General features: G+C 39.4%; 6 protein-coding genes and 1 long non-coding RNA gene across 16 annotated transcripts in view; 1 reads left to right on the top strand and 6 right to left on the bottom strand.

The window, feature by feature from the left end:
* Positions 1 to 1,117, bottom strand: part of pkp1b (plakophilin 1b) — a 17,778-nt gene extending 16,661 nt beyond the window's left edge. The window contains exon 1 of one of the 2 annotated variants that reach the window (XM_017721195.2): positions 834 to 1,117. In XM_017721195.2, the coding sequence (XP_017576684.1) occupies positions 834 to 1,053 (220 nt within the window). In that variant the 5' untranslated portion in view covers positions 1,054 to 1,117. Of the gene's footprint in view, positions 192 to 833 lie in introns of those variants that run through there. The other variant, XM_037535165.1, reaches the window with a different exon arrangement.
* A 2,528-nt stretch (positions 1,118 to 3,645) lies between these two features.
* smpd2b (sphingomyelin phosphodiesterase 2b) lies at positions 3,646 to 24,899 on the bottom strand. 3 transcript variants are annotated; one of them, XM_017721197.2, is made up of 11 exons: positions 24,698 to 24,899; positions 21,458 to 21,560; positions 20,131 to 20,227; positions 13,032 to 13,108; positions 11,089 to 11,182; positions 10,692 to 10,781; positions 8,787 to 8,869; positions 6,518 to 6,650; positions 6,301 to 6,405; positions 5,868 to 6,036; positions 3,646 to 5,771 (listed from the first exon to the last, which is right to left on the bottom strand). In XM_017721197.2, the coding sequence occupies exons 2-11, from the start codon at positions 21,505 to 21,507 to the stop codon at positions 5,347 to 5,349; spliced, it is 1,323 nt and encodes a 440-aa protein (XP_017576686.2). In that variant the 5' UTR covers positions 21,508 to 21,560; positions 24,698 to 24,899; the 3' UTR covers positions 3,646 to 5,346. The 3 variants fall into 3 exon arrangements, with proteins under 3 accessions (XP_017576686.2, XP_017576687.2, XP_037390637.1); XM_017721198.2 differs by having other exon boundaries at positions 21,458 to 21,557; XM_037534740.1 differs by lacking the exon at positions 24,698 to 24,899 and adding an exon at positions 24,127 to 24,143.
* A 2,934-nt stretch (positions 24,900 to 27,833) lies between these two features.
* On the bottom strand, positions 27,834 to 80,765 carry tead3b (TEA domain family member 3 b). Of its 6 annotated transcripts, XM_017721199.2 has the most exons (15): positions 80,615 to 80,765; positions 80,088 to 80,173; positions 61,993 to 62,244; positions 42,593 to 42,657; positions 40,457 to 40,519; positions 40,250 to 40,312; positions 37,612 to 37,623; positions 35,744 to 35,887; positions 35,595 to 35,638; positions 34,452 to 34,513; positions 34,214 to 34,350; positions 33,073 to 33,246; positions 32,493 to 32,636; positions 32,041 to 32,193; positions 27,834 to 30,604 (listed from the first exon to the last, which is right to left on the bottom strand). In XM_017721199.2, the coding sequence occupies exons 3-15, from the start codon at positions 62,114 to 62,116 to the stop codon at positions 30,491 to 30,493; spliced, it is 1,299 nt and encodes a 432-aa protein (XP_017576688.1). In that variant the 5' UTR covers positions 62,117 to 62,244; positions 80,088 to 80,173; positions 80,615 to 80,765; the 3' UTR covers positions 27,834 to 30,490. The 6 variants fall into 6 exon arrangements, with proteins under 6 accessions (XP_017576688.1, XP_017576689.1, XP_017576690.1 ...); XM_017721200.2 differs by lacking the exon at positions 37,612 to 37,623 and having other exon boundaries at positions 30,472 to 30,604; XM_017721201.2 differs by lacking the exon at positions 40,250 to 40,312 and having other exon boundaries at positions 30,472 to 30,604.
* Positions 80,766 to 83,723: 2,958 nt separating this feature from the next.
* LOC108441591 (tubby-related protein 1-like) lies at positions 83,724 to 96,311 on the bottom strand. 2 transcript variants are annotated; one of them, XM_017721206.1, is made up of 13 exons: positions 96,183 to 96,311; positions 91,104 to 91,227; positions 90,878 to 90,991; positions 90,553 to 90,687; positions 89,973 to 90,083; positions 88,176 to 88,328; positions 87,939 to 88,024; positions 86,950 to 87,117; positions 86,625 to 86,740; positions 86,192 to 86,300; positions 85,964 to 86,062; positions 85,543 to 85,714; positions 83,724 to 84,845 (listed from the first exon to the last, which is right to left on the bottom strand). In XM_017721206.1, the coding sequence occupies exons 1-13, from the start codon at positions 96,195 to 96,197 to the stop codon at positions 84,712 to 84,714; spliced, it is 1,536 nt and encodes a 511-aa protein (XP_017576695.1). In that variant the 5' UTR covers positions 96,198 to 96,311; the 3' UTR covers positions 83,724 to 84,711. The 2 variants fall into 2 exon arrangements, with proteins under 2 accessions (XP_017576695.1, XP_017576696.1); XM_017721207.1 differs by having other exon boundaries at positions 86,625 to 86,737.
* Positions 96,312 to 116,465: 20,154 nt separating this feature from the next.
* LOC108441592 lies at positions 116,466 to 121,009 on the top strand. Its single transcript, XR_005129697.1, has 2 exons — positions 116,466 to 117,726; positions 120,428 to 121,009. It is a non-coding gene; the product is annotated as an uncharacterized LOC108441592 (long non-coding RNA).
* Positions 121,010 to 122,593: 1,584 nt separating this feature from the next.
* On the bottom strand, positions 122,594 to 124,364 carry LOC108441593 (adenosine receptor A1-like). Its single transcript, XM_017721208.2, has 2 exons — positions 123,825 to 124,364; positions 122,594 to 123,678 (listed from the first exon to the last, which is right to left on the bottom strand). Exons 1-2 carry the CDS (start codon positions 124,154 to 124,156, stop codon positions 122,973 to 122,975), a joined length of 1,038 nt encoding a protein of 345 aa, XP_017576697.1. The 5' UTR covers positions 124,157 to 124,364; the 3' UTR covers positions 122,594 to 122,972.
* Positions 124,365 to 134,542: 10,178 nt separating this feature from the next.
* On the bottom strand, positions 134,543 to 137,486 carry LOC108441594 (adenosine receptor A1-like). The gene is made up of 2 exons (XM_017721209.2): positions 137,106 to 137,486; positions 134,543 to 136,403 (listed from the first exon to the last, which is right to left on the bottom strand). Exons 1-2 carry the CDS (start codon positions 137,435 to 137,437, stop codon positions 135,764 to 135,766), a joined length of 972 nt encoding a protein of 323 aa, XP_017576698.1. The 5' UTR covers positions 137,438 to 137,486; the 3' UTR covers positions 134,543 to 135,763.
* Positions 137,487 to 144,179: the final 6,693 nt, after the last annotated feature.

Genomic DNA, 144,179 nt, shown 5'->3' with positions numbered 1-144,179 from the left:
TAAGCTTGAAACCTTAAACCTAAGCTTAAAAAATCCAATGTGAAGATATTCATGCACGGCCTTCCGTCATACTGAGCAGACCAAACACAGGGCTCTGTCTATTCTGCTTAAAAGTTATAGCTTAAGTTACAGTGACCTTTGGCTTATCACTTAACTTTCACTAGGGGTGAGCGATACGACAATTATTTTATCGTTACCGTGACAAATTATGTCACAATATGCTTTTCGGAGCATATCGTCGATATTGTCAGTGCTTAAAAACATTAACTACCGTTTAATTACAAAACGCATAACTGGATTTAGTGCCATGCAGATTGAAAAACACTGAATACAAAATATTTGTTGTAGATTTGAATATTATTATTTCAGGATTTTTATTTGTGGCACTACTATTTTGTCACAGAAAAAAAAATATTCTGAAGCATATCATGTATGATAAAAAAATAAATCAATAATAATAATAATAAAAATAATAATAATACACACTACCACTAATACTAATAACACCTTCATTGGTTACACAGCACTCTTCATATCCGTGGCAGCTCAGCGTTCTTTACAGACTTAAAGCTTCACAGTAGAAGAAGAAACTATGAAGACCTAGAAAACTGAATTGTCGTTATATAATATTTTTGTCCTATTGCTCACCCAAAAACAAACCAATAAACTAGTTCCAGAAGGAAAAGAGGTCTGAGGTGAAAAATGCAGAGAACAGCCAACAGCACAAACATAAAACACATCCGAGCCAACAGCTCATGGAAACATAACTGGGCCTATTTTAGTTTACGAAGCGGAGAAGTCTATAAAAAGTCCGTAATCGTGAGGGGGCTCACTGCTTGGGGAAAGTGTTCCGGTTCCTCCTTTGCTGCTGCTGCTGCTGTATTTGCTCTTGGTCCTCTTCATTGTGGAAACCTGCTCCAGCACTCTCTGCTGAGCGGAGCGGACAGTGCGGTCCGAGGGCAGAGCCAGCGACGTCTCCCCGACCTCCCCGAGCGACAGAGCTGACCTTAGCGGTTCCAGGGCCATTTTGGAGTAGACGGAGTCGCTTCTCATGTACAGGCTGTCGAGTCTTGTGGCGCTTGTGTGAAGCAGCGCTGCGCTAATCCTGCTGTACTGAGGTAAACCTGACTAACCTGCCAACTCCCAGACACGGGCACGCCCACGCGACGTCCCACACCCTGCCTTCAAAACCCCACCTGTGTTCCGGAAAAACCCCCGGCCTGCAGACACGCACTGAGAGGAAAGAGTGAAAAGCTTTCTCCCACAATAGAGGAGTGTTATTAAGCTGTTATAATAGCTGCAAATATCATTCATATGATCTGTTCATATGTTTAAATAAAATGTCAACTTAGTTTACCAAGAGTTTATAGCATGGAAAGAAAAGTTAAGTGATACTTTTTTGATGCCACAAACGGGGAAATTCCACCTCCGCATTTAACCCATCCGTGAAGCGAAACACCACATACACACTAGTGAATACACACACGCGCGCGCACACACACACACACACACACACACAAAAGATGAGTCATGACGATTATAAGTACTATTATGATTATTGTTGCTGTTACTATCGATATTGTTATGATGATGATGATTATTATTACTATTATTACTACTCCATTTCCCAAAAAGTTGGGACGCTGTCCAAAATGTAAAATGAGCAAAGGACATAATATAATTAAAAGATTCCGGATAAATCTCTGTATGCAAGGGACATGGCCGAGAACCAATGGGCTGGCCGTGATCTTCGGGCCTGCAGGACATGGAAAGACATGGTTCTATAGTGGAAATCACTGCATGGGCTCAGAAACACTTCTAATCACTGTCTGTGAACACAGTTTGTTGCTGCATCCACGAATGCTAATTAAAACTCTTAAAACTATGCAAAGAAGAAACCAAATATAAACAGGATCCAGAAACACTGCCACCTTCTCTGGTGCCAAACTCATTTAAGATGGAGTGGGGTGAAATTGAAATGTATTGAAGGAAGTGATTGACAACATGAATATGATTAATAAATATGATTGTTGCTGTTATTATTTTGTTGTTGTTGTGGCTGTTCAGCTTACTTGTATTAGAGAATTGTATTCCTTGTAGTGATGGGGCAGTCATGGGCTGGAGGTTAGGAAACTGGCCCTGTGACCAGAAGGTTACCGGTTCGATCCCCAGCACCGACAGTCCATGACTGAGGTATCCTTGAGCAAGACACCTAACCCCCAATTGCTCCCCGGGCGCTGTGGATAGGGCTGCCCACCGCTCCAGGCAAGTGTGCTCACTGCCCCCTAGTGTGTGTGTGTGTGTATTCACTAGTGTGTATGTGGTGTTTCACTTCACAGATGGGTTAAATGCAGAGGTGGAATTTTCCTGTTTGTGGGATTTAAAAAAAAGTATCACTTCACTTATTATTGTTATTTTCATTTTTCCAGTACTAGCATTGAAATCTGGTCACTACAGTCAACTGTAGTGAATGAGAATATAATAACATGATTGTGTTATTGTTGCTGTTGGTCTTCTCCTCCTCTTCCTCCTCCTCCTTCTTTCTGTAACACTAGTGTTGAAGTCGGATCATTAACAGTAAACTATAGCGAAGGGGGCGGGGCTTTCAGGAATACGGGTGGGATTACAAATGATTTAAAACACACCGTTCTTTTTTCCACTGCGCAGCGCTGCGAAAAGTGATTCATTCAATCAAAACGTGATTCATACAGAATCAAAATATGAACTGTAACCGGTTTAATCAACGTGTTGCAGTAAAATATCTGTCAAAAGCTCTGGCTTTTCAAAAGCCTGTTTTCTGAGGGGAAAGCGGCTTCAAGGGTTTGCCAAAAAAGCTTCAGCCCTCTTTAAAGCTCAGAGATATTAAACTCGTTGAAACGTTAACAGCTTTGCGTCTTCGCCTCGGGCAGCAAAACTATAAAGATCAGCAAATCCCAGACACAAAACAGCTCCTCTGCAACAGAGAGAAGCTCCGCCACACCCATGGGCAAGACAGCACTCCAGCAATGTGCATGGGCAGGTCTCTCCCAGCTAATGATGCATCGAGACCGAGTCGGTGTTTGGACATGTTAATGACACTGAGGAGCCCTTCAGTCAGCCGAGCCTGACATCCAGTCCGGAGCAACAGAGGTGTGTGGGAGTGAAGAGGTTACTCCCCATCTGGAGATCTCATTAAATTGCTGTATTTGTATTTGGTGTATTTACAGAGAGGCTGTATCTGTGTGTTCAGTGACATAAAATTGTGCTTCAAAGAAATACACATGTATTTATGCAAGTATATACGGAATGAGAACAAAAAGATAAAAATATGTCTATTAATAATAACAATAATACAAATAGGAACATATTAATGCATTATTATTATTATTGTCATCATTGTTAAACATAATTGCCATCTTTATTCCTTATTATTGTATTATTATTGTATGCAAATACTTTAAAATACATTCAGCACTGAGCAATATTTGCATGTGCATATGAGTCGCTAAAAATCATGACTGTTTGCGATGCCCTCTCGTGGTCAAAGTGTCACATTACAACAGATTTCATTTTAATGGGGCATTTGGACTTGATGCATTCTAGTTTGGGGTAAGAAATGTAAAAAAATGCTTGGCTGATGTCACTAAAATCCTGTGTAAACGTCAGCATAGTTACTCATAAATACACAATTTTATTAAAATATTTGAAAGAGGCAACACAGGCTTTACTCTCATACGGTTTTGTCCAGTAATTTCAAGACTGGTAACATAGCAATGGTTTAAAAGATCCGAGATGACAAACAATTTTCATTAGCAAAATGCATAACTTCTTTCTTCCAGCAAAGTGCCTCTGATGTAATAAAACAGTAACTAAAAGTGGAGGACAAGTGAGTGAACATAGATGGTAACAAACAGTGTATTACTATTTCTAGGTGCTAGGTGTCCTACAAAGGTAGATACTGTAGACCACTTAAGCCTACAATGTAAATTCTCAAATACTGCAAAACCTGTTTCTTCACACAACATTCGTAATGTTTATCCAAGTATACTGTAAATATAGAAAAATAAACAGAAGAGTGTTGCAAGACTAGAGTACAGAGTGAAAAGAAGATGGTATTACAAATTAGAGCACAACTAAAAGGACATCACAGTTACTGTTAGCATTATTCATATAAAAACACAACATTTAAGACCGATAAATAGGTGTCAGGGAGGAATCAGCTGAAATGTGGAAAACAATAAACTAATGTAAAGGAACCAAGAGGTTTGACCCCTTTAAAATCACCTGCCCAGCAGGTTTCTACCCATATAAACAGAGGTGTTTAATACTAGGCCTGCAACAATACATACATAATGCCACTGTAATATGCATATATGATGCATACTGATGCACACGTCAATAAACAAATCATTTTTTAAAATTACAATATCAAGTTCCATTTTCTTTTGAAGTAATGCTGTATCATCACAGGCCTCAGTTCTACAAGAAATTAAGCAAACAAATTTTATATAATGAGAACTCTTACTGGTCCATTTTTCTAAAGCTGCATGGAGGTGTACAGTACATTAGCTTACAGTCAAATTGCTTACAATTTAGTTCTGGTTTTCTTTCAGTCTTCATCAAAATGATTGTTCTCCCTTGGTGATCGAGGAAAGTGATTGGTCCATAGTTTTGAAATGAACAGGGTGTTTATAGATATAAAAGAGATAGATTCAGTCAGAAGGTTGTAAAGAGGTATTACACATACAGTACTATACATTACTGTGGCGTGCGCCTGTCGGCGGAAGGCGGGGCCCAAACACAGAGCGAGGACGGCGGGGAGAGGTGGATGGCGCCCCGCTAACTACACCTCACGTTCGACCCAGGCGGTCGAGCTGGGGAGCAGGGTAACGGGGGAGCAACAAGCTCTCTGTCATCTTGGTTCAGGTGCTCACGCTGCCCTTAATGAGAGCCAGCTGACGGTGATCTGCCGTTGGCAGCAGAAGCACCCTTTGAAAGGAGTGGAGAGGGAACAGAGAAAAGAGGGATGAGCAGCAACAGAAAGGTTTTGTGGTTTAGTGGGTTAGAAGCCACTGAAAAGTGGTCAACTTTCGTTGAGAGTTGTTTTGTTTGTTTTATGTAAAAATATAGTTAATATGGTTGCTGCAGACATTTCTCCATGCTTCTAGTGCTCCTCTTGTGCTTAGGGTAGTACAGGCTTGCAATTGTGCTGCCAAAACTTGGAAAAGGATGCCGATGGGCGCACGGCACAATTATATATGCTTGTGAAATAGAGACAAATAAAATTAGGCTCAGCTGAGCTTATTTCATCCTGCAGCAAACAAGAAACGACTGCAAATATCAGTCAAGTGGCTCAGTCTTTGATGTTCAGTCATCTGGCTCTAGAGTGGATGGATCACGGCTGTCAAGTTCCGTTTGTGAACGGCCCTCATATTTACCCTTGGGGAACGCCTTCAGACGTTCCTGCAGGCTACCTAGAGCAAGCCTCATCTGGTCCTCCGCTCCTTGTAGGGCCTTTACCTCCATGCCATAAAAGATGTAAAGCAGGGTGGTACAGAAGAGGATGGCAAAACATAGCGCCCCTAGAAGGTAGAAAGAAGCTTTAGGGAAGGGCTGTTCGGTTCCCAGGGCGAAGCACGGGACAGCAGCTATGGCCAGCTCCAGCAGCAACAGGGCCAGACCCATGATCCCTGTACGAGCAGCCGTGTAGCGCATGCGCTCAGCACAATGTAGGCCCACCTTCACCTCCGTCCGAGCCTCAGTCACAATGTTCACCAGCTCTGAAAGCTTATCTAATATAAGAAACAGGAACAGCAGAGAAAACAAATGTACAGCATTTGGAGGGGCTACTAAGGAATGGGTGGACACATTTTCTGATGTGTGTATACCTGTAGTGCAGTCCTTCTCCTGGTTTGAGTAGCCTTTCCCATCTTCTGAAGGATGAAGCTCAAGCTCAGTGCTCAAAGCTTCATGGTCAGAGTAAGGAAAGGGCTGACCAGGGACAGGCCCCTTAGTAGTGGACAGAGATTCACAACTCACATCTACACTCTTCGAACCCTGTTGACAAAACATAACATTCAGTCTGTATGTCTGATGTTTTTAACAGTGGTTGACCACAGACAGCCCAGAAAGGGACTGAATGTCCCTAAGCAACCATGTAAACATCTGTAAACATCTAATGCTTCATGTATTGAAGGTAAGAGTTAGTAGAGCTTGGCTTGATACGTCGCATGCGAATTAAAGTAAAAACAAAAGAAAAAGTGCAACTTCCTGATGTGAACAGAAGGTGAATGGTCCAACAGCAAAATAAAGCACAGTCACCTTGAAGAAGACATAGTCGATACGGATTCCTCCTCCAAATGGAATAAGCTCTTGCTTATGTGTGAAGGGATTGTCGGTTATGTGTGTGAATCCCTGTTCAAATCCCTGGAAAGTAACAGATGAACACGCACATCACAGGTCTGTCTGCTTGGCCATTGCAATATATTCCCCACCATACACTTGGTCAGTTTCAGGCGAGAGCAATTTCTATACTCACATCGAAGCTGGCCGTCTCATTGTAGCAGTCCTTGAGTCCAGTATAGCTCTGCAGCAGTCTAATGCCCAGGTCTGTGGGGTGCATGTTCAAATCCCCACCTAATATCACTACATCCGCTCCAGCACTGGTGTGCCTGAATGGGAAATGGAACACATCAGGTCAAAATGAGAAAACCGCTCATTTCAAAGACTTACTTTATCCCAATGTATGACGAATTCTACAAGTAGAAGTTTTTCATTTCAAATTTAATTTTTAAGTGAATGTCTTATAAATGTATAGGGGTAATTTCGTGGTCTTAAGAAGGTCATTTTAAAACTGTCCCAGCAGGTCTCAGATATATAATAGTGTGAAATAAATCAGTTATGATAGCTGTTTAAAATGATTTCGCCTTTAAAAAGACAACATAACATTACAATTAGGGCTGTCAGATGATTTAAATAATGAAATCACAATATTTTCTGGAGTTCTGTAGTATCATGTTTGTCTTACTTAATCTAAATTGACCCTAAAGACAAATATTTTCAATGTATAAACTGCATTTATCATAGCTACACACTATAAAAGGAAGTTTCTTCAAGGGTTCTTTAGTATAGAAAATGGGATCTCACTTTATTTGGATAGTCCCCTACAGATTATCTAGATGTTCAAATGAACAAACTACTTGTTAAAACTCAGTTGATTCTGAACAGTGGTGGGGTTAGGATTAGGGTTTGGACAAGGGTTAGGGCTAGAACCAGGATGAGGGTTGGGTTTAGGTTTTGGGTTGAGGTTCAGGTTAGGATTTGGATTAGAGCAGGTTTAGAGTTACAGAAAATTAGGGTCAATTTAGTAGATATTTAGTTGAATGTAACTTGAAAGTAAGCATCTACAAAGCATCGAAAGTGGACTATCCTAATAAATTGTTCATTTGGATGATGAGAGTTTTTTTGCAGTGTGAAAGGGTTCTTCAGACTGATGGAGAATGTATCATATATGGCTCTGTATAGAACTTTTTTTATAAAGAGGTTTACGCAGCACCAATAGGGGTTCTTCTACTGATACAGGCTTGGCATCGTAACCATCGTAAGAACCATTTTAGAAAGTATTCTATATAGAACTATATACAGCACATTCTGAAAAAAACATTTAGCAATGCAAAAAACCCTTTATTCATGGAAAGGGTTCTTTGAGTGCCTCTATATAGAACCATTTTCTTTATTAAAGAGCCCCTGAAGAACCATAATTCTTAAGAGTGTATATGAGTGGACAAAATACGCTTCATCAGAATGTAGTCATTACTTCAAACATTTAATAATGGTAAACTTATGAATGCAAATTGAGCACGAAAATCAAATAAATGCAAGGTAAATATGAAAATAAGGTGGATGCGGTTTTCAGTTTCCGACACCAGTAAGTAGAATTTCCATGTTTCATTTCATTTGAGATTATAGCCCTTTGCGCTCACACTGCGACACTACGTCTTGTTTTAAGGGGGAATTGGATAGTTTCCAACTTGCTGTTGCTTTTGTTAGTCTGCTGCTTGTTTGTCCATGGGTATCCTGTGAACACTGTCCAGCATTGTCCAAACTGTGCTGACTACTGACGCCGCATCACAGCTGTGTTTGTCTTAGAAATGAAACTTCAGACATGATGTACTTTAGTGGTCAACACATTCACAGAATTGTAGAAGCTAGAAAATAACTTATCAAGTGTTTTATCAAGAACTAATGTGTTGGTTAGAAGAACACAGTTATGACAACACAGGTTTGGTTCCTGATTTCTCTCTGCCCCCCAGCCATCAGATGGATTTGTTCAATTCCATCAGCAGCACTTGATTTACTTTAATGAAGGATGGATTAAATAAACTAGGTATTAAATGCTAACTGTAAAGCAAAAGGTCATTTGGCCAGGGGCACCAAAACGTTTGCATACAGCTGTATGTGCATGGTAGCATTTGTAATGTAGACAAAAACATTTAGCATAATTTTTTTTGAGAACTCCCTCAGGGCATTGACACACTGTCATGCATGAGCTGTAGATAACACTGTACACTTGACTGTTACGGAAGTTCGGTGTGTGTGTGTCTGTTTGACGTACATTTGGATGTCATTCTCTCTCTCCTTCTCCAAGGAGGTACACACCAAAAATAGAAAATCAATGCTTTCTTAAACAGTATCACCACTGAAGCATAATAAATGCTGGATGTGGCAATACATTTTTAAAGCCGAAGCCTCAAGACTTAAAAAATTAGATTTTATTCTTGCTACATGTGGACAGAGATACTTCATACCGTATAAAGTTCTGGAGCTCCCAGGCTTGCACCACTCTGTGAGGGAGATAAGAGTCCGGCTCTCTACAATACTCTGCATGCAGCTGTATGGATGAACACAGAGAGCTGTACCTCACACACACTTTCAGTAACACTGTCTTGTCCAAGAAAACAGCATTTTAAAGACATTAAAAATACACTGAAAAGACACTGAAAAACTTTGTCTTCGTCTGCCTTTAACTCGTCAAAATGTGACCCCCGAGAAGCTGGTGAGCGTGTTTGTCCATGGTGGTCAATAAAATGGATCAGCATGTGGATTAGGAGCTTTCTGTGTGAGACTGTGTTTCCTATTGTATAATAAATGCTGCCTTTGTTGTTGGGTGCTCCGTGACAGATTGTCAGCGCATGCACTCAGAACAGCATTTATATAACATTATATATTGTTGATTTCTTTCCTCAAAGTAATTACAAAAAGCAAAAAATGAGAAATATACTGATATTTAAGTGTAGCTTGGTCAAAATAATAGTTTGTGTCATAAAAAAATAAAATTTGGCTTTTTCATGGTCTTTACATATCAAAACAAATGCAATGACAGCAGTGAAAAATCACATTATTAAAGGCATCATAGCTGCTTTTTTGCCCATTCATTTATTGCACAGTGTGTAAAATTTAGGGGTATATATTATCGGAAATGAAATACAGTATACAAAAGCATGTTTTCATTAGCGTGCAATCACCTGTAACTATGAATTGTTGTGTACTTGTTAGGTTAGATTGAGCCCTTTATATCTACACAGTGAGGAGGTCCTCTTACAACAGAGGCTTCCATGATTCTACAGTAACCCAGAATGGACAAACCAAACACTGGCTCTAGAGTGTTATTGCATTTTAGTGGCAGCTTGAATCTGGTGGCACTATAGCACCAGTCGGAAGTCGTAGTAGGAGTAGGAATTGATTTAGTAATTGCTGCAATGCTGGTGAGCCATTTTGTGTTGTAAGTTTGAAAACCCACATTTTGAAAATGAACAATCATACTTATTACTTAGCACAAGAAAATGCAAGGGAGGGTGAATCCTAGTCATCAAAGAAGAGAAAACATGATGGCCACCATAGATTCTACTACAAAATTGGAAAGGTAGGGGTGATGGAGGGGTATTCAGTTTGTTGCAATCTGTAACCTCACTGCTAGATAGCACTAAATCTTGCACACTGAACCTTTACAGGATAACAGTGTTTCCCCTATTATTAAATAGGTGGTTCGGCCTGCCTGGCCAAACTCATGTGACACCTGTTTTCAAATATAAGGCTGCACTAAATTCAGATCTCAGGTCTAGTACAGATACAAATCACTGACATTATAGTGTGTGACAGCTGGCTTGTACCAGAGGAGCAGCATCTAACTTGGCCCTAATCTTCTAATCTTCACCCACCCTGGTCCTCCATTTCTTTTTTTATGCGGAGTCTAGGTCCAACTACAATCTGCCACATCTAATGCTGATGTCAATGAACTTCATTACTCCCTGGCTGGCTGGATCAGATACATTAGTGTGAGGTAATGGGTAGGGACTCCTGCACAGTTTGGCAATTTTGCTGCTAAAACACACCTGATTCAATGTAGTATTTGATACTAGGTGTTTAGCGCAGGAAACAAGAGAACAGGGAAACAGGGAAACTGCTGGAGTTTCCCACAACTGTGATAAATTATCAATCGCAGCAACATTTGTTCAAAACAAATATGTAGAGATCATAAAATGTGGTCTATTTACATGAATATTGTGTTTTATATGTTTAAAAAAATAATAACAATCTATGATGCCTCACATGTTTAAGACCATGCTGGCATGACAACATCAGTAGCTTTGAAGGACCAACCCTCCTGGCCTGATAAAGAATCGAGGTGAAACACGGGGGTTAAATGGACTTACATGAGTGACGAACACGTGGATTGCCAGCCCGCTGATATTCAACAGTACTTTCCCAACAGCTTTGCCCCCAAACCAGTCTCCATGATGGGCCTGACACAGAAGAGAAGTGGTTTCTTTGACAATATTGACAACATACTTTGTATGTTACTACAATAGTTATGATCTACCTTTTCATTTACTTTAAGGAGCTTTTGTGTTTTTCATCATTAAGGCATCCAGATTCACACCAGACACATAATGCACTTTTAATAGCAAAAGCTTTTAGCACTGTTCAGTCTAGTCAGTGATCAGTCTAGTCAAAGCTAGCTTCCACACTGTAGATCTCCACTTAACCAGAAAACTAATGTTTTTCAAAGACTTTAAGACATTTTGCTATAAACAGCTTGATTCTACTCACCATGTAAGGATAGCCGTTTAGGGTGTATTTATACAGAAACGCATCATGGATTCTGTGCTTGGAAAACACTGCCAGTCCACTTCCGAAAAATCCACTAAGCAGCAGAACATAAAAACAGATAACACATAAATACATACTTCTGTTGTTCTGTGCACAAGTCAGAGACCACCCTTCATTTATTAAATTGCATGTTAAAATGGCCATCAACTATGAGTTATTCATTCTCAAGAGATATTTCAGAGAAAATTAGATATAAGATGAACCATTTCCATAAGGAAGGAAAAGGTGAAAGGAAAACTAATGAAAAAAGCAAGTTTCCAAAACTAGAGTTAAAAAAACAATAAAAGCTACAGAGAAAATGAGACTCCTAACAACAACAAGACCTTGTAGGCCACCAAAACTGTCCTGTTCAGATGAACAGCACTTAAAGCTCTCATCTTTGAGAGAGAGGAGAAAATCAAGCTCCACTCATACTTCAGATCTGAAAACATCTACAGGTGTTTCTGTCCATCCTTCCACTCTGAGAAGACAACTCGGCACTATGGGTCTGAAAGGATGTGTCGCGGTCAAGAAAAACCTCATTGAGAAAGGAAAAGCCTGTTCTCAGAACCATGGACCTCAACATCAATGAATGTGTTTGGAGTACTGTAATGAAACCGAACCAGCCAAACGCTCATGAAAGAATGAAAAATTAGGTTTTATTGTTGAGGCTTTTGGTAAAACAGTGTCGGTGAACAGGTGATGGTCAAATCCAGAGAGGTCAAAAAAACAAAGAAGGACAAACAAAACAAAACCAGGCAACCAGATCCAAAGGGCACAGACAAGTCAGATACACACAAAAGGGCAAACACCAAAAAAAAAAAAAACAACAACAACAACAACAACAAAAAAAAAAAAAAACACTTAGTAGTTCTCACAAGAAGAAGCAACACCTCACCAAGAAACTAACTGGTCATATGACGAACAGGTGAAGCAGATTAGTATTCAGGTGAGTGTGATCGAAGATTGGAGCGCTGTGGAGGGCATGCACATGATCTTCCAGAGGATTTTGGGAGATGGAGTTCATTAACGCATCATAACCGGAGGGATGCGTGACAATTACTTGCATCGTGAGAAGCAAAAAAATACAAACAACTTCTACGACTGAACTTTGGAGCTGCAGAAAAATATCTCCAGATTTCTTTGAGAAACCTAAAGCAAGTCTGCTGAAAAGAGTGGAAGACATAACAAAGGCAAGAGTGGAAAGAATAGACACAAACACTAAAAATGTTGATATTATATTTAGTTCTGGATGCTTCTGTGTAATTTTCTGTTAAGATACATTTTCTGCTGTTTTCCTAATACTGAAAAATGATTACTTTTTTAACTTGGGGCTGTTTTGACTTGCATTAAATAAATAAAGGGTGGTCTTTGACTTTTACAGTACTGTACACCGAGTTGGCAGTTTATTACTACTGTGTACCTACATTTACTGGCCACTTTATTACATACAACTACTATACAGGTACTGCTGTGCATCACTGCAGCACATACTACTATAGTGTCATTGCTGTGTTGCAAATGATCCACCACACAAATAATATCTGATCACTGGTGGTCCAAGTGGTCCCTTTCCATTAATGGGTGAGGTAAAGAGGGGTAATAAACTCTAGACAGGCCATGGTAACTGTGTACCTACAGAGTGACAAAGTGCACCTAAATTGCAGGTGTATCTGATAAGTTCCACCTGTTGTAAACCGTTCTAGGTTTTTCAACAGATGACAGTGAGTGTAAGAATTTTTTTTTTGAAGGTGAAATACAGTAGCACCATTAACTTTAGAATAGCCTTGAGCCCATGCTCTTAGGTGCAGACCAATAAAACAGTCATAAATAATGTTATCACTTACACCCCATATAGCTAGTTGTAATGTTATCTTTTCATACATGCAAAGATAAAGTCTTACCTTTTAAAGTAATGTGAATAAGGATGGGTGCCACCTAGTTTCTTTTTCAAGACGTGGAAGTCTTTCTCACTCCAAACCTGCAATGAACAGAAAAAGTTAACTGCAATCTCATGTTTTTTGCCTCCCCAATAACATGACTCTTCCAGATTCTGCAGTGCACATCAAGCCAGTCAGCATTTTTCCCACCACTTTCTTACCACTGAACTTGCTTAACCCCAGATAGGATATCGCTTTGGGTACAAGAGATGCAGCTTTGCTAAGCACCTCTAATCACATGATGTCTTGTGACTATGTGGAAGTCTGAGTCAATCTACGTAATGCTGTGGAGGACAGAGAGTGACCCCACCACTCAATCCTGCTCTTACTGGAACTTGGCAGTAAATGCCTTGGCTAGTACAACACAATCATCCATGCTAATATTGCAAAGGGCCTATATCACAGAAAACACACACACACTATCTAAGCCTATTATCGTTCTGGGTCATGGGGTGTGCAGGAGTCACTGGGTGAAAGGAGGGAAAAACCCTGGGCAGTTTGCCGCTCCATTGCAGGGCAGACACACGGACATATACACTCACCTGTCACTTTATTAGGTACAGTTGCTAGTTAACACAAATAGCTAATCAGCCAATCACATGACCGCAACTCAATGCATTTAGGCATGTAGAGGTGGTCAAGGCAACTTGCTGAAGTGCAGACCGAGCATCAGAATGGGGAAGAAAGGGGATTTAAGTGACTTTGAACGTTGCGTGGTTGTTGGTGCCAGACGGGCTTATTTCAGAAACTTCTGATCTGAGATTTTCACACACAACCATTTCTAGGGTTTACAGTGAACGGTCCAAAAAAGAGGAAATATCCAGTGAGCGGTCAGTTGTGTGGACGAAAATGCCTTGTTGATGTGAGAGGTCAGAGGAGAACGGGCAGACTGGTTTGAGATGATAGAAAGGCAACAGGAACTCATATAACCAACCAAAATCTCTGAGGAATGTTTCCAACACCTTGAAAGCATGCCATGAATAATTAAGGCAGTTCTGAAGCCGAAAGGGGGTCCAACCTTTTACTAGCAAAGTGCACCTAATAGAGTGGCCGGTGAGTGTACATTCACACACATTTCACACCTAGGGGCAATATAACATGTCCAATTGGCCTGCATGTCTTGTCTGTGGGAGGAAACCAGGAATCAAACCCAGGCCCTTCCTGCTGTGTGGCAGCGGTACTAAAACTATTTGGAATAAAAGTTTGATGTATTGCTTTAGTTAAAAAAAAACATCCACTCTCTATTCCATACCATCCAAAACTGGACACTAAGCTGCAGAAACAGCCCATTTTGAATGAGTTCTTTTTCATGAAAGTCATGAAAACCAACATATACCCCCCTTCTTAGCCTATAGTTCCACCAATCCACAGGTATAAGGAGTGTTTTGGTGCTAAATCAATCATAGGTTTATTTTATTTATCTGCACATATGGACATCTTACTGCACATATTGCACTTCTACACACCTAGACACTTTATTTCAGTACCAATATATGCACATATTTATTCAGTATTGTCGTTATATGCTGTTACCTGTCCCTCCTTGTACATTCATTATTGCACTGCCTTTTTCATCTCAGGAAAGATCCGATCGCACATTTTTGTATATTTCTAGTTGTTTATATGCCTGTAGATAGGCTTTTTGTATTTATTCTGCTTTTCATATTTTATCACCCTTATTACTGTAACTGTCCTGTGTTGCAGGAGGTCTACTGGCTGCTACAATTCCTTCAGGATCAGTAAAGTATCTATCTGTCTATCTATCTAAAGAGTGTCTTTGAAGTTTTTCTAACGATTTCTGGACTGACGAGGGGAATGTAAACGGTAGCTGAATGCGTGCCATGTAAAACCAGCCTAAATAGCACAAAGAGTGTGCAACCAAACACACGAGACCTTTCAGTATTGCTTTGTGTCAATGACACCGTCTCAGTGCTTATTCAGTAAAGACAGATGGATAGCGTGCTGTGGTCTTTTCACAAATAAGGGTGGAGTCGTGTCTGCTGATGCAGACTCAAAGCTACTGTGTCAAAGATATTAAAGGTTGTCACGGTTACTACATCAACATTTTTACTCCGTATTGTTCAGAATGTTTGACATAGTAAGCCACCAGCTTTCCAAAACACTGTACTCCAGCGTGGCAGTAAAGAACACAAAGGCCTGACGGATATAAATACTCTGTGTTTAGGATTTTAATGTTATAGTCTGATAGGCTTAGTTAAACGGCTCTACTGACTGATCCGTCACATTTCTTAAACTCAAGTAAACAGCAGATACTTTTTAAAATAATATACAGCAGTGAGTTACCCAGAATTCTTTATGGGTTTTGATTTCTGTTAATTACCACTTATTTTTTCTAGTTCTCTTTATTACAATTTTGAGTTATACATATTAATCGGGTGCAAAAAGTTTTTTGCAGGGATTACAACCCAATATTAAGAAGATCCATTTTGTTCTTTCAACAAAAATCAAACCGCTTTGGGAGCCACAACATTTTACGTCCATTTTACCATCTCGGCTGTAAATATGAATGTGCTAATGTACTAGCATATGCTAAAAAAATACAACATAAACAAAAATACTAACTTATTTTGCTCTAGCTTTAGCTCAGCTTTTCTCGCATCTCCAGCAGGATACTTTTCCACAAAAGTAGAACCGTTTCTTATAAAATGTCTCTTAACGTTCAAATTTTTACGAGGCTGAAATCGCTTCTCATTCGCCAGGTTCTTGTTCAAATTTTCCCAATGTTTTCCAGGAAATTTGATTGAGACTTTTTACTGTTTGACAATTTCTCGTTGCAGATTAAACATAACCGGAAACCAGCTGGAGTGATTATAAATGCAAATAAGCCCATTCATCTCCAAATTATGGATGCTCGTCTTAAATATGTCTCTTTGCTGTTAGCTACTAGCTAGACGAGATTGTTGTCTGTGTCGCTATGGTCATCAGTAGTCGGTGTGCCAACCTTCAGGGTTAAAGGGTGAATTAGCCAATATAGGCTACATTAACTCCTGCAGTGAAGGATTTATTGTTAAAACTGTGTTGTTATGGTCAGCAGAGCTTTATTTTACTGCAAAGGAGGATTATTTCATGTTTACCTAAAATCTAATTCTGCTGTGGAGCCCCTGTATTAGGGTTATGTACATTTGACATATTTTGTTATTTTAACCATGATGGTGTTTTGTGTTCAGATATACCAGTTCGGTCTGCATTGCTGTCCCATATTTATACAGGGGGTGACTTATCAGGCTCCTCAATGCCACTGTCTAGGATTCTGCCCTATTTTCTGGAGATCATTAGTTCGAAACCCACTTCTGACAAGAACAGTCAGCATGAACAGTAAATATCAACGTATTAAGAACTATATTTCTACTGATACCAATAACATGGCAGGACGTAAGTATCAGCAGATACAACTGTCCAACCAAAATATCAGTCAAACTTGATTTAAATTTAAAGAATTATCAGTAAGGCACCAAACTTGTTCTTCTGTCTGGAACATCACTTCTTAGTCTCCTAAACCTGAGTGCAGCTATTATTATATTGGTATATAGGAAAACATTATAAAAGATGTCTTCTAAAGAAATTGGGATAACAGAACAGGCCACTGCTAAAATGACATGACAATACACACAACTAAAACTGGTCACTTCCACACATCTTTAATGTGAAGAATATGTTATAGAATGTTATAAATTAGCTACCTGCTTCTCATTTACCTTCCCAGGCACAGCACTGAACTGCTACTTAAAACTGACATTAAAAATAAATTCAGCTGAATGTTACAGAGGACGCACTAAAGCTAAAGTGTTATAACAAGGGCATTTTAACTGAACTTTAAGTTTCCTCCTCTCCTGGCCCAAAGAAATGAGAGGGTATGAGTAGCTTGGAGATGAACAGTAAGAAGCCACGAAGAGGAAACTGATCTCTAGGCTTTGTCAACCACTGTTTACAGGCTATAGAAAAGAGAAGTGCAGTGCAGACTGTAAGTAATTGTGTAAACATTTTGCGGCTTGGGCTTTGTACTGAATTACAGGACTGAAAAACTAGACAATTACTTTGCACTGCACTACAATTTTCTTGACCATAACTGTCACAGAGAGTCATCATCCTTTTAGAATAAGCTGTAATTAGCACTTGCTACATTAGGCGACTGAGTACCCTTAGGGAGATCTTTGTCTAACAACTAGAACTCTGCATAACAGACAGCCCTGCATAATTCAGACCCACCCAGGGCTACCAGAAGATTTATAGTCATTCTCTCTCTCTCTCTCTTTTTTTTTTTTTTAAACCCATTAACCCATTAAACTGCAGGCTTTATATTCAGGCATCAACACATATTTTGCTATTGTATTCAATAACCACTATAAATTATTGAGTAGCTACTTTGTAGGCCTTTCATTATATAACTATTAAAAGTACAAGCCTAAAGCACAAACATTAAATAAACAAACATCACTCACCGCTGCCCTCTAAAGGTGTTATTAACAAACATCTAATAAACAAACATTACTCACCATCGCCCTCTAAAGGAGTTATTAACAAACATCTAATAAACAAACATTACTCACTGCCGCCCTCTAAAGGAGTTCTTAACAAACATCTAATAAACAAACATCATTCACTGCCGCCCTCTAAAGGTGTTAACAAACATCTAATAAACAAACATTACTCACCATCGCCCTCTAAATGTGTTAACAAACATCTAATAAACAAACATTACTCACTGCCGCCCTCTAAAGGAGTTCTTAACAAACATCTAATAAACAAACATTACTCACCGCCGCCCTCTAAAGGTGTTAACAAACATCTAATAAACAAACGTCACTCACTGCCGCCCTCTAAAGGAGTTATTAACAAACATCTAATAAACAAACATTACTCACTGCCGCCCTCTAAAGGTGTTATTAACAAACATCTAATAAACAAACATTACTCACCGCTGCCCTCTAAAGGTGTTACTAACAAACATCTAATAAACAAACATCACTCACTCTAAAGGTGTTAACAAACATCACTCACTGCCGCCCTTGAAATGTTTTATCAGTCTCCTAAAATCGCAGTCTCATGACAAACTAAGGCTTATTATTGAGTATCTACACAGACTTCAACGCAAACAGGTTGAGCTCTTTTGGATTACAGAAGTGTGTAATAAAACTTTGGACCCGTTGGTGGGCCCTGGCCATGCAAGTGGTTTTCAAACATCAAATAGACAAACATCACTCACTGCTGCCCTCTAAAAGGCGTTACAGCACCAGTCAGAAGTTAGAACTTTTAGAGGATTTGTTAGACTCGTAATGTGCATCAATAAATGTGTTTTCTGCTTTCTTTTATTTGCATGTATTTGCCTCAACTCAACTAATGAAAACAAACTTCCTTCACATTATATTTATAGCAATGTAAACCAAAGACTGTGACAAGTGAGAAAAATAACTTCGGTTTTGCTAAATAATTTTGAACAGTTCAAATATTTGCAATCATGGAATTATATAATCATTTTGACAGTCCTACTACCATGAGGACCAGTCTGAACTACAAACTGTTAAGTAACAATTCAGTACCTTCCGTATTATAGTTATGTAGTTATGACTGAACTGAAGAGTGAACGTGAGTTTAAGGGGTTAACCCTAAAGGCCCACATTTTCTTATTCTGCTACATTCAATTTTCCAACATTTCCTACCCAACTTTTATTCTATTTTAAGCTTAGTTACAATGATAAGTACAGACAAACCGATTCACATCATTTAGCTGATAACACTGGTCCATATTAATGACCCGAGGTAGTTTATTTTGGACAGGGACCCACCAGGACTCAAACTCACAAGCTTCTGATAACAGGGCAAAACCCTAGATAGTGGTGTCACTGAGCAGCTCAGTAGTGGGCTACATGGGAAAGGAATACAGGCTTAACTGGAGAACCAAAAACACCACCATGGTATTACAAAACATACAAATACACCCAAACTTTTGACATAACATTTTAGAACACAAAATAACCTTTTTATGAACATCCCTAGTGAAAAATAAAAGGATTATAAACAGAAACCATGTGCAAATTATTCTGGGCTGCTTCACCTCCAGTACTGCGATCTTACGTCACGATATTCACGACTGTGGCTGCGTCTAGAAACCATAAAAGCTTTTCCTACTGATCCTCCTCGTCTCCTCCGTGATCCGGAAACTGTTTTAGTGAAACCATCATACCTGCTGCACAAATACTGGAGGAGACGAGACAAGCAGTTCTAAACACCTGTGGAAGCAGCTTCCAAGGGAAGATACACGAGCAATAGAACTCAAACTTAGTGAATTATTTACAACTGTCATCATGTTTTACACAGAATTATATATCTTGTATATATTGTTGATTTTGCCTTTCAGCCCGTGTGCATGCAGGGACAGATATAGAAAGTTTTACCAGGAGAAGCAAAGCGGTAACAGGGAGTTTTGAAAGGGTGGGAATATTACAGATGTTCTTTCAATGTTAATGAGCAACTGGGTGGGGCTGAGGAGATGCAGGGAGCTTGGAGAGCTATTCTGCCAATAGCCAAACTACTCTACCCTAATGGGAAAGTGGGACAGAACAGACATACTTGCAATGCTAATGACCGGGGGGGGTCATTACTTCAAAAACATGTAGAAGGCTGCACACAAATGTAAGTAGACTGGCCCTGTAATAAATGCAACTGGCTACCAAGAGCATTAGGATGTGCATTCAAGTGAACATTACAGGCTTTGATCTGATGTCGATGGAAAAGATCAGCCGTCTCATGTCCCTGTTACTGCTCATTCCTTCAATTTCTCCTGCTCCTTTCCACTCCTCGACTTCTTCCAGGGGAGGAACAGAACAGTACCAAAAGTTTCTGGGCTCAGCCTGAGAGTTTATATGGTTTAACTGAATGTATGAAGAACTAACAATCACATCACTCAGTAAAACACAGTTTAAATTATACTGCTGGAAGTATAAAATTAAAACCTAAAATATAAATATAAAATGATATCATTTATTAGAATTTTCACACTGGTCAGGCCTTTGGTTTAAGGTGTTAAGTGACTAATATGTCTCACCTCCTGCAGTAAAGCTACATCATGCTGCTCCTTGCTCAGCAGGTCTCCAATCATGGTGTATCGCTGAGCACAGTGCTTACTGAGATAGCGGATTCCCCTAAAACCACACACATGCGCACACACACACACGCACACACACACACACACACACGCACACACACACACGCGTAAACACAGAAACGTTGCATCACACTGCTGACAACATCATTTCTTCCAAGTAATCATGAAGCAATAAATTAACATAGACAATAAGAAAGAAGCTGAAGTGCAGCATGACTGGACAGTCTGCGGTAGATGTTGTAAACCCACAACAGTTTTCACCGAAAAGTGAGAGAGATGCTGGAGGAGGTAAGAGGTATGATGGCACAACACACATTACTAGCCTATATAGGTCCACTAACCAATCACCAGGCCTCACTAAAACCATTATTTTATGTATGCTTCTGTGGTGGCAAGCGGCATGAAACTAAACTGCGCAGAAAGTTGTGGGCAGACAATCAGCAGATATTTCCTAAATTGCTGCAAATGTGGTGATTTACTGTAACCGTGGTGCTCCTGTGGACTCTCTCCTGAACATGGGGCTGTTTTGGACAGATCTACCAAAGATCTTTCATCCTGTTTTTTCCTTCTGTTTTCTATACTGCTTTCTATCCTGACATCATGCTTTCTTTTTTGTCTCGTGTTTTCAGCCCCAATACAACATGTGTTAATATTGTTATTGTCATTCCATTCATGTTTCACTTCTTCAATTAAGTTAGGATTCAGCTGAAAGCAGCCAACGGCACCCGAAACCCACTGACGAGGCTATAAAGTGAGGTGAGATATGCCAATGTTTAAAACTGCATAGCTAATGGAAAGAATTAAACCTTAATTAATGACTGATTTTATAATATAGACTGTTATTATTACATTACTATAATTAATATTAAAATATAGCGTTAGTAATGAAATGGATTTGGATGAAACGGGTGAGTGGATTCAGCCGTTATGCTCCTAACATCCCCCTGCTGTTGTGGCCTAGTATCAAATGCACGACGGTCCAGTACCAGCTGTCCGGTGGTTGGGATTCTCTGGAATATGGTACCATGTTACTCTGTTACCGTATCAAAAATATGCCACAGCTTTCCTTTCTTGCACACTACTGCGACACACTTGATAGTGGCTGCGTTTAAATTATTCACCAATTAGCCTAGAACTGCTTGCACACGGACACAAGGGAGGGGAAAGAAGGAGGCTGATTAAATTACATTTTTAGGGCCTTCACTATAATTACTGCTAGACTTTTGTGTGAATGTATGTGTGGAAACGTGCGTTTATGTATGCTCACCAGCAGTTGAGGGAGAAGATGCGTAGCCTTACTGGCATCTCGGCAGGCATAGCACTGTGAGCAGGGTGCGCTGGGATGAGCTTGTGTCGGTCTGCAACAACTGCTACACCAGCACAGAGAGAACAAAGAGTCAACAAGTGAGAAAAGACACTTAGTCGCTCACAGCAGCTGCGCTCCAAAAGCTAGCCTGCAGCTGAGAAAGGTGGGTCCTCTGCAGCACTGTCCCATGAAAACTCCTCATTTTTATTACATTAGGCAAAACAGAACGGTCTACCAAGGCCACTTCGTCAGATCACTGGAAAGAGTCGGTGTGACATTTGATGAAGTAAACACAGTTGATGAGAATGATAATAAGCTGGCAGGGAAAGCACTGAAGTGAATTATGTAATATGGGGCAGGTAAAACATTCATCTGTGAGTAATTAAATGCTAACCTGCAGCCAAAAACTGTTCGGCTCACTGAAAACAGGTGCATTTTATAACCTGCACTCAGTGCACACCCTCTCTACCAGATTCACAACCTTTAAAAAGCATGCAGCAGATGTTTCGAGCTGCCGTTGTTTCTCTAAACAACTTTCTGAAAGATTATGGGTGACAGAAGATTGTGAAAGATGCTACTGTAGCATCCTTGAAAACTGTCAGAGTGTGGGCCGCACTTCTCAGCGGAAGGATCCTTCTAATCGGAACAGACTTTAATGGTGTAGTGATCCGACCCTCCTGGACCACAGTCTAGCTTTTGGAACACATCAAGATTTACATAAGGGTACAAAGGAGCATTTACAATGAAATGTAACACTCTCCGACACCTCCAACATGCAGTAAACTGGTAATCTGATTGTAACATGGTGTCTATGTCTTGTAGAGACAAATGCAGAAATCCCACCCAAGACCAGAAGAATGAACAGGTTGTTTCATCCCACAAATAAACATTTCTATGTGCAGGGAAATATTACATGATTATGCACTCATTACCAAGTGAATATGTTAATTAGTACATTAAGCACATGACTGAAGATACTAGGAGACCGATCAGAACCTCAACATAACACTTACTCAATGAATTACAGCTAAGGACAATTTAGTGATGGTTTAAAGGACTGATTCATCATAAAATCAAATTCGCAGCGTTTTCCTCCTTACCTCCAAGTGTAGCTGATCAGCCAGGGCATATCTGGTGTTTGAAGTTTGCTTCTCTAGTTTTGGAGTGGGGCTACAGCTAAAATAGAATTTTTGGGTGACACAGATTCGGAGGGACATACGAATGCCGCCTGTTAGCTACTTCAGCCCCATATCTCCAAAAGTTCAGACACCAAACAAGCCTTGCTCAATCAGCTGTGTGGGGTAAGGGGGAAACTATGCCAGTTAGATTTTTTGGTGAACCAGTCCTTTAATGGCAGTTTGAGTCTAATGGCAGTCTAATATTAATGAGCTGCCAAATTCAGTAATACAGACGAATGTCTACAGGCTTCTGACACGCTTGTGATGCCTCATGACTGAATAAGTTTACAGTTATAAGTTTATGGTCATAAACATGAGGACAGAAACATGATTATTACCAGGACCAACACCTCACAGTCAACTACAGAGCCTCTGATATGGTGATTATTTATTAATAAGTCATGGCCTCAAATTAACATATTCCGGCCACAAATTAATATCATACAGCTACAAATTAATATATTAAGGCCACATATCAATAAAGTGATGCCATAAATTGATATATTGAGGTTAAGTTTCTTGTGGCCACATATTAATACATTGTGGCCTAAAATTAATACATTGAAGTCATGAGTTCAGTTTCTTGAGGCCACAAATTAATATATTGAGGCCATGGGTTAAGTTTCTTGTGGCCACAAATTAATATATTGAGGCCATGAATTAATATATTGATGTCATGAATTAATATACTGAGGCCATGAATTAATATATTGAGGTCACAAATTAAGTCTGTCATGGCCACAAATTAATACATCAGGGCCACAATTTAATATATTGAATTAGTATATTGAAGCCACAAATTAAGTTTCTTGTGACTGCAATATATTGAGGCCATTAATTAATATATTGAGGCCATGAATTAAGTTTCTTGTGGCCACACATTAATACACACAGGCCACAAATTAATATATTGAGGCAATAAGTTAAGTTTCTTGAGGCCACAAATTAATATACTGAGGCCATGAATTAGTATATTGAAGCCACAAATTAAGTTTCTTGTGAGCGCAATATATTGAGGCCACAAATTAATATATTGAGGCAACAAGTTAAGTTTCTTGAGGCCACAAATTAATATACTGAGGCCATGAATTAGTATATTGAAGCCACAAATTAAGTTTCTTGTGAGCACAATATATTGAGGCCACAAATTAATATATTGAGGCCATGAATTAATATACTGAGGCCACAAATTAAGTTTCTTGTGGCCACACATTAATACATTCAGGCCACAAATGAATATATTGAGGCATCTTGGATGATTTACATATGAGGTAACTGCAAAAACGGACATCAGAGCATGAAAGTAAAAACTACAAATAACCCGCCGAGTTAAACGGCCACGGTGATCAGCTCGAAGACGTTCGTTCGGACAGTCCAGCTGTATTTGTTATGATGGCAAAGGAGTATTTAGTGTAGAAACAGGAAGCCTCGGGGCTCTAAACACGGACTCACCAGGCGCCACGCAAATCCTCCCCCACTAACTAACGAAGCTGATGCTGGCCTCTCTCTCGGATTGTCCACTCCACTCCACCTTAAACGGCGCAGCAGTTCCATTCAGACGCTCGCACGGACGACAGAACACCGCCGCGCCACTTAAGGTGGAGCGGAAAATTGGAATAAGAAGCCCGTCTCAGCCTCGAGCTCGTCACGGCGCGTCTGAGATAACAGTCTCACCTCCTTCCCCGAGCTCAGATTACTGTCCGCTACGGCTGCATGACGACTGGCCATCGGTCTAACTCAGGGTTACAGGTTTAGCTAACGTTCCCCATCACTTCTCTGCAAACCACACTCAGACAAACGAGAGTCATGAAGTCACGTTAGCTCGAGTAAAGTTTGACGCCAATACATAAATAAATAAATAAATCAATAAAACTGCGCCATCTAAAAAGTCGGTCAGCTAAACTGCCACATGTTTGTACCTGAATCAATTCAGTCAGCTGGACTGTCTGGCCAGCTTGCAGGACGTGCCTCTCCATGGCTAAAGCAACTCGGACAGCACAGCAAAAGTTCTCAACTTACTCACCGTTAATCTTAGGCGTAGCTAAACGGTCAGCGACCCAACCGCACGTCAGCCCGCTGCAAACGCTGCTTGACGACCTGCTTCGTCTGCCTGCAGAGCGCTGGCCGGCAGAAACACGAGCTGTCAAAGCAGAAATCTGGTTTTATTCATCGGCTCTGTTGTCCGTTTCCTCTTTTCTCATGGCCGTGTGACGCCACACAAAGAGCCCGACGCGGATTTGCTGGTCCTGACCGCTCTCCGGCTGCGTCCCAATAGCCGAAGGAATCTTCCCTTCCTTCCTTGCTTGCTTTGCCTGATTTGGGAGCCATATAAGCGCCACCCTGCTGACATGTTTAGTGACATTATGAGCGACAGACCCCGCAAAGTCGAGGAAAGCAGACAGGAAAATAAGTCAACTCAACTACGCGGAAACAGCTCCAGCGCTGTAGACGGCGGGCTGCGTTCCAATCCGCACATTAGTGCACTCAGTAGAGCGCTAGGTCGAAGAAGTCTGGCCTCCATTTTTAGGATTTTCCCTTGTAGTGTTGACCCAGTCCCACGTATACACTGGATATGTATATTTCAATTGATATTAGAGAGAAAAGTAGGGGTTTATTTTTCATTCATTTATGTATTGCTGTGTTTTGAGGAGGCTGTCGCTTCCTACGAATAACAGTTGGATCTCTTCGTATAGTCTCGTGTCTTATCAAACAGCTCCATGTGTGCCGTTCTCTAAAGATTAAAACCACTTGGCTCCTTATAATCTTCTTATAGAAGAAAAAAACAGCAAAAATGTACGGAATCCTGAACAGGTGATTGAAGTCGTGTCCAGTGGTTTCGAGCGCCCTCTGTCGGCTCTTTAGTTCTACACATGAGATGGTGTAAAAGTGACACGCCACACACAAACCAGCGCAGCAAATGAGGTCGCTTGGAATGCTGGGAGATTGAGTTCTTTCATGACCCTTTTGAACGAGAATAACACTTATGCTTAAAGGGACACTGGCAGAGGTGGATGAAGTACACAAATCATGTACTTGAGTTAAAGTAGAGACACCCAAGGTAAAATATTACTCCAGTAAAAGTAGAAGTCCTTACTCCAGACCTCAGCTTGAGTAAAAGTACTAAAGTATTTGCCTTCAAATGTACTTAAGTATAAAGTAAAAGTACTAAAAGATTAATTATGGCTTTGATGTCCTGTTATCATTTTTATAACAAGACTCGCTTCATGAACTCATTTCAGGTGAAAGTCCTCCAGCATCTCTCTTGGTAAACCAGTCTTTTAATAGAACGTCATTAATTAGTGACGCTGACGTCTATTAAAATGATCATAAGCACAAAGCACTGAAGGTAAACGGTTTCCATCAGGGAGAACTGAGTGGCTCTGAAATCACTTTTACACACAAGCAAAGTTTCAGTTTAAGATTACTTTGTAAATTAGTTACAAGCTGAATAAAAACTGTCTTTAAACTCAGGATCACAAAGAAGTTTTCCTTTACTGAGATGACCTGTAGGCGTCTGTTCATAAACAAACTAACCCAAACTAATTTACTATAAAATGAAATGGTGTTTGTATAAATTCAGAAAAAAGCCGCGTCAGTCACGACTGCATATGGACATATTTCTATATTGTGGTCTATAAACACAAAGTTAGGTTAGTTCATCATTTAGGTGACGTATGTGCTCCCAAATTTTTACGCTGCTGCGCTGACGTTGAACCGTGTGCTGCACTGGGTTGGTATGACCAACAGGTCAAAACAAGCTCAGAGCAAAGTGACCGCTGTGCCCTGATTGGTGTTCTTGCTTTGTGCCTCTTTTGTTTTGACATGTTATGTTTTTATACACAAAAAACCCAAAAGGAACAACAGATTTCTCAAAATGTAGTGGAGTCAAAAGTAAGATACTAGATTCTAAAATGTAGTGGAGTGAAAGTAAAAAGTCACCCAAAATTGAAATACTTAAGTACAGATAAATGAACAAACTACTTACGTACAGTAACGAATTACATTTACTTAGTTACTGTCCACCACTGGACACTGGCTATAAAAATAAACCATTACAACCTCCGCTGTAAACCTGCTCTCCTCCCACAGCAGCAGGAGTCTGTAGAGGGGGATGTTCTGGTTAAAACGCTGTGCAAACCCCCTTCTTATGACGCGTCTTGAAGATGGGAAGAACTTTTGAAAAACTACAAAGTGCTTTGAGGTGGATACTTAACATTTCTCTGTGGCTAATAAAGAAGGAAGCCAGATGGCGAACATTACTGCCAGGAAGCCGAATATCAAGTCTCATGTGTTAGCGTCTAAATGAGTGCCTGCACTAGTAGACACAGTTTCTTTAAAGCATTAGTGGCTGTACCAGAGAACCTGTAGAACTTACCACTCTGTAATGTCCTCTGGGTTTCTCAAACGCTAGAGGGCGCTCCCGAACGAGCACAAAATGAACGGATGAAGATGGAACATTTGAGCCAAATCATAGTTTATAAACAATAGCATAAACTATGTTAACTGTTATATTAAATTTTATATTATATAAAAAGCTTTTAAACTCGAGTTACAGAAGCTTAAATCGATGTATGTATGTTCAACCAATCAGCACTCAGTAGCAGTAACACCAGCGTCCTGCTGTCCAAAACCCGTTTGCTGTAGAAAAAAGGAAACAAAAGGAAAAGTTTTCTTTGCCTTTTTAGTGAAATACATCTTTTTACTTTCTAAAATTAAAGCTCTGGGCGAGTGATTATAAACCACGTTAGCTTTTCATTTTTAGTCATTGAGCTCCATTTACTCCCATTCTTTGAGGTCGCGCTCGCGGGCGCCCTCTGGCATTTTTCAGTCATGTTTTTGATGTAATGGGGGAAAATAGGAAGAGGTAGGCTACTCACAACCTAACAAGTTGTATTTGTGTAATGCATGCTGGGTAATGTAGTGCAAGAATATTGAAGAAGGGTAACACAACACAAAAATAATCAAATCATAAACTTTTAAACTGATGATGCCGAGATGGTCACTGCACTACTGACACATTATTTTGTAGTGACTTCTGAACAATGCATTATGAATTGGGATTTAATTGTCAAGTTCAACTAAACCACAAGCTGAAGAACCACCACAATGTTACTACACTGCAGCCTCATGACCAGAAACGACTCAAAACAGGACCAAAACACTTTCACAACCCGGAGCTTTATGAAGAAAAATGTCCCAAGGGGAACCAAAACATTTTATTGGTATTACTATACATACTGTTCAGATTATATTGTACAAACCCCTCACATTGTAGATAATATAAATGACTTCAATGCACAGTTGGTAACCAAGGCCACAGTGAACCGTTACTGGGTAAAGGAGGGAAAAAAAAAAACAACTCCAACACCATTTAGATTATTATATAAAATCTCAACAGTAACACACATTTTCAATTGATGCATACAGCATGAATTGAAAGTCAAAGATAGCAAACATAAAATTAATAATTATAACAAAAAAAGAGCCTGTAAAAAAAGTACAATTGAGGAAGGTGTCGCCAAAGTTCACAGGCGACCCCATTTATAGGCTAAGATTGTACCAATTCAGTTGATGAAGCAAAATAACAGCTTGAACCTCCAAGTCTGTCACTGTCGATATACTACAGAGTACCTTGTCGTGAATGAATTGCTAGACAAATTATTCTTTTGAATCTTTTGTTTAAAGCTTATGCCAAACCATTTACAATGAATCAACTGAATTACTGCCGGTATCACAGGAAAACCTCTAACTCAGAGAACAGTTAGTTTGCCTTTCACATATTAAGCCAAATTCAGACATTGCCTTTCTGGAGTGAGAGAAGTCCAAAATACCTGTAAGTGTCGTGCCAATTTGGTTTAAACATAGTACAGGATTTATTTTTCTCAGAGGCACCAGGTTTTCTTAAGACACCAACAATACTGTACCCTTAAATAATTATAACATGAATATTACTAAAGAATACTTTTTCCAAAATGTGGAATAGCTTTCACACAAGCAGGGCTGCCTCTAGCAATCAGTGGCTGGGAGGGATAAAATAATACAGTCTTCTGGGAAACAGCTCTTTCCAATTTGATATTTTTTCAAGTTTTTTATATGTCATCAAGTACATAGTTTTGAGAAAATCAACACTTCAGTAGTAGCACACTGCAGTAAACCTACAGCAGTACTGCAAACTATCCATGATCCCATTGTTGTGTAACATTTCATTTAATAGACCTCCAATCGGGCCATTATGGCAGCAACTGGCAGTGACTTAAGTGACCGCAAGTGACTCAAAGGTCAACAGGGTTGGCTTTAAAACTCTACATTACACCTAAAATGCGTTGCACATGCAAAGACTGACACCACAAACCTTTACAGACTGGTGGGAATGACGATTATGCTGAGGACGAAATCATTAACTGTCCCTTTTAGATGCACTGGGGAGAGTTAAACAAAACAAAAACAACAACAAATGTAGTGTTCCCAGTGCTCCACATGAATTGAAGATGGCTGCTCAATGCACGCTGCATACTCTGAGGATTGCACAAGAGCTTATTATCTGAGGGGGAATTGCGTCTTGATAAGCAAAGTCTTGATAATGCAGAATCTCTTAAAAGGATCCAAAAAGCACCAGAGAATACAAAAAAGGCAAGATTTTCCATTGTCAAAACAACAACAACAAAAGAGAAACATTAGAGGTATAGTACCACTACCATCATAAAAGTACTGACTGACAGGCAGCCACTGTAAAGCTGTTTTCTTTGTGTTAGAGGGCAATTTAACGCTGCTGACAGTCAAGTTTATCTGACCTCTCTTTAGTACATGTGCCACTATCTGTTTGTAATGAGCGCGTTCACCTGCTCACTTATGCTCCAACGTACTCATTACAAACAAGCATTTCAAACCAAAAAAGTGAGCAAAAAAAAAAAAAAAAAGACTTAAATGCTTAGTCATGCTCTAGTATCAAAAACATTAGCACATTTATATCAATTCATGTCAAGAGGTAGTCAAAAAAGGCACTTCAGAATGTGAATCCATATCGAGTTCTTTGGAGAGAAGCACTTGCCACATTCACAAGCCTAATAATCATTTGGTGGCCATGAAGGCCTTCCTGTTTCTGACACCTCCATGCTGGACAAAGGACAGATCAATGCAAATGCACTGCAGTCTCTCACTCACTGTACGTGGACAAATATTGAATATGGCCTAACTTCATGTGCTAGTTTGACATCAAACTGTTGTTTGTCATTCACTCAGGGCGGTTAAGACGGCGAAGGCCACGGTTGTCACTTAATGTCAGCTCTCATATTGGAGAAACAGCTGCGGTGTGTTTAGAGCAGACCTGTCCTTTATGAAAAATTTCTATAACCCTCTTGTTGAGGCCCTGGTCCTTACTTCTAGTACGCACTGTGCACCTGCCAAGGACACACATTGTCTTCCATTATTAAAAACCTTCCTTCCTGCAATGCATTCAACATTCATAGTCCCTCAGTGAAGACAAATAACAAAAAGAGCATAAAAGACATTTAAAAAAAAAAAAAAAAAAAAAAAAAAACCTATGTGACCCATTTTGTTTTTAAGGCATTAAATATGTATAAAAAGATTGTCCTTTAACAGAGCAATACTACACTTCTCACTCTTCCATTCCTCATTCCTCCATGCCCCTCTGCTCAAGCCTCCGTCCACTTACAGTTTACCCGGATCAGTACAGGAACGAAAATGCGTCTGCTCTCGCCAACATGCTGGTATATCGCTCTGACGTCTGGACAGTCTGTGGTGGGATTGCACAAAGCGACAGAGTGTCCATTGGCAAAGCCCATTCGCACAGGTGCGGCTAGTCTTTAATGAGCCGGTAGACATGATACTGCGCCCCGTGTTCGCTTGTCGAAACTTCAAATACAAACGCTATGCATAGCAAGGTCTCCTGCGTTTCCCTGTTGGTCACCACCTGGAAGGAGAAAGAATACAATGAAAAGATCCGCTAAAGGTACAGTCAAATCTATAATACACGGCTCACAGTATTGCACACAAGTCTATTTAAAGTAAGGAAGCATATCGCTGCTGTCGGAAGACAACCTTGTATCTCCAAAATAGTAACTTTACAGGAGAAGGAAAAAACATACTTCACTTTCAATGTAAGTCAATGGAACCAGAATTTTTCCCATGTCATTTTGGGTAATTTCTTTTAGGCCATTCATCATAAAAAGTTATAAACAATGTAAAGAGTAACAGATACTTTCAAATTATGTCAAAAACTGAAAAATGCCAAAAATGGAGATACAAGGTTTTCTTCCGACAGCAACGATATGTTCAACATTAGAATAAATATAATTAATGATTAATACAAAACATTTTACTTTATGTCTGTTTCCAACCTCTACTCAAATTATTTATCTGAAGTTACCATCCAATACCTGTTTCAGCTATGACAAATCAGATGTGAAAGGAGGATTCCACAGAATTTCCATAATTTCTGCGCAATTCAGTTGTTACAATGTAAACAAAGTAATGAAATGCTCTGCTCTAGAAACACAATCTAGACATCTGCTTTTAAAAGCTCCCTTACAGGACGTCATCACTGGAAATGGTTATGGATACACTGCTTGACATTTTTATGAAAGGTTTTTTGTTCCTTCATCCATGTGGAGAGGTACATACAGGGCATTCTGAGACCCCAACATTACATATAAAAAGCTTATGTGTAGGTTCACGGTTCATTTTGGATACATAATGTATTTTGTATTAGCATTATAGGCATAACCCTGGCTCGATCACCAACACAGTAAAGAAATCGGAGTCAGTGAGCTTCCCTACAAAAAACGATTTCACATCAAACTCAGGCGGACTTTGCATCTCAGCAACTGAATTACGTAGAAATGTAGAAACCAATCCAGACAATAACTGAGGTGCATCAAAGACAAAAGGGACTAGGCATGTCAGAATCATGACATGCTTACCAATTTAATTGCCTTTTTTGGTCACTGTATGCAACCATTAAAATTATAACCCTAAAAAGGCCAAAGTTGCCGATTATGTAATATTTGTGACGGGCCCAAGGGGAACCAACCTTGTTTTCTTCTAATCTTTCAAGAGATCACCAACCTCTAACATAAACATAACTAACATCTTTTTTTCCATTTTTTTACTGTATTTGTGTGTATCTTTATTCTAATGTGTCAAACACATTTACTTCGATGATAAATCTTTTCTTGACCCAAAATGTCTTGCACACTACTGTAATATCACAATTATCATTATTATGTGTATTTACAAATTACAGAATGTGTGTCTTGTTAACCACCTCCTATTTTAAAAGTTAAAGTACCTGATTTCATAATAATCATATTTATATAACTTGCTATAATATATTTTTCTGCCTCTCACCTGTAAAATGGTGAAGTTCTCTAAGACGCTGTTCATCATGTATTTCTCTGGCAGGTGCTTGAGCTTGTGGATGAAGTTGATCATGTATTCACACATGGGCGAGCGGTGGATCCTGTACACACACTTTCCACCCTCTACTCGTGCATACTCCGTCTGTAAATCAAATTGATATATAAGAATAGTATAAACTGTAACTGTATAAACTGTAATAATGTGACTAATTGTTTTATAATATAATATAATAGTTGCATTTTAGTTATTTACACAGACATTTTCACTGATGTGTAAAATAGAAACAACAGTAAGCACTCATTTCAGTATGTCAAGAAAATGACCTGCTTTCAACACAAAGCTACAGCGCTACCTGCTGGACAAAATCTCACTTGTTTTAAAGTTCAGTTCAGTGTTATGTGTTCTGAGCTAGAACTGAAAGTCAGAGAGATCTGACTCACCTCCACTTTCTCCACCACCTGCTTGCCAAAGGAGCAGACTTTAGTTGAGACGGTGATGGTCATGTTCTCAGTGCTGCAGTACTGGCTGCTGACGCCGTAGAACGAGCCAGGTCCATCTTGCATATCACTGCTGTTCAGATCCGCCTGCAACAGAGCAACAACAGGTCCTTCACCTCCAAGTCCTTCAAGTACTAATTTGACCATTTATTTGAGCTGAGTACACAACTGTAATCTAATGTTGAAAAGAAAACATTGAAAGGATTTAACTTTGGTGTTCAATGTTCCTCCTTGTTCAATAATATTTGCAGTCAAAACTATGTTACTGAGAAACTGTCAGACTAATGGAAATACAGCTGAACTAATGGTTTATTCTTTCATATGAGGATTCATATGTGGTTGGTTACTGTAGTGGTTACTGTCTTTGACTGTCTGAGCTTAATAATATTTTCTGAACACTCATAACAGGACACAAATTATTTGTGAATGACAGATGATTCTCAGTATTTCAGTGATAGTTTCACTTCTAAACAACGAACAACTAAAATATCAACTGCTGAGTGATTTGCTGAAATTCACCCACCCAAAATTTGACCAGGAAGAAGGCATTCTGGGGGCCCTTTTCGTACAGCTCTTTCAGCCCACCCTTCTTTTCAGGAAATTTGTCATAGATCTGCCGGATGTCCACTGCCTCCAGCAGGGGGTCACTGTATGAGGGATTGGTCTGCCCAATGTGCACAAACAGATGTTTGCTGTACTGTAACAAGAAAAATAAAGCAAGAAATTACATTGAGGCCAGATCACTGAGTCTTACATGCTCACTATGAGATTATTATTTGTCCTTCATTGAAATCTATGGCAATTCAAGTTTTATGAAATATTAAGATGCTTCCTCAATAGATTGCATCATGCACACAGCATGTGTAAATCACCATAATCTTACTGCTGTTTACACTGCACTGAGTTGTCAAGTAATGAACACTAAGTATATCAAGTGATGAAGTAAAGAGCACTAAACATACGGTTGAATGAATGACTACATCTATGGAAAGGTAAAAGCTGTAAATTTTATTATCTATCAGACTTGCACTTTAACAGGGTTCCCACTCAATTTAGGAAGTCATTTTCCAGGACAAATTCCATGACACATATACACAACAGTTGTACATGGCTCATGAAAGACTGCCTTAAAATGATGCACAGCTGCCAACATCCTTAACATTAAAGTCAATGATCCAACCCTAACAACCCCTCACTGACTCACATTCACACAAACCAACTCTTGATCAATCACCATATGATCACAAGTCCTACTAAAACACTAGAAGTGAATGCTGTAAACTGCAAGAAGCTGTTAATGTAGCCTTGCTCTACCAGGCATTCCAACAAAGAATCTGAATATCTGTCTACATACAACACTGTATTCCAAACTACTAAGGGAATGGATAGACACTGAGCATTAGCAGGCAAAATTATACTAAAATGTGCAATCTCCATGGCTTAGCTTCACAGTTTTCCCAGGACTCCAGTCATTTTCCATGACATTATCTCAGTTTTCTTATTTTCCAAGTGATATCCATGTCTGCAAAACTAGTCTATACATTTCCTCGTTTTCCAAGATGTGTGGGAGCACCTTTTTAAGTCACTCAAGAAATCCAACTGCTCATAGTCTGAAGAAAGCCTGAGAAATCAGACACTGGTTTGTGCAGCGTATAATTACTCACAGAGTCCTGGTCTCGAGGGACCTCCATGAAGGCGGAGTACTCCAGCATGCGCAGCTTAGAGGAGGCGATAGTGCGATCCTGCCATACAGGCACTGCAGTGGCCGTCGGTGGGAGAGGGGGTGCCAGGGGCTCATAGGCTGAACACACAACACAGGAGGACAGCCGTGGAAAAATGAGCAAAAACAGCTATGAACTTCTTACCATTATACAAAAATAGAGAGAAGAAACCAATATATACCTGATATGGGAGGTGGAACAGGTCCGGGTAGGTTTGGATAGGTCTGTGCAAAAGGCTTGATGCTGCAAAAACAGTGTTTCATTAGTACCATTCGAGGAGAGGGAACGTTTTGGCACCAACACTAACTTTGCAAATATAAACCTTATTCTTTCTTTATTATTCAACAGATAACAGACAATAACCTGGTAATTAACGCAGCAATAGGGTTTCACTAAATGCCTGCAGCAATAGCATACTATTTTTCTCCATTTGTTTTTGCTTAAATATAACATTTATCCACGTTTAGCTGTAATAAGAACAGGAAAGAGGCAGCCTGTGATAAAGTTTAATAAGTTTCAATATGAGGGACTCTTCTCTTCAAAGACTGTGAAGCACTTTCCATATATTAGAGTAAGAGTATGGCACTGCAGACCAAAGTCTTTGGATCAATGATGTTAATAAACATGTTTGGTTGTTGGCAAATTGACTTAATGGAGGAATGCTTATGAATATTCGAAAATCACTGCTTGCATCCATACTTTTGTCTTAAATTGTGCATTTCATAGCATTTGCTTACTGGGTACATGTTAACTGATTATTCTTCATGTTGTGATAATACTAGAATTATGCAACATCATTTCAGCATGCAGCAGCGTTTACTTGCAGCATGTATGCAGCATTATTTATATTTTGACTGCCAAAATTACAGTATCCAGTGTCAACTGAGGGGGAAAATGTACATGAACAAGACAAAACTCATGCGACTAAAAACGTTTTTGTTCTCCAGAGGACATGACTTTTTCCTCATATAGCCTTTTTTCAGCATTCATTTTTCTCATATTCAAAAACAGCTTGGATCCAGCATTCCTAATACAGGTATGACGCAGGATACTAGAACGCATACAGTCTTGCATCACACACAGTACTTTACTTCTTACTTCCAAATCCAATGTAATGGGTAGGAAACAATGTCCCTTATTGTTTTCTGTACATTCTAGCTTGGACACTGTTCCCTAGTGCACATGTTTATACAATGTGCAATTATGATGGCAGACATGCATGTGCACATTAGTGCATGATGCCCACAGAAGCCTACAGATTCATAAATGTAGTACAATGCATTCTTTAGAGCATGCAGGCATCTAAAATATGTAGAAAACCTACTCCTGAGAGGGTCCAGGCTGTCCTGGAATTGGAGTTGGCCAAAACTACAAAAGACAAAAGATAAAAAGAATGTAAAAAAGGGGAAATTAAGACCACAGATAAGGTATCACATGTACTGTCAGGGGGTACTTTCTCATATCGAGACCTACTCTGGAGCCTGGGGCTAGAGCTGGCGGTGGGTAAGGCGGCTGGGGCAGTGGAGGAAGTTGGCTCTTGATCAGGTTTGGAGACACTATCTGGGCCGAGGAAAGAGCCGCCATGTTTTGAAGAGCCTTGTCTTTAGACGCCTGATCCTGAGGGATGAGCAGGAGACACCAGTGAGAGAACTATTCCACACTCTCATAATTAGAGACACATGCTACAGCCTGGTGCTACAGTTTAGCGGAGTAAAACAATCTCTACATTTCAGCAGATAAGGCTTTCAATAATTCTACAAATAAGTTGTTCTTCTCTATTCAGTTTTTAAACAACTGAAACTATCAGTGACATGAACAAATGCAGCGGTTTACAACCCAAATGCCAGAGAAGGAAATCAGAGAGCACATAATGGATGCAAAATCAGTGCAGGATAACACCCCCCCACCCAAATATTTGTTTATTCTGTAAAAATTATGAAGATTGTCTAATTAATCTTGTGTCACTACAAAAAGTTTGCTACAAGTGCTCTTCTGGGTTTCCATAAGAGTGGAAAGAAGAAACAAGCAGAGGCAGTAATGAGAAGCTGATTAGCAGAGAGGCACCTGAGCACACACGTGATACGAGTCACGGACACGACACAACAGCCAGTCTTTGGAATTTCATTAAGTACCAATTAGTATCAACCTAATCAGTTCAGGTTCTGCTTCTAGCCTGTCTTAATACACAGCCAATCAGAATGTTCTCTACCAGAATTAATGGAAATTTCAGGCACATCCTTCATCCAAAACTACATATTACCATACTACCTACTGAGCAGTCTGTCAAAAACAGTCCACCACCATTAACAGCACATTTCTTAGTATAGTATATACAGTCATATGCAAAAGTTTTGTTGCCCCCAGTCTAATTACATGTTTTGTTCTTAGTTGAAACATCCTACAGAGAACACACTGCTGCACAATTACTGTTTACCTAATTAATTTAACAAATTAGAAAAAAAAAAACCCAAAACAACATGACCTGTGCAATAATACTGGAAAACATATGTTAATATAATGATATTTATTGTCGATGTTGGTCGATAAATTATGTCACAATATGTCAATATTCTTTCCTGAGCATATCGTGGATAATGTCAGTACCTTGAGAACACCGATCACTTGCTTGTTTCTGTACAAAGAGAGCACAATTGTAGTAATAATTCTGCTTAATTGGATTTATTGCAGTGCAGGATGTGAAATATTGAATACAAATTATTCAATTCATAGTTTTGACAGTTTTTCTTTTTTTTGTGTGGCACTACTGGTTCTTTTTTGTCTGTTCAATCTGATCAAACCTCTTTTACTGCAGCTCTTTTACTTTTTCATGTACTATACTTGTATAGTAGTATGTGGTTTTGGATACAGCCCTAAAAAACAGGGCACGGCTGAAGCAGGCTGGCATTTTCTGAAAGAACATCTTATGCCTTCTCATTATTACAAGCTACTTTTTACGTTAACATTTGGTTACGTGGGTCTGTCAGTACTTTCTGGATGCATATATCATAGCCTGTTATTTAGCAGCTTGTCACATTCATATTATAGGCTATCACAGGCTCTAGGATTTCTCAAGGACAGCTGTCAATCTGGGTATGTGATTTTGCACTGTACCCATAAATGCTACCTACTGCTGTCCTCTATTATAACGAAAAGAGGTCTTGACACTTAGCTGAAGCAGGGAATGCATGGGGACACAATGTCCAGGCGTATTACTGTCTAAAGGCTCATGGGAGATACAGGCATGTAGCAGGATGAGGGACGGGGAGAGTGGAAGAGGAGCGCTGGGCATTAGCTGTGTGGGGTGTGGCAAAGCGAAGCAAAAACGCAAAATCCACACTTACCAAGTTCATGGCCTGAATCAAAAGAAAGAGAGACCATTAGTAACAATATTCTAGGGAGCTGCGTTTGTGTTCTTTTGCTGTCTTTTGGGATTATTTTTTCTTAAACCTCATCAGATACACTAAAAATGAACCAAGCAGTCCATTTATGAACAGTTCTGATATAGATTTTGGACACACAGTATGTGGGACTGGTTTCCCAAAAGTGTCCCTGCACAAAGATGTGCAGGATAACAGTTAGGATTAGGGTTAGTCGTTCAATGATAAATGCATAGTGATTCTACAGCTCTTATGATTACTCAAACTTGATTACTCAACTTTTAAGAAACGACTTAACGATTAAACGATTTAATCTAAAATTTAAAACGATTAAAAAGTTACCATTCTTGATAAATCAGTAATGACTAGCTGGTAGTCTGCATAATGGTAATGCATTTTAAATTCTCTTCTAGCCTCTACAGCAATAAACAGAGCCTAATGGACACAAACTATATGTATTTATTTACATGTGTAACATGTTTTGTGTTTCCAAGTTTTTTGGATTCTTTGAAAGGCTATACATAAGTTGCTGCTGTTTTTGAGTTATGCATTAATGACCAAAATAATCGGAGATTTCTCAATATATGTACAGTGTCATTACTACCTGTGGGAAACCAGGCTCTCATCATGTTCTATATATTCAAATGCAATTTCCTTTGCCATCTATCTGCAAAGATGAGCTGGAGAGTTCAGAACACCTGTTATTTATTAAAGAAAAAAAAAAATCATTGAATAAGCTAAACAATTAATATACTAACATATCAGATAAAGAATAAAATATAGAAGGCCATCTTTATCACAGCTTTAAAAAAAAGCAGCGAAACTACTAAATGTAGGATCATTAAACTGGAGCATTTATGTTCCTAAATAGAAAACAGAATTTACTAACAAGATAATGAAAGTCACAAGGAATCATATACTTCCTGTGGCATGCAGCTTCAGGCCTATGTTACTAGGGGGTGCCAAAGCATCATAATGAATTACTGACTTTGATCACTATGAAATTACTGTAATGACATTAATCACGTAATAATTTAAGGATGCAAAATTGTCTGTCAAATAAAGCAAGTGTAGTGTTATACACATGATATGGCCAAAAATATGTGAACACCCCTCCTAATTAAGGGGTTATTATTATTATTGAGTATAAACTCAAACACAAAGCCACATGTCTCCATAGACAAATACTAGCAGTAGGATGGGTCATACTTGACCTTTGCCACAAGTCAGTTTGTTTCAGCCCCACTAGATCTGGCCCGGTCAGCTGTAAGTGCTATTACTTGTGAAATGTAAGCGTCTAAGAGCAAGAACAGCTCAGACACAAAGCTATAGACCATGCAAACTCACAGGGCGGGCTGTCGAATGCTGAATTGCGTAGCACATAAAGAAATCTATATCTACTGCATCACTCACTACAGAGCTCCAAACTGCCTGTTGAAGCAACATCAGCATAACAACTGTGTGTCAGGAGCTTCATGAAATGGCCAAGCAGCTGCACGCTAGCCTAAGATCACTATAAGCAATGTTAAGCATGGCTCCACCGGACTCTGGAGTGAGGAATCAAGTATCACTACCTGGCAGACTGATGGATGAATCTTGGTTTGACAGATGCCAAGAGAACATTACCCACTTGAAAACTAGTGCCAACGGTAAAGTTTTTTGGAGGAGGGATAATGGGCTGGGGCTGTGTTTCAGTGTTTGTGCTAGGGCCCTCAGTTCCAGTGAAGGGTAATGTTAGTACTTCAGCATACAAACACATTTATGACAATTATATGCCTCCAACTTTGTGGCAACAGTTTGGGGAAGCCCCCTATTCCTGCCCCCCCCTCCCCCAAAAAAAAGGCCTGACCCTGGCTACATCAGTGCTGGTCCTCACAAATGCTCTTTTGGCTGAATGGGTACCAGTTCCCACAGAGACACTCCAAAGACTTGTGTAAAGCCTTCTGAGAAGAGTGGAGGGTGTTAGAGGAGCAACTCCTTATAAATGCCTATGGTTTTGGAATGGGATGTCCAACAAGCTCATATTGGTGTGATGGTCAGGTGTCCACACATTTTTAAGCATATAGTGTACTTTTTTAAAGCTTCCACAGATTTTTGACTTTTTCCTTACTTTCTATTATGCATAATATCAGTGTAAAGAAAAAAACAAAGCTTTTGTTTCAAATCCACCTGTGTGGTTTGTTCTGAGAGTGTTCTGAACAGAATTAACTTAAGAGGTGGGACTGACAAAGCAGGGGGGTCTGGATGAAAGGAGGGGAAAAGATTGAAGAGACAGGGAGCCTCAGGAAAGCCTACAGGCAGAGAGCATGGCGCCATCATGCACTTTCAGCCTTCTCTGCTACAAAGCAAGACACTGAACTACACTCAAACTATCCAACCATACTCTACAGCAAAACATCACAGCAGCTTCTGAGCGCCTCCGTCTAACACAAGCAGCCTTTTGTTTAAGGAGGTCTTATCCTTCATTCAGCTCTTTTTCAGGGTTTCGGTCAGCCAATGGAACGACGGAACTCGCAGTTCCATGCAGTAAAGTAATCTCTGATTGGTTAGCGCAAAGCCAAACGCTGCAAAGCCCCGCCCCCACCTGCCGGAAAGCGCATACCTTCAGCTTTGACTGTATTTCGCGAGATTTTCTCCGGGCAAGAACCTGCAAATGGCTAGAAACCTGCAGAAGAGGAAGAGGGGGCAAAGAGAAAAGAGGGGAGAGGAGGGAAAGAAAGAAAAAGAGAGAGAAAAGAGAAGCCTTAACCAAGGAGGAAAGAGAAGCCCATTCGCATGCTAGCCGGGGGGGCCAGCAGGAGACACCTACCTTTATACTCGCTTGGAACTCGCGGACTTTCTTCCGTGCTAACACCTGTATGTGACTAGATACCTGAAGGAGTGTGAGAAGGTTTTAAAACACACACATGCAGACACACTTTCCCACCACAAAAACACACACAACACACACAAAGTCTACTGTGCACCTGCCAGAGCCATGGTTGTGAAGTGAGAAGACAATGTTATTGTCCATTACATATTTAATGGATTTTCTTTAAAAGGCCCTTATTCTGTATTTTTGTTGAGTTAAATTTTTCCTCCAAGGTCCACTTAAGATGTCTTAAGATGGGTTTACGTACCAAAAACAGTTGGAATTCATTTTTACATAATCAATTGTCTTCATCCCTTTGAACTAAACAGGCTGTTTGCGTTATTGTGGCTTTAAGGCTGATGCATGTAAATGAGCTCTGTTCTAAATGGCTGTGTGTGCTCATCCCTGTGTCTCATTCAGAAAGCAGTCTGGGCTGAAATACTCCTTATAACTTCAGTGTGAATGGGTGGGGCTAAAACTGTCATATTTATGCAGATACCATGTGAACGTGTCGATTTTTGTGACATCACAAAAGCGATACAATAATGTCCATACATGGACTGTATGGATTGGGCAGAATTTCTGCACACAACATGAAACTCTTATTTATTATTAAAAAAAAAAAAAAAAAAAAAAGTATAATGGACCCTTAAAAAAAGTTCATTTCAACAGAAAATGCATGACAAAAATGAATGTCAGCGGCAGGACAGTTTTGAGTCTAGCTCATATGATATTAATATTCTAAAGGGCCCAACTGATATATTGTTTTTTTTTTTTTTTTTTTTTTTAAATACCTCTGATAAAATGACTTGTTTCATACCATAAAGGACCGCAGAGATGCACGATCAGAATCAGCAGATTTTGGCTTCAAACACGCAACGGCTCAATTTACCATTTTTATTTTGGCTGATCTGTGCTGCAATTTTATGACGGAAATAATGTGACGCAGGTGAGCTCACCTGTGCTCACAAACAGCCGCTTTACTGAATCACGTTATTCAAACAGGCTACAGTTTTTTCAGTTTGGCCCATTGCTTTATATTGCAAGTACACTGGCTAAAATAATGAACATGAAATGTGAAAAGTATATTATTATGTGCTCATTTATCCTACATGTTGTGCGATTAAAAAAAATACATAAATTGGAGATACAGAAATCAGAATTAGAAAAAAGTTTTACGATCAGTGCATCCTTAATGAACAGCATAAATGAATTCAACATTACGGACCAAAAAAAAAAAAAAACAACAAAAAAAACAAAAAACAACGTCAAATGTATTAATATCTTTGGCAGTTTCTGCTGTTCATTATTTTAATGATCATAATTTGACAATCATATACAGTACTGTGTGAAAGTTTTAGGTATCTAAGCAAATGTTTAAACCTCAGCAGTGAGTTAATCATAATATACATTAGAATAAAGTCACATTCATAATTCAAATAAACATAAATACAATAAAAAGTAACAAGAATTTCTTGGGTTCATATTTTTCCTTCACACCTTCACAGCCGCCACAGAGACTCGTTAATATCATCAATTACATCATGAGCACAATTTACTGAAGCACTGGTTCAAAGTAGGAGTTGCTTTTTAACTACATATAATACTGGGCTTCCTCGAGGAGAGGCTTGGAAATTGGTAAACACACGCACTAACACCCAGAAAAAAAAAGTAAAAAATAAATAAATAAATATATATATATATATATATATATATATATATATATATATATATATATATATATATATATATATATATATATATAAGTTAATTAATAATTATAATAATAATTCTATAAATTTTGTTTATTTAAACATCAACACTTTTCTCAGTAAATAAACACATGCTACACAAATAGATTTTGAAAATGTGTCTTGGGTGCTTAAGACTTTCGCACAGTACTGTATTAGTAAATCACCCAGTAACTAAAACTACTGAGTCTGTTTTTAATTAAGTATATAAAATTATACAGGCCAATAATGTTACTGAAATGTTCAGCTCTGGTATCAGGTTATATCAGTCAGGCCCTGCTATCATGTATTACCATAAAATAAGATGCGAGCGAGGGGGTCAGGCAGAGGGGCCATTAAATACCTGTTTCCTTGTGCGAGTTTTTCCCGTCCTCAGCTTGATGTATCTGGCAATGAGCTCATTACGCCCTGCGGAGAAAGAAAGGATGTTTTTTTTTTTTGTTTGTTTTTTAAAGACCTTCTTTTTTCCATTTTCATTACCACAAGGTGGCACTCAAAGAAAGCGCCAGTGTAGTCACAAACACAGAAACACACACAAACCCTTGCAACCACAGTGAGATGACTTACCACAAATAGAAAATTAATAAAGGCAAGCTGTCAACGTTTAAATGATAGCTTCACTGTTGGGCAAGAGCCATATTTATAATGGGACTTTCCATAGGCTGCTGGTTGCTTCGGTGCCACAGCAATTAAAACACAGAGAGATCAGTCCTCAAAGAAAAAACATCAGCCTACATAACACGTCTCTCATCCACCTACATGACGTTCCTCACAGGCTGCTTCTGTGCTTCTATTTTGGGCTTTACTACCCTCACCTTTGTCTAGCAAACCATTTTTTGTTTTTGTTCTTTTCTGAACTGGAGGTAATCTACTGAGATGCAGGTTTAAGAAAAACATGTACAGTTATGTTCTTATCACTGGGAAGCCAGAGTGACATAACGAGGTTCTGTCCTCTTTGTGGCCATGTACAGTAAGATCTGTAGAGGATAATCGGAAACAGGATATTCTGCCTATAAGGGTCACTGAGCTGTCTGTTAGATTTCACAATTAAACAGTTGATGGGACATCATGCATGGGGGACCATCTACAGTAAGCTCTCCACCAGGACTGTCACAATTACTCGATAACTTGATTAAAAAAAAAGTAAAAGTTAAAATGTCCTTTCTTGGTGTTTTAGAAGTGCCTAGTTGGCACTTCACATTATGATAATGCACATTTTTAATTCTGCTACCGCTTTCTCTTACAGCAAGAAACAGAGCCTGATGGATACACTCATATACAGTACCATGCAAAAGTCTTAGGCAACTGTGAAAATGCAAATGATCTATAAAGCCATTCATGTAGCCAGTAACCATTTATTGTCCAAAATACACCAAGATTAGAATTCATACAAATAAACAAGTAAACAGGACTTAGATTAGGTCTGTCAGTATGTTAGTTAGTTAACAGTTTTCATCCAATACCTACTGTATCTAATGAAACTTTTATTAAATGAAATGAGGTGTGCTTGTGATGGAACTGACCAAATTCATACACTATCATTCACTGAGTGCGGCAAGAAATCAGGAAACAAATCCGTGTTCTTCTAACTGCATTCTTCTAACCAACATACTGATATAAAAGTCTTGTAATGGTTGCTGTATATATTTGTATTGATTTAAATGGTATTTAAAGGTTTCTAAGGTAAACACACGCTTACATTTAAATTTTATTTATACAGGGTTTACACACACAGCACTGTGCAAATGTCTCGGATGCCGGTCAACATTACATGTAAAAAGCTATTTAACTGCTTTATTTGTTCTGAAAACCACTAACATTACAACAAATAAATATAAATGATAGCTGTACAATAAATAGTTGTATAAGTAAGTGATTTAATGTACGTTAATGTGTTTGCTTAACCATTTCCAAACCTTCTCCTTGGGGAAGCCCTATATTATGCCTAGCTATCATTCAATACCTGCTTTAATCAAAGGGGATGCTGTTAACGGAATTGAACAAATCAATGCAATGACAGGTGGAAAAATTCTTCTAACTTGTTCTTATAACAACAACTAATCACAAAACTTACACACACAATGTGAAAGGCAAAATGCATTTTCAGATGATGTCAGAAACTGAAAAACAACAAAAATGGGTTTATGAGGTTTGTTCCGACAGCAGCAATATTCCGAAAATGACTCAACTGCTAATATAATCAATACTGACAGCTCTGCTCTCCACATTTTTTCAACTGCTGGTTGTGGTTAGAAAGCTAGAGATGGCCAAGCAGTCCCCTCTTTCCTCGCGTGCTCTATCATGTCACTAAGAGGGGCTATTTGTGCGCTCAGGGATTATAGACTGTTCACTCGGGGGAAATCAGAAACCCTACATCCGCAGGTGGCCTCACACCTGGACCGGCCCCCTTCCCTAATCACACTGGCCATCCTCCAAGAGTGGAAAAGTGTCCGCCGGAAAATGCACGTAGATGCAAAACAGATTACTCCTCATAGATCACAGCACTGAGTCAAGCAAATAAGAATTATCTGCATCTAATGAACTTTCAAAAAGGTTTATTGTCTAATATTGGGCATTCAATGTAAACAAATTCATCAAATTCAAACAAAAACATATTGCTGTCATAAAAAAAAAAATTCTCTCCTCTTTTTTTTTTTAAACTGCTGCCTTTGACAATGTCTGAAGATTTCATGATGAACGAGCAAATAAAAATGGTCCAAAATTAATGGGGAATTTTACATTTAAAAGGGTATTTTAACAGATTATTTTGGAAGATATTTTTGCTGAGATATAAACAGTAAATATAGACATTTTATTTACAATCCAAAGCAAAGAGTGAACCTACACATATTCTTTTTATCCATAACGTTGATAATGGTTAAATCATTCTAAATATGAAAATTCACCTTTTATCTGCCATAAAACTAATGTCTCATACATAAGGTACTGCATTTGTAATCATGCCATGTAATAACTTTGTGAGGGAGCTTTAAGAGGCATTAAACTCTTCAGATGTCTGGTTCCCATCACCACCACTGTGAAGAATTCTTATATGATAAGTTTCTCTACAAGGGAGCATTTCACACCAAACCACTCTGTTACTTTGTTTACATCTTAAACATTTAATAATACAAAACATTTTTAAAAATGAGTAAATGTTTCCTTTAATGTTGGAACTTGTGTGTACTGTAACTTGCTAATACAGATGAACACAATAGTGTCTATTTTCAAAGCCTTCAGTTCCCTTTCCCTGCTCCATCAGTGACCATAAAAGTCGAGCAGCACAGTTCTGTGCAGAGGAGGGATGGGGGGGCAGAAGGAAATCGAGATGGCGAGAGAGAGAGAGAGAGAGAGAGAGAGAGAGAGAGAGAGAGAGAGAGAGAGAGAGAGAGAGAGAGAGAGAGAGAGGGGCAGAGAGAGAGAGAGAGAGAGAGGGGCAGCGAGAGAGAGAGAGAGGGGCAGCGAGAGAGAGAGAGAGAGAGAGAGAGAGAAAGAGGGGCAGCGAGAGAGAGAGAGAGAGAGAGAGAGAGGGGCAGCGAGAGAGAGAGAGAGAGAGAGAGAGAGGGGCAGCGAGAGAGAGAGAGAGAGAGAGAGAGGGGCAGCGAGAGAGAGAGAGAGAGAGAGAGAGAGAGAGAGAGAGAGAGAGAGAGAGAGAGAGAGAGAGAGAGAGAGAGAGAGAGAGAGAGAGAGAGAGAGAGAGAGAGAGAGAGATGCAATGTGTTCACCCTTCCCAGCCATACACTGCCCCCTCCTCCCTTTCCCCACAGACACACCCGCACAGGCCTCTGCCTGCCTCTCTCACCCTTTCTCTCTCTCTCTCGCTCTCTCTCGCTCTCTCGCTCTCTCTCTGCCTCCGCATTCTTCACATTCCTCAGCGCCTGTCACATCTGCCCCACACAACCTGATTGGCTGAGGCCAGCCTTACAGCATGCATAGAAAAGAGAGAAAGAGACAGAAGGAAAGAGTGGAAGAGGGAGAGAGAAGAGAAAGGGTGTGGGGGAAGAGAATAAGAGAGAGGGGTCTGTAGAAGAGAGAAAGAACTTCACTGTTTCTGCCAACAACTGGCAGCTGGAGTTCGCCCTCTGCACCCGCCCCACCCTGCCACGCTCACCAACGGACGCTCGCACCTGCCATGGATGGTCCTGCAAGAGCATTCAATGATATACTGTCCCCCTTCCCCCAAATTCTTTCTCTCTCCTGCTGCTCAACTGTTGCTCTCAATCTCTCTCAAACTCACGAGTTCTGCAAACAAACACACTCACTCACACTCAGTTCAGCGCATATCATGAACTTTTACCACAGGCCAGTGTAAAAGACATTTGCAGGTGTGGGAAGTGGCGAAAGACTGAGATAAAGCGAGATAAACCTTAATATTTATTCGCTAAGAAATCGTGGCAAAGGGAGAGGAACGGTTTGGTCAAGTGATGGACAACATGAACCCACAGCTCATTAAATGTTTGGGAAAATCTAGCTTTTTTGCTTGGTTTGCAATAACCTAACATCTTAAAAGACCAACCAGGTTCATCAGGAGGAAAAAAACCCTTGGTTTATATTTGTAAGTACACTACAAATAATAGTAATAAATTCAGTTTGTAAAAACTGAAATCTAGTCAATATATACAAAATTTCTCATTAGGAGATTATTGCAAGAACACTACAAGATACCTTTTCACTTGTTTCAAGTGATTTTACTAAATGAAAGTGTCTCATTCGATGGACACTCATTCGAACTCTATATGTTGCAGGCATTATTTGAAATAAGCAAAAATGTTCGCATTACTTTGCTTCTCAAAACAAGTTAAGTAATCTGCCAGTGGAAGACACTTTCATAATAAAAAATTGTAAATTAATGTCTAGAAATAAGCTGAATAATAGTATATGTATAATGAGAAATAATAAATACAGTAAGTACATTAAGAAGCTTTTACTTGACATATTTTTTGAAGTGTACTAGTTTGGGAGTGGCATGGTGGTGTGGTGGGTAGCAAGGAGCGCAGCAAGGAGGGCCTGGGTTCGAGTCCCCGGCCGGGCAACCGCAGTACTCTCTGTGTGGAATTTGCATGTTCTTCCTGTGGGTTTCTTCCGCACTCTTCGGTTTCCTCCCACTGTCCAAAGACATGAGGTCAGGCCGTTTGGACATGCTAAACTGCCCCTAGGTGTGAATGTGTGTGTGAATGTGTGTCTGTCTGCCCTGCGATGGACTGGCGACCTGTCCAGTGTGTATCTGGCCTTTCGCCGAATGACAGCTAGGATGGACTCCAGCACCCCCCGCGACCCAGAAGGAGAAGCGGCTTAGAAGATGTGTATGTGTACTAGTTTAGGAATAAAGCCAAGGCCACATATTTTATCCCCTGGTTGTGATCTTAGCACTCAAACCTTTCAGGTGTTTAAACCACTTTTGGGCCAAAAGTGTCTTAAATTTAGTCCAAAAGTTTGAGACAACTCAAACAAGTTATGAGAAAACAAAAAATATTTTATATTCTGCACTATTTCTAGGCAAATATGCAAATTTAGGCAAATTTGGGACACTGACCATGTTGAGGCCTTTGTACAAAAACATCTGAAAACAGCTTGAGTGCAGCCTGTCATTAAAACAAAAAGCTGGACCAAATACTGCTAAATTCTGAAATGCATCAAAAAAAAAAAAATATTTGCAAACAAACTGTTAGTTGATTATGTAAGTTGTCATTTTTAAAAATGTATTTGGGTAGAAAAGAACACAAAACAAGCACGTTCACTAGTGGTCTCAAGACTCTTGGAGCCCACTGTATCTCATATTTCTCATTTTGAGAAAATGAAAAGATGTAAAAAGTTAGTCACTGTCACTAAATTAAAACAAGTACAAGTGTCTAGAAATATAATAATAATCCTGAATAATCCTGGAATATTCTTACAACAATCTTGTAATGGGAAATATCATATATACTGGCCATAATTTGCCAATATATGATTTTTTTGCATTGCGAAATACACCTGAAGAATTAACAAACAGCTGATTCATGTTAAAAAACCTTCACATTAACATTGAGAAAATGAAAAGCTCAAAAGAAGGCAAGGTGTCTCCAGCAGCTCATCTAAAATCACTGCGTCTGTGTCTCTTTAAAATCATTTGTCATCTCACTGATTGCTTAACACTCTCTCTGCTAAGTTTGGAGAAGGCCGGGGGCGGACTCTTAACCTTTTCTGTGCCAGAACACGCCTAGCTCACTTTTTAGCAGCATGTCCCATGGAAATTTCCACCTCTGAGATCTCTCTCCCTCTCTCCCTTCTTCTAATCTTACTGCAGGTTTACATCACACTGGCCATCAAACACTATCATATCTTCTTAAAAGCTGACAATAAACCACAGCTTTCCCAGCAAAACACTGGATGATCCACAACCGAAAGCACTGCCTTCACCCTTCACATGACGTTCAGTAGCCACTCAACCTGTTCCTTGGAGAACAGTTACAGAAACAACGCCTCCAGCTAAAGTCTCATCACCCTCTCAGGACTGCCACACCAGAGAAGGTCCACTGAATGATTTATCTGCAACTTCCTCTGCATCACTGCTAAAGTCAGGTGGAGAACAAACGACTCAATGGCAGAACCAGAATGGTTGCATTTCTGACTGCCAACTGCACCATGAGTCACTTCATGAAGCAGAGCAGCCACAAAGCAGAGGAGAGGGGAAAGAAAGGCCTAATCGGCTAGAATAATTTCCTCCTCAACTGAGCTTCAGATGGGCAATGAGAAACCAGTGGATTTGCTGAAGCAAACTAAAACTTATTCCTCACTTATTCATGGAATATACTTAAAAAAAACAACAACAATTGCACACAATTTTTCTTTTATCTGATACATACACAATCAGCCAAGACATGTTTGGTGTCCAAAATTTGCTTCTTCACTTTCGCTTTGGATCTACAAGTCTACATGTAGTTATGTAATGGAAACATATACTGCACCAATTAGCACTCTGCAAACTACAAGCCTAAATAATCACACATTTGCCTCAAATGGAGTTGGAGTTATTAATTAAACTTAACAACCTTAAACAAAGTGATTTCTGACGCTCTATGACATTGTTATCATAACTGTCACAGAACTAAAATATAATAGTAGCAGCCTGACTTTTGGATATGCTTTTGTACATTTTTAGACAAAAATGGCTGAATCAGCAAACTTTGGACTAGGGATACAATTTTTGGCTAATTCTTTTGACTGATGACAGACCATCATTGGTCAGCGCCTAACCAACAAGCCTAAAGTCAAGAATGCACCAATCAAAATCTCAAATATAAAACAGCTTTCCAGATCTGAAATCTGACTGGCTGAGCCACATTTGAACCCATTGCAAAATACCTGATATACACATTTATGAGTGCACACATCAAGTGAATTCTGCACTAATGCACCAAGATATTACAGAGTGTTCATTCTATGGACAGTGGAACCTAGTACTGGTAGGCAGGGCCAGGTATAAGTATGTGTATGAAGGGAATAACACGAAACTGTATTAACCCAGCCCTACTTAAGAACCCGAGAGGGCTGACAGTGATTTATGACTGTATGACCTAAACCTTAAAAGCTGTCTAAACGACTGGAATGTTTAATGATGGGCTACTAAAAATGTTCTATATTCCAAAGTTCTTAGGTTATATTTAAACCTTGCTATCAACTTATGTTTAAACAATCACAAATGCTGTGACTAAGGCTAGCTTTGGTTCAGTAAACCTCAGTAGCTTTTGAAAGCTGTTGTCATTCACCACAGACTTCTCTCTAATTTTGCACACTCATTTCTTCATAGATTACACTTTCGCTTGGTAAACACAGACGAAACAGCCTGTCTTATTGCTAGGCCTTTCAAAAACTGGTAACAAATACTTATTTTTAGAATAACGCTTTATTTTTAGTAGGCCTATCTATTTAGTCAATTGCCTACTGTTTCCTCACGCAGAGAATTCAAAATCACCAGTTCATGGTGGATAAACCCACCTACTCAAACAGGAACTGCGGTTTTGGAAACCAGATAAAATCAATAAGTGTTTTCTTAACTGACAGCATTGATTAAACAATTATTTACTCATCATTTACTTCAGACTTATTGGTTAATTGACTACAAGGAGAAAATTGTGTAAATATTTTTTTCCCCCTTCACCAAGGTCTTCCTACAAGCAGTCCTAAGCATGTCAATATGGACTATAGTCCTAAAAAAGGGACTGACGAGCACTTTAAATGAAAAATGGCCTTCACATGCCCGACCCAGGCAGGAATACCATGGTAGAAGCGGTCAGCATTCCCCAGGCCTAACGTCAGTGCTGGTATTAAGAACGCTGAGGTCATCCCACTCGTGAGAGGACTTCTTCAGTGGCAAGGCCTTTGGCCTGGCCAGCGAGGCCTCAGATGACTGGCTGTAAGTGGAGAAGGTGTTTACAGCTATGGAAAAGAGCAGGCACTCTGCAAGACAGCCACAGGAGGTCCTGAATGCTCTCTGGCCAAAGAGGCCACATGCTGACCAGTAAACAATATGCAGGAGATTTCTATTCAAGCAAACTTTTAAGTGCAAGGAAGATATTTACTGGAGAAGAAAGTTGGTGAATCAACTGTTATCCAAACAGTAGTAATAAACTCAAGCACTGTCAGTGGCACAAAATGTGAACATTCCGTTTTTCAATTATTCATCACAAGGTGGCCACAGATTAAGGGCAGCAGCTCTTCCGTTCTAGGGACAGCAGATATGAGATTTGGTGCACATGGATCATACACTCATACACACTGATACAAAAGGACTCAAACAAGCTGAAATATTCACTGTCCACAAGGAGAGTGATTAAATCTGAGTGACGAAAAGCACATTTCTCACATACGACAATATGTCCTGCGCAATCACTAGCACATAAAAATCAAGGATCTGAGATTTACTGGCAGACAAATACACACTATAGTCCTGTGGTTGGAACAAAAGTTCCCAAGAAAACATGCTGGGGTCAGTCTGACCCCCACAACTGGAAACTTGGCGTAGAGTCATAAATCAAAAAGTTAAGTTAGAGCTTGTGGATTTATAGACCACAGACGGCCTGTGCTATGTGCATAGGCACAAACAATGCGCACAAATACACTCAAGATAAGCAGACTGGTCACTGTGGAGGATGTCCCGATCTGATCCCGAGGCTTGAGATTGGACTTGCTCATGATATATTTTAATGGACCAGATATGGTCCGTTTTAAATCCACAACCTACAACAGTGAGGCATTTTCAGAAGTTCAGCCATGTAAATGTTTGCAGTGTGGAACAATTTTAAAGTGGAGCAAGAAAACCATCAGTGCTGTTTCAACAATGTTTGAACAAACTGCCTTTCGTCTAAACACGGGTTTGTTACAACTGAGCATGTGGCAATTAGGTTTCAAGCTATTTTTTCTGACAAATTGAGCAGCAGGTCACCAGAAGCATTTACAAAATACCCACCTGCATCATTTTTCACTCGTGAGTCACAACCAGTTAAAAACTAAAGTATTGAAAGTACTGTTTTACCAGTCATGCCACGTTGCTTCTGTTTTAAAATACTCATTTGACATAACGGCTCATTCAAAACAGAGAGAAAAGACGAGGCAAGCGCATGTGCGTTCAATGTGAAATCATGTTTACAGTGCATTTACAGCCCTATAAAATGGTGGATTTCACAGATGTAAACCACAATAAACAGACATCACTTCAGAGTGTACACCACTGTGCACAAATTAAAGTGAAGTGATTTTACTGCATCATTTTGAAGAATCTTATAGCCACTAAAACTGAACGAATATAGTCAGTACTGGTCAACAATAAACACACTAAATCAGGGTCAGATATAAACATAAGTTCATAGTGTTACATTACGTGAATACCAAAACTGCAGCGATTTCACTCTTATCAATATTTGTCAGCTTAACTTATCTAACCTAAATTGTGAGTCTGTATAGTACATGAAAATGCTAAAAATTTGGCCAACACCTATTATGTATGCATCAAACCAGACTGAGAAATAGTAATTAATTAATACATACATAAATAAATACATGCATACATACATACATACATACAAAAAAAAAAAAAAAAAAATCAGGACATCCTTAGTGATCGCTGAATGGAGATCAACAGTGTAGTAGCTAATCTGAATTCACTACACAGTTAAAACAGGCAGAACCAAAATGTAAAATGTATAGATGCCAGTCAGTAAATGATGATACAGAAAGTTATTTATAAAATAACCAGAGTGGTACTGTTTAGATATTAGTGATGTAATGGCACAATTAATATGCCCTAGTAATGCAACCGAAGGATCTTTTTAGAGAGAGACCTTTTTAGACAAATACAGGGGGATTCAAAAAGATTAATTTGATTTCAAACCACATTTTTACAACTGTGAGGTGCCTAGGAACCAATCACATACCAGCTGAAAGAGTTAGCGTATCTGACTGTCACTGCAAGATGGCGCCCTTCAGTCTCTGAAGAGATGGAGACCCCTGAGCAGACGGGGTTGTGTGTTCTCCACTTCAATAAGAGTGAATCAGTCATAACTGCACTGCGAGATTTTCGTGGGCAGTGAAGCTCCAACAGTTCAGAGCGTTCCTTTGTTGATTCCACAACACTGGACGCTCTCCGAAATCGCAGTAAAAAAGCCATGAGTGCAGTGACACCCAACATGCTCAATCCAGTCTGGGACGAATTTGACTATGGCGTTAATGTTGTCCGTACAGCTGGAGGTCATGTTTATAAATGCATAATAAACTTTATGCTCATTTTAACCATTTACAATTTACTGCATTGTTCTGTAATGATTTACAAGTGAAATAAATCACTCTGAAATCAGATTAATCTTTCTGAAGTAATAATTTTTGAATTAAATACACAAAGAAGGAACATTTTATTTATTTCATAGGAAACTTGAAATTGTATATACCATATTCATGCTTGATATACAAGAACAGAATACAAAAGATATAAATACTTCAATCCAGGGTCATTTCTAACTAGTATAATCGGCAACTACTTTAGCATTTTTCTTACTATGACTATGCTTTTCCAAAAGCATGTAACCAAAGTATCCCACTATTACTCTAGATTTTATATTTTATATATTCATTGCAATCTAGGTTTCCACACGAGAAAGCTGAAGAGCAGTACTGCAAAACACAGCTAATTCAGTTACCCTTGGATAGAGGTCACACCAACTCAAAAAATTAGGAGTCACCCTAAAAATAGAAACACAATTTCAAGGATGTCATACGGCCATGTCATTTCCAGACGGTCCATAAGGGAATCCCTCCACGTTACAGATATGACACGGACTAGAGAGATCCGAAATACAAACAGATCCAGTAGTCCGGGAAAAATGCTACCAATGCGATATCCACAATGCCATTAATAGGCGCCATCTTCTTCTGCTACCAGCGGTGTGTCCTTCTGAGCTATCAGGGAGGCTGTAAATATGTTTATATTTAACAGCGAGGAACAGAGAGAGCCAGGTTGATGTAACCTCAGCCTAAGAGGAAGACATGGCACAGCGTCCCCCCTACACAGTTCTGCAGCTCATTATACTGCATAAGAGGGCTGATCAAAGATCAGGCTTTTCTGCACATCTGTTCTAATTAAGAAAACTGTTTAGACCTGCACTAGTTTTACTAGGTCTTCAGTTGTATAGACTACAATTCTGCTTATATCTTATCTGTAACAAAATAGTATGTACACTACTGTTGAAGTCTGGAAGCGTCATAATAAAAACAGCTGTTTATTCATCATATACAGCGTGGGCTGAAATTCTATAATGTAGATACCAGAAAGTACTTTTTTGATGTTTTATGTAATTTTTCAGGTTTACATTGGCAGGGAACATCAAAAAGTTATTAAATGATTAATAATATAATGCACGCATTTATTTAAATTCCTTGACATGTTATTTGCCTCAAGATCATGAGTCATTACAATACTGCTTAGCCACTTAAGCTGACCTGGCACAGCTACTGCCTCTGCTTTTTAAATAAATACATAAACAAATAAATCAGACATCAGGCATCAGACAGATGTTTAGATTTGACTGATTTTTTTTTTTTAAACTGATACCTGATAATCTGATGAGTATTTATTGTAGACCTGACTGAGAGGAAGGAGCAGCTGTAGCTGTTATTTCACATAGACAGCACAGAAATGAATCATTTCAGCATTAGGGGAATTCCACCAATTCTTCATTATTTCTGTGTAATTAAATGGTTAGGATGAAACGCGAGTAATTCAGAGAGGGTTTGATGTGAAATGTTCCATTCTTAGGACTTACTGAGTCAAAGCTGTTCAGAGTGGTGGTGAGAAGAACCCGACGTCTGAAGAGCTAAATGACTCAAAAAGCTCTACATAGAACACTACTCAAATAAAAATGAGTATGACAGTTTTGAGAAGATTTTTTTTCTTTTTTCAGATTTACTGTTCTTTTAACCATCAACATCACATATGAAAACTCATCACACATCTAGGTTCACGAACACGGAGAGCAGAATGTTCACATAACACTGGACTGCTGTGCTAAAATGTCTATATTTGGTTCATTATACTACAGTTGTAACCTTTTACCAATAAGTGTTGCATTTTCTGTATTGCTAATCCAGCTGGATCTACTCCCAATTTCTACACTGGTATATACAGTACTGAGTGAAAGTTTTAGGCATCTAAGCAAATTTTTAAACAGTTTACCTCAGCAGCGAGTTTATCACAACATTCATTAGAATAAAGTCATATTCATAATTCAAATAAACAGAAAAACAATAAAAAGTAACAAGAATTTCTTGGGTCAATATTTTTCCTTGACACCTTCACAGCCGCCACAGAGACTCGTTAATATCATCAATTACATGAGCTCAATTTACTGAAGCACTGATTGGTCAAACCAGGAGCTGCTTTTTAACTACATATAATACTGGGCTTCCTTGAGGAGAGGCTTGGAAATGGTTAAACAAACACACTAACATCCAGAAAATCACCATTATCACTATAAAATTTATTTATATATATATATATATATATATATATATATATATATATATATATATATATATATATATATATATATATATATATATATATATATTCTCAGCAAATAAACAGAAACTACACAAATAAATAGATTTTGAAAATGTGTCTTGGGTGCCCAACACGTTTGCACAGTACTGTATATACATGAAAAACACTGGATATTGGCATTGGCTCAGAAATTCTATATCCTATATCTCTTGAGTGAACATGAAAACCAGTGAAGAGCACAACATTCTGTCAGGTATGTGCTGAAGTCAAATGAGTGCATCCTCACAGGGCCACCCAAAATCTCCCTCTTACAGGATTATTCCATAAAAGACATGCTGCGAAGAACATGCAAGATCCAACGTCCAAACAAAAAGCTTTTACCTTTCAGAAAAGAGCATTTAGCTTAAGCTTAAGAAATACTGCACAGCGAATCTACACGAGCGCAGAACAATCTGGCAAGAGCCACTCCGAGAGTACCCAAACACACAAACGCAGGAGTAAAGCATGGGAGGATTTAAGAGGGGCTGAGGATAGTAAAATGGTCTGGTCTGCAGCGTGGCAGGGACAGTTTCGCCGGGCAGTAGGTTTAGTGTGAGGTTCTGTGAGGACAGCAGGGAGAGGGGGACCAGCCGTGGGTTTTTAAACACGTTTTCCCATCAGTGCACTACACTGCCGTCTGGTCTGCTTCACATCTCTCAGCCCGGGCCACTAATTCAAACCAGCACTGCAGCTCGTCACGTCTGTGCTTCTCTTGTGGAGAAGCGGAGATAACTGAAGAAAAGCGGAATGGAGAATGAAAGAAATGGAGAGACAGAGGGATTTAGGACAGAGTGGAACAAAGAGAGAGTGCATGTGCTCTGACAGGCACTTTGAGAACTTCATAACAAACTTTTTATAAGTTTCAAGCATGTTAAGCAAGCAAGTCATGTGAATATGTTGCTGTAATACCAAAACACTGTTAGTTTTATCTCCCCATTTGAAAACAGCACATGCCTCTTAAGACTGTGTCAATATTTCAAGGAAATATAAAATACAATAATGTAGCCTACACTGAAGTTGTTTTATCTACTTTGGAGGTAACATACAAAATGTATACTGCACCATTCAAAGGTTTTCAACAATATAAAACCAGTTTTGATGAAGGTATATGGACAAAACAATTCTATTAAGATGCTACTACTCTACAACTTCATAAGGACACTTAGCAGCTCAGTGGAGTGTTCCAGAAGGTGTTAGATAAATGTTAGATGGGTCCCAAATGACGAAAATGTAGATGATTCTACTGTGAATGAGAAAGCTGTGTAACATCAAGGATGAAGTTACAATAAAATTAACATCCAGAATAGAGGTGGGGCAGTCATTGTCTGGAGGTTAGGGAACCGGCCCAGAAGGTCGCCAGTTCGATCCCCAGAGCTGAAAGTACATGACGGAGGTGTCCTTGAGCAAGGTACCAAACCCCCCACAAGTGTGCTCACTGCCCCCTAGTGCGCTCACTACTGTGTATGTGGTGTTTCACTTCATGGATGGGTTAAATGCGGAGGTGAAATTTCCCCATTGTGGGACTAATAAGGGTCACTTAACCAGCCAGAGATATATAGCAGGACACTCTAGTAGAGCCTGACTTGGATGAGTAAAAATCGCAGTACATCACAAATGCAAACATGTAGAGACAAATGGGTCACAATTTTATTGTATATGAATAAGATAAATGGAATACGCAAGAACCATGACAAACTAAACTACCAACAGGCTAAACTAGTTCAAAGTTCAAAGTTCAAAAGTTCAAAGTTAGGCTTTATGTTTGAAAGTTTAGTGAAGGATTACCGTAAAACTTGAAACAATGAAAACAAAACTATTTTATCTAAATATCTGTAAGAAGCTTCACAAGTTCACATTAGCGCTAGAATGGCCATAACTAGTATAAGAACCAGGATAAGACAAGGTACCGCGGCATTAGCTTGGTGCTAACATAACACTGAAAACCTTCTTAAAGCACTAATGAAAGTCAGCAATAGCAATTCAGTCAAGCTACAACTGGTTGTAAAAGACAAAACAAGGAAAAAAAATAAAAATCATGATGTCGGCTACAGGAATAAAAAAAAAAAAAAAAAAATCACCCTGAATCAATTCATGGTGATCAAATCTCAAGACGGATTAATCATTAATGGACACTAGCAATATATCATTTGTCGCTTATTAACTTCCCACAAACTTAAAACATAAAAAATCTAAAATGTGGCCCATGGAAAACTTTTACTTTTATATGTATCACCTTATTTTGACTTAGAAAATCAGAGGGAGAGAGAGAGAGAGAGAGAGAGAGAGAGAGAGAGAGAGAGAGAGAGAGAGAGAGAGAGAGAGAGAGAGAGAGAGAGAGAGAGAGAGAGAGAGAGAGAGAGAGAGAGAGAGAGAGAGAGAGAGAGAGAGAGAGAGAGAGAGAGAGAGAGAGAGAGAGAGAGAACAGGCCTGTTTAACTGGCCTATGCCTAAAAAGTCAACTACCACTTCAATACAGGAATGAACTTTTCCTGACAGTGTTTCACCAGTCGAGTCAGATGTTGAAACATTCTTTACTTTAATTCACGCTGTATATTTGACAATCTGATAAAATATGAGCAGGGTTTGCACAACAAACCCTCTTCCTCCTCCTCTCACCACATCCATCTGCTGACGACTCTCATGATTAAGATATAAAAGCAGAGGCATCATTTGAGGAAAAGCAGACAAGATATGTAATTACTCCTCCTCCTCATGAGGGTAAGTGTTCGCAAGGAATCACACATTAACACAGAGAGCACTTCCCTACACCTGCAGCCACTAATGTACAAACATAAAGCTCTAAGACAGCCTGTCTTTAGGATGGATGGACGAGAGAGCGAGAGAGAGAGAGAATAAGAGAGGGAGGGGGAGGGAGAAAGAAGCAGGAAGAGTGAGAGGCAGAAAGAGAAGCAGAGATTCTGTGGAAGAACGAGCTGTGATTGAGCAAGACAAACAGAGCTGGTTTTGCCACTTTTGAGCCCTGAGAAGGAGGAACAGAGAGAGAGAAATGAAGGAGGAAAAGTGAAGATAAAGCAAAGATAAAATCTATACCCAACTAGAAATTTCAGTTTCTACTGATCCGAGATGCTAAAACAAACCACAAGAAGTAAAAAAAAAAAAAAAAAAAACAAAGGAAAAAAGGGTATAGGTGTGTGTGGCGTTTGTGCCATACAGGAGAAACCTGTCTGAAGACTGTGGCCTTTAGAACTTCTCACACGGCTCAGGGCAAGTACAGGCCTGTTCTTTACCACACCATGAAAAATACAACTACTGGCTATGATCTACGCAAGGTTTCCTCTTCTTTCAATGAAATCTTAAATAGAAATTACAAATATATGAAATTTCACTTATACAAATATATGAGATTTCACTTAAAGAACAGTTTGGTCATTTTCAATGCAGACTTCATTAAAACTGTTATACAGCATCTGTAATCTCACTGATATCTTAAACATTGAGAAAATTCACTTTTCAGTGGCTTCTCAATGTAGGATTAAACAGAGTTCAGTGAGGCCATCGGTTAAGCCTTCAAAAACCCTGATAAATTTCCATAACACTGGCAGAGGTCTAAAGCCTCAGGGCACACTGAAAATCTGGAAATAAACAGTAAGTTAAAATAGTTAAGAGTTAAAATTTTTCAGGAACAGAAAAAAAGTTATGACAAGTAAAATGAATAAAACTATTTAAATGATTGATTCTACATTAATAAGTGAACTCATGACACTGACTATACACTTTTTTTCAGGCCTTTTCTCTTTCATTGAAGCTTCTGTTCTGACTCTCAGGCGGATCTGATCTACTCGTCAGAGGCTTCTGCAGCTAGCTTGAGTGCAAGCTTTCATTAAAGCCAAAGGGGGCAAATTGTTCCTCAAAATGTTATGATGATTATTTTTAAGAAGAACTTTGTAATAAATAAGATAAAAAGAAGCATTTTCACTAGTGGTCTCAGACTTTTGGACCCTAGTGTATGTAGGTTACACCAAAATAGAAAAACCTAAAAATATCTAACCCCCTTTTTCTATCTGGTTTTACTGACTGCATTTTGCATTTCTGCAAATCCGTTATCTTGGCTATATCCAATCTGGAAGCAAGAAACTGTTCAAAACATCTGCTTAATAAACAAACAACACTGCTTATTAGTTTGGAATCACATCTCAAAAGTCTGGAATTTATGCTTTTAATGACATTAAAAAAAATCTGATTGCAGACAAGTGCACAAAATGCTCATTACAGGTTTCAGACCCTCATAAGGAAGCTATAGAAAGAAAATGTTAGCTGCTCTAACCGTCTTCAAAATGTACAGGATTCTAAGAAAGCTATATTATCAATAATTAACATAAAATTATAATCCAGAAGGCCTCGCATTTCAAGGTAGGAATCTAAACACAGATAATCTGACATTAAAGGTTTCTAAACTGTTAACTGCAGCATATTACTGATCACCTTGTAGCTTTCTGCTGACATTTTGAATAAACCATGTAAAAATACTTTAGGATGTTTAGTTTATAATATTCAAATATCCATTATATATGTTAGATGCAGAGCTATTATTGCATAGCAAACAAAAATTATTACAACTGATTCAATATTACTTAATAATAGCATACATTAAGATATGCTTAACTGTGGCATGAGGTTCTCTGTTTCCCAAAAGAGAGCTATTTTTTTCTGGTGCAGCCCTAAATAAATGCCCCATGGATTACATTTAAGCCAAACTACCGTCATGCTATGTATTATTAGAAATGAAGAGAAACATTTTTAATAAGAACTGTCTCTTTAACCTTCATAAAGCCAAGAAAAAAAGCAAGTTTTATTCAGCTACTGTGAAACACACTGATTTATTCTGAGCATGACTGATAAGATTTTGTGTGAGAACAGGTGCAAGTGACACTGCATGAAGTATTCAGCATGGGTGGAAAAACCTGTTGTGAGTGTGTATGTGTGTGTGTGTGTGTGTGTGTGTGTGTGTGTGTGTGTGTGTCTCAGCAGGGGGACAGTGTGTGCTAGCTAATGGTCACCCATGGCCCATGAGAGCTCCCTGTTCCCTCGATTCAGTTATGAGTTATAAACAAGCATGTGTAAAAAGGTCATAGCCCGTTTTTCTCTTTCTAGCTCTTTCTATTAAAACCCACAAATCATTTTCTTCTCTGCAGAGAGAGAAAAAAAAAATAAAAATAAATAAATCTTACTCAGACTCAATCTCAACCATACAAATGCTTTCAGTGGTCAGAAATAACCAGAGAAAGTCCCGGCCATAAACACTGTGTCATACGCTTTTCTGCAGCAATATTTATGTAAAATCTGGTACAGGATCTCTATAACTTTCAAACTAGCCAACGTCAAACTGATCAATAGAGTAATGATGAAGTAAAGAGTTAAAGTTATAGGATAAAAAAAAAAAATCTAATTAGTGATCTAACAAAATCTATTTAGTGACTGACACAGGGCATAAAGACCATAAATTGTCATATAGTCATATGGAAATGTCAAATTACATGTTCTGTTGAAGTTTAATGCACTGACAAAAAATGTGCCATAATGTTTGCATAGGCCACATTTTAAATACAGTAAATAAACAGTAATTGTGCATTAAAAAGTGTAGATGTGTGAGGATGTATAGTGGATGTTTTATAACTCATTTACACTTACTTAACTCATTTACACAAAACATGTCATTTGACCAGAAACATCCAGACTTTTGCAACCGACTGTGTGTACAAAAGCAACTTGCCATGTTTTTCCACTAAAGATTCCAAATGGAGTTTTCTGTCAGAGAGGAAAATGTCACAAAACAGTTCCCCAACTTTATACTTACACTATGGTCAAAAGTTAGCAGACAATGACTATAAATAATATAAAACTGAATTTGCCAGTAGACAAACTAGAAAATAAACAGCAGGACACCAGGAAGCTAAAGAAAAATTATGAACTTGGATGTATCCAGAATGATGGTGAGAGCTGTAGATAATTCTAACATAACTGAAAAAGGTGTATAATATTACAACTCCAGAACAATAAACAGTATTTCAAAGAAGAAGGGATCAATCTCAAGCATAGGTCAAGCTAATCTGGAAACAGTAAACAGATCATAATATTACGGGTGGGCAATACAGGGGGGAAAAAATCTCATGTCATGATATTTTCATAACATTTTCATGACACATGATGCTTATCACAATATTTTGACAAAAGTCAAAATTCACTAGTAATGCAGCATTTAAAAAGTCATCCAAATCTAGGAATAACAATAAATACAACTGAATGCAATCCGAATTATACTCACTCTGTAACGAAGCATGCAGTCGGTCAGCATATTTTCAGTACAGATAATATTCATGATATGATCAGTAATGCATATTGTTCATTCACAATAACAAGTTGATCATAATAGTGATAAAATATTGCTTTAAATTAGAGTAAATTATTTTTTTTATTCATTATTATTTATTTATTTTATTATATTGTACAAACCTTCTAAGACATCTCTAGGTGAATAGTGTGCAATATTCATCCACATTGTATAAGTCATTATTGTATTAATGATAAAATTGCTTTTACCGTTTGTTTTTGTTTAACAGAAGGTTTCAAAGAAGCAAAGCCTAATGGCGAAGCACCATGCTTACTCATTAGCGCTGCTCATTTGACACAGGTCTAAAACAGACTAAGCTCTCTTACCGTACATCTTGCCCTCGTCTGAAAGGATGATTTTGCGGCGGCCACACGGCGGGTATATTGCTAGGGCCTCCTGGAAGCTCTGCTCGATGTCGGGGCTCCACACGCCCTCGGCATCTCCATCCATGGTCTTATCCAGCTCATCGCTCCCGTCCTCCAGCCCCTGCTGCGGGCTACCGTTCGCACTCCACTCGTTTGACGCAATGATGCCGGCTCTTACCGGGCCCTGCCACGAGCCCACACACTAAACAGGTACTGCAGAGAGAGCGATGAAACAACTGTCATCATTTAGGAGAGCAAAGATGCACTGATGTATCATGGACTCACATGTCAACTGCATTGACTTTGAAACATTAGGATCAATTACACATTCAGTGATTATTGTCTAAATTCTACTACAGTTTAAATACTTTCCCCAGACACGTGTACTCGGTAATCAAGTGCAGAAATTATTCTCATGCAGCCAAGTGTTTTCTTAAAAAAAAAAAAAAAAAAAAAAAAAAAAAAATCATAGATCATAGTAAGAGTAACTCATGAACTGTGAAGCCAGAAATATAAACCTCACCAAGAAATCCAAGGGCCCATATCATGGTTATTTATTTTTTTGAAGTTTTGAAGTAATATATACAAGCTTCAAAACATACCATTCACAAAAGCCAGTCCATACAGTAAACATATAAAAACAAAAACAGCTCGTTGTGCATTCATTGTTTGAGCGATGTCACAAGGACCAACATATATCCAACTAATCATCCTACAGCAGTTTAACTCTATATTTTTCACTGTAATTTGGTGATATACAAATACAGAGAGACCTACACACTCTGCTTTGGCACAAATATAGCATTCCAAAAATTGCAATGCTTAAGCTGAAAATAGTCTGCAAATGCTAAAAATCAGTTTGTCTATATCTACAGGTCTATGAGCATTCATCTCAGCACTGCTAGCAGGCATTTTTCTCTGCTCTTATTGTTGATATGTATTGCTGTCTGGCTGTATGAAGTTTCATTGCATTCCTAACATTTCTTGTCATCACTGCCTTTGCATTTGTAGCATTTCAGCAGCCATCTTTTGTTTCTCAAAAAGTTTTCAAAACTCATGCCAGAGTTGACTAGTCATGTTTGAACCCACTAGTGCTGTGTCTGCAGTCACGTTCTCAAAACAAACCCACGGTGGAGTAGGAGGATATCTAAAGCTTTGATTGGATCGGCTGGTTGGTGCATTTACTCCTCTGATCGACTACCAAACAACGCAGCAACAAAAAACAAAACTTGCAGGAAAAATCCCTGCTGAACACTGATTTGTATACATTGTGATATAATGGGCTGGGAATGCAGATGCCTCTCTAGATGTTGTGTAGATCAGGCCTGGAATGAAAATATTAGGCAGAAAACATAAATCTTCTTATAACTACAAGATAAATAATGCAAATCAAATTTACATATAAAATCCAAACCTAACACATTTACAACAGCACTGATTCAAATTCACAGCACTGCAGCAGATGCCTATAAATCTGTAGGCATTACAGTTCATTTCTAATTGACTCATAAATGGACATGTATAAACAGCCCAAATCCTGACTGCTCTTATGACTTCCTCAGCACTAACGTCCTCCAAATGACAAACGAATTTCTGACATTATATAAAACCCCATTTAAAAAGGCCTCAATAATCAAGCCAGGCCTGAAAGAATGCCTGTGGTCGGGAAAGAGCAGTCCAATGTGGCTGTCGAAACGTCTGAAACTGGTTAAGAGATCTTAAGTGTTTTTCAGGCTGCCTCTCTTTGCGTGGTATTGTTCCCGAGGACTCGGTCCCAGGAGTGACTATTATACCCACATAATTCATTCTTTTATTTCACTTTCTGCTGATGTTGACTAAAATACGCTGCTTGGGTAAATATGGCCGACTCGGCACGTGACCTTCCTGGGGGGATACTCAAAACGCTCTGGTTACGGCCACGCTGAAAGAATAAGCTTTGCTTGGCAGGCCGAGAGAGAGAACGAGCAAAACAACCCCAAGACCTAGAGTCCGCCTGGAATAGGAGCAGTCTAATTGCAGATGCAGGCTATGATGCGGTCTAAAATTACGGCGAGATTAATTAGCGATACAGTGAGGCCAATCCATCGCACATTGACGTATACTGATGAGAAACAAGATCCTTTACTTGATGTCTGATTTGACAGCGAATACCAGAAGTCACTGTATGTTACATATAAGTGCACAAGACTTGTCTGTATTAGAGTAAAAAGGTCAAATGAAAGTGAAGGATTAAAAGATGATCTGTCTTTGATCTTATCCTCATCATGGGAGGGGAGGGTCACGTCTAAAGTTTGGTGATCAAAGCCGTGAGAAAATGAGTTGGGCCTAATGACCAATGGGATGACCAAGGCTGCAGAGATGCATGGGGGCTGCGGAGAGTTTAAAGAGAGGTAAAAATGGGCTTTGCATTCCCCAGGGATGGCCCATATTTGGCCTGGTGGAGCGCAGGAGGTAAACCTGAGCCCCGCACATGCTGAGTGATGGTGCTAAACCTTCAGGCTGAGTTTTAGAAGAATTTAAGCAGAGCTAACTTTCAGCAAGCTTGCATAGTGTGTGTGTGTGGGTGAGTGTTATGTATGTGTGCATTGTTACACAAATACATACACATCCACGCACATACACAGAAAAGAGGTCACACACGGCAACCTTGGATCCTTAAAGACACTGAGAGGAGGACGCATACATACAAACCAATCTGGAAAATATCCTAAACAACGTACAGTTACAATCTTACTATGTTAATGTGCTAAAACATGGTGAAATATTCTTAATATGTTGGCCATGTGGAACACACAGAGACACGTGTATATGAAACACATGATGACTTGTAAGGGTACAGAAATGCACTCAATCTATGAGTCGATTCACAATACTTGGTTCACGATTTCGTATTCACTGTATTTTGATCAAATGAAGAAAAACAATGACTTTAATGTTAGATTATTCACAGCATGGCACAGTGAGAACAAGGTCACAGTGCATTGTTACACAGCTAATAACTAGTATAGTACAGGAGCCAGTTTCCCAGACCCAGAATAAACCTAGGCCTGGACTAAAAACCATTGCCTTTTGAGAATCACCACTGGCAGTAAAAAGGGCCCATATTCTTCTAATATATATTCTTCTGGTATATGTGATTTCCCATAAGGTCAACTTTTACATATGGTTTTACATCACGCTTTGCAAGCTCTCTTCATCCCTTAGAATTAAACAGGCTGCTTTTATTACTGTGCGTTTAACATATATCAATGTTCATAACATCTGCTCTGATTGGTTGACCTGTGTTGTGCCTTATTCAAAAAGCAGTTCTGGCTTAAACACTTTGTATAATTTCAACATGTATGCTTTGCTCTAGAAGTTACACCATATCCTTAGAATTTATTCAAAGTGAACTTTTAATAACAATTAATAATGTTGCTCTCATTAGTTAATATCCCATAATTGCAGTATTCTATAAAGTCAAGTTTAACAGCCACAAAAAGTTTTAAAACTTTGCATCACACCAGAAGTTCTTGATATAAAGTTCTGCAGTTTACAAAAAATAGTATGTATGGAATATATCAGTTAACAAAGCAAAGTGTTGAGAGAATTAACATATCATTATATAACAAATCTGGTGCTTTATTTTTGCCATGTTGCCACCTCAACTTGCGTGTAACCCTAAACATTGTGTTTGTTACTGCCCTGTCTCACCTTTTCTGAACATATCATGGACATTGTCAGTACTTAAATAACACTAACTGCATTTCATTGCAAAAAGAGCATAAGTAGCACTGTTTAATTAGATTTAGTGCCCTGCAGATTGTAAAACACTGAATAAAAGTCACTGTAGCTGTAGATTTCTTATAGTAATCTTAGTATTTTTAATATTTTAAAATGTGGCATTACAGGTTCTATTTTGTCTGTTCAAACTTACTAAATCTCAGAAAAAAACAAATAGTATCACAATATAATATTTTTGCCATATCGCCCACTCCTAAGCATATGAGTGTTTTGCTTTTTTGTTCTATGTCTGATTAAAACTGAGTGGGAAAAAATGAGCTGTACATTTCCATAATTCACTCTGTTCAGCTCAATGAAAAGTTTGAACAAACTAATGGGATGATACTACTCAATCCTACCATACAGTACACATAGATAATAATCTCTGTAGCGACTTCTGTGACTCAACCACGGCCAGATTCTTCTCAATAACCTCTGTAGTGTATGTGTGTCAGGGAGGGAGGGAGGCAGGGAAGGATATTGGGAGGTGGGGGGGGGGCGCGTGTAGAAGAGAAGCTGCTCTATTGGAGAGTTGGGCTTAAATTCCAGACATCTCCTTATTAAGGAAGCACAGCCTGAGCTCTCTCTCTCTTTCTCTCTCAGCACCCTCCCTCTCTGCCCTCTTCCCCACCCCAGCCCAGTCGCCCCACACTCCCAAGCACTCTGCCCAAATAAGGAGAGGAGAACATGGGATGAGGGGAGGGGAGCACACAGAGGAAAGGAAGAGTGCGTGTGTGTGTGTTGAGTAGGGGGTGGTGTTGGGGGAAGAGGAGGGGAAGGGTGGACTGACCAATTTAGGCGTCCACTCTGGGGTCTGGAAAACAGAGGGATTGTTCCTGTTGCAATACAACAGTACACAGACACTGTCTCTGGAAGAGCGCTAAAGCTAAAGCTAAATGCTAAATATACAGGGCTTTGGACTAGAGTCAGGAAAAAAGCATGACTTTCGAGCACTGCTGTATCACGATAGTGACCAGCATCCCGGGGGAGGTACAACAAAACACACCGTTGCAAAACACCATGACGAAATGGGTCAAACCAAAGTGAATCAGCTTATTGCCAGCTTTTTATGGGGTACATATGTTCTCCCTGTTTACATGCTGTTTTCCTCAGGAAACTTTTCAAATCGCTAGCCTACACTGCACGGTAGCTTCTTAGGAAACGTATGAATTGTGAATTGACGGCCAGCATGTGCAGAGTTCTGTGTTTCCTAAGGTCAGACAGATGACTTGTGACATCTGTCTGAAATCAAAAGCGCTTTCATCAAATCATCTGTTCCTCAAGGCTCAACAGACCTTTGGCACTACATGGCACAGCCAGAGGATTGATGTAAGGGACTATTCCAAAGTACACACACTAGGAGTGGACCACATGACAATATTTATCATTATCGTGATAAATTATTTCCCCAATATTCTTCCTTGACCATAACATGGCTATTATCAATACTCAATGCCAAACAATTGTAGGTTTCACTAAAGGGTGGATAGATGGATAGACAGATAGACAGGTTTAGTGCAGAGCTCTCATATGCATTTATTGATAGTATTTTTAAGGGACGCAATTAATTTTATTCCACGGAAACTTCTCAGTCGAAAACTTTAAAAAGTGGCACTTTTTTGGGAAAAAAACTCCCTAATATTTTTAAAAGCAAACATTAAAAATGCACACAACAAAAATCGTTAGACATTTCAAATCATTTTAATGGTAATACAAATGAGAAATCATGATTACACCAGTCAGCTCAGACACATTCACACAGTCTGAGCAAATGCAGATAAATGAGCGCAGAATGCAGCTCAACTACAGAAGCAGAAAGTAAAGTATCCATGACATGTTCAGAAAAGCATACTGTATTCTCACATAACTGATCAAAATAATATGTACTGTCCTATTGTCCAGCCCTAATGTCAAAATGCTAAGTACAACTAAAAACAATGGAATTTATTGCTATGAACAGCCATTCCCTGCTGTTGAGGATATTCTTTTTTATTTTATTTAACTGGGCTGGATAACATTGTGGCGGTAATAATTTTATCAAGTTTATTTTACGTAATTTGCTTTTATTAGTCAGATTTTTTTCAGTCCTGGTTTATCACTTGTACTTTTTAATGCATTACTACTTACTAAACCTCTGAAAAACTAAATATCATGATGCACGTCACAGATCGAGAAAATGTTTTAAAGTACTGTGATATATTTCTGTCATATTGCCCACCCCTAACAGAAAGACAGCCAGCATATTACAGATCTTGATTGAGTGACGGATTTCATGGAAGTCCAGCTGCGATGTGTTACCTCTCATTCCCTTCCTCACACTCACACACCGCAAACAGAGCCCTTACTCAGCCTATAATGCTGAAGAATTCCCATGTGCAGAAGGAATGTAAATACACTGAAAGCTATGCGGCACACACATTCATTGAAACAGCTATTGAATGAACACAGCTCTACTTGCAGTCACTGTGCATATTGTCCATTATTTCCTCACCCTCAGTAAAGCATATATCACCACTGTCGGGACAGAAACATCTTATCTCCAAAATAGTAACCTTTATTAAAAAGAAAAGAAAAGAACTCTAAAATTGGAGATACAAAGTTTTGTCCTAAATGTTGGTACAGCCCATCAATGTCACCGCTTTGTCCTAGAAAAGTGCGGAACACTGGAAGTGATTCCCCGGCGAAAAAGCCGAGATGTGTTCATCTGTCAAGAGAAGCCAACCCTTAGTCACAGGTCTTTTCTGGGAACAGGGCATGATGGCCAGGAGAGGTTCAGTCTGGGGGCTTTCTGTATGACCCACAAACAGGGGATGAGTTGCGTGTGACTCATAACTAGTCACCCAGATGATGAGGATTTCTGGGGATTTCACTTTCAGGCTTAGGAAATAGTGAGTTTATCAAATCAAGGCAATGTTTTTGCTGGGGTTAGTTGGGGGTGGGGAACATGGCAAACATATAAGATCACAATATTTCAACAGATATTTTATGATCAAATCAAATTACATTACATCTGTCATCACATTTACACAGATGCGAAGGGGAGTGAAAATCTTAGGTGCATAGCCTCCTTGCTTTAGTACTCAAGGTAATTATGCATCGCAATGCATAAAAAAGACAAATAAAGAACCAAAAGTGCAACATTAATAAAAAGTTAAAACTATGTCATTTTTATTCAACTAAACTAAATCAAATGAAACAGGACTGCTCTCTTGTAAACGTAGTTCTTCATTTCTCAAGAACTGACAATATATGCAATATACACAGAAAAGCATATTGCGTTGTAATGTGACAATCCATCACAATACTGATAAACACTGTCATACTGCCCATCCTAGATTTGGTGGTCACTCTAAAATTATGACAGAACATAACATGATATTTTAGGTAAAGAGACAACATTTACCCATGCATTCCCATGGAAATGTAGTTATTCAAAATACCTTTTCATGTCCCATATCCCATGTCTACTTAAGAGTGCATTAAGCTTGATTTCATGCACCAAAAAGCAGTTTCATTTGACATGATCATTCTCAGAATTGTCTTTATCCCTTAGAATCAAACAGGCTTTCTGTGTCACTTTGTCTTTAACGCTGATCTATGCAAAGGAGCTCTGTTCTGATTGGCTAGTGCTGTACTGTGCCTCATTCACAAAGCAGCCAAGGCTGAAACACTCCTTATAACCTTAGTGTGAATGGGCAGAACTAGACTGCTGTAGGCTGCATAGGTGGATAAATGTAAATGCATCATTTTCATGACATCACAGAATCAACCGATTCAAAACTAGTTGTTTTGTGGTCATTTCTCACAGATGGACTATGAGGCCTAAAGGGGCGAATGGTACATTGTGAAACTTTAGCAAGGTTTACATATTTTTTTTCCAGTGGGAACACATGGGCCTATTAATTGTCTTTTATATAAACAGCATTATGTATTAAATATCTTATACATACTAAATCCCACATGTTTTATGACCTAAAACCCCATCAGTATATGACCACCATGAGAACCTGGACAGTCAAGTGGAGGTGATCAAAACCAAACAGGACAAATTCAAAAATAAACCATCACTTCCATCAGACAAAAAACATTTTTTTAACCGAACAGACCACGGACCTCAGAGACAACAGACACCAAGTTCCTTTGAAATGTAACATCTAGCAGACCCATAAATCAATTCATGTACAACCTGTAATATTTTCCCAAAAGATCACGACAGTACAGATTGTAATCCTGCAGAGTGATTAAACCGTTCCACAGCCAGTGAGGGACATGAATCTGTAAAAGAAAGCTCCAGATCTAAGTGCAGCTTGTCTCGGGTCCTTTTGTTTTTCATGTCTCCTCTGCTCTCAATAAGTCATCTTATTAAATTTCAGGGAGTCCTCTAACTGTCGACAGAGCAAGGGGACTTTCCAGCGCAAACAGACGATTCCACTCATCGTGCAAACTCAGGGCCCATCTGTGAGCTAGTCCTCCCTGGCGGCCATTTTTTGGCGGGAAACGGCAGAGGGAAGGATCCTGTCCAGGAGGGAGGTCTTCACGCCTTTCTGCCAGTGAAAGAGGGACTGAGGGGGCGGGGGGTGCGGAAGAGCCGAGAGAGGTGATGCTAAGGGTTGGCGGGCAGCCAAGCTGGCGACTATAACCTGCTTTTTGTTTTCATGGCCATTCACCTTTTTGACGAGGTGAGGAACCCAAAACACAGTGAGAGGATAGGAGTTATGGGAGAGTGGGAACCATTTATAATTGCCTGGGCCAGGGTGACTGCTCGATCAAGTTGCAGCTAGCCCAGGCTGGACTGCCTGAGGCAATTAAACAAAATGGTAATATACTGTTGGGGAACTGAGCCCACATGATGGACGCCTCAATGGCTGAAATCTCTATTGTACAACTGGAACTGATATATGGACTCGTCTCAAAGGATTCCCTGATTTTCCTGCTCAAGGCTAGTCAGAATGGGAGTCTTCTTTGGAAACTGCTGCAGCTGGAACACTTGTTGGCAATAGCCACCCCAGGGAGTATGCCCCCAGGGTAGCCCCCTATAACACACCCTTCTTTCACTCATGCAAGTGTGCAAGTGCTCTCTCTCTCACACACACACACACACACACACACACACACACACACACACACACACACACACACTTGAGAGAACAACAGGGCTGGACAAGTGTAGCAGCAGCTGCTGGCTCAGGTCGGATTACAGATAAAGACGTTCTGGGCTGAAGGCAGAGCAGCCCCGCTCTCCATAAACCAGCACAGAGCTCCCAACAAAACCAAATCCACACAATGCCCAAAGCTCAAACTAGCATCACTCACCAGTTTGAATCACACACTGATTTCTACAACTGATTGATCCATCGACTCTCATTTGATTGACTTCTGCAGATCAGATCTCACGCCAGCTCCTAAATCACTGCACCACCATCATTAGAAGTTCTTCCAGTCTATTTCTTATTTTATAGCGCAACTAAACAAAATCAGACCTCTATACTTTCTGTACTGCTACTGCAATTGGTTAGAATGACAACCAAAAACAGTATGGCAGAAAATGAAAGATGTCCCTTTATTCATTTCATTTCCAGGCAAAACAGCCAGTAAGTTAATAATTTTTCAGTGTAAAGTAAAAGCAGAAAACTGACATTTAATCTAAAATTACACAGAAGCTTCAACAACTAAATACAAGATCACATTTCTCCTCAGTATTTATTACGTCTGCTCTTTACCGTTATTCCAGCTTCCATTATATTTCAATACTTGGTTTCAGTTTTTCAAAGAGATCTGCAGGGATATTTTTTTTCACTCTTTCAAAGTTCAGTCTTAGAAGTTGGTCGTATTTTCTGCTTGTCATAATCCAATGGATGGAGTATGGATGGATGGATGGATGGATGGAGTATATTGACTAAATGCCTTCATCAAGTAATCACTGCAGACCTGGCATGCAAGCACTTCCACTAGAGTGCACAGATTTCTCCTTAAAGCAATGACCATAGTGGACAACTCATTAAACACTTGAGCTGCATAATGAAAAAGCAGTTCAAGTGGCCCTTCACAAATGAACTGCTTTCATATGAAGAAGCTATCTGACCATGACCAGAGAACAAACGGAGCTAAATCTACATTTAGAAGTGTGTGTCACTGAAGTGATGCTGCGTGTCAGAAGCTCAGGCCACACACCAGGACCATAAAAGCTTGGGGTGGCATGGTCATTGAAGGACGGCGAGGTCTGTCACAACACTTACAGCTCGAGTCTGCCAGCTTTTATCACTCACAAAAATTCTGCAAATCTTTGTTATAGTGACTTTTTCAGAATGAATATTTTACAACAATATTCCACACTCCATATTCCTCTGCTGTCCATATCTGCTTATAAAATATAAAAAGCTGAATTTTTTCCAGGCCTGTTTGGAGCTCAGGCTTTCTGAAAAGTAATCAGAACATGGTGCTGTTTTTAACCACGCACTGTTTTGAAGCCCTGCTGAGATTACGTAATAAAGACTGCACTTCACTGTTCAGAGGTCTCACCAAAACCCTTCCAGGACAGTCAGGAGTGTGTCTGAGTTTCACATCGCCACCCCAACCCCAAACCCAACCCCCCCCAGATTGTGGTAAAGTCTAATAAATTCTCCCCAGCTTCTCCAATAGCTTCCTCCTACTTCCGCTCTGGCTCAACACTCAGGAAGCAATCAGAGCGGGGGGGGGGTTTGGGGGGAGGGTACAGAAAGAAAGAACGAAGGAGATAGAGGAGAAGAAATGGATGGAGAAAAAGAGATAAAGAAAGTAAGATGCAAATAAAAAAATAAGAGAGAATGACAGAGGACATAAATAAGATAAATAAAGTGGAAGATATGGAAAGAAAAGAAGAAAAAAGAAAGAAAGAAAGAAAAGAAAAGAAGAAAGAAAGAAAATGTATGCAAATTATGAAGACCAAATGAACAAAAAAAGAAAACAAGAGAGGTGAAGAAATGGAAAGAGAAAAAGACAAAAGACAAATAAAAAAAAAATGAGAGAGATAGGGAGAGCGAGAGAAAGATAGGAAGGGAGGGAGGGAGGGAGGGAGGGAGGGAGAGAGAGATAGGGAGGGAGGGAGCGCGAGATAGGGAGGGAGAGAGAGAGAGAGAGAGAGAGAGAGAGAGAGAGAGAGAGAGAGAGAGAGAGAGAGAGAGAGAGAGAGAGAGAGAGAGAGAGAGGTTGTGGGACAGACTTAAGCCCTGAACACATCGTTCTACATGAGGAGCTGCACATCATGTTGAGCAACTGTCTATGTTACTCAACACAAAACACTTTCTCCTGCCTTTCATCTCCAGGGATGAATATGCAGATGTGAATCTCAGGGGGATTACTGGTTTCCTGGCTTTTCTCATGTTCCTCATGTGGGGAGGAGGATGGGACCGGCTCGTTCGGAGGCTGCCCTCACATCACACGCTCTCACTCACGGCAGCTGTAATCCAGCCGGCAGAGGAAAGACTGACACACAGGCTGGCGTGTGGGCCAGAAGACTCCCCCCCCAAAGCCTGATTCAGCACTTTCCTCGGAAAATCTCCAGGCAAATCGGCAGAGCAGTGCTCACTGCCTGACTTGGTCATTTAGTGGCTAAGCCAGGGGCTGCTGCCAAACCCCATGAAACCTGAAAGACACGCATAGAGAGAGGACTGCTCGGGGGCATGCATATATAAAAGTGTTGCTTCTTTTTTCATCTTTTCTGATGGTTTTTGAGAGAGAGAGTTAAAGGGAAAGATTAAATGACCCTTTCTAGATCTGATCTAGATATAAAACCATAGCAATCTGCTTTCTGTAATACTGGATTTCTTAAAGGGGAACTCCACTTATTATATTTTTACGTATTTCTACTGTTGGGATCTGAACAGAGTCAATCAGAGCAGTTTGGTTTGAATTGGTTCATTTCTCTACAGTGGTAATGCCAGGAACCAGAGGTTCATCAATGATGGAGTGTGATAAGGATTGTACTGTAAATGTTTGAAAAGATCTACTTTGTTCATGCTGGGGCTGACTGCTCAGTTAGTTGGTGAGTGTCCTGGTTGCATATAGCTCTCAATGTTGAACAACGTGCTTAATTTGAACCTTTTTAAAGACAGAATAAGGAGTATGTTTCATGGAAAGCTCAAAATTTGGGGGGGGGGGGTTTGCTGTACAATGCCCTGCACATACTCCTCCACCACAAAAAGATAAAAAAAAAAATGCATTCACACCAAAAAAATATCATAAATGTTTCAGGCATTGATGTATTGGTTACCACTAAATATATTTAGCTTATTGTGAGGGAGCTTTTAGAGGCACTACATGCTTTGGACGTCTGGTTCCTATGAACTGTGACCAACTGGGACTTTCTGACTGAAGCAATTCACATTAAACTAGGCTAAATAACTTCGGTCGCAACTTAAAAAATTAATTATGGAGAAATTTTGAAAAAAATTTGGGGATTCCTCCTTAAGCCAATACAGACAAAGAAGACTCCAGATTCTACACTGAGTATCTGACTGTAATTTTAAACAATAGACCATAAAGAGTCTAGTGAGAATCCTAAAAAGTCCAATGAAAACTTGTCCACCTATTATACCATTAAAATTAAGGTGCCAGTTCCCCACTAAGGGACACGGGTTAACCAGCACGCTCGAGTCACGAGCATGTGACGCTCTACCGGTTTGCGAACCCCAGTGAAGTACATTGCAGCAAACAGTTGGTTTCAAGAACAACTGGAAAGTTCAGCGACTTTAGACAGACAGAAACAAAGGCCACACTGTTCTAGCCAATGGCCTGCCCCTCCCCTCGAGTTGAAAGGCCAAAGAGAAGCAAAGAGAAGAAAAATCTTATCTGCCAATGCCTCGCACAGGAAATGTATGTAAACAAGCGCCTGGAGAGCATGCATTAATTTTCATCTTAAATGTAAACACACTTCCATAGACAGCCTCTCCATCATAATTAATAAAGCATGGCAGCATGTCATGTGTGTGTTGGCCGTGTTGCCACTTCTTGCCTCATTTAAAGTGCCTGTGGAAAAAGCCTCCGATTTAAAAGGGAAAAATTCTATTTGGGAAATTGAATACAGTATGAAATGTTTCCTTTCGCAAATATTTGGACGGCTTGACAGGGCTACAGGCCGCTGTACTGGCCAGTCTGTGAAATCTTGCTTAATGCAATTAACGCTAGTGATTAGGGAGTTGGAGAAGAAATCACACATTTTCTCTCTTCCCCTTCTGCTTTTCTCTTTCTCGCACGCGCACACAAACTGCAAGATATTTGCTCAGGCCTGTGTTGACAGACGGGTAAGTGGCCACCATTTGGAGGGCCACTTCTGAGGCGGGTGCTAAAAGGCGGCTCCGGCCTGCACAAATGGAGAGGGGCTCATTAGATGCTGGGCCTCTAACACAGAGCAGTGAAGGAGCTGTCAAGCAGCCAGCAACATAAACACACACATACAGCACAAACAATCTGCTCAGAGCCAGTCCCATTTGCTCTTAAAGTGAGGAAGTATTCAAGCTATGCAAAGGATTTGCCTTTTCAAGAATAATAACAACAACGTCAGCGCTGTAATTTCATCCAAAGTCTAGAAACAGAAAATGCAGGTAGTTTTAAGTCACGGATAAGCAGTAAGAGACATTTAAGCCAAAACAAACAACGATCATTAAATTTCATTTGTTGGCTTATTAAACAACAAAGCCTCATTTAGCACAGGGAAGCCAAAAAGGCATACAGTTAGCCGTGTTAGCTCGCCAAGGCAACTTAAGGTAAACTGCAAGGCCTGAGAAAGCAAAGTGCACACCTGCAGCTGACGAAAGAATGCAGCAAAGACAAAATCACAATGGCTTTCAAACACAAAACACATGTTAAAACAAAAAAAATAAAAATAAAAATAAATGAGCAGACTGACTTAATTTTTGTTGATTTTCTACACAAAAAAAGAGTTGAACAAATCCTCTACCAGAACACACTTCTGTACATTTCTGCACAATTACTGTTTATTTGTTGAAATAAGAAATGTGCAGTAACTTTCACAAAGGCCACTTTTTTAATTCAGTGTGTTAAATTCAGTAAATAAGCAGTAAATGTGCATTAAAACATGCACAAGTGTGTTCTCTGTTGAGGATGCCTTAGCTTACTTTCCTAGAATATCAACAAAATGTAACTCAACTGGGGTGCCCAAATTTTTACATGACTGTGTGTTTACACTGAAAAACAACAACAAAAAAAGTCTAAAGAAAGAAATCACAGCCATTTCACTATAAACAGAGCAGTATCAAGTTAACGAACTTCTACTTTGAATAGCAAAGGGGCCCACAGCTGGGGAGAGTGAAGAAAAAAAAAAAAGGGTCACTTCAAGACTGGATTGTCCATGTAATCTAATTGGCCGTAAGCGCTGCTCCGCTAGTGGTGGCCACTGCCTTCTACAAAAAGCTAAAATACGTCAAAGGGGAAAACAAATGTACTTTGTGACAAACCAAAGGCTTGCCTGGTGGCCAGAGCAGATAAAAAAACAAACAAAAAAGCAACTTGTGTTGTGAAACGCCAGCTATAGTAATGTGGCGCGCATACCGAAGCAAACCAGCCAGCACAGCAGAATGCTAACGTTAATCCACCCCAGATTTACTCCTGCCTTCAAAATCTAATATTAGAATCCTTGTGCCTCACCATTCACAAGGCTTGTATTACATTACCTCTTTGTTTCCCTCCTATAATTTGAATTGAGGAGTCAAATGAAATCCTTTATCTGGAATCGAGTTTATAACAACTCTGTGCAGTCTGCCCTGCTCATGGGTTAGACTTAGGGCTGTTCATTGTGGCCATACAAGGTTTTCTCATAACATTAGTGATGCACAGCGTCGTCAAAACCTGTTGAATCAAACAGTTTTACAAACTTCGGTATAATTACATCATTAAGCCATTGAGAGTGGTCTGCTGTGAAATGAGCAGTTCTAGAGAAATTTGCAAAATCTGAATTGTTTACAGTGGTAGTGACAGGAGCCAGACATCTGAAGTTCTCATAAAGCTCCTACAGAAAACGGAGCAATAGCTGAGACACTGTTTTAAGGTTTTGGCCTAAAACATACTTTTAAAGCACACCAAAGGTAAAAAATCAAAATAGTGCCCAAAGAAAACTTTTACAACTAAATTAGCATTATCAGCATTACAAAGAAAACCTCAGGAGATGTATGCAGGTTTTTATAATAATTAAAATAGCTTTGCACACATCCCACTGTAAACACTGTGACCCCTGGTTCCTATCACCACCACTGTACCAGATAAATATTTGAGATAAAGTTTCTCTAAAATGAATCACTTTACATCCAACCACTCTGAACGACTTTGTTTACGACTGAATTATACAGACGTTTTGAAAAATCAGTGGAATTCCCCTTTAACTACTCTCTTGTTTTCACTCTAATCTGTGTACTGTGATAAAAATGCAATGAAGTGGGTGATGCGTTCCTTGTTCTCTATCACAGGTTGATTAATATACATAGTACAGCCTGAAATGTGAGGTTTCCATGCAACACGAAATGAATCCAAATGAAGCACTATGTTCTACAGTTAGAAGTATATGCAACCGGAACACCACCAACTGACTGAGCAGTGACCTTCAGCATGAACAAAGTTGTTCTTCTCAAATCTTTACGGCGAAATCGCCGTCACACGCCAGCTTAGATGACGATGTGTTAACTCTAAGAAAACACCTCTTTAACAGTGAGGCATCTATCCTAAGGACAATCATCTCTGACCTTTATTTAAAGCAACAAATCTTTCCTGAGGAAGAGAAGCAGGGTTTGTAAATGGCGGTAAATTATAAAACAGATCTAACGAACTATGCAGGAGAACCAGAAGAGGCAGTCTGGGCTGGACCATCTGGAATGAACCTGCAGTACAGCATTCTGTACCTCTGGCAAAGCTGCCAACGGTCGAGATGAAGCTCAGAGAGGCAAAACAGATTTATGTACATTCAGGGAAAGAAATGAAACAAGAAGAAACTAGAATGACACATGGCCAGACTGATAACTAAAGTCATCAGTAATATTATCCATCAATGACAATTTATCAGTACAACTGTGAAAATGAGTAGATAAAAATATGTTGCCTTGATGCTGTTTAATGAAATAAAAGAGTAGAACCAATACGACTAGTAAAAACTAACAAGAAATCCTGTCATTCTGATACTATTGTACCAATTCAGCTTTAAAATGAGTAAATAAAAATACTGTTTGTATCAATACAACAGTAAAAACTGGATCAATACAACAGAAAATACTGGATAATGTGGTTGAAATTGTTGTATCAATACAGAAAAAAACAAAGACCTAATTTCCAAAAAAAAAAAATATATATATATATTTTATATATAAATATAAGTTATATATATATATATATATATATATATATATATATATATATATATATATATATATATATATATATATATATATATATATATATAAATATAAGTTATATATATCTTCATTCTTGTAGAAATTGAGCATTAGCATTATATGGAAACATTAAAAAAAAACAAAAAAAAACAGAGTTGCCTAAACATTCTTCTTACAATAAAGCTTATATGTCAATTTAAAATATCAGTCCATCACTTTTTTTACACTATTATCTGCCAATACTGATATGATTCTGAAATCATCATTTGTGTCTAAAATATATTACCAAAAAACATAAGGACATTGGGCCCCATCCACCAACCAGTCTTAAGAAGAAACTTCTTCTTAAAACCTACTTACACTGTTTTCATCAAGATTCTGTAAATAATTCACCAATGTTTTCTTATTTGGGATTTGTTCTTAGGCAAAAACAGAATCTTTACACACCCAAGAGCACAAAGCTGTGCGGTTTAAGAGCACATAAAAAAAATCTGATGTAGACTTTTTCTTAAGACCTTTATCAAGAACAAATTTAGGAAAAAAAAACATAGGACGAGACTGGAGAATGAGGCCCAGTGATTTTAGATACGGCACTGCACTCAATCCAGTAAAACTGGATTAATCATTCATTCTTTTTTAATGAAACATGTTGTTTAATGCACTGATAATGTCCACCCATAACTTTTATCATAACCAAACCTCGTATCTCCAAAATGAGAACTTTACAGGAGAAGGTTGGGATAGTTTAGTGGTTAACACCTTTGCCTTCTAGGCTGTAGACTGGGGTTCAATCCCCTGCCTGGGCAAGCACCCTATGCTATACCAATAAGAGTCCTTGGGCAAGACTCCTAACTCCTAACCTTCAAATACCTGTGTAAAACAATCAAATTGTAAGTCGCTCTGGATAAGAGCGTCAGCCAAATGCCATAAATGTAAACTGTAAACATAAAAAACTTACTCTACTTTTAATGCAAGTCAATAGAACCAGACTTTTTTCCCAAGTAATTCTGGGTCATTTCTTTTGGTCCATTCATCGTGAATTTTACAGTCAATATACAGGAGAACAGCTATTTTCAGATTATGCCAAAAACTGAAAAATGGAGAAACAAGGTTTTGCTCTGACAGCAGCGATGTAATTGTGGTACATCAAATCTAATCATCTGACAATAACTCTTTAAGCAATAATCTGCCGATATCGATATGATTTTGATACTATAATGCATCCCCACTATAAATCTGACAAAGAAAAGCCTTCCCTTGGCGGGAATATGCAAAGCTCACACAGCCCAATGGCAGTCGAGCTTGAAACTCTAAGCAGCCGGCCTAGGTGGATATTACTGACCGGTACTGTCATTTCAGCCTTCCTTATGAGAAACAGAGAGACACAAACAGCTTGTGGGCTTCAAGTGGAGAAGCGCCACAGGAACGAACAGAAGAGCAAACAAATAAAAGCTGTATCACAGTTAATCAATAGCCTCTTATTAGGGGAAAAAGTCATTAGCTTATGAGAGTTAAGTGAGGCACTGGCTGAGTTCATGTAAATACTGCACAGTAGTATGAGGCCAAGACGGCATGATTCAAAACGGTTACTGTAACAAGCCTGCTGGAGTCATAGCATTACTTCCAGAGTAAATTATGAGTCAGATCTCAGTGTTTCGGTTGCTGAGTCAGTATCATAGGTTTTAGAAGCAGACTAAGATTAATATCCATTTCCACACCAGAGGCACCAAAATATAGCTTAAGTGAAGGTATAATCAGCCTGAATTGACGATGTGACATTCGGTTTTATTGGTTAAATATGGGCCATTTTCAAAAGTCATTTCTATACGTTAAAAGGGTGACGGGGCGTTTCAGGAATGTTTTTATTGTTGGCTACATTTACACGCTGCTGGAAGAAGTAACAAGTTAGCACAAACCTCTTACCTGTAAATGTAGCTGAGGCGTTTTGACCCAAGTTTCTCCTCAAACCGTTGGCCCTGTCCTCCCTCTTTCTTCTCCTCTTGACAGTCCTAGGGAAGATTAAAAGTTCTTTTCTCATCCCCAAGCACAACCATGTGAGGAAAGAAGGCACTACTTTGAAAAACCTGGCTAAAAACAATGACATTTTGCTCGCTCAGGCAGCGGCTAACTGCAACACTGAGGAGACTCTGGGTCTCGAGCTACGGAGGCTACAACGCAACTATGCAACTTGAATTGAAATTCGGCGATAAAACTTTTCCCCCCTCTGCCACAAAACACCAAAACGGCAAGGTCTCGTCCTCTTTGGTCACAAGCAGACACGCACAATATAACAGATCCATTCGCATTTCTCTCCACCATCCCACCCCACGCAGGGAGCTCCGTGGAAAAATGCGAAATATGACAAAGATCTGAAAACTTCGCGGCGTGAAAAACTCCAGCAAAAGACACCGAGACAAAAGACAACAGGCAGCTCCAGCTCAAACACTCACCTTTACTGAGGGAAAACGCGTCCAGCAGTTCAGCAGAACGGGACCAAATATCATTAATTCAAAAGCTGGCTTTTGTTTTTTTCCTGAGCCCCTTATTGTTTTCAGTAATATCTCTCCCCGGTTTGACAGTAAAGGAGGAATGCGAAGTATGGGTTTGGTATGAAATTCACGCACTTCACTGGAAAACGAAGGAGGGGGGAGAGGAGTGGAAGGAGGGGCCTTTGTTGAACGTCAATCAACAAAGTTGGGGGCAGAGACTTCTCCAAAATCTCCTCCCTCAGTTTAGAAACCGCTGTGGGCCAGTGCTGTACATTCAACAACAGGCCTGATAGGCTTTAGCCTGTAAGTACAGCACAAATGTAATGCTGTATATCCAGAAAACAATAACAATACAACAAAATCCTCATCTCAGAGTTTATTAACTGCTGTAGGTCAGTGCTGTACATTCAACAACAGGCCTGATAGGGTTTAGCCTGTAAGTACAGCACAAATGTAATGCTGTATATCCAGAAAACAATAACAATACAACAAAATCCTCATCTCAGAGTTCATTAACTGCTGTAGGTCAGTGCTGTACATTCAGCAACAGGCCTGACAGGCTTTAGCTTGTAAGTACAGCACAAATGTAATGCTGTATATCCAGAAAACAATAACAATACAACAAAATCCTCATCTCAGAGTTTATTAACTGCTGTAGGTCAGTGCTGTACATTCAACAACAGGCCTGATAGGCTTTAGCCTGTAAGTACAGCAAAAATGTGTTGTATATGCATAAAAGTATATTCAACAATAGGCTGTTAGGCTTTTAGCACTTAACAAAAGCAAAAATGCAATGTTGTATATCCAGAAAAGAAAAAAATACAACAAAATCCTTCTCTCAAAGTTTATAAACTGCTGTAGGTTTATACTGTACATTCAACAATAGGACTGGTAGGCTTTTAGCAGTTCACTACAGCAAAATAGTTTAAAATGTACAATTAAAATGTTTTAATTACAATGATGAACTACCACGTTAAGCACAACAAAATCTTTCCCTCGCAGTTTATTTACTGCTGTCTATACATTTAATAATAGGCTGATAGGTTTTTAGCATTTAACTACTGCAAGAATGTAATGTTGCATTTACAGAAAATAATAAAAATACAACAAACATCCTTTCTTCAAAGTTTATGAACTGCTGCAGGTCTGTGCTGTACATTCCACAATAGGCCTGACAGGCTTTGAGCAGTTAACTATGACAAAAATGTAGTGTTGTTTTCAGAGAAAAGAATAAAGATACAACAAAATCCATCCAAAGTGTATGAACTTCTGTAGGTCTGTGCTGTATAGGCTTATGTTTAGCAGTTAATGACAGCACAATAATGTAAAATGTACAATTAAATGTATTACGTTTCATAAAGTAGTTTCATGCTGAAAACAAGAATAGAAAAAAATCCCTCAATCACATTTTATTAACTTCTGTCGCCTGTAATATACATTCAACAAGAGGCCTGATAGGCTTTAGTAGTTATCTACTGCAAAGATGTAATGTAGTCTTTACAGTAGTGAACAAGCCTAACACTTAAAACAAGAAAAATACAATAAAACACCTCCCTCAAAGTTTAATATCTTCTGTAGGCCTATACTGTACATACAGCAATACCTGCCAGATAATCAGTAGTTATGTACAGGCAATTCTTTTTGACAATAATGAAGTATTAAGTTTATTTAGTCTGTACAGACAAATCTCACTCACAGCTTGCTGTAGGCCTGTGCTGTAGACTCAATACATTTCACAGGATAACTAAACAAAACATATGTGTGCTATTTATGAGCCAAACTGTGCAGTATATTTAGGCTAAGATTGAAAAAAGAAAGTACACAAATTCCAGTGTAGGTCCTAAGAAAACCATCACAAGTAAATAGTTTACATACTTATCAAAACAGATGTAGGGTTATGATTATGATGCGCTGAATTTTTTATCTTAGATTAAAATTCTCCTGTAAAGAAACAAATGACATACATTTGTGACACTGAACCAATTTAGATGCAAGCTCAGTAAAGTCGTGAATGAAAACGCAAATTTGAGCAGCTCCCAAACCCTTAGAAGGCCATAATTGTCCAGGAATTCAGAGGGAATTTGTGCGCATTCCAGACCGATGAGTGTGAACAACGAAAGCTCCCACTGGTTAGCCACTTCGTCTCAAGAGAGTAGAGGAGTTAAACTTAGTGATGTAATTCCCTGGAAGACGGCCTAAAAGTATAATGCGCTTTCCTTTGCAAGCTGCCTCTGTCTCTGCTGCCCCATTCAGACTTTCAGAAGTGCAGAGCTCCTTCTATAGGCCACATACGGAACCTACAAATGCTACAAGAGTTGGAGATGTCAGGGAACTACTAACTTAGATTATGTTATGAAGAAGACTTCAGGAATACTTTTGAGGCCCACACGTCTGTCTATGGCAAACCTCTGTGCAAAATGTTCTTGAACCTGTGCGCTTGGGCAACTAACCGAGCAGGTTGAGGCAGGTCATTCCTTTTCTGCCCCAAGGGCCTCGGCACTCAGACAGGTTTTTCATCCCCTGTGCCATCTGCAGTAGAAGTGCTTTTGTAAATCTAAACTTAGTTTTTTTGTTTTGGATTGTTCTTTTTTTTATTCCAACTTTTTAAAAGATTTTCAGTTCAAGAGTGTCCAGCTTTAAGTGACTTTGTCCTATTTTGAAGTCAATGTGAGTCAGAAATCAGAACATTTTTATTCCATATCATGACGTATTAGCTGTTCGTTGTCTCTTTATGATAGGTGGGGGTGGTAGGAGGGGAAGAGAAATGTATTATTAATTATTAATAATTTTCCCTGCACACTGGTACATGGTAAGGCAATCTAGAATGTTTTAGAGATGAGCAAATGTTAATATACCTTCATAGAAGATTACAGAAAAACAAGACTTTTGTTTTATTGAAATGGTGTAGTACAATGGATTTAGATTAATATGACCAGGGACATAAACTAACAAGGTGAATAAAGGTCTATTTCAATATCTTTCTAACTATAATATGTTCTAGAATGAGTTTCATTGATTTTTTGAAGATACCAGAGGAAAAAGGTGGAGAAATCAACAAAGAGAGAGGGACCATAGTTTATGCAAGTACTTTTATTTCATGCCAAATTACTATATACTACCTTACATTAATTGTATATTCTCCTACAGATGGAAAGAAAGATGGTATATCTATGAGAGCCTATATCTCAATAAGCCAGTCTATATCTCAATAACTCACAATAACCCAAACAAGGGTGCAATAAAATATAAAAGGCAATCAACACAAATCAAAGGAACAAAAATGGAAGTTCAGTATGACAACAATAGGTGGTACAAACTTGGAAATGAAGAAATGTTTCAGGAAATAATGAGACCTCTTTGGGCATGTGCAAAAATCAGAATGAGAAAAAAAAAGAAGACAGCAGTAAATCACAAGCCTGCACACGCACAGAACATGCAAACAAGACGCACATGATTTGTGAAATACACATGCAAGCACACACACATGCACAGAGGGAAAAATATTGCAAAAAAAAAAAAAAAAACCATTTACGGCAAAATACATAAAAATCAATCAGAGAAATATATTGGAAAGTGTCTTAAACAGGGATTAAAAAATAATGATCACAAACCACAATAATAAAGTCTCCATGATTCTTCACACTGGCTATTTTCTTGGAATCTGTCATGTTTAAATTATACTGTAACTTACTGTAAAATCAGGAGAGAAGAGCTGTAAATGTAAGTGTAACATCTAAACAGCTATAGCAGAGTTTCTTGATGCAACCATAACATCTGATTGTTTCCAAATGGAGTATTTCACCCATCTCCCACCCCCCAAAAACGATACCAGAGAACAGATAGCCTATGTCTCATTTTATCTTCCCTTAATGCAAAATATGGCATGTGCACCATCTGAGATTTGACAAGAGCCTCTTCAAGGTCATGCTTGTATTCTGTAGAGATTTGAACCTTAATCTTTACTCTCATTCATAGATCCTCTCAGTGACACATAGAAGAATAACGCTGAAGAGCTTGTCGTGGGTCATGTCTCACACTGTGTTGAAGGCTGGGAGCTTTTACTCACAGGCGATTTTGCCATCGAAGCTGGAGAGGGCAATGGCGAAGGCCTGCACCGCACACAGAGGGTAGTTATAGTCCAGAGTGAAGGCATCATCAGCAACTCTTCCAAACTGCATCACAATGTATTCCTCTGCAATCACATGACATGCATCTGGTGTCAAATCTGACAACACTACATTTATTGTCATCACACAGTTAACATACTGATACTATAAAGGTTCTGTGGTCTGTAGCTATGATGTCTAAAACAAAGTTGTTGTCCAAACACAATGCCATAGACCAGTGTTTCTCAAACCTGGGCCTGGAGGCTCACTGCCCTGCACATTTTAGTGCTTACTCTGTTTTAACATGCCCGCCTCAGCTCAATAAGAGATTGTTAATGAACTGATTAGTTGGATCAGGTGTGCTGGAAGAAGGAAAAACACTAAAACGTGCAGAGCAGAACACCACCAAGACCAGGCTTGGGAAACTCTACGGTTATTTGCAAAGTGGCCCTGAAGTAGGCAATGTGGGGTTGACAATATGATGCTTAAAGAACAATGAACAGCTGCATATTTCATTAAAAAAGACAACATAATTAGTCCTGTTTAACTGTATTTAGTGTATGCAGAAAGTGAACTAATTTAACTGCTGCACTTTTGTGCATCATTTAAAGTATCATGATGTTATATTTTCAGTTTATTGCAAACCCCTTACACCCCAATGTGATCTCATTATATGCCACATTCTATATTATAAACAGAAAGTATTGTAATATATTTTCCATACATTTTTGTTCTATGTGATATTACACCTCAAAAACAAAGAAAGGTCTGGATCTTGCTTACGGTCTTTGTTGTGTATGATCTGGAAGTTTTTAATGGAGGCTTGTGTGACCCTGCCGTTGAAGTTGAGAACGTGGGATGCTGTCTCCTCATTCCACACAGGTGTTTTGTTGCGCAGCTCTATCAGGTTCTCCATGTTTCTGTTCTGGTGGCGAATCAGAAGGCCGTCGTTTTCCTGTTAAGACCAAGAGAAGACAACTCTCGATCTGTTGGAGTAATATTACTGCCATGTAGTTCATTTCTTTGTAACTTTCAGACTTAAACTGTCAGAATTAAAATGTCTGCATTTTATTAACTTCAATTCACAATCACATTTTACACTCAGTGCTCGTGCAATACTGGTTGAAGACAACAGGGGGCAGTAGATAACCAATGCACAGTGAGAAAGCCCACTGTAAGAGAATTGCTGCTGTACTTTGCTTACACTCCTTGGTCGTAGAGGTACTCGGTCTCCGTCCTTGTTCATGCCAGGAATGATGACAGTCATCCGTCTTGGGCCTTTCATTCCTAAGACATTGGTCTCCTGGAAACCAACCAAGAGACAGATATGATCTCCTGTCTCAGCATATAAAAGCATTTCATCCTGATCCATATTCATTATCATTTGGGATCAAGGTCCACTAAGTTGAGGAGACTGTAGTGAATGCCTTACATAGATAATGGCTGCTAACTCCTGCCTTGCATTTGACATGTCTGGAAGGGCTCTGTCTGGGTGTAGTCCATTATCAAACACTGTGAACTTAGTGCCCATCAGATTGGACCTGGAACAACAAAACAGCAAATGGGCAATCATATGAAAAAGAGCTATAGCAATATTTTAGTAATTTCTACTTTAATACAAGTGAACTGGGAGATTTGCTATAGTTTATAGGGTACAACACATGCATTATAGTTTACTATAAAACTGTACTATAAGCATAATATGTGGTGGAGAATGTACTCTAGATTACTGTAGAATTACTATTCAGCACTATAAAAATCCCTTTTTAAATAAAATTTGTATTATTACAGTTCTTTTTCATAAGGTACAGTACAGTATGGACATGAGAGGAGTGTAGTCGCCAACTGTATCAAAGGCTACTAACCTCAGTTTACCTACGAAGTTTTCACCTCCTCTGGAGAGATCAGTGGGGTCAGTTGAGATCAGGTAATTGGAGGTTGTGCTCTTCTTGCGTTTCCTTCCCGCCAGCAAAAATACCTGCTTGTAAAGAGTAATGATGTGATTTTAGACTTCCTTAAAATATCACTGAGAACTCCAGCACTTGGGAAAACAGCTCCAATGTAAATAAGCATCTCTAACATGTTTGGCAACTTTACCAAGAACATTTTCCTGGAGTTCTAAACCTCTATTCCCCAAGGTGAGATAACAACTAAATGTGTTGACTACAAGACCACAAGGACTTGGCTGACCTTCTTCTCATTGTCTAGGTGGAGGTAGTAGGTGGGATAAAGGCCCCGGTCCATTCCTCTCTTGTCTCGGGTCACTTTGCATTTCACTGTGACGCCCTGCTGAGCTGGCTGAAGCACAAACTCCTCCAAGTCCTCAAACTCAATGACCGGTGAAGGTGCTCGCTCCTCCTTTAGAGTTTCAGAAAGTGAGAGCTGTTTCATACCACACTGCATGGGGTGTCCAGACTAAAACACAGAGACTGAAGATGGGTTCAGAAGGGTTCAGAAGGTTTGGCCGGTTCAAATCACAGCTGAACCATATGCTGCTTATTTGCTGTAATTGTGTGCACTTTCATTTGGCGAGGATGACAGAAGAGGCCTTATCTTTCTTGGAGCTTTGTGATATATCAGCCAAGAGGGCTGTATGGTCACATAGCAAAGCTGAGTACTGTTCTCCTAAAGTAAAGACACTCTACAGTGATGCATATTCACTGGAAAAAAAAAACGGAAGAGAAAGACTGATATGTATCAGAAGAGTCTTACTTTTCTCAATAGAAAAGGAGTGTCACTCAGTATGGGAAAAGACTTCTACACTAGCAATGTGCTATAACTACTTTTATACAAAATTAACAAAAACTGACATGGTTTCGCTGCTGTTGGAACAAAACCTCACATCTCCATTTTTGATGTTTTTCAGTTTTGGACATAATTTGAAAATACCTGTTGTCCTTTATATTGTTTGTAAATTTCATGATGAGTGGACCAGAATAAACAGCTCAAAATGGCTTGGAAAAACGTCTGGTTCCATTGACTTACATTAAAAGTAAAGTAGGTTTTGTCCTTCTCCTGTAAAGTTTCCATTTTGGAGATACAAAGTTTTGTTCTGACAGCAGTGTTATGCTAAAAATCTGATTCCATTAATGATTATATGATTGTAAATCATATAATTTTCTCTTTGTTCAGGTGAAAAAAGCAAGTTACCACTTGTCTGTGATGCAACCTTACTGTACCTTTTTCCCCTTTTTTCCTTTTCCCCTTTTCTTCTTCTGTGTGACCTCAGAGTCGGAGTCATCACTCTCTTCTGCTTTTGCAGGACCTGAGGAAAGGCACCACAGATAGACACTGAATCAAAGTTAAGTGCTAGTGGACAAAGTTGGGTCATGTAAGTTTGACCCTATCATGGCTTAAACATACCCATATCACACGATGGACTGTCACATATCTAGCAAAACAAGTTTAGAACTCACTTTTGGACTTTTTGAACTTTTTGTCTTTGTCCTTCTCCTTTTCCTTCTCTCTACCCGTCTGGAACATGGAGGCTGGATTTGAGCTACTCTTCTTTTTGCTCTTGCTGCTTTTGCTCTCAGCTTCACTCTCATCGTCACTCTCTGACTTGGCAGCTGGTACCAGCCATACGGCCCATTGTCATGTAAGAAATCAAAACAGGACCCAATGCAACATCACATGTTTGCAGATGCACAGCACTACTATAAGCACAAACTAGCAAAAGAGCGAGAAGGCAAAGGTTCCACAAGGTTCCAGGATAGGATGAATTATAATTTAATATTATGTGTTTTTGTGACTCCTGATCTATCCTGACTATCCTGATCCTGGATTAAATTTTATATAATGTAAGACTTTATATTTTTATATCAGTTTCATGTTCCTGTTCATCAATATTCTCTCATTACAATACCCAGCATGCATCACTCAGATACATCATACAACCACTGGCAACCTGTCCTGACTGCTAGCCTAGCTACTGAGCTATAGGTTAATAAACACAACCAAGCAGGCATCAGTGCACATCTTCCCTCAGCCATCAATCAAAATCATAGGGAAAACATTTCATTTATATTCAACACAAAACAGACACCAGACATAAAAGAACCAAAATGATGCATTTTATCTATATAACCTTGCTAACTGTAGCTTTCATCTTATTGTCCTCCAAGTCATTTCGTCATTGGCCATCTATTCCATTGTAATAATGAATTGAAGACTACTAGAGTTAAATAGCTGTAATAAAATATTCACCTTTCTAACACTGACATTAGCTATCTGCTTCCTCCTGTATTCACCCGCTAATGAAAAAAAACACTTTCACATCAAAATCCACCCAAAAAAAGTTGTAGTTTTTTCTCCCACCCTTAAGATGCATCTAAAAGAGGGGCTTTCCTAGTCTTTAAATGGGACGATCTCACTTTAGAGACTACTGTGGCACTGCTGTAGGATGCAAGTGAGCATATTTACAACAGATGTAGACTGTTACATTTGTCATTTTGGTTGCAGTGGCACTTTTACACTGGACAAGTTTATGGTCCATATGTGGAGACCCCCTCCTTGTTAGGTGAAGGCTTTAAAATGGGTCCTGAGGTCACGTATTCAGCACAGCTTTGCAATTCCTCTCAAACACTAAACCTGGTAATTAACTGATGACTTTAATCAGGTGGGTTTGAGCAGGGAAACCACCAAACCCTCCAGGGCAAGAGTTAGAGACCACTGCATTGGATTTTTTATACTGATGAAGGAAAGATAGACTTGCAATTGCTAAAAGACTTCACAATTATGATTTCATTTCAAATGCTTCACTTCATACATTATACATCCAAAAATTTGTGGACATCTGCGCTTCCAGGGTGCTACATTGGGCAGGATGACCTCAGGTTCATGCATTGCTGCTCCAGAATGTCCAATTTTATTGTCAATGCTTTTGTATAACAATTACACACGTTATGTGAGTGCCATTGAACTCCTGTGCCAGCAAGGGGAGCACCTGAATTCACTAATTCAGTAGCTTGATTTATTAACAAGACGAGGTGTCTGGATACTTTTGGACATACAGGGTATGATTTGCATATTTGGCTTTTTTGTGTAGTGTGCAGGTAACAAATGTTAAATAATCACAGTATATCACATCTCAGGAAAGATCACAAATTTGGTTTCTACATGAATCTTGATGTGCAGTTCCTAAACTGAACATCTTAGTACAAAAGAAAGCAGTGACCAGTTACTGTAGACTGAAAGTTTGTGTCATCACTGACCTTTCTTTTTACTCTTGGTTTCGGGCTTGTCTCCGTTGATCTGGAACATGGAGGCTGGCTCCTTCTTTTTGGTTTTGGACTTTGCTTTACTGTCTTTGTCTTCTTTGTCCTCTAAATGTTCACACAGTGAAGAAGTAAACAAGTGAGCCAACAGGTTTCCGCACAGAGAACTTCAACCCCTTTTACTTAGACTTCACAATATTAACTGAAACTCAGAGTTTCAGTGAGGGCTTCCTCAAAATGCTTTGACCGACAACAGCACATCCCACACCACTGTGGTCATCTGCTAGAAGAACATTGATTGACTCGATTGAAGTATGGTCACCCTCCCCCAAAACTGGAGGACAGGATCCAGATACACCGTGTCCAAGGAAATCAAGACTAGCCTAATCCTATTATACAGCTGAAAGCTTAGTCCAGGGCATGTGCTCTACAATATATATCCTTCCATTCTTACAATAAAAACTGAGAGAGGCTGTCGTATCTGTGAAATACACTGCAGGAGTTGATCATATTAAAATACTGGTGAATGATTTTATTAACATGAATAAAAACATAATAATTTGAATTTGGAGTTCACCTTTGGATTTAGCCTTCTTTTCCTTTTCTTTTTCCTTTCCATCAGAACTGTCCTTTGAGGGCTTTTTCTTCGTCTTCTTCTGGGGAGTAGCTTCTTCATCATCATCATCGTCTTCATCGTCATCTTCAGTCGAGCCTAGAGCACATTAAAAAAGATCAAAACAGATTTCTTATCTGAGAAATCACATGCTTCTCTGTACAGCCAGAAAGCCAAGAGCGCTGGACGCTGCCTAATTTTGCTTCACTTTCATATGAACAGTGAGATTTATTTTGCAGGTAGCACAAGTTTGTACTGTTATTATAAGGGAGACAGTAAATGAACTCACTCTTCTTCTTCTTTGGGGCACTTTTGGCTTTCTTTTTGGGTTCAGCTTTTTCTTTTGGCAGCGATTCCTTTTCTTTCTCCTTCTCCGTTTTCTTTTTCTTCACCTTCTCGCCATCTGTTTCAGTGATTTTGTGCCAAAGTTAGGATTTCGTGCTTCAGAGTTTAGGCAGATTTATTGCAAAGGTACCATGAAAGACAAACACTGTGGGCTTAAAGCTCTGTCTTACTTTGAGCAGCCGGGCTGTTCTCTGTGGACAATTCTCCATTTTTTTTACTCTTAGTTTTTTTCGGTTTAGCTTCTGTCCCATTGGTCTCTGCTACAGTAGACTCCGCCTTCTTCTTCTTGGGCTTCTATTGATGTACGCTGGTGAATAGAATGAGAGCAGTTCATCAATGATAGGTCATGAATGAATGAATGTGTTTCTATTAAAACGGTTGTAACTGAATCAAAGGAGAAAGTTTAATTACTTACCACAGAAAGGATCAACATACGCAGCAGTAAGAGGCAAACAAGAGTATGTAAAACTATACAGTTGCATGTGATCTGATACCCATTATGTCTATTTTGCCAAAGGTATATGAATTTAATTAGAAATACTGCAATCTGCATCAGACTGACCACTTGATATATACTGACTGTACTATGAATATACACTCACCGGCCACTTTATTAGGTTCAGTTGCTTGTTAACACAAATAGCTAATAATCAGCCAATCACACGGCCACAACTCATTATGCATGTAGAGGTGGTCATGACAACTTGCTGAAGTGCAGACCGAGCATCAGAACGGGAAAGAAAGGGGATTTAAGTGACTTTGAACGTAGCGTGGTTGTTGGTGCCAGACGGGCTGGTCTGAGTATTTCAGAAACTGCTGATCTACTGGGATTTTCACACACAACCATCTCTAGGGTTTACAGAGAACGGTCCGAAAAAGAGGAAATATCCAGTGAGCGGTCAGTTGTGTGGTCGAAAATGCCTTGTTGATGTGAGAGGTCAGAGGGGAATGGGCAGAAAGGTTCCAGATGATAGAAAGGCAACAGTAACTCAAATAACCAACCAAAATCTCTGAGAAACGTTTCCAACACCTTGTTGAAAGTCTGCCACGAACAATTAAGGCAGTTCTGAAGGCAAAAGAGGGTCCAACATTTTACTAGCAAAAAGTGGGCAAAAAAAGTGGCAGGTGAGTATATATAAGATTATGTTGAAAGTGTTTAGGCTGCAATGACAAACTATTTCTAAGCACTAATGTTTTACTTGGTCAACTTTCTACCTGCTTTCTTTACTTTTTGTTTTTTTTAATCTAGCCCAGACAATATGTGTTACGAGGCCAAAGTTTATGTTAGACTGAGGCCTGAAAAGAAAAAAAAAAGGCAGGTTTCAAATAGTGTTTTAAAGGAGTATTTTAGAACGTTCCACTATCTCTCTTTTTAAAAATACTTCAAAAACACTATTTTAAAAGGAAAGAAATAAGAATTTCAGTTATATATTGTGTAGAATTCTGTTGGTTCCCCATCGCGTGAGGGGGTGGGGTTAGGGTAATTTTCCACACAGGCTCATGGGCCACAGACTACTTTGGCTCGTGAGCCACACTGGGCAGCAAACACTAAGGTAGATACTGTAGTCCAAAAAATGTAACAACACACATGTTTAGATAACAAAGATGACCTTAGAATATAACCGCACATGTAGCAGGAAGCCTGTTATTTTTCTCTTAGTAATAATATTTATCAGTCTACAAATAAAGTGACTTGAAAAATGAGAAATGGTGACTTATGGTGCATGCGTGAATACAAGTAATAGCCCAAAACAGCTTTGGTTTCACTTGAATGATTACATGAGGGTGCCGCTATTTTTCACTGTCTTGCTCAGCTGGAGCTCTGGCTGTTTCAGCGCGTAACTAACTTACACAACTTGCCCTGTTTCTGACATGAGTAATTACTCAGAGGAGTCTACCACTCATGGAAAACACATTGCATCATCAGCACACATAATGCACTAACTTGCTTTCATGCCAAGATCTCATACAAGAGGGTTTGGTTGAGTAAGCCTGGGCCTTTGAACAATGTTCAGTGTGTACACAACAGTGAGAATGACAGACATATGATATACAGTATTGTGCAAATGCCAAAAAGTGTCAGTAAGCTTGTTTATGACAATAAGACACTATTTATCATAATAAATACAAATAAAGAAAAATACCATGCAACAACAAGAATTTTGAAAAGTTATTAGTATGTTGGTTTGAGGAATACATAGACCTCTCACTGCACTTCAGCCATTGCATGGATTTGTTAAGTGCCATCAGCAATACACCTGATTTAGTTGAACCCTTATGTGGGGTTCATGTTTTTGTTACTTAATAGGTCTGGTGGAGCCGGAACATTATTTTTTTTTAATTAATACAGCCATAACAGTTCATGTAAAAATACGAGATGTTTAAAATATCACAAGTGGTCAGCGTAGGGTTCTCCTTTAGCAGCTCTAGCCAGTCAGCAGCCTGTCCATATTGTCCACCCTCACACACACACTAACAACAGGCCATGTAGGATGAAAACAGAGTGAAGGACACAGCACCTCCACACTTTTACTCCCCGCAGGTTCACCCAACACCACATGTATAGTATAGATGCATGGGGGGTGAACAGTGTGGAGTCACTGAAAATGTGTTATTTTATATGTTCTTCACAGAAAATGAGCAAAGACCAAGGAACCTGAGGTTGAGGCTGACTTAACATAGTGCATCAGACCACTAGCTCACAGGATCTGAATGATTAGGTTCAATTTATCCACTTTGAAGTCGAATGATGTTGAATAATGTAATATATATATATATAATTAACATTGTTGTAAATATTGGGCTTCCTGAAGGACAGCTTTGGAAATGGTTAATCTAACACACCTTAAATTATGTATTATTTATTGCAATGTGAGTGTTTTTTGGACAAATAAATGCATAGTGCCCGGATAAATGGCTTTGCATGTAATTTTCTCAGATGCTTTTACACAGTACTGCGCATTTTTTTTTTTACAGACAGCCCTGTTGTGTATATTGTACATAAACCAGCAACTTCCTAATTCTGAAGTGTTGTTCATAGCAACATCTTCTTTGGGGGCCACTATTGGCTAACCTACTGTGGTGTGTAGCCTGAGTATGGGAAAATCTCTCTCTCTCTCTCTCTCTCTCTCTCTCTCTCTCTCAGAAGGAGGTCACTATGAGCCTGGCACAGTGTTATGCTGGCTGTCTATGAGTGGCTGTGTGTGTGAGATCCACTTAAGAGGCCATTAGAGCAGAACTATTTATAACCTCACCTCTCACAATCCCTACCAAGACACACAGACCCAAGCTGCCCTGAAACAACACAGTATCTACGGTGATAAACAACATGCTGTTCCCACCACTATAACAGGGTACTGTAAAACATTCTCTTACTAATGGCGTAATATACACTCATATTATTTTCTTTAAATACAATGCAGATTGATTCACACCATAAATGTTGTGTAATGTATAAAACCCGCTGCTCAAAGGAAGAGAGCATGGAGAGGCCTCTTTCTGTAATTATGCTTCTAAACTATGGAGCTCAGTCCAGTCTTTTATTAGTCAGTCAAGGTCAGTACACCTTTTTAAGGAACACTTAAAAACCTGAATGACTTTCATTTATCTTATAATTAAAATTCTGATACTTTTTATATTTACCTTTTTAATTTGCTCCGTTATTGCTTCCGATGATTTAGCCGTGTACTCTCAACTTTCTTTTATGTATTGTTTATTGCTGTTAGCAAACAATAACAGTAACAATAATAGTAAACTTTATCACCAAAATGGTAAACTCTATCATCTGTCTGTAATGTACTTTGAGCTGACATTAGCTTGATAAGTGCTTTATAAATAAATGTATTACTATTATTATTATTAAATGTGATTCAGTGATGCATGCATTTAAAAAAGTGCATACTGCCTGTCAGATTACTTGCATATTTGCCATTCTTTCGACTGATCTTTCGAATGTTCATTACTTTATCTTCATTAAATGTACTTTAATTTGATCTGTTGTTTTCTTTAGGTTTTCTTTATTTATTTTACTCTTTATTTAGTATAAAGCACTTTGCACATTGAAAATGTGCAATTTAAATGAACTTGTCTTGAACTGCCTTAATATGTATCTCTGCTGTTCCCTCTTGCCACTTTTTATGTCTTGAAACTCTTGAATTTTAAGTGAACAGTGTTTGAGAAAACAGGACAATCCTCTATAATACTTTTTTTTTTTACTTAAAAATGAAGAACACTTGTCTTCTCCTGTAAAGTTACTATATTGGAAATATACAGCTGTTTGCTGTTTCTTTGGTAGTGATGATTATTTTATTATATATGATCATAGAATGTAACGTTCCAGTGTTTCCTCAGTCACTGACTCTCTTTACAATAAAAATCTCTTGTTGGAATAAATGAATAAATAACACATTTCTTCATTACTAATAGAGTTAATCACGGCTCTTTGTCAGTTGGTAACACATCTACTTTCATATTAAATGCATTGCTGTTTACACACATACTGCCCTATTGTCTGTTACATAAGGCAATTAAATATATAAAATTAGATCCCTGTGCTAATCTTCTAATATTGATCATATTTGAATATATGTATACATGTTTAAAAAGTGTCACGTTTATCCATCAACTAGTCCAGAATTTGAGATGGTTTGAGAATGGTAGAGAATAAAGAAAATGAAAAATTAAAGACACACAGCAAGTTTTTGCCATTTATGATGTGGTTGGGCAGTTTGTTGTGTGGTCCAAATGGTTAACTTAACTGCCTTACTATATAATCTCACACAAGAAATATTTTTCTACAGGTCCTAAAAATACTTTTACTCTGCATCTTTACCCATAGTTTTTTTTTATGTATCTCACCAGGCCTAAAAAGCCACTTACATCATTCAAGAGTCACATCAGGACAACTTTTTCAACTAAAAAGTTAAAAAGTAGTTTATATATTATAACAGTATCATAATATATAATAACATAATTTCATTTAAACCTGGATATTTTAGTATCTGTCCTCACTAAATAAGATTCTGTCATTACTAAGCAACATCAGTCCAGACGGACTGTACATAAACCTGAGAAGTCTGGAAAGATGAAACAAATGAATCACATCATTTCACCAGTAACACAAACAACAACTCTATTCCTTTCTCTCTCAGCACTGACCCAAGCACCCCTTAATGTACTCCAGGAACCAGGAATGAGATACAAGAAAACCTACCTACGAATTTCAACAACAACAATGCAACAAAGCTCACCTTGTCAGTAGACATGTTTCAGTCTAAAATTTCAGCTCCACCAAATACTGAGTTCCAAAAGTTCCGTGGCTATGCCAAGGCCTACAATACATTGATAGTCTACAGAGTGGAGCCTCTAATCTAGTGATGAGAAAGTGTAGGGCTTTACTCAATGAATCACCATCAGCAGAAAGTTGCTAAGAGGATTTTCAAGCTGACCCATCTGCTGCAGTGACACGTCAATCAGACAAACTAAGGTAGGAGAGAGGAAGGGTTGTCTACTTCTGAGGAACTCGTTTAGGCCTTTAACATGGTTTACTTTTTTCTGATTACTTTCAGAACAGTGATGATGACGGACGGGTTAATAAGCGATATATGACTTGTGTATCACTTCTATGACGGAGTCTTGCACACTGCTAGAAATAAAGGTTCTTTGCAGGTACATTTTCCATTCATCAAGGTGCAAATAAGTTAAATGTTCTCTCGAAGGTACAACAGTGGTTTTAAGGTCCAGTTGGGTACCTTAAGTAAGTTTTTTTCCAACTAGAAAAGTACACATTTGTGCCTTTTCATAACCTCATGTTTTAAAACAGAACAACAAATTGAAAGGCCTGGAGACAAGACGGGGTGTGTGGGGTGAATACAAGTTAGAAAATATAATTTCAATGGATTATGTATTGGCAATGGTTGATATAGTGTAGTGGGTAAGACCCCTGCCCTCTATGCCATAGACTGCGATTGAATCCCCCCGCCTGTGTAAACACCATACACTATACCAATAAGAGTTCTTGGACATGACTCCTAACACTACCTTCACCTATCTGTGTAAAAAAGAATATAATAATAAAATACAAGATCAAATTGTAAGTTGCTCTGGATAAGAGTGTCTGCCAAATGCTGAAAATGTTAATGTAATGTATTATGGTACAATTACAAACATGGATTTCACATGCATTTATCAGAAAATTAAACTGCCAAAGAGACATGTGATCTCACCTGGTGCTGTCCGTCAAGCAGTGATGTTTCATCATGAATTCTAAAAGTCAAAATGAAAAAGAAATGCAGTTTAAGCTAACAGGTACCATTGTCTGTATTTTGCAAATTCAAGAGAGCTTTGGTTGAAATACAATACAGTACATTACAGTAAAACTTTCCAGTGCATGCCTATAAGGCAGAGGTCAGTAATAGGCGGACTGCAGTCTGAGTCCGGACCCAGACATTGTCCTATGCGGGTGGTCCTACTTTAATCTGTGTAATTTTCTAGCCTTTATGGTACTGGTTTAGTGGGCCGGGAGACTCGTAGACTAATCACATGTGTTTTATGTATCACACGTGATGCCACTCATTACGATGAGCACTGAGACTTGAGTGAGTGATGTGCACACAGGGGAGGGACGAGGCGAGACACAGCACTCGGATAAGAAAGTGAGTCAGAGGGAGGTTATTTCTCGTGGCTTGCTCTAAATAGAGAAAACTGACAATAAATGTTGCTGAAATATGACTGAATTGTACTTTATTTGATTTGACATTCAGTTGTTGACTATATAAGATGCTGATATACCTACTAGGCTGCTTCAGTAAACAGTATATAGAACTGAATCATGATGCAAGATCCGGAAATTTTCTCTAACTGGACCCCTGCTATATAGCATAATATAGCAGAATTGTAGTTACCTCACAAGTTACTATAATGGTGCATTAGTCCTACATTGTTCTTATCTATTCCTCAGCTTTAACTGTGATGCAATACACTGAACAGATGAACCTGTCTGATCAGTCAAGCTACAAGATGAAAATTACCCAGCCTTGTACAGGTTTAGCAGGGCCATAACAAAAATTAGAAACAGGACACCACAGTGTCAACGTACATCAGAGAAACACTTTTTCCCATGCTTCTACAGCAATGAGAAAATCTCAGTGAGACAGTGAGATCTCTGGTGAGTTAACATTAATGTCAGCTGCCAGCAGCTACTTTAACTGGCTTTGTAGATCATAACTAATAAATGAATAAGTCAAAAATTAAGACAAAATACTCCAGACATTAGTCTTACTAAATGATAAACATTGATGATTCATCATGTAAAGTGAACATAAAGTGGGGTTATGCATTTATTTAGTTAGCCAGGTGTGTTAGTTGCTACTAGTCAGACTAGTCTTGCTAACTGTGATGAGGTGCAGTCACAGTATCTCCACTAGTAAGTGCTAGAAAAAATACTGTGAAGCCAAAATAGCAGACAAGAAACTTCTGGAGTGGCTTCTTAATGAAGCTTAAGGGATTAAAAAATGCTGTAGAGAGTCTTAATGATTGTTGTTTTGTTGTTGTTGTTGTTGTTGTGTTATTTTTTTATTTATTTTTTTTGCTTGCTAAAAAATTTGCTAAAAATTAAAAACATTTTAACTAACTAGCTAACTAACCAACTTGTTTGATAGGCAGAAGCTGGAGCTGGAGAAGTGTGGGGGGCAAATCCTGTCAAAAAGGACATGAAAATGACAACAATAAAATGTAAACCCAAACCTTTTTGCCATTTATTCTTCCAAACATCTGCAAATATCCTGCCAAAACTGAAAATGAAACAATCATTTGCCATCATTTGCAATTTCATTTTTCACAAGAGCACGAGCCGTTTGTGACAAAAATAAAAATAAATTGAAAATGCAGAATACGTATCAAAACTAAAATCAAAGTGCAAAGTTTACTTCCTTATTTCTTTTTCATAGCGATCGGCTGCAAATCTGACAAAATTAAAATGAAAATGCAAAAATGAATAAATCTACAGCAAAGTGACAGTTTGTGATTCCGTTTTTGGCGTTTACACGCTTCAAACTGTCAGAATGAAAAGGATCAGATTTGCAGCCGATTGCTATGAAAAAGAAATAAGAAAGTAAATATGCACTTTCTTTTGTCTGTTAGCGTTTTCATTTTAGATTTGGCCGTGAAAAACCACGATAACCACTAAAATGAAATGACAAATAGGCGTTTTGAATTTATTTTTATTTTTGTCACAAACGGTTCGTGCTCATGTGAAAAATGAAATTGCAAATGAAGGCATTTCATTTCACTTTTGGCAGGATATTTGTGCAGATGTTTGGAAGAAGAAATGGCAAAAAGAAGTTTGCATTTATATTTTATTGTTTTCATTTTTATTTCCTTCTTGGCAGGATTTGCCTCCCATAGAGAAGTGGTAGCTGTGCTCACAATTCTTTCTTTATGTAATCTTAAAACTGTCTACTGAAATAAAACTTTTTCCAGTGCTTGTTATTTCCGAAGCAACATGAATGTCAGATAAGCTCAGGAACTGCATTTAGTTTTCAGCTAGATTACAACAAATAGGCTTGATTTACCTCAAGCTTAGCCAGGGAATATCATATTAGAATATTAAATTCACAAGGCTCAAAACAGCACAAAGTATGAGCTTATCTCCTAAGCCCCAACTCCTGTTCTGCATCTTGGCCATCAGGGTTGAATGTCTAAACCAGCATGACTAAATTAGTTCTATCAGAAACTACATATTCTGTGTGTGTGTATACACACACACACACATATATATATATATATATATATATACACACAAAACATAGACCCTTCATTAATCATCAGAAAGTTCGCTGTAAGTCTGTGTTTACATGTGAATGTAATGCAACAATCCTATGATCAGTAACAAGTTTTGGTCTGTCAGACAGATACTCTGCAGAATGGAAGATGTTTGAAGACAAACCTGTAAACCTCATAAATCTTACAGACCTCATAAACTTATAAACATGTTTATATTTTAAATATAATGATGAAACATGGGCAGCACAGTGGCATGGTGGGTAGCGCTGTCGCCTCACAGCAAGGAGGGCCTGGGTTCGATTCCCCGGCCGGGCGGCCAGGGTCCTCTCTGTGTGGAGTTTGCATGTTCTCCCCGTGTCTGCGTGGGTTTCCTCCAGGTTCTCCGGTTTCCTCCCACAGTCCAAAGACATGCAGTCAGGCCAATTGGACATGCTGAATTGCCCCTAGGTGTGAGTGTGTGAGTGACTATCTGTGTCTGTCTGCCCTGCGATGGACTGGCGACCTGTCCAGGGTGTATCCTGCCTTCCACCCGAAGACTGCTGGGATAGGCTCCAGCATCCCCCCGCGACCCTGACGGAGAAGCGGCTTAGATAATGGATGGATGGATGATGAAACATTTTTGTCGTAAGCTTGACAGTCTAAACCCCATGTATGAAGCACAAGCCCTGTTGGCCAGATCAGGCCTGCCACACAGTCCTATCTGGCCCACAAAAGCATTTTAATTTTCTATTAATAGCCTGTTTCACAATGTGCTGTGCTACACTACAGTCCACACCAGCCACACCACTATCACCAACATGCATTTCAGCTGCAGTTCAACCAACATAAACACTTAACGTCAGCTCAGCAGCTCAGAAACTAGGCCCAAGTCTTAAAGAACTTGCAGCAAAGAAAGGACCCATGTGTCCAGTTCAAGCAAGATAGGTAGGTTTAAAAGACTGAGCACCTGGGGACGTATTCATGTAATATTTTAAGGTCTACTACAAGTGTCTGTATTTTACTGTTGAGGTTTTTGCATACTTTGAAAAACAATGGCCAGTTTGAGTTATAGCACAACATTAATTACAAATTAAATCAAAATTTTTCTTTCTCTGGCCCACAGATTTGATTCCGTTTTTTAGTATGGCCCATTAATGTCACATCTGCCGCCTGCCATTCTCCTCCCCGCCATGGGAGGTCACTGTCTCCAGAATATTAGATGGTCTCTTGATCCTTTGACCTTTTATGTTGGCCATTTTGTATATGTACTCTGCATTTGCACATGTTTATTGCAAAGTCTTGTTTGGTTTATCTGCAGTTCTAAGTGTTTATATTTCTGGTATTTTGACCTTGCACTTTGTTTGTTATTGACTACTCTTTTGGATTTGCCCCCTTTGGATTTGTCTGCTATCTGTGGCCTGCTTTTCTGGATTTCTGACCCTCTGCTTGTTATTATCTACTCTGAACCTGGAATTAAACTTGCACTTCACAACTTCCCCTTGTGTGAAGCAGTTCATGACATACTGGTTGAGTTTATTATAGTCAATAACAAGACTAGAGATGGGCCATGTGGCAAAAATCTCACAATATTTAGACATTTTCACAATACATGAAACATGTTAGAATACTTTGACACAGAGATACAACACACACAAAAACAGTTATAAGAAACAGCTGTGAGAATCATGATTCTTATTAAACCTTTTCAGATAATCCAATTAAACAGAATTAATTATTATCCCTTTGTAATGAAACATGCATCTGGCCCATGTTTTGTAAGTATAGACAATGTCCACGATATGAAAAGCACACTGTTTACCATGAAACGAAACTTTATCATGATAATGATAAAATATCATCATAACCCCCACCTGTAACAGGGACATGCTTCTAAAGTAGTTAGATCTCTACAAATTAAGGCGGGCCCAAATACCTCAAATATGTGCATATTCATTCATTGTGCTTTTCTATATAATGTTCAGAGACATTGTCTTGTTTTCAGTTACACGTATGTGGCTTGGATGCACATCAGATGGACAATGTAACCCACATTCAAATATTATTGTTTTTAGGAGCAATTTTAAGAAAAGGTATTAAAATACTTATTTTATACTTTATACTTATACTTTAAAATATAAGCAAGTAAACGTTTGGGCCAGCCCTCCTAAAAATGAACGAATTAAATGACATACAAATTTAAAACACTCTGTAATATCGCTGCTGTCAGAATAAAACCTCATATCTCCAAAATGGTAACTTTACAGGAGAAGGAAAAAACCTCCTTTACTTTTAATGCAAGTCAATGGAACCAGACGTCTTTCCAATTTTCCATTTCTTTTGGTCCATTCTTCATGAAATTTACACACAAGATAAAAGGCAACAGGCATTTTCAAATGATGTCAAAAACTAAAAAAACTACAAAAATGGACATCTGAGGTTTTCTTCTGACAACAGTGATTTATTACTATGATTATTTATTACTATATGGAAATAAAATGTCAAAAAGGAGGTACCATGCCTACTTGAATTCCTTTCCCAACTTTTAGCGATGGCAAATGACATCAGTTTGCAGTGGTTTGACCATCAATATACTGACATGCCATTTGTTAGCCAGAGGGAAGGTGGGTGGTATTTTTGTAATGAATTATATATTTCCTATTTTATACAAATTGTCATTTTATCAGATATATCTTAAATATCTAATGAAATCTATTTAATATTACACTGTAAACTATTCAGAAAATAAGGATATAGACAGAAAAACAGACTTGCTTTAGAAGAAAATTAAGAAACAGACTGATACATCACCATATACACTAGTTACAATGAGAAGATGATAAATACTCACGTCTTCTCAGTCCAGACTTCTCTCAGAATCTCCTTCTGTAGAGGCATGGTCACTGTGGACAGCAGAGTTCGGAAAACTGCCACCAGGAATAACGGCATATGAGCAAACAGCAGAGCTAAATAAAATCGGTTTAAGCTACTGGTGAAGTACTAACCAGTACTAACAGTGCCATTGTTGACAGTTGATTCCCCTTAACAAGTGTGTAATATTTTAGCTACGCTTAAGAAAGACACAACACATCTTATGCTAAAAAAGGATTTTTTACCGGTCAGAATTTTTTTTTTTTTAACTATGTTTAGTTATCAAAAATGGACCATTTAGCCCCCCACAATGACAGCAAGTCAGAACATACACACACATACACACATCCGCTCACCTCGACTGAATCCTAATTCGCTATATTAGATGTCTATTTTTCATGCACCCACCTCACGACTCCAGAATGTACCCTCTGGCTGCCCACTGCAGTAAAGCTCCCAGACTCCTAATAGGATTTAAGCAGGAGACAAAAGACCCCACCTCCCCTTTACAAAACATTTTGTAACCCCTGCTGTTAGCTTCTGCTGAAGGACAATTCTACTAATTTTACAAAAATGTATAATCATTAAATTGTTCAGTGATTATACATTTTGAAGTGGTTTGATGTGAAACGCTCCATTCCTTTGGAACTTACTGAGTCAGAACTGCTCTCAGTGGTGGAGATAGGAACCAGACGTCTTTATGCTTTTAAAAGGAATCTTTCACAAGAATCATGCAAATACATTTCTGATGTCTGATTCATTGTTTTACGATAGAGAGGTTTTGGCCTAAAATATATGGCTTTTAAACCATTTCACAAACATGGTTTACATCCCAAGTCAAGTCAAGCCAAGGTTTATTTGTTAAGTGCTTTTTACAACAGGTGTTGTCACAAAACCTCAACAATTGAATTATTGAAATTTTGATTTTGATACTTCGAAATTTTGATATCAAGATCAGGTTCTCCTCCCCGCCACTAGGCAGTGATAGAGACACTGATGTTTTGTGCAAACACGTTAGAGAGAAAGTAGCATTTTGAAGTGCAATTCCGAGTGTTACAGTGAGATGGCGCTGTTCTCCACCTGTTTAAACATTGTAACCTTAAGTAAAGGCCTTGCTTATGTTTCTCTAAGGCCCTACAGCCATACAGCACTTGGCAGAGGGCCTAAGGAGGACCAGTGAACTCTGGGGAGTCTAGGGGACATAGTCAAGTTCTTAAAGAGACAATACAGCCACAGAGGGAAGTATTAGTAATAGCCTATTTGTTTTATTTTGATTTTCTTGAAGACCATGTGACATTAAAGATTTGTGTGTTTTTTGTGCACTCAATTTGAAGGCATACAACAAATAACTCATTTTGCTTGACCAACCACTCATTATCCCCTCTAATTAAATAGGCTTTTGTTATTGTGCTTTCAAGGCTGATATGAATAAATTGCCTCTGTTTTGAATGATTGTGCATCATTCAGAAAGCAGTCCAGGCAGAAACACTTCTTATACCTTCAGCATGAATGGAAAGGGCTAAACTGTCGTAGGTTGATATATGCAGGTATGTACGAGTTGGTATCTGTGATGTCACAAAGGAATAATTTCAGAATGGGTCATTTGTTTCCACACATGTAGTTTGGTCTGGTGAGTGAATGGTACGTTTTGAAACGTTAACAATGTTTACATCAAACACTTTAATATGAAACTATACAAAATACAGTTTTCCAAAATACGGTTTTATGAGCCCTTTAACGGATGCCTCATGTATGTTTAGAGGCTGGTTACTGGTATCCAGGGCAGAGTGCAAACGCTAAAAGAAGAGGAAGAGTCTGATGTTTGCTTGACCTATGAGTGCTGAAGCAGCGTGACTGTGAGGACATGAACTCTCTAACCAGATGAATCACATACACGGACGCACACACATGCTTATATCTCAGGAAACGCAAACAATGAGGACAACCCAGGGAGATGTGGGTCAAAGAAGCACACACACTCTCCTAAGGGAGGCAGGGATGCCTCTGTGTCTGTGCCTGTACTCATATATTCAATATGATTCCAACAATACAAACAATGGCAGGAGGTTTATGTCTGACAGTAAAGTAAACCAGGCGAGTCAAGGCCAAGCCATGTGAGACCAGGGCAGCCCACAGGATAAAAGAAAATACAGTACAGATCTGCCCTCCCTTACCTCATCACAGGGTATTATTCTAGAGACACGCAGTACTGACCAGTATTGATATTTGAGTATATATCAAAGTTAGTGAATGGATATTTATTCAACTCTTCCAGAAGTTTCTCTAAAACATTTCCCATCAAACCACTCGGAGTGACTTAAATTATATTTTAAGCTGTATTTTAATCATTTTGATTTTGAAAATCAGTGGATTTAAAAAAGGAACTTCAGCTGATATAAACATGACCCATAACCTTGTTAGAGGGCAAAATCAGCCATTTTAATGCACAAAAACTATAGACTGGTGCGTAGCCTATTCAATTATTAAACTGGGCTAGAAGGCTAAAAAATTCAGTAGTACAAAGGAAGTTCAGCAGAATACAGAGGACTGCATTAGAAGACTTTTTATTATTCAAAAACAGCCAGTGGAAATCTGTCACTGCTGCGGCAGGCTGATGTCTTGAAAGATGATGGCTGCCGCTTCAGCTGGGCTAACAAGCTATAGCTAACTAATGCAAATTTAGATGGGGGAGGCTTGTTTTTTACATATGCTTTTCTCTGCAGTGGCCAAGAAGGTGGTTTGTCTCATTAACATTAGGAACAGTGAAATATCTTTTCATCGTTTGTAAAGCCAGGTAGCATGAAGCTATCAGCCTAGAAAATGGTGCAACTACTTTAGCTCAGATTTCTCAGTCATGTCTTTAACAACACATCCAAGCATCTTTGATGATGCACTCAATTGTGTTTACAAGTAGTTAGGAGGCATAATATATAACCATAAGCAGAAGCAAACCCTTCACACGTTGTAGCCCTGCTTAAAGTCAAAGTCTGTATGAATAGTAAATCAGAATGCATTTATTTGGTAGGGTCTCTATGTTAGCTGAGCATTTCGCTCGATGATGGGCGGAACTTACAGAAAAACTTACAGAAAAAAATTTATGTCTTTTAAATGGTACATTATGATGAACTGTGGATAACAATTGACTTAATGTGGCTCAGACTTGTAATGACAAGTCTGACATCCAGTTCCTGACATAAATGTGGTTTTATGTATCAAAAACAATCATAATTCATTTCACACCACTGTTTTCTAGCCTCTCTTGATACCTCAAATCTGTGGCATGAGGGACGCAGAACGTCTTTCATTTTGGCGCTCTTATGCCAACAGGCCAGCAAAATGCAGAGAAACAAGCCATGAAAATCACTGAAAATGAAACCGGAAACCTAAAAGAACTAATTCTTTAAATGATGACCGTTCTACTTAAACATTTCATGCTGCACAGACATTTTACTGTGGGTAAAGGGTAAATCAGGCTTCAAACAGTTGGCCAATCACAAGACAGAAAGCTGTCAGGGATAAACAAATGTACTCAGTTCCTTTGTGGATTATATTTTTAGTGAACAACGTGACTGATTTGACTAGGTATCCATTTGTCTGTGGAACTTGCCTGCTGCACGACTCTGTAGCACAGATGCTGTATGTGTGAATGACCAATGCATGCGAGCTGCAGCATGTCATGCAGAGGGATTTTGTTTGAGCAAGCCTTAGAATTAAACAAGCTGTTTCTGTTACTGTGCTTTTAAGATTGATATATGTAAATAAGCCCTGTTCTCTTTGGCTTTCCTGTATTGCACCTTATTCAAAAAGCTGGGCTGATATGCTCCTTTGAACATCTGTGGGAATGGGCAGGGCTAAACCGCCGCAGGCTAAATAGTTTGATATATGTAAATGTGTTGGTTTTCACAACATTAAATCAGCGATTTCAAAACAGGCTGTTTTGGCTGCTCAGAAATCAGCATTTCACTAAACTGCAATATAATATATGCTCGAGAAGTGATTTCAATATTCAAATGCTGACACCTGGAACAGTTCAGAGAATTTGATTCGAGTATTCTTTCACACCGCTTGTATTAGCTTCTGACTCAGTCCCATTCTCCAACCAGATAGCTGGGTGACAACAGACACAAGGCTTAACTGCTGTCTACAGTATCGGTGGGGGACCATAGTGGCCTAATTGCAGGGACTTCAGTGAGCTTGTATGTGTTTGTGTATGTTTGCGCTTAAGGCCAAGCCTTGGTAGCATATGCCACTCTGGCACGCCGTAGGGTCATTATGTCTGAGGCAGCTGAGCTGCCGAAACGAGCCATCAGAGCTCAGCAGAGCAGAGCAAGGGAGCCAGTGTGAGCTTGTTTACTCTCACACAGGCACGCCACTTGACCTGAGACGCCCTCGCGGCCCAGCCCAACCCAGCTCCCACTAGGGAGCCTCTGTTGAAACCACAGCATGCACAGCACTGATCAGGGATCAGGTTTCACCCTCTTTGCATCGATCTTGGGTTTGGACCAAAACTAATCCAGAAATAAGTGCCATGTGAAGACGATCCTGTTTTAAACAGCTATTAGGGAAGAGCTGCGATGAGCAACCGAAAATATTCTCATGACTGTCAGCGTGAGGGTTTCACAATGATGAATGATGATCAACTGCAGATGCAGTGATCGACAACGAAAGCAGAAAAACTCATTGCTGATGAGAGCCCACAGGAACATGCGCTTACTTGACCGATGTGTAATGCATTCATTGCTGTTGAATGAAGCAAGACTGAAAAAAGAATACAATATTCTCATCACTGGTGAGAACTGCAGTAACTTGGAGTGTAAAACTTGCCATTTCAGACAAAATTCTGAAGTCCTAAACTCAAAATGACTCCCATTTCATTCCCCAGCCATGTGCTCCACATTTCAGCATAATGTAACCCTAGCCTGTCACAATAAAAACTTAGAAATCAAAGGTTAACTCAACCGGTTGTGTCAGTTACTGCTCACCTCAAATGACACTACTAAAGATCATGTGATAGGGCCTCGGGGGAAAGTTCTAACATGACGGTCCTGTTTTTTGTGCTGCTTATAGAGAAACAAAAAAGGTTCGTGTATTTGATTCAGCACATTCTGAATGTTGATTAAACCCTTCCATGAAACCTGTTTCAAATGCAACATGTTCATTACAGAGAAGCACAAACGGGAAGAGATGCATTCCAAGCCCACATAAAAAAACGCTGCTGCACTTTGACGGAAACCACAACACACATCCACACACTGTTAAGATTGGGGCAAGCTGCCATAACCTGCACAAGAACGCAAGCCACATATGCAGTAAATACTAGGCTATTTCATTTAATGGGGTTAATAAGGCATACTAGAGGCCGATCTCATCTGAGCATCACTGGGAAGAAAGAAGTTTAAAAAAAGAATAAAAGAAAGACAAAAAAAAAAAAAGACAAAATGATAAAATGACAGAAAGTGCTAGCAACGAGTCAATGTGGTCTGGTAAGTAGCTTGCCTGATTCCTTGCTTTTACATAGCTTAATTACTGTAGAAACTGATTTTCCACAACTTTTTACACAAACGTGTTGTTCTTTAAAGGGACTATATGATGATAAACAAAATTTACCTCATCTTTTTGAAATAAAATAGTTTACTGTAGTATGCAAACACTGCTAAAGTATCAAAACATACCATTCATGCCCTGTTCACGCCCATACAGTCCATATGTAGAAATTAAGCCGGAAAAAAACTTTCAATATTTCATTTTGTGATGTCACAAAAACCTACACACACACACACACACACACACACACACACACACACACAGACATATATATATTATATATATGCAGTTTAGCCTGGCCCACTCACAGCAAAGTCTTAACAAATGTTTTAGCCCAGACTGCTTTTTGAACAAGGTGCAATGTAAGGCAGCCAATCAGAACAAAGGTCATTTACATCTGTCTGTCTTAAAGGTACAGTAACAAAAACAGCTTGTTTTATTTTAGGAGACTGAAAAGGTCAGAGAATGCTTACGTAAAAATGACTTACAGCTGTTTTTTGGCACATTGAAAGTGGACCTCAGGGGAAAATAAAACAAGAAAAATATAAAATATGGACCCTTTACCATGTACCATGTACAGTACATGTTACGGTACACTTCCTTGCCCACATTTCCTAAATGACATTTCCCAGCTGGAAGCTCATAATTATAGTTATTCCATAATGACTGCTGCATTAGAGCTCTCCTTTGAGCATACTGGGCCATTCAACAGTACTTTGTATGCAGCACTTTGAAAAGATTCAGGAACAGGTTTCACATGGTAAAGAAGCCATTAGCAGGCCTTTGCCCTACAAGAAGCTGTGGTGCTGTAATGTGATTTGTGCAAAGCATGTATTACATACGCTTAAGACTGGTCAATAATAGTTTAAAAAACCCAGACACTCCCTCGTGACATATCAATTTATGAAAAAAAATGACCAAGTTCAATTGCAAAAACAGGCCACTCCTCTTTACACAGAGATTTCATTAATCATTTCCGCTTTAAGCCTGTTTTGGAATAGGACCACCACAGCGACTTATAAAGAGCTCTATAAAGATAACCAAGAGCTAGCCTGCAGTTTGCAATATCATCTATTTAATAGCCAGTAGCTACAATGCCCTACTGACAATTCTTGTGTCCTCATTACACCAACAGTCCTCACTTGAGAATTAAAAAGATTTGCCTAGAAGCAAAAAGAACTGCCATTATTTGATTTTCAATATTGCTTGGATTTAGTGTTTTGTCTCGCAAGGCCAGACATGATCTTGTAATGGGAATACACATCACAGGACAATTTTGGTTCTGGATTTCACTGCAAACAATGGAGTGCCCCCTTTAACAATTTTCCGCAAATACCTCTTATCTGTGCCAGACTATAATAGATAACATAAGCAAAGCAAGCATTATGCTATTATCAGCTAATGTGACTGTTTGTCAGTTGCGATGAGATAATATTTGTTTTTACCACATGTAACATTTTCTCTGCACATGCAACATACATAAATATGCTTAACTGGAGCCTTTTTGGGGATTTTCCAGTCATGCTAACTGACGTGACATCCATGGGCTAACAACAGGATTTAGGCAATGTTATCGCCCCCTACTTTGAGCTCTGCCTTCATGTGGCATTGGACTGATTTATCCCAAAATTTCTCATGGTTGAACGTAGACATTTTTGCACAGGGTACTAGCAAGCTTGCAGTATCCCTCTCTGTTTTAGCAGTTTATTTTAAATATGAATGTGTGCTTTCCTTCAAACAAATATCACAGCACAGACATAGCTTAAAATGAAACATAAGCACACTTGAACCTGGTGTCGCTCAAATTGTTTACTTCCTATTTAGGCCGCTCAGAACCACTCTATTCCAAAGTGTGGCAGCGCTCCATTCACGGATCACAGCAAAACCCATAACAGCTGGAATCAAAAGTAGGTAACCAGTGGATTCTGAGGATTAGCCTATAAAGATCTGAGGTGCTGAAAAAGTGATGTCCTCATGGAGATCTTACACCTTCTAGCTTCTGGCTCAGAGCACGTTTTAATGTCTCCAGTGTCCATGCCTGCCTCATCATGGTGAAGGGTGGAACATGTTCCTCTTGCCCTCTTCTACCCCCACCCCCCCTAACCATCCAGTCATTAAGTGTCATTAAGGCAGTAGGGGTCATTTGGAGAGGCGCCACAGCAGAAGGCAGGATTATCAGTCCATCAGGGCCAATTTACAGTCTACAGGCCTGCTTAGATGAGGTCATAAGCAAGGCGTGCAGAGTGTGGTTAAGCCCTTTCAATGGTTCCAGCAAGTTTAGTTTAGTTAGCAGTCACAGAAAAACCTCAGGCATGATTTGCTAGCCTTGTGTCTCAATGTAGAATGCCATTAATAAACGAAGCATAATACTATACGCATGTCATATAACTGGTGGCCATTTCTATGAGCCGTATAAAGTAAACTTATCAAGTTTCTCTGGTATTAACTGTGTCACAACAGTAAATGAGAGAAATGGTCACTTGTGGTTTGCTATGGAAGTCTGATGAAACCCAAGCTTTGTCTGCAAGTGCAGTGTCTTTTGTAGTTGTCAAACACAGCACCCTGCTCTCTCTAACAGCTCCGTATATGTAAAGTGTGTTTGATATGGGAGCGCCTGGGTTCAGTTGAAAGGCACGCCTGGAATGAGTCAAATGCACTTCATCACTTCCCATAAGATAAACATCACCTAAGCAGTGGTCTTCCTATACAGCACAATGCCTGTTGAGTGTTGCGCTTTGGGCTTCCTCAGAAGTTGTGTGACATCTGTGTGGTGCTCTGCAGCTGGGGTAAAAGTGTGCATGCATGTGTGGTTGCAGAGGCATGTGGGCAAGGAGTGAGGGTATGTATGTGTGGGTGGATTGGAGCTCACATGGTGGGAGTAGGACAGTGTCCTGGGTTGACACCTGCCAACCACATGGCTGTGCAAACAAGCAACAGGTGGCGTAACCCAGGGCAGACAGTTGATAATGTTACAGCCGATAACGACACAGTGCTTTTACTAACTTGCTCTAGAATCGCTCATGCATTTTACAAATGGATAAAAGGTTTTGCATTAACAGATGACCGGCCATCTTCATATGAAATCAAACAGAAATGGAGAAAAAACTGGTCATGGTGGATGGTAAATCTCAGTGTTACATGCAATGCAAACATTCCAATCTAAAGCTGCAGACTCTCTATCCCACAGTTCAAACCTCACCAGGTACTATGAAACTATTTTACAACTTGAGTTGGGACAAGAAGGAAAAGCACAACAGTTCATGTAGAATGGAAATGTGTGCGAAATGCCATCTTGATATTATAAGCCTTGTAGCTCAGATCCACTCTTTATACATTTGTGTTTCTAAGTGACCCAGAACTGCCATTGGTGAGAACACACCTTTGCCCCACAAGGACCCACATGAACATATTATCTTCAAGTTAACAAATGCTGATATGCTGCCGTCACTGGATAGTGATAGTGATATCTACATGCACAGTGAAGTGTGATGAAAAAAACAAATGAATTCCAAGCCAACTTCTCATTAAGGTCACACAACCTTGTTTTGACATGTGTTGCGCTCCCATGGTTATGTGCCAGATATGTATTGCAATTGGGTATTTAAATGTATTGAATATGTATTATAATCACAATCACATAATGGATATGTATTATAGTCACATAGTTACATATCTTACAGTCACATGGTAATTGATAGGATATGTAAAATGGTCACATGATTATGCAGTTATTATTGATTACATTATATGTATTATCATCATATGGCCATGTATATGTGTTATGGTCACACGGTCACGTATCAAATATGTATAATGGTGATGTGGTAATTTATCAAAGATGTATTGTTGTTACATACATATGTATTAGATATGAGTTACAACCACATGGTCACATATTAAATATGTATTACAGCCACATGCTATATGGAGTATTGCAGTTGTAGGTTACGTATCATATATATGTATGTATATGTATGGTCAAATCGTTTTGTATCGAATATGACCATCAAACATGGTCATATGGCCATGTATCCAATATTATGGTCACATATTGGATATGTATTATGGTCACACAGTTGATTATCCAACATGTAATCATAATACATATCAAATATGTGACCATGTAACATACTGGACATGTATTATGGTCACGTGGTTGCACATCAGATGGTCTGGAATTGAATATGAATTATGGCCACATAGCCATGTATCCAAATATGTATTACGGTCATATGCTATATGGAATATTGCAGTAATATGGTTGTCTATTGAATATGTAGTATGGTCACATGGTTACGTATCAGATATGTTTATGCATAAGTATGGTTACATTGTTTTGTATCAAATATAATTTATGGCTACGTATCCAATATTATGGTCACACGGTTGCACATCAGATATGTATTACAGTCACATGGTATTGAATACGAATTATAGTCACATGGCCAAGTATCCAAATATGTCTTACAGTCACATGTTCACATACTGGGTATGTATTATATTCAGACAGCCATATATATATATATATATATATATATATATATATATATATATATATATAAATAAAATTGGTACATGGTCACATGATACATGGTCATGTATTGGGTAAGTATTATGCTCACACTGGATATGTAATATGGTAATATGGTCATGTATCAGATATGTATTTTGGTTATAATGTCATGAGTTGGATATGTATTACAGTCACCTGGTCCGGTATTGGATGTGTCCTATGGTCACAGTCACGTATCAAGTATGTCACATGGTGACACGTCAGATATGATTTACACGGACATGGTCACATATCAGATATATGTATGATGTCTCTGCAATTTCAAATACCTGTAAAACATATCAAACATACATTACAGTCTCAAGGTTATGCACTGGATGTGTATATCTAGGATCTCCAGTGTGATTTGAAAACATGCCGTTTTTGTGCTCTGTAAAACCAGATCTGTGTCACATGTAGGCAAAAAATCAGCTTTGCAGCAATTCAACCTAATAAGAACGTAGGTTAAGATTACCCTTGCCTCTCCCTTCTCCTCTTTTGTTCGCGTACCTCATATGACCCCAAGAGTAGCTGCAGCTGGCATAGTCCCCCCCCCCCCCCCCCCCCCCCAGCCTCCTGCCTAGCCTGTCACCTTCCAGAGCCCATAGTCTGTACATATGCACCTCTGTGACCCCCCCAGCACGGTTCTGCCCTGCACTCAGACGCTCCCCATGCTGCTTTAGAAGTAGCCAGCCCTCTTCTTGAACCGCTGCCAACGGAGGCTGGCCCTAAGCCGTCGCAGCTGAAAGTTTTACAAGCTGCCTGCTCGCGAAAAGGAAGGCACAGAGAGAGATTTGTGAAGGCAGCTTCTCTTTCTCTCTCTAACTCTGCTGCTGCTGCTGCTTCTGTTATCCTCTAGATTTTTTACCAGCATAACAGACTGTCGGCGTGGACTACTGTCAACTATAGAAGAGCTTTTTTTTCCACTTAATTTTTCAGGAGGTAGTTGAAGGGAGGGTGCTGAAAGTGTGTGTTGGCTGCAGAGGGGAGGAGCTGAGGAGTACAGTGGGGAGAGAGAAATAAATGAACAAACAACAAAAGAGAGAGAGAGAAGGGGGCCGTGACATCACACAGTGAGCTGCCCTGGACAATGCCTGAGAAAAGGATGAGTGTAGACGACTGCAGCACTTGTCAGTGAGACACTCTCTCTTTTTTTTCTCTCACCGCCTTTGCCCTAGGAGGAGGGTGAGGCACACTTTTTGGCAGAGTGACACTGGATTATTTCTGTGACTCTCCCTTCTCTTGGCAAGCCAGCTGCCTGGATTCGGAACCCCTTTTTCTCCCGGCCGCTGAGCAAGATTCATGATAGCACTGCCACCAACTATTCCCACAAGTTTGTGGCTATTATTACCCTTGATAACAACCCTAAACTGAAAAAAAAGATGGGGAATTTTTCCGCAAGCTTCTTTTCAGGATCATGGACTGGTGCATACTCATTCACCTGCTGCGTCAGATCAAAAAAACGCCATGTGTGGATCGTTTCGTAACTTTCCCTAAGTTCTGAAGAGTTTTTTTTTTTTTGGGAGGGAAAACTTTGACCCCTACAAGAGCCTGAGTCACTGCACGCGTGCTTACTACGAGAAAACGTTACCCTTAACATCTCAGCGGTGCAAAAGTTGAGGGGAAATCCGCACAGAAAAGCACAGGCAGCAGCAGGACAGCTAAAGACGCTGTGATGACTTCTGTAGAAGAGGAACGGAGAGGCATGTACTACCTGGGACGGATGCCAAATGCTGACAAAAGACTTCACCACGCTCCCTCTCTCTCTCTCTCTCTCTCTCTCTCTATCTCTGGGAGAAGCCCTGATTCTTTATTCTAAGATGTGTCTTAAATCCCCACCGTCATATCTCACATCAAGCCAGAGCCCTAGAAGAGACGCCAAAGGCTGTGTAAGTACGACTATCTGATTTTTTCCTTCTTTGTGGTTTGTTTTCGCAAAAATCGCTTGGTTCTTTTATCTCCTTTCCCTCCTCTTTCCTGCTGTCGCTCGGCCACAAAGTACTTGTGGTAGGATGTGTTGAGATGTGTTGTCGTGCTGGGTTTTGGAGGGAATCCATTCTTCCCTCTGCGCCTCAAGGCCCTGCCAGGTGACGCTGCTTTAGCGTATTCAGGCCAGGATAAGACGGATCGGAAAAGGGAAAAGTGCTCGGCCCGACAAGTCTCGCGAACAAACAAACGCGGTCCCTCTTCCCCCACAAGTTAGGATGTGCTCCAAAAGAGTGCTGGCCATATCTGTTTTCTCTTGCGCTGTGGTGACCTCATGCTCCCTCTCTCTCTCTCTATCTCTCTCGTCTTTTTGGCAGCGTGGCTGAAGTGGGCAGGGATATAGGAGGGCATGGCCGGACAGTCTGGCCGCTGCTCAGGCTCCAGCCCTCTGCGTGAGCAAGGGTAGTTCACTAGTGCCTCTTTCTCTCTGCCTTTTACTCTCGCCTTCGCCAGAGAGCGATCGAGACACAGAAACGGCCTCCGTCAACCCTCTCCTCTTCTTCCTCCTTCCTCGCCTATCCGCCTGCCGCCCCTCGGCCCAAGCCACGCTCAGGTATTTCCCCACTTTTCCTTGTGTTTTGGACACTGCCCCACACCGTTGTGCCTAATGCTCGGCCCTCCTGCTTTCCTCTCCAGCGCTCCTTTTCTTTCCCCTTTTTTCGCTCGTTCTCACTTCTCCTCATCCTTGCTGTTCCTTCTGCACACGTGTCTGCCTTTTCCCTGCCGCCATGCAAACGCATCCGCCATTACGGTCTGATTTAAAATTGCATTTAACTTTCTTTTTTATTCAGAAACGAGGCCTACTCTTCGAAAAACGTTAATCGGACATGAGAAGTTATGCCATTGCGACGCTGACAGTGATTTGATTAGATTTCGACTGTCTCTGTGTTCATGTATTCAAGGCGAAGGCTGAAGCTTTCTCTCCTGGACACAACCCACTTGGCTACAGTTGGTTTATATGGTAACTCGGTGACAGTGGTCAACAAAATGCTCCTCAAATCAATGTTTAGTTCACCATACAAGCTTTACAGGTGCGTTTTGAGTGCAATCAGTGGCGTTAAAATAAATGGCAATGTGGGATGTTAAAAACAAGTGCAAAGCAGCTTTCGACCTACTGCACAAAGTTGGCGGGATAAAGGTAAAGATAACATGGTCTCTTTTTCTTGGCGCTGAGAGCTGTAAAATTAGCCTCCGTTTTTGGGCTGATATTTAACTGGGCCTCTAGGTCTGAGTGTGTAAAGAGAGGCATTAGCTCTGTATGAAACACCCAGCTTCAGCCTAGTGGGAAAACTACAGTACTGACCACGGTAATCACAAAAGGGGGGTGTGGAGGGGGGGTGCATTCGACAGAAAGAAAGAAAATAATAAAGAAGCATCTGATTTATTCCAGGGAAAACACATCTCAGACTTGCCACTCTGTCCGTTATAAAGATTAGCGTTCCTAAACAGTAGCTCGTTTTCAATCTCGTCATATAAAAATACATTCTGTAATTCGAGGCGCACAGAAAATGTAAAACGCTGCTTTTGATTTCGAAATATGTCACAAACAGGCATATCCCTTCATTTCTAAAAGCACTTTCAAGCTAAAGCTGTTAGATTAATACTTTAGGCCAGTCGTCAAATGGATCTGAATATTGTTTTGTTGTATGACTATACTGTACTGTTCATAAAGCTAATACCTACATTGTCTTCTTCATAACTTTGAAAAGGGTCCGTTTCAGATTATACTAATGCTATGACTATATGCCAAGATACAATCAAAAGGCTCAGAATAAAATGGGCGTATAATGTCCAAAAAAAAAAAAAACCCAGAAAGAAATGGAGATGCAGAGAGTAGGAGAGATGAAGGGCGGGGTGACAGGCAGAAAATGAGAATACTTTCTCCTCCCCTCTTTTGCTATCCTCAGATGAACTCGCCATGTTACTTGATGATATTTTCTTTCTGGCCCGCCATCTCTACTTCCTGCTATTTTTGTGTTCCCTCCCCCCACTCGCTCTCTCTCTCTCTCTCTCACTCTCTCTCTCTCTCTCACTCTCTGACTAGTATCGGTGTGCTAACCAGGAACAAAGTCACACTTCCTTTATCAGGAAACATATGTCAGCCATTGAATATTATTGTAAGACTGGACTTATATTAATAACATGACATTATGGACAAAAGAACTTTTTCAACAGCATCCTAGACCTTCTCTGTGTAATAATAACAACATTTTTTAGCTCTCTGTCATGTTTCCAGCTATAATGTTCAAACTGACCAGTAGATTCAAGATATATGCTTCAGTACCAGAGGGCTATCCATTTCACTGAAGAACCACAACACTGCTGATAGTGTTTAGAAAGCAAGTCCATGGTCAAGGCACCACGTGAAGCCTCAATCTGCTTAGAGAGATCAGACTAACATTGAGACAGAACTTTGAGTGTGAGTTCTGCCTGCGTGCTGAACATGTCGCACCGTTTTTATGACAGTAAAAGGAGAAGCCAGTGTCGATAGCTGCTTTTATTCACCATGCCGCTATCAGAGTGATAAGAGGCAAATGCAGAGGGACCTCTGAGAACACAGGACAGAGTCAAACCAGGTCGACAGCAGACAGACTTCCTGTTTTGGGACGCTATTTTTGTACGCAGGGCGTTTTCCCCCCTGGTCGTGCCGAATGACAGAATGGCTCGAAACTTTAGCCCGAGAGATTTGCGCCACCAACTGACTATTGTCACATTGTAATATTGACAAAACCTCAGAAGGAAGTAGTAGATTCCGACCTGGATATCAACAGCTGCGAAGATGAGAAATTAAAGAAAAGGATACTTTTGAATAGCAAGCGTTCAAGCTGTTTGCTGATCAGTTTCAGCAGGTCACAGTGAACTCTAAGGAGGTAGGTTAACGCTTTTATTCAAATTCAAAAACTGAGTAGTGTATATTTACTGTGTTTGCTTTGCCACAGCAAAGTTCAGCATTGTTTATTTAGCAACCCAACTTCTGTTCCAGGATAATCCAAGTCTCTGTCCAGTTCCTCGGCTCTTCTCACTCGTGCAGCTATTTCGAAGGGAGAGGCACTGGATTTGTTTATGGCATCTGAGCATGAATGGTAAAGTTCGACTATTGTCAGGGACACAACAAAAGTCATAAATCTGTTGATCTCGACGGCAGGTCTTTATTTTGCTTCTCTTGCGCACTGATAAGAAAGAATTAATAAACATTTTAGCACGCTTAAGAACCCTCAAGTCTCTTACAGTGCGGCTGTAAAAGCCCACTCGAAAATAATTGCTTATCTCACATTGTTTCCCTAATCAAGGTCATTTGAAATGTTTTTATAAATCCAAAGCTGTGAAACTGGGAACAATACTGAAAGAACCCACTTTAGCAGTTACTACATTGTAGTTGGTGCAGGAAAAACGCTGCCAAGTGATAGAATTTCACTGCCAAGTTACTATGTTTCGCTTTTTCCACTGGCATAACTTAGCAGATCAAAATATGAAGTGTTTCATTCCAAAATTCTCTACATCCATTTCTAACAATTCTGGATATATCAAGTTTTTGGAAAAGAACAACGGCTGTTCTAATAGTAGAGTTAGTGTTTGTGTGGCAAGGCATATTGTGCCTCTGCACATGGTCTCTCACAAGCCAAGAAGACTGAGGCTCATGTTGACATAGGCATTACTGCGTTCAATAGCCCATGGGCTTCAGAGAGACACGGACCATATACAATGATACAACAACAAATAATTCATTTGAGATGCAAAAGGAAATGAAAATAAGGGTTACATCTCAAGAGGCCACAGAGATTGTGAAACAAGCTTTCTTGAGCGAAAATCCTTTAGCTTTGGGAAAATAACTGCATGATACTACTTGAGATGACACGAAAATACTGTAGTATCATTAATCCTAAAAATAACATTTGCACTACCTCTCTAAGCGCTTTGCACTTCCAAAGTTACACACATATATGCATCTGCCCTAAGACTGCTCAAATATCCCTCCTTAGACATAAGTGACTTTCCAAGACACCATAAACTCCTCTGGGCTGGTCTTGCCTCAACTTTCAAACCAGTCGCCAGCTTAGCATCTTACCCATTTACAACCCTGATACCATTCACCATCTAATTGAGTCAACGTCTCAATTAAGAGGCTTCTACTCCTTCACCACCACCACCCCCCCACACACAACTACCATGCTGTTCCTTCCATCCTATCCACTAGAAGCTGCCTTTAGCTCGGCCAACTGCCATGCCAAAACATTTCAATCACTGTCGCCATTAATTAGGCCAAAGAAGAATCCTGAATGTTAATGAGCTACCGTGGTGCTTTTCACTGTCGTTGGTTCACATGCTAATTTATGCAAAACGACAGGGCAACTGCTCCACCCCCTCCCCTTTGCATGGCCGTGGATTGTTTGGCCTGCCCCCGTGACCCTCGTCTGCCAGCCTCTCAGGCACAGCTTCATGCCAGAGCCTGGCATTGTCCACCAGCCTCAGCTGCCACTGTTGACGCATGGTTAATACAATGAGATCGGGGTTTTTCTTTAAATCATTATGATCGTTTACGTGATCAAACGTATCAGTCATTTCAGTCCTAGACGTGTTGCAAAATGACAGATGTGTACTTCGGCTCATTTCACTTCAGCTGAAACTTTCATTTCACTTACAATGGCAAATATGTTGTCACTGTGGTTTGTGAATGATTAACGGCCATAAGATGGAGTCTACAGTATAACTATCACTGCCTCATGTTTTTTCCTTGAGTCACTAAACTAGATTGCATAAAAGCATTAAACTGGATTGCGGGGGGGGGTTGTAAGTTCTCTCCTATCACAGATGTTTTTATATGCAAGAGCCAAACTCTGTTACCTAAAATGGCAGAAGGACGGCCATTTTGTTTGGGTTCTTTCCCTCCCTATTCATCCGTTGCTAACTGTCGATATGAGCCACTTCGTGGAAGCTAAAGGGCTGGGACAGCTGAGGAAACCAGGTTTAAATTCAGCTATTTACCTCTGCCTGTTAAACAGCAAGCTTCCACAGGCTTCTATGGGCTGCAAAGAGCCAGGTTTTTGCAGAAAATGGGCACTATTTCCTGGCGCACATTACCCGTAATACGTGCCAACCACACTGAATGCCAGTAAGTTATGCGTAAGGCTCACACAAATTAGCACACTTTCCGTTGTGATTGTATTGTGACTGCCGATTATTTTGCCTTAAAAAGAAAAACACATACAAAAGAGACCCAGGCTTGATAAACACTTCCATCTCCTTGCTCCGCCCCTTCAATGCAGCGTGTGAATTTAGATGAATGTCATGAACTGACTGCTGACCGGCCACAAGTCTGCAACAAGATCACAGCTTGAAGCAGGTCTTGAGTGAGCTTTCACCCAGGAGTGCCTGTTTTGAAACTACACCAGGTTTATAAAGCCAAGCCAAAAGAGCAGAGAGGAAATTGCTCCCTCAAGGTAATTCACTGTAAAACTGCTCCCAGATTTCCTCCCTTGACACTTTAGAGAAGTGTCACTGAGAAGTGAGGATGCAGACGTGACGTGCCATTAAGCCGGAGATTACTATGTGCGCCTTCTCTCTTTAACTCTTTGAAAATCACTTGTTTTCCCTTTTGTCTTGTTCCTCTGTGTATTTAACCCATTTTTAGCAGTTATAACGCATCTATTGTTGTATTATTAAGAAAGATGTATTATTATTACACTTGTTCTCTATGTATATTTATGTTTTGCACTGTACCTTCATTGTTTGTACACCACTGAACACAATGCCCTTTACATCTATCCTTTCTTTTCCTTCATCCAGAATCTTAAGGTGAAAACAGAGCCTTGGAGCTTTAGCTACTGTCCTTAAGGCTGAGGTAGTAGATTGAATAGTTGTGGGGTATTAGTCCTCCCTCTGAGATAACTATACAATCTACTGTCTTTCCTAAGGAGACAGTCTGATCTACGGCCTGCTCTTGGACGGGTGGACACCATGCCGACCCAGCTTGGACGCAAACTTATACCTGGGGCTTTGATTTCAAAAGAAATAAAAGGAATTAAATGTGCTGAAGCTTTGTTTGTACCAAGTATCCGGAGCTCTGTCCATCTGGAAATGTGTTCCCACGAGGTGAGGTAGTAGGTTGTATAGTTTGTGGGAGGAACGACATCCTATTGCGGTGATAACTATACAGTCTATTGCCTTCCTTGCGAGACACAACAACACAACAACTGAAAAGAGAAAGCGCAAGAGCTTCAGTGATTACCCAGGCATCCAAGAACCACGAATGACAGGTACCATGATTTTAATGGACGATTTATGGGTGACTTGATAAAAATTCAAACACGTGCTGTTATTTTTTTCAGCACTGTCTTTTATATTCAAAATAAATATGTAATACAATAAGCTTTGCTGTGATTGTGTCTATTCCTGCTAGAGAAATTTGTCATTTGAAATGTTTTGCTTTTTCAGATGACAGAGGTTTTTGTAATGAGGAATGATTGTAAGCCCAATAGGCTTTTCAAAAGGATGAAAAGAAACACATCATTTTAACCCAGTTGTTATTATAATGTAATTACTATTCTATTATCTATTACTTTTTTACTTCCCTTCTGCTTTCCACAGCCATTAAATTAACCTAAGATCACAGAAACTGTTAAGAAATTAAAAAGTATATATACACACATACATTCATAGCATTGTGTCTTTGACATTGGCTCCACATACATCTGTGACTAAGTGACAGGTTAAGAAAGAAATCTCTGATCACACAATGGTCTCTCAGCTGCTAAACAATGTCGGGCCGTGGCCTGGAGTCAGCACGGTATTCGGAGACGTCCTGCTGGCAGAAGACTGAACTGCAGCCCCTCGTCAAAATTAATGAACTGCTAAAGAAAACTAATGACTAATGATTGCTTTAAAAAAATGCATCACCAACACAAAGGTTAGCACAAGGAAAGCTGACGAAAACATGAACAACAACAACAAAAAAAAGAAAACATTATACAAGTTGGTTTAAAAATTGCAAAAAAGGGCCAATAGTGTAAAAATACTGTCCGTTGGTTAAGACCGTGAAGGCTTCATATTCTTCATTTCTTTTTTTTAAGCAATAATCATTGTTGTGCAACTACTGAACTCTTAGTCAGAAATCAGTCTCACTGGCAGTCTTGTTTTCTATAGTAAAAAATACTTTTGCCTGGAAAGATGGCAAGAGCAGACTAAATAATACACATGTTCACCACACTTTGTGCCAAAAGACTCAGAGCTAGTCCTGGGGTGACTGTACTGGAGCTCTGTTTAAGACTTGATACAAGAATCCTTTCTTTTTCTTAACCAATTACAACAGAGGTGTCAAACTCAGGTCCTGTCAGGTCACAGCTCTGCAGAGACAGCATTTTCCCTCTTCTAACAACGGCTGTGTTAACATGCAAAGATTTTTGCCAGTCCAATTGAATACATTCCAATAACAGATTAAGATTGAGGTGTTTATATAGACACTCTATTCAATAATCTGATGAAAACTTCATTTACATGCTCACTACAAACAATCCGATCCAAAATGCGGCGCATGCATGGGGTAGCGCTTAGAGTAAACGTTACCATGACAGCGAACATCACGTGAGGTCCAATCAGAGTGATATGAGTTTTAATTGGCACACTTGTGTTTTATTGGCTTTAAAATGATGTCAGACTCAGAAAAATGTACCTTGCATGTCCTTATTAAAGACGGCCGAGAGGAAGACGTCGTGTTCTGAGACACAGAAGCTGGACATCCGCCCCACTGCTGGCTTTTAAAGATCAGAGCTTAAACTTCATCTCCTCTGCTGACCAGCTTCTGCTCTGCCCTTTTGAACATTCTGAACTTTCAATACAACGCAACGCGCATGCACAGAGCGCACTTAAACATTGCGATAGGGAATTGTAGCACGGCATGTGCTACCCCGGGCTCAAGGAGGACACTGGAAGCAGGGTTCAAGGTTACAGCAACCATGTTTTTACTTTCACACAAAATAAACACATCCAAACAACCATAACCAACGCTACCCACTTTTCAATGGCTTCTACTGAGATTTCAGTCCTTTCTCAGTGGAGCTTTTCAGCTCTTTGTCTTCTTGTTGCTGCTGCTCATCCCTCTCTCGCTCAGTTCCCTCTCCACTCTTTTTAAAGGCGCTCACGCTGCCAGGCAGATAAGACTCAGCTGGCTCTCATTAAGGGCAGCGTGAGCACCAGAACCGAGAGGGAACGAGAGCTCCCTCCCCATTACCGCCCCCAGCTGGCAGCTCAGCCGCCTGGGTCAAACATAGCGGATCCACTGTGTAACGGGGGGCGGGGCCCAGGCGGCACCAACGTCAGCCTCCTCCTCCCGCTGTCACTCCCGTGACTCGCATCTTTCTATACCACTGTCTTTGATCTTGTTGTTTTTCGTACCAGTGTTTTCTGTGATGCTGTTTGTGTTTCTGTCTGTATTATTCTGTGTATTGTTCTGGTCACTCTGCTGTTCTCTTTCATGACAGACTCTTCTCCACAGCTTCTTACATGCCTCTTTTATCTTGGGGATCCTAAACGCATAAACTATGGGGTTAACTGCTGAATTAGCATGAGAGAGGAGGACACCTATGTCAATGGCAACAGAGGGCACCTCAATATTATGACCATAGTAACGCACACTGTGCATGAGGAACAGAGGGAGCCAACAGACAGCAAAGAGAACCAAGACCAGGGCCAGTGAAGCAGCCAGTCTGAGTTCTTTTTGGTAGTATGTGCTGGACTCGGCAGCTGCACCGATATTTGCTCTTAACTGCCTTCTAGTGGTCAGGAAGATGTAACAATACAAGCCTGTCATTATAGCCAATGGAGGAAGTAAAGAGCTGAAGAATATGAAGTTTACTAGATAGGAAGTGGAAATAACAGTTAAGAAGCTGCATTCAAAACTGGTGGTGTTTTCATTGGCAGGACCATCCACAGCATTATAATTGTGCCATCCAAACATGGGGATAAAACCCCATACAACAGCAGTGAACCAGCAGAGTGCAACCAAGATCCAAGAGCGTTTTTTAGTGACTGTAGACTTATACCTGGAGAAGAAAATAAATAAATAAAAATAGGTAATTTCACAAATGACTTTGTTCTGATTCTTAAAAAAGATAAAGGAAGCTTTATGACTGTTAGGAAAACCATGCTGCTGAAAGAGTGAATCCAAATAAGAAATAATTCAACTCACGTCAGAGGGATGCGCACACGAAGACAACGGTCTATTGCAATTGCCAGGAGTAAGACGACAGAGGTCATTTGCAGCATTAGCAGAACACAGCACATGAAAAGGCATCCATGAAAGGAGGTCTTCATATGGTTTTCTACCAACACAGCCAGTGGGATGGCAACAGACCCCACCAAGAAATCAGCCACTGCGAGGGAAGCAATGAAGCAGAAGGTGGGCTGCCTGAGAGCTCCACATGTCCACACTGCCCAGATCACCAGCACATTGCCCAGACAACAAGCTACAGCAATGAGTACATCAAGAAGTATATACTCCCAGCTAGCACTACTAGCCATGGAAAAGAGAAGGAGGTTGAGAGAAGTAATGGTGGTGATGGTTTGCAAGAAGCCAGCTGTGACCAGGCTTCCCTGAGAACTCTGGTAAGAACTATCAAGAAATGAGTGAGAGAACCTTCATGCACAGAAAGTATCTGCACTAAACACAATTAGAAGAGGAAGTGGGCTGTTCACATGCAAAGGGCAATATGAACCCACATAACATGAGAATGTCACATCATAAGAATAACATTCAAGAAAATGCTTTAAGTCATACCTTTCATTTTAAACCCTAAAATTGTAAAAAAAAAAAAACACGCAATTCGTTAAAAACGTAAAAAAACATGCAATTGTTTAAACGGCATTATTGAGTTTAGCTAGTCTTGGAAATTACCTGATGAACACAGGAAGTGTCCGCTTACAGCTAAAAGATGTGAAAACCGCAAGCTGCCAACTTTTGCCCTGGCTGCCTGCCAGTCAACAGACCAGTTATTTTTGGTGACTTGTTGGGCTACAGGTATATGTAGGCCAGTGAAATCACTTTCGTAATTTTGTTTCAGGGGTGGCCTGCCTTTTTTGTTTGATCTGCTGGACTTTGTTTATTGGAAGTGTAGTGAGGGTAGTGTTTTTGTAATTTTCTTTCCCTTTTTTTATTAGTTTAGTTTTTTTTATTTTCATTAGGCTCTTTTGTTTGTTATTTTGAAGTTATGCTTCCTTTATTTTTTGGTTTCCTTGCTTCAGTTGCATGCTGAAAATAACTTTGATGACTGGATGAAAGTGCAAAGCACGGAATAAACTGTCAATTCGTATTTGATGTGTTTATTATTATTATTTATTAATTCAAATTTTTTTTCTTTGTCCTGGTCTGGCATCTGAGCGGGCAGTCTTGCTTCCTCTCTGTGCCTCTTACCCCTAGAAGATGTAAAACCAGGTACTAACACCTAGTCCAGCATGCGTTATGTTACCAGGATCTCTTTCTGCTGTTTCTGTTAAATAACTATTTTTCTTTTGATTGAAACTCCAAGTGGATGAATGCATACAATTTAGGCCTGGGCAATACCTAAAAATAATTAGCAGATTTTCTAGTTAAAAATCTTAAGTATGGAATATACTGCCCCAAAAGCATTTTCCATTGTTACAACAGGGTTCTCTAAAATATAGACCACCATTGAGACTTTAGCTGTATACAAAATACTGCAAATTTTACTCATGCCGGTTTTAACAAGCCCTCATCCACTTGGACCCATCATTTGCCCTTGGGGAATCCCCAGTGCCATCTTAAGAGCTGTTTCATTCTTTCATTAGTGGAAGTGAAGGGTGTGAGATGAGCTGTCAGAAAGGCAAGGGATCGAGTGAACACCAGTGTTAACATCAGCAGCAGAACTTGCCCAGAAATCATTCATTCACTTCCTTCTTCTTCCAAGGGGGACAGTTGTGGGCTGGAGGTTAGGGAACCAGTTTTGTGACTGGAAGGTTGCTGGTTCGATCCCCTCGCCTGACAGTCCATGACTGAACCTAACCCCCCAATTGCTCCCTAGGCATCGCGGATAGGGCTGCCCACTGCTCTGGGCAAGTGTGCTCACTGCCCCCTAGTGTGTGTGTTCACTAGAGTGCATGTATGTTGGTGTTTCACTGCATGGATGGGTTAAATGTGGAGGTCTAAATCCAGTGTGCAAAACACAGTTGGCTGAATTCTAATTCTATTCTACTGTGACCTGACGCATTTGCTTCTTAAGACCCCAAAATAATGGCAGACAAAGCCTGAAGAATCCAAACCCACGTCCCAAACCAGAGAACTAGCCATATGCCTGGAGAGTCAAAGTCTATTATTGCACACAGGTACCAGACACCTAGGCCAGCCCAGAAAACAATGGACTGATGCAGTTTTATAGCTGGACTGATGCTAAGAATAGGCCCAGCCTATACATGACAAGCGACAGGTGCGGCAGACATACCCATGTAGGGATGATCAAAATTAGGCAGAACAGAATGTTCTAAATACAATCACAGTACAGACACACACAGTACAGAACACAATGACATAACACTAAACACGTTACACAGCAGTACGTTTACTCAAAGCTATAGCAATAAATTACTTTAAAATGCTCAACATTTCAAAACCATAACATTTGATTTACTTGGCCTCAGGTTACAAACTACTCCATGACTGCTGATACAACTCCATCACTTTGCTCTGTTAGCTGTATTGGTAGCATGCTAAAGGCTACACAGCTAACAAGAACAAAAAGAAAGGCCACAGTTCTACACCAAGTTTACAGCCAGACTAAAACAATTACTTACATTATGTACACTGTGCTCAAACATTGTGCATTTCAAAGTTTGCATGGCTAGCAGCCTTTTAGCCCACTGAGGGTAACTTGCTGAGGGTGAGCGAGTTTTGTTTAAATAATGCGCTCCTCACTGTCCCCTCCTCTCCTTCTGCATCGAGAGGCCACTTGTGTAATGTATGAGCGACGCACATCCAAGTGGGGAGTCGAAGTGGATGAAGGTAAGCTATAAAGAGAAACAGGGCTTTACTCTATCATAGCCTAATGGCTTTTAGGGGCCCAGTGTTATTTTCAACAAGAATATTAAATTCAGTTTTACTTTTAGTCATTTACTGAAAATTGTCGTTGGTCCAAAGTCACATTTGAGTCTTTTTTGCTTATGTTTTAGTCAAGATTTAGTCAGTGGAACTCAGTGTTAGTCTAATTTTAATAGTCATAGTTTTCTCAGTTTCGTGATAGTGTGTAGGATTTTGCTGAAGGACATTTCTCGTGACTGTAAAAAGAAGTAAGCAAACCTTAAACTATGTGTTCAGTCATCTAGGCTGAGAATGTGTTACTGACTTACTGCAATTCTTTCATATATCCTATAAAAACGAACACCTTAGAGTCACTGTATCCAAAGCCAGAGCCGTCACTATGGCACGTGATACTATGTTTGCCTAATGTAATCAATCAACATATATAATTTATATTTACCCCGGCAGACCCTGCAGGATGGTGTGTCTTCAGGTGTCCTTTCTGTTTTCTCTGTCCACCATGAATCCACATGTAACTCAACTCTCAGTGGGAACGATACACTCCTTCTTTCACTTTGAACATAAGACAAAATGTGTCCACAGATCGTCTCTCCTCTTTCTTCCCACCTGACAGGCCTCTGGCTCATCACTCGAGAGGCCAGCTTACAGTTTTGTTTGACTTTTTAAGCTAGCTAGATTTACGATTAGGCTCTGACAAGGTTAGCTAACTCACACTAGTTATACTGGAAGCTGGCATTTGTACAGTCATGCATGCGCAGAGCTGACCAAAAAAAAAAAAAAACATCATCCAATTTTCCAAATTGTCCAATGAGAATGACGCATGAAGACAGAATTTATACTTGCACGTTTATGCATGTAAAAAGAAAGTCAGTACTTTAAGATGGCTAATGTAATCTCCAGCTATTTCGTCTCCTCTTTACTGGTCAGGGCATAACGAGCAGAGATTTTGTCATGATTAGAGGTTAGAGACAACTTAGCTGATCTAGGGTAATATAGCCAGTTTATCTTGGTTGTTTCACTGCAGCAGGTCACACTGAAGTAGGCAGAAATTTGAAAGCAAGCCAGCATTTCTTTTCAGTTCCATTCACTCAAGCTAAACTGAACATAATGAGCAGTGAGATAAAGACAGCACCACAGTGTGAAGCAAATAGAACTATCAGGCAGCATATTTACTTTCTCTTTCTCTCAAACAGAAAAAATGGCTTGAAGTTATATGAACCCCGATTTCCCAAAATATTTACAAGCTATTGTCACCCATGCCTAATCCAGTTGTAACTTTCCTGCCCCCCCTTGTAAGAGTACAGTTCCTTTGGTGTTCTAAAGGCTAGCTAGCCATTGATATCTGTTGTTAAAGGAACAGTATGGCGACAAAGACAATTTACACAGCCTTTCTACGAAGCCCAAACATAGCCAACCAGATACCTTCGGTATCCAGAGGCTGTTTCTTTAGTTTTGCACTGGAGCCAAGAGGTTAATATAGCTAACAAGTAATGGACATCTTGGTCACCCAAATTCTTGTCTGTAAATATATGCCCACAGATATTTGAGACCCATGTCTGGGGGAGCAAACCATCTCAGTCAACTTTATGGTACGTATGAAACCTATTTTTTTGCCACTGGGCACAGCAACAAATGCACTGACTGTTTTTTCCAATTCCCTCTCACAAATCATGCATGCATTCACTGAAGAGAAATCAATGCCCAGTAAGACTGGAACTGCAGAAAGCAGAAAAATTCAGCAAGCAAGCAAAATTTATTTATATAGCGCTTTTTACAACTGGTGTTGTAAACAAAACAATCAGTATTACAGAGAGAAGAGAAAAGAAGAAAGAAAATCCGGGTCCGAGCCCCCATGAGCAAGCCAGCGGCGACGGTGGCAAGGAAAAACTCCCTAAAAGAGGAAGAAACCTTGAGAGGAACCAAGACTCAGAAGGGGAACCCATCCTCCTCTGGTCGACACCGGATAGCAAACATTATTAGTATGATTATATGAGTATAATATTATAGTAAAGTGGGAAAAGAAAAGATCTGAGGGTGAGGATTGCACAGCGCTGTAAAGCAAGAAGTTCAGTGGTGGTCAAACTGGTCCAGAAGGCTGGTGAGCAGCGGCACCAATCAAGGCAGAAGGGGCAACAGCATCAGACGCACAGGATGGGCAGCTGATCAGCTCGGCAGAGAAAGGAAAGAAAAACTCAGAGTCAGTTCTGTAAAGAGTGGCTGACCACAGATTACAGTAAAACAGAGCAGTGTAGACTCCAGCAGGTCTAGACCTGACAGGGAAGACTAATCACCAAATGCTTGACTGTACAAATAAGTTTTTAGCCTAGACTTAAAGATTGAGGCTGTGTCTGATTCCCGAACATTCAGGAAATGTTAATTTAAGGATTATGTGAACCTTTCGGCCGTACGGCCTTTCGGTAACTTTTTTGCTTTCCGTAGCTCCAGTGTTGTTTGGCATAGATTTCTGATCAGGGAATGCATGATCCCGAGGGCTTGATTTGTGAAGGTGAACATGAATTTGAGGGGGTACTGAACTGGATACAACACCTAACCTCCTTCATGCACGCTGTGGGCCTTGGTAGTTGTTATGAGCGCACAAGTCAACCAAGTCCTTTCAGAGCTTTGGAAAGTCGCTATCTGCTAGCAGAGTGGAGACTGTGCTACTAGCTGGGCCCTTGATTGTGGCATAATTTAAACTTGGTGACTGCAGTGCTTTCGATATTACAAAGCATGGCATGAAAACACAACACATCAGAATGTAGGTGGCCCCCTAGTGTCAGTCTCTACACATAGTACATATTTTTGACAAGTCAATAATGCCCCCCCATCCCCCAACCCCAAATGTCATCCATTCCAGAAATGATAACAGGCCTATGTGTCTAATGCACACTGTAATGTAATGAGGTTTATTAACCTCACTACCTTATTCAGTTATTCACAGTAAGCCCTTGCATAAAAAGGAAGAATTAAGCCTTCATTAAAAAATACTTTTATAAAAGTATTATTACAATATTATTACAAAAATAATGAAGTAATCAATTTTAACAGTTATGCCACAAACTCCTCTGTGCTCACTACTGCATTGGAAACCATATGATCACAGTCAAACCAAAAGGTGAAAAATACTTAATTGATTGCACGTACTATACTTCAGTATTATTTTGGAAGATGCTTTACCGAGGTATTTCTGAAACTAAATAAGTGAACTCTTTTTCCTCCTAACATTTACATCCAGACCATCAGTCATTTCTTCACAAAACTTCACAGTTTTTATATTACTTTTCTGGAGCTCTTTACATGTGCACATATATACATACACACACACACACACACACACACACACACACACACACACACACAGACAAACACCTACTAAGCCACTTATGCTTCTGGGTCACTGGGGAGCTAGAGCCCATCCCAGCAGTCATTGGGTGGAAGGCAGGATACACCCTGGACAGGTCACGAGTTCATCGCAGGGAAGACAGACAGACATACACATTCACACCTAGGAGCAATTTAGCATGACCAATTAGCCTGACTGCATGTCTTTGGACTGTGTGAGGAAACCGGAGAACCCGGAAACCCACGCAGACACAGAGAGAACATAAAAACTCCACATAGAAAGGACCCTGGTCGCCCAGGAATATGTGCTATACAGTGACACAGAAATTTGAAACCATACAATAAGAAAATGGCAATAAAAAGTTTAAATCATGTAGAAATAACTTAGAGGATAAAGAGAAAATGTCAATAAAATTGGAGTCCATTGTAATTTCAAATACAGTGGGGAGAACAAGTATTTGATACACTGCTGATTTTTCAGGTTTTCCCACTTGCAAAGCATGTAGAAGACTGTAATTTTTATCATAGGTACTCTTCAACTGTGAGTGATGGAATCTAAAACAAAAATCCAGAAAAATACATTGTATGATTTTTAAATAATTAATTTCCATTTTATTGTGTGAAATAAGTATTTGATACACCAGAAAAAGAAACTTAATATTTGGTACAGAAACCTTTGTTTACAGAGATGAGACGTTTCCTGTAGTTCTTGACAAGGTTTACACACACTGCAGCAGGGATTTTGGCCCACTCCTCCATACAGATCTCCTCCAGAGCCTTCAGGTTTCATGGCTGTCGCTGGGCCACACAGACTTTAAGCTCCCTCCAAAGATTTTCTATTGGATTCAGGTCTGGAGACTGGCTAGGCCACTCCAGGACCTTAAGATGTTTCCTACGGAGCCACTCTTTAGTTGCCCTGGCTGTGTGTTTTGGGTCGTTATCATGCTGGAAGACCCAGCCACGACCCATCTTCAGTGCTCTTACTGAGGGAAGGAGGTTGTTGGCCAAAATCTCACGATACATGGCCCCATCCATCCTTCCCACAATACGGTGCAGTCGTCCTGTCCCCTTTGCAGAAAAGCATCCCCAAAGAATGATGTTTCCACCGCCATGCTTCACGGTTGGGATGGTGTTCTTGGGGTTGTACTCATCATTCTTCTTCCTCCAAACATGACGAGTGGAGTTTAAACCAAAAAGTTCTATTTTTGTCTCATCAGACCACATGACCTTCTCCCATTCCTCCTCTGGATCATTCAGATGGTCATTTGCAAACTTAGACGGGCTTTGACATGCGTTGGCTTGAGGAAGGGCACCTTGCGTGCACTGCAGGATTTTAATCCTTGACGGCGTAGAGTGTTACTGATTGTTTTCTTTGAGACTGTGGTCCCAGCTCTATTCAGGTCATTGACCAGGTCCTGCCGTGTAGTTCTGGGCTCATTCCTCACCTTCCTCAAGATCATTGATGCTCCACGAGGTGAGATCTTGCATGGCGCCCCAGACCGAGGGAGATTTTCTGTTATTTTGCATTTCTTCCATTTTCTAATAATTGCACCAACAGTTGTTGCCTTCTCACCAAGCTGCTTGCCTATTGTCCTGTAGCCCATCCCAGCCTTGTGCAGGTCTACAATTTTATCCCTGATGTCCTTACACAGCTCTCTGGTCTTGGGCATTGTGGAGATGCTGGAGTCTGACTGATTGAGTGTGTGGACAGGTGTCTTTTATACAGGTAACGAGTTCAAACAGGTGCAGTTAATACAGGTAATGAGTGGAGAACAGGAGGGCTCCTTAAAGAAGAAGTAACATGTCTGTGAGAGCCAAAATTCTTACTGGTTGATAGATGATCAAATACTTATTTCACACAATAAAATGGAAATTAATTATTTAAAAATCATACAATGTATTTTTCTGGATTTTTGTTTTAGATTCCATCACTCACAGTTGAAGAGTACCTATGATAAAAATTACAGTCTTCTACATGCTTTGCAAGTGGGAAAACCTGAAAAATCAGCAGTGTATCAAATACTTGTTCTCCCCACTGTAGTAACTCAATTAACTCTAAGCTCTAAGATCATGTGTACAAACACTCACAGACCAAGATAAAACTTGGGAACTGGGAACACTGGAGGTGTTTAACAGGACCCTCTGTGGGGGTCAGAGGCAGTCACAATCAAGACATTTTAGCTGACGATTGACTATCATACAAATACTTGCGATTAATGATTTAATTATCTTTTCTTGTTCATTGTTTGCAGAAAACACAAGCCAAAAAATGTGGCCATATTGGCCAATTTGACAACACTATCAGCTGTGCTTACTTAAAGGCTAACATTAGTTTTAATGCTGAATCAATACTACACACACACACACACACACAATTGTTTAATTTTATTGTTGTTTGTTGTTTTCAAGGCCCATGATGTTATTTACATTTTTTGTCTCTACTCCAGGCACCTAATTCACATTTTGCTTGTTGTAGCATAATAGCAATCTAACGACTGCAGAAAAAATGACAGTCAACTTTAATAACTGTCACCACATCAAATAACTGCAATCATCTCAAATAACTGTGATTTTATAATAATAATGGCCTTAGCATGCGGTCACTGGAAAGAAATCCCAAATGCTCTAAAACAGCTTTTTAAAATATGCAAAAATATACAATCATCACAAGAATTACAATCTAGGCAATGCTTCTAACTGCTGGTCTAACACAGTTAGAGAACCAACCTAAAGTAACAGAGTAGGGTATAAGAAAAGATACGACAGACAAGACCAGCTGTGGTTGGTTATTTCTTCTGGGTTTGACAGTAACATTATAGATAAACAATTTTTGGCACGAAGTATTAAAAAAAATCCAGATTTTTTAGATGCTTTTTTATGAATCAGAACTGTATAAAGGCTTGCATTAAGTAATGCAGCTGCAGTACCTTTGGGTAATAAACAATTCTGCTCCCCATATGAATTTTGTGACAGCAAACATGTGCATTCATGAGACTCTGCTGGTTCCACGCCAGCCCTCCAGTTTGCTTTTTTGGTAATGAGTGTTAAAAGCTCCCCCTTGTGGCTAACATACAGTCCCTGACAGAAGTCTTGTCGCATAAGGACATAGTAACTTAAAATGGTATATAACTTTATTTGTAATCAATCGAACAACAAATGGTTCACTTTAATGGCAAGGGCTTTCACATTAATGACTGGGTGCAAAATGAAACAGCTTGGTAAAGCCCATAACATCTGTTTTTGCAAGGACAAAAGTCTTGTCGTGTCTTTTAATGATTCAACCAGAGATTAGAGCTTCACCTGGGACAAATAATGTAATTAGCACATTCCCAGGTGTGTATAAAAAGAACCCCAGCACACCAGACTTTCAGGTCTGTGCAACCTGACCTCTGATAACATGCCAAAGATTCAGCCACAAACCAAAGTGCTGATCATCAAGACCTTGAAGACCAAGTCTGCTGCTGAGGCGGCAGACATCTTTAATGTATCCAAATGTCAAGTGGAGAGGATAAGAAAAAGATTTCAAGAAGCTGGTGTAGCGGAGCTATGTGAGAACTGGTCACCAGAAAACGCTGTATCTACAAGAACAGTTTGTTCAATTCTTTCACGCAGTGGTCTTGTCTTCATGGCCGAATTAGTGCTCAGAAACCAGCATTAAACAGAAGACAACAAAAAAATTGTGTCGCACTTGCCAAGGCCCACAGCTTGCAGAAAGGATGGACGGTGGAAAAGTGGCAGAAGGTTGATTTTTCTGATGAATCATCCATGGAACTGCATCCCAATCGCCGCAAATACTGCAGACCTGTTGGAACCTGCATGGACCCAAGAGTCACCCAGAAAACAGTCAACTTTGGTGGAGGAAAAATCATGGTTTGGGGTTACATCCAGTATGGGCTTGTCCGAGAGCTCTGCAGAGTGGATGGCAACATCAACAGCCTGAAGTATCAAGACATTCTTGCTGCCCATTACATTCCAAACCACAAGAGAGGGCAAATTCTGCAGCAGGATGGCGCTTCTTCAAATACTTCAGTATCCACATCAAAGTTCCTGCAGTCCTCCAAGCTCATGGAAGTCATACACGATATGAATGATTTTTTCCAAGGCGCCATGACTTTATGTTCTACTGTTTTTGTAGCATGTTTGTGTATTCAAAATAAAGTATATGTAGAATTTCAACATTATTTTTATATACAACAAGACATATGTCCAAGCAAAATCTGCCCTGTGTCCTAATTAAATGATAAAACTCAATGAATGATACAAAACCTTCTTCTGGTATAATAAGCATAATCTAGCATAATCCTTTTCTGATATCAACTGATCAACTATAAGTCATTATTTGTTGTTCCTACAACTTGGACAAGCGACAAGACTTTTATCAGGGACTGTATATATATTTGTACATACACTGATCAGTCATAACATTAAAACCACCGCTATGTTTCCACACTCATTGTTCATTTTATCAGCTCCACTTACTATATAGATGCACTTTGTGGTTCTACAATTACAGACTGTAGTACATCTGTCTCTCTACATACTTTATTAGCCCCTTTTCACCCTTTTTTTTTGTATGTGTAGAAATACTTTTGTACAGCTCTGGCCAATAACAGCCGGTTAATAAAGCACCACGACTTGTGCAACAACTATGTACATAATTTAAATATCATTATTCTGAGTCACGTGATCCTCTTCTGAATTTCCAAAAATTTCTGAGGCTGAAACAATTTGTGGTTCGGACATTTTTTCTCCAAACATCATCACATCTGAAGAATTTCAAGGTTGTTCAGAAGCCAAAATCTGATTATTGGTGCATGCAAGCTAACACTGCTATGTACTTAAATGTCATCATAAAACTGGCAACCACACCGAAATACATCACACAAACCAGTGAGCTTTGTCAAATGTGATAATTAGGTTGGTAGTGGAGTCAGTGAGGTACACAGGTTCTAGGTCAGGGGCGCCCAAATGGCTTGTCTTGGGAGGCCAAAGTGCAATGTTCACGGTGCTAGACAATGTAGAGCTTTAAAACATGTTTGATGTTTGGTTCCTATCTCCAACACTGTGAACAATTCTAACTCTGTATTTTTCTCTAGAAAAGAGCATTTTACATCGGACCACCTAGAATGACTTTGTCTACACCTTAATGATTGAATTATGTAGACGATTGGAAAAACTGGTGTAATTTCCCCTTAAAATAACCCCAAAAAGCCCATAGAAAATTAAAACTCAATATACAGTACTTATCACTGTTACTTTGATTTGTTTCTGTCACTCTGACTAGCTGACAGTTTAAGACAAAAATAAAATAACATGTGGAAAAGGTGACTGTCAGCTGGTGCCCCATGTCAGACTATGGCCTGGAGTCATTGTGGTATAGATGTCTTGCTGACAGAAGACTGCAATTGCAGTCGCTCGTCAAAGTTAATGTACTGCTAAAGGAAACAGGAGAAACAAATGCTGCTTTAACAAGCTTCCCTAATGCAAACCATGGAAAATAAAAGAAAGAAGCACCAAGTCGGCTATTACCACCATTGTGGATAGTTTTGACCCAGTAAATTTCTCTGGAATTCTCTAGACCAAACCCTTCTAAAGAACTTTGTTTACCTTAATTATGCAAACATTTTGAAAAATGAGTAGAAATATTGAGGTTTAATGCTAATCCAGGACTGGATTTTGACACGTGACTTAGAACTATGGTCTATATATATATTTATTACCACTTGCAGCAGGATTTTTTACTCCTGGGTAGCACTTCTGTTTTCTGTGCTGCTGTTTTTCGTGACATCTCTCTGCTGATGTTCTCTGTCATGGTAAACTCTCCTGCACAGCTTCCTACATGCCTGTTTTATCTTTGGGATTTTAAATGCATACACTATGGGGTTAACTGCTGAATTGGCCTGAGACAGGAGGACGCCCATGTAAATGAGAACAGGGGGCACCTCGATTTTAGGACCATATAATTTTATAGTGTGCATGAGGAACAGAGGCAGCCAACAGACAACAAATAGACCCAAGACCAGAACCAATGAAGCAGCCAGTCTGTGTTCTTTTTGGTAATATGTGCGGGACTCAGTAGCTGCACCTATATTTACTCTTAACTGCCTTCTAGTGGTCAGGAAGATGTAATGGTACAAGCCTGTCATGATAGCCAACGGAGGAAGGAAGAAGCCAAAAAATATAAAGTTGACTAGATACGAACGGCTGTTAACAGTGAAGTATCTACATTTAGAACTGGTGGAGTTTGCATGTATTGTACTGTTCCAAGTGTTATAGTTGTGCCATCCGAACATGGGGATTAAACTCAACAGTGCAGCAGTGAACCAGCAGATTGCCACCACCATCCAAGAGCGTTTTTGAGTAACTGTAGACTTATACCTGGAAAACAAATAGAAAACTATTTAAATTGGAAGGACCAGCTAATGTACTGTATTTGTGTCAGTCCAGAATTCAAAAATGCGTCCATGACAAGTATAAGTTACTAGTTTTTTAGTATTAGAGAAATTTTTTTCAATATCTTTAGGAGATTTGCTTTTATTTATTTATTTTGTAATAAATCTGCAGAATTATTTTCCACATTTTCACAAATAACTACCCCTAACTGCCTTACACATTTCTTTCTTGTGTGCATTTAGAATGCCTAGAGGGTTTTGTTCTGACGTGATTATATATAGGGTAATTCGCTTTCACTAACAAGGGGAAAAAAAGTCAAAGCAAAATAAGCGTTTTTTAAAAGGAGTTCCAAAATTATAAAAAAAAAAACAAACAAACAAACAAAATGGGGCTCTTAACAACTACCTGCAAGACCAGATAGACAGAGGTTTGGACTTCACATAACTTGGACTTGAGCCTTATGACTATACATATTCCTTCCATATGTCTCTTAAATGTTTGCTCCCTCAATAACAACCTAGACTAACATTAGACTCAAGACTGTAAGTGACTAAACAGCAGGACAGGAGGGATTACTAAAAGAAGGCTGGCTCTCATTAGCATGTTTCACACACTTTGTACATTATAGTACAGTGCTAAAATGAAGCCTGAAATATGATCATGACTTTAAATATAAGGATAACTCACATCAGAGGGATGCGTACACGGAGAAAGCGGTCCACTGCGATGGCCAGGAGTAAAGAACCAGAAGCCAACTGTAGCATTATGAAAACACAGCACATGAAAAGGCAGCCATAAAAGGTGGTCTTCATATTGATTTCCCACACCACAGCTACAGGGATGGCCACAGACCCCACCAGGAAATCAGCCACAGCAAGGGAAACAATGAAGCAGAAGGTGGGCTGCCTGAGAGCTCCACATGTCCACACTGCCCAGATCACCAGTGCATTGCCCAGACAACAAGCTACAGCAATGATCATCTCAAGGAATATGAAGACCCACAGAGCACTGCTACCCATGGAAACAGAAGATCAGCCAGTACAGATGGTGATGGAGAGTAAGAAGCTGGCTGTGACTAGACCTCTCGGTGAGCTCTGAGGAAATGCATGGAGTTTCGAAAAGCAGAGAGAAAACTTCACACTTGCAACCATAACCATACATACACAATATACACCCACAAAGAAATGAAAGGAAGTGGGCTGGCTGTGAGGGGTGTGCAAAGCTCAAATGAAAGGCTGGAAATTTCACTAGCGTGAGAATTTCACTAGCCATCAGAATTAAGAAAAAAAAATTAAAAACTGTATAATTTTACAAACTACGGATCCCTGCTGATGACATCCTGTATAAAGAAAAAATAATGTGTCGCCACACCTTATTAACGTGTGGGAACGAGACCTATTGTGTGGCCATGACTTAGTAAGGCGAGGGAAAGGGATCACGACTTACTAAGTTGTGGTCACGCATTGGAATCTCGTTCCCATGCTTTACTAAGTCATAGCTGTGACTTAATTATCTCATTCCCACGCCTTACTAAGTCGTGGCCACACATTATATTAACCCAGCGGGGCTCCGTAACAAACTGTAGTTACAAACTAAAATTCACAGCTCAGTCAACTGAATTCAGCGGCTCAGTTGCAACTGTTGCAACAGCATCCAGTGCTGCTTGAAAGTTTGTGAACCTTGTAATTTTGTAAATTTCTATGTATGTATGGCCTAAAATTTGATAATGAAAATATATAGTTTTCATTTATGTATTGAAATAAGTAATGTAATATTAATTGACAAAAGAATGTGAATCTCTGCTTTCAGTAGCTGGTGTGACCTTGTTGAACAGCAAGAACTTCAACCAAATTCCTGTTACTGTTGATCAGACCTGACTTGGAGGAATCTTTGTCCATTCCTCCTTACAGATCTGTTATGTTGGTGGGATTTTTTTTCAGGAATGTTACATCTTAGGTTCTACCTCAACACTTCTACTTGATTAAGGTTTGGTCCTGATAGCAGGGCATGGAAAAGATAATCTGTGAAAAAAAAGAGAGGCTCAAATCAGGGCCAGTCAATGCCATTTACAAGAACAAACCACAGCCGATTTAAAACACCCAATCAGAGCTAGGAGTAATGTCTCACAGTGTCAATCACTGCTCGTTCACATGTTGTGGGTAGCAGCTTGTTTCCTGGACACTATCTCTCCCTGCGCAATCGGTCACTTGGTCAAGATCAATGTCTTCAGAGAGCGGCTTCAGGAAACACAAGCGCAGTGGTGGATAACAACAGCATACATGACATGGTGACCTCCTTTGCAGAGAGGGGCTTTGGAGGCAGGGGCAGCAACCTGGAAGTTGTACTTGTACATTTTCAAAGCTAAGACTCTCCTCAGTCCTACATACTGCGCAGAGGTGGACGAAGTACACAAATCATGTACTTGAGTTAAAGTAGAGACACCCAAGGTAAAATATTACTCCAGTAAAAGTAGAAGTCCTTACTCCAGACCTCAACTTGAGTAAAAGTACTAAAGTATTTGCTTTCAAATGTACTTAAGTATAAAGTAAAAGTACTAAAAGAGTAATTCTGGCTCTGATGTCCTGTTATCATTTTTATAACAAGACTGGCTTCATGAACTCATTTCAGGTGAAAGTCCTCCAGCGTCTCTCTTGGTAAACCAGTCTTTTAACAGAACGTCATTAATTAGTGACGCTGACGTCTATTAAAATGATCAGAAGCACAAAACACTGAAGGTAAACAGTTTCCATCAGGGAGAACCAAGTGGCTCTGAAATCACTTTTTACACACAAGCAAAGTTTCAGTTTAAGATTACTTTGTAAATTAGTTACAAGTTGAATAAAAACTGGCTTTAAACTCAGGATCACAAAGAAGTTTTCCTTTACTGAGATGATCTGTAGGCGTCTGTTCATAAGCAAACTAACCCAAACTAATTTACTATAAAATGAAAGTGTTTGTATAAATTCAGAAAAAAGCCGCGTCAGTCTCGACTGCATATGTGGACATATTTCTATATTGTGGTCTATAAACACAAAGTTAGGTTAGTTCATCATTTAGGTGACGTTTGTGCTCCCAAATTTTTACGCTGCTGCACTGATGTTGAACCGTGTGCTGCACTGGGTCGGTATGACCAACAGGTCAAAACAAGCTCAAGAACAAAGTGACCGCTGTGTCCTGATTGGTGCTCTTGCTTTGTGCCTCTTTTGTTTTAACATGTTACGTTTTTATACACAAAAACCAAAAGGAACGACAGATTTCTCACAATGTAGTGGAGTCAAAAGTAAGATATATGACTTTGAAATGTAGTGGAGTGAAAGTAAAAAGTCGCCCAAAATGGAAAAAAGTTCACGAAAAAACTACTTAAGTACAGTAACGAATTAGATTTACTTTAGTTATTGTCCACCACTGATACTGCGGTTTAAATCCAGTGTTTATATGAGGGAGGTTTCACTGACTTTCACTGCAGAAGAATTAACCTCTGAGTCAGTAGCGTTACAAATGCTATAACTTTTGTCTGGAGAACAGAAAGTTGTTCTTTTGCTTGCATTGATTTATTGATTTTAGATATCATCCTATTCCCGTTAGGGTCTTATTCCAGTACAGCATCAATTGTCAATTGGCATCTTTGGGGTGGATCACCAAATTGGGAATGAGTGTGTTCTTAAGGAAAAATGTCAAATATTGCGTTTTTGTTCTGTTTTACATTTAACAGAGGTGATTTGTCTTTTTATTAGCTCTAAACTTACTGTTTTTACTTTTTTTTGGAATTGAGTTTGGTACATATTTAATTTTTTGACCACTTTCTGCATAAACTCACGTGAGAGTTTCCTGAAGAAAACAGTCCACTCCAGGAGTAAGGTGACAGAAGTCAACTGTGGCATCATGAAAGGGGGTCTTCATATGGATGTCAGAAAGCATAGTCTGATGGGCGACCACAAACCACTCCAGGAAATCAGCCTGTGCGCTCTGAATAAAACCTGTGTAAAGATAAGGCTATTTATAAACATTGTTCAAGCCTTTCACTACATTTGGTGTATAACCACACTAGTGTTGAGAGGTAGTATAGTTGAGACAGGTTGCACAATGTATGTTGTTTTACAGCTAAACTGTTCACAAAAACAACACAGTTCAATGCAGGAAAAGTAGGTTTTTGTTAAAGTATAAAAATATTATTACTTCAGTGCCTTATTTTGGTAGAGAACAGCACCTAATGCCAGGCAGATCACTGTGGCCTTAATTACTGTCTGTGCAGATCTCTCCCCCAGACCATTCAAAATTCCAATTCCAATATTTTCAATTGTAGTCCAAATATTGGTAAGAAAAACTGTACTCCGATATTTTACCTAAATAATTTAGCCCAAATACATATAAGTTTGAAATTAATTTAAATATTGTAACGCTGCACAAGAAGACGCTTGCGGATCTTAAAAATGAAAGCCTGTTTAATGAGAGAGGTGTCAGAATGAAACACAGTCTCAGGGCAAATCCAAAATCTAAATCCAAAACCAAGCTAATCTAAGCTTTATATTGATACTGGGTGAACCATGAAGGAATTCCATTTGTTTTTATACATACTGTGCTCATTTCAAAAGACCATAAGAAATAGGTTGAATTAACATAATCCTATTTTACATTGTTTAGTACTTTTGCAGTCAATAACTGCCTGAATGCACCCACAGACATCACCAGACAGGAGTCCAAGAGAGCACTATTGTTAGTTGATGTAACAGAATTAGAGGTTTGCAATCACTTCTAAGCACATTCAGCTCTCCAATGACTTTGCATTAGCAGCAGCTCAAAAAGTTTCAGTGGGTGGCTTCACATGACTTTGAGGAAACGTGCTAGCCTCAAAGCTAGGTTTCCAGCTAGGCCTAACCCAATTACATGATACCACTACTACAGGCACTAGTGGTATAGTGTGTTTGGGGGGGCGACCTGGCTAGTGGATGGATTTGGACATGGGAGAATATTAATAATAATAATAAAACATCCTTTGTATTGATGTTGTGAAGCCTGTGAAGGCTTACTCCAACAGGATAGAAAAAAGAGAGTTAAAATAAATGTTATTCTGGTACCCAAAATAAAAAACTTTGTCTAAAATGTGCAATTAAGTGATCCAGGTCAGTTTAAGGACAGATATGTCTCTCTCTCTCACTCTCTCTCTCGAACATCAGAATTAAGGTAGCTAAAGCAGACTGAACTTACTCAATATTTAGGCTTATTTGTGGCGCTTAAGCAACAAGCATACATAAATTAAACATATGAAGTACCCAAATACTGTTAAACAGGCCATATTTCTATAACATACATATATATTTTTTCTACCAAATTTCTGACCAAATGCCGGTAGTATTTCCACTCAAAACACTCAAAGCTGCATGCTAAAACTTTCAACATATCAGCCAATGCAGCACAGCAAGCAAACAAAAGTTAACAGGCTAGGAATGAACGTGCTTTTGGAATATTTTTTAAAACACTTTCCATGCAACTTCAGTATTAATTCATCAGACCTCTCCTTTCCTCACGCGGACCTTTCGTCTCTTCTTGCTAAAACCACATCCTCTCCTCAAGTTAAACCACATCTGCAAATGAGAGACAAACCGACAGCTCATATAAATACTCTACCAACAAGAATAATCAAGTAAATCAAGTAAATAAACAACCCAAAACAAAAACACAAAAAAAATGCATTCATTCCAAATTGTGTCTCACCAAAAAAATTAGTGGGCTAAGAAGCCTCAATCTAATGAAAGCTATCTAAAACAGAAGTAAAAACCAAAGAAAAGCAAACCAGGGGGGAAAAGAGAAAACACTAGTGAGGGGAAAAAAGTGACCATCATTAACAGTGGTACTGCTCAATCTGTAAAACAAATAAACATACAGTTAGCTCTTTACTGACTGACCCCAACAGTTAAAACAGAGTATACTCAATAAGCTTTTACCTGTGGAATGACAGCACTAGTGGTGTTCAAGGCCTGAATTCCCTTTATCCCACAGCACTCAACTGCTCTCCAATGCTCTTTAAAAATGAAGGGGCAAGTACTTCAATGTGTTTTAACTAGATTAGCCACAAAAAGTCTAGAATAGTCACTAGGCACTTTTTCCTGCACAACAGTATACAAAAGCACACCACTGGTTCCTAGAGCATCCAAGTTCACTCTAAAAATAAAAACATTCTTTAATATTTGAGCTAGAACCAGAATTGTTAAATAACCACTCACTAGCAATAAACTATAACTACTAGTATGCTATCTGTCCCAGTACATTACATTAGTGCTGGGCGATATGACCTCAAATCAATATCACGATTAATTGAATATTCTACCTCAATTACGATTCATGAACAATTATTTTGTTTTTTGTTTGTTTTTTTTGCCCTCACAGATCACTGACAATGTTTCTACTGTAAATATGCTCTGCATATCTTAGTGTAAATCATCTCAATCCAATTCATCATAATTTTGCACTGCAGAGTGCTATTAACCATTTCTTGTGTTATTTCTGTACAAAAATTACAGGAGACTAATACAAAACTCCACCATATTTGAAGATATTTCAAAAGAAATGGCCAAACACGGTCGTAGGAGAATGAGGCTACAGTGTCAAAGAACAGTTAAAAGTCTTACGGCTTCAGTGAAGTTTGATGATGGCTCCTGTGATGCTGGCGAAGATGAAATTGAAAGCTCCGAGAGCGATTGGTGTCCATTCATATTCATGACTGTTTACCTCTGGATGAGCCATGTTGAGCAACGTGATCAGCTCTTTTGTATGTGCCTGTCAGTTTAGGAGCTGATGAACAGCCAAACAAAAAAAAACAGATTTGGTGAGAAAATTTGAGTCACTTTTACCTGTGAACATAGCCTTAGCTTCCATGTCGCAGAGTGGACGTGACTGAGTTTTTAAGGGGACAGCACATGAACACAGAGTGGGGAAAATATTAACAGAATAATAATAAAAAAAAAATCAAAATAACCGGGCAAGATAAAACTTCTCTTCCATAAGAAAATAAAGAAGCTTTAAAAACCAGCTTACTCCAGCACCACCATTGCCTGCTGCCATGTGTAGCGGCCAAAATAGACCTTATGTTGTTATAAATAGAAATTAATGTTTAAAAAAGATAAATAATTTTGTTTGAATTTATAATTTCATAGATATGTTTATTTTTGTGATTCAAATGATGAATATTACATAGGGAAATTAAAAGAATTAGAATTCATATGTTTAGGTTATCTGTCGTATATGGATTAAAAAATGTGTACTGTCGCTTTAATAATGGGCCGAGTCAGCTACCATACACTCTCGCGTTTCTGTTTTTAGATCGCTAGGAGCCTTGAAAGCGAACAGTTTTCTTACGTGCTGCTGCAGACTCCGACAGACATTGAGAACTTTCTTTTTTATTTAATCAGCGGATATTTTAGTTAGTTCATGTTCGTTTTGTAAATGTTAAAAGGTAAAGTAAACTTCAAGCTTCATTTCAAGACGTGGTGGAGTGGATTTATTTCAAATTACATGGACATTCAGAGTGAAACAACAACTTTGGGTCGGAGAGTTCGTCACTGTAAGAAAAAGCACATTCCTAGTGGCCTCATCAAGAACAAGCCTCTATATTAGTAAGAAAACTTGCTTGACATTGGATTATAAATGTTGGAGAGGTTTGCTGAAACCGAAAAGAAGATTTAACGAGGGACTGCGGAACCAGCATGATCACGCGTTGCATTCGTGACTGGTGAGTGGACAAGTGGCTGCTACGTGACTGTCGCT

The sequence above is a fragment of the Pygocentrus nattereri genome, chromosome 26 (assembly GCF_015220715.1).
Source record: "Pygocentrus nattereri isolate fPygNat1 chromosome 26, fPygNat1.pri, whole genome shotgun sequence".
Taxonomy (NCBI): Eukaryota; Metazoa; Chordata; class Actinopteri; order Characiformes; family Serrasalmidae; genus Pygocentrus; species Pygocentrus nattereri.
Note: the sequence above shows the minus strand (reverse complement) of the source record. Positions and strands in the feature narration are given on the sequence as shown.

Excerpts from the sequence above, each read along its gene's own strand:
- smpd2b (XM_017721197.2), bottom strand. The coding sequence starts at position 21,507 with ATGCCTGCCGAGATGCCAGTAAGGCTACGCATCTTCTCCCTCAACTGC. Across the intron at positions 6,406-6,517 it reads ATGAGACGGCCAGCTTCGAT|GGATTTGAACAGGGATTCAC; the intron begins GTGAGTATAGAA and ends GTTACTTTCCAG. Across the intron at positions 6,037-6,300 it reads TCGACTATGTCTTCTTCAAG|GGTTCGAAGAGTGTAGATGT; the intron begins GTGACTGTGCTT and ends TTTTGTCAACAG.
- tead3b (XM_017721199.2), bottom strand. The coding sequence starts at position 62,116 with ATGGATGGAGATGCCGAGGGCGTGTGGAGCCCCGACATCGAGCAGAGC. Across the intron at positions 34,351-34,451 it reads TGTTCCACCTCCCATATCAG|CCTATGAGCCCCTGGCACCC; the intron begins GTATATATTGGT and ends TTGTGTGTTCAG. Across the intron at positions 33,247-34,213 it reads TCCCTCGAGACCAGGACTCT|TACAGCAAACATCTGTTTGT; the intron begins GTGAGTAATTAT and ends TTCTTGTTACAG.
- LOC108441591 (XM_017721206.1), bottom strand. Across the intron at positions 90,992-91,103 it reads GAACAGCCCGGCTGCTCAAA|ATGGCGAGAAGGTGAAGAAA; the intron begins GTAAGACAGAGC and ends TCACTGAAACAG. Across the intron at positions 85,715-85,963 it reads TACCTCTACGACCAAGGAGT|GAAAACGACGGCCTTCTGAT; the intron begins GTAAGCAAAGTA and ends TGGTCTTAACAG.
- LOC108441593 (XM_017721208.2), bottom strand. The coding sequence starts at position 124,156 with ATGGCTAGTAGTGCTAGCTGGGAGTATATACTTCTTGATGTACTCATT. Across the intron at positions 123,679-123,824 it reads CGTGTGCGCATCCCTCTGAC|GTATAAGTCTACAGTCACTA; the intron begins GTGAGTTGAATT and ends TTTCTTCTCCAG.
- LOC108441594 (XM_017721209.2), bottom strand. The coding sequence starts at position 137,437 with ATGGGTAGCAGTGCTCTGTGGGTCTTCATATTCCTTGAGATGATCATT. Across the intron at positions 136,404-137,105 it reads CGTGTACGCATCCCTCTGAT|GTATAAGTCTACAGTTACTC; the intron begins GTGAGTTATCCT and ends TTTGTTTTCCAG.